The 144179-nt window shown below is 41.6% G+C and overlaps 1 long non-coding RNA gene across 1 annotated transcript; it reads right to left on the bottom strand.

The window, feature by feature from the left end:
• Positions 1 to 94930: 94930 nt before the first annotated feature.
• On the bottom strand, positions 94931 to 131956 carry LOC111961098 (uncharacterized). Its single transcript, XR_002876932.1, has 5 exons — positions 131822 to 131956; positions 110360 to 110435; positions 96540 to 96558; positions 95315 to 96386; positions 94931 to 95199 (listed from the first exon to the last, which is right to left on the bottom strand). It is a non-coding gene; the product is annotated as an uncharacterized lncRNA (long non-coding RNA).
• Positions 131957 to 144179: the final 12223 nt, after the last annotated feature.

The following is a 144179-nucleotide window of genomic DNA, read 5'->3' as shown; positions in this document are numbered from 1 at the left end:
TACTTTGTTGACGAACATTTTGGCAGCGATAACAGCCTCGAGTCTTGTTGAGTATGACACTATAAACTTGGCACACCTGTATTTGGGGAGTTTCTCTCATTCTTTTGTGCAGATCTTCTCAAGCTCAGTAAGGTTGGATGGGGAGTGTCGCTGCACAGCTATTTTCAGGTCTCTCCAGAGATGTTAGATCGGGTTCAAGTCCAGGCTTTGGCTGGGCCACTCAAGAACATTCAGAGACTTGTCCTGAAGCCGCTCCTGCATTGTCTTGGCTGTGTGCTTAGGGTTGAACCTTCGCCCCAGTCGAAGGTGAACCTTCGCCCCAGTCGGAGGTCCTGAGCACTCTGGAGCAGGTTTTCATCAAGGAGCTCTCTGTACTTTGCTCCATTCACCTTTCCCTCGATCCTGACTAGTCTCCCAGTCCCTGCCGCAGAAAAACATCCCCACAGATTGATGCTGCCACCACCATGCTTCACCGTAGGGATGGTGCCAGGTTTCCTCCAGATGTAACGCTTGGCATTCAGGCCAAAGAGTTCAATCTTGGTTTCAAACTCCAAGCGGGCTATCATAGGCCTTTTACTGAGGAGTGGCTTCCATCTGCCCACTCTACCATAAAGGCCTGATTGGTGGAGTGCTGCAGAGATGTTTGTCCCTCTGGAAAGTTCTCCCATCTCCGCAGAGGAACTCTGGAGCTCTTTCAGAGTGACCATCGGGTTCTTGGTCACATCCCTGACCAAGGCCTTTCTCTCCCTCAGTTTGGCCGGGTAGCCACCTCTAAGAAGAGTCTTGGTGTTTCCAAACTTCTTCCATTTAAAAATGATTGAGGCCACTGTGTTCTTCGGGACCTTCAATGCACTAGAAATGTGTTGATACCCTTCCCCAGATCTGTGCCTCGACATAATCCTGTCTCTGAGCTCTGTGGACAACTCCTTTGACCTCAAGGCTTGGTTTTTACTCTGACATGCACTGTCAACTTTGGAAACTTATATAGACATGTATGTACCTTACCAAATCATGTCCAATTGAATTTACCACAGGTGGACTACAATCAAGTCGTAGAAACATCTCAAGGATGACCAATGGAAGCAGGATGCACCTCAATTTCGAGTCTTATAGGAAAGGGTCTGAATACTTATGTAAATAAGGTATTTAATATATTTTAGAATAAGGCTGTAATGTAACAACATGTGTAAAAGGTCAAGGGGTCTGAATACTTTCTGAATTTAATTTATTTTTATTTTTATTATTATTAAACCTTTATTTAACCAGGAAGGGCTCAATGAGATTGAGATTGAATGCAGTGAATGCACTGTAGTTGCCACTCACATAGGTGCCACTGGACAGTAGGGCTTTTACCAGCCCTACTGTCTGTTATTGAAATTATAGTATGTACTATAGCCCTTCTTATGATGACCTAAGGCTCAACACAACATGCTGACATTCTTAAGGTTAAGACAACACCTGTACTGATATGGATTGATCCTTCCAAAAGAAAAAACTCACCATGCATCAACACTCTCCACATGATGTTCTGTCTTCCCGGAACGCAGTAAACTTAAACAACAACATTATTCCTTGTTTTCATTATCTAGATATCCAATGATGATATGGTGCTGTCATATATCATAATAATGGAGTGATTGCTGCCCGAACCATTTTGCGGACATCTGTGTAAACATTGTAATTAAGAATGTGTGTGATACATTTTAGCTGGTGAAGGTAATGCCTGTATTAATACTTCACTCTCTTAATTATACAATGGTTGTCAGTTTGATCATTTCCCCCTCTTGCTCTTTTCCTCTTGCTTACAATGATAGAAATTGAAAAACTACAAAAATGAAAGTGCATTTCACAGTCTATTGAAGCAAGGCAAGCAATTTGAAATGAATCAAAACATAATACGGTTTACAACATGATAAAGAGGTGCCGTATATGAAAAGAGGGGAGTCATTTTGTGATACGCGTTCTTCAGTTTTAGATGACCACATTTGGAATGGAAGGCTACATATCCCATTTGCATTATGCTGTATGTTGCTCCTTATATTTTAAAATGCTTTACATTGAAAAGTAAAGAGTTTGAGTAAGTTTTGCCATGATTCCTCCTTGATCTTTCAACATCCTTGATCTTTCAACATTACAGCCTAATAAAAAAATGTCCTCAGCAATCTCCACACAATACCCCACAATGACAAAGTGAAAACAGGTTTCTAGAAACATTTGCAAAAAAATAAATAAAAAACCTTATTCACTTAAGTATTCAGACCCTTTGCTATGAGACTCGAAATTGAGCTCAGGTGCATCCTGTTTCCATTGCTAATCCTAATCCAACTTGGAGTCCACCTGTTGTAAATGCAATTGGTTGGACATGATTTGGAAAGACACACACCTGTCTATATAATGTCCCACAGTTGACAGTGCATGTCAGAGCAAAAAAACAAGCCCTGAGGTCGAAGGAATTGTCCATAGAGTTCCGACACGGGATTGTGTCGAGGCACAGATCGGGGAAAGGTACCAAAACATTTCTGCTGCATTGAAGGTCCCCAAGAACACAGTGGCCTCAATCAGTCTTAAATGGAAGAAGTTTGGAACCACCAAGACTCTTCCTAGAGCTGGCCGGCTGGGCAAAACTTCTCAGGGGAAAAGGGCCTTGGTCACCTCCACCTCCCTCCCTCGATGGTCACTCTGACAGAGCTCTAGAGTTCCTCTGTGGAGATGGGAGAACCTTCCAGAAGGAAAACCATCTCTGCAGCACTCCACCAATCAGGTCTTTATGGTATAGTGGCCAGACAAAAGCCACTCCTCAGTAAAAGGCAAATGACAGCCCGCTTGGAGTGTGCCAAAAGACACCTAAAGGACTCTCAGACCATGAGAAACTCTGGTCTCTGGTCTGATGAAACTAAGATTGAACTCTTTGGCCTGAATGTCAAGCGTCACGTCTGGAGGAAACCTGGCACCATCCCTACGGTGAAGCATGGTGGTGGCAGCATCATGTTTTTCAGTGGCAGGGACTAGGAGACTAGTCAGGATCGAAGCAAAGATGAACGGAGGAAAGTACAGAGAGATCATTTATGAAAACCTGCTTCAGAGCACTCAGGACCTCAGACTGGGGGCGAAGGTTCACCTTCCATCAGGACAAGGACTCTAAGCACACAGCCAAATCTCTGAATGTCCGTGAGTGGCCTAGCCAGATCCCGGACTTGAACCAGATCTAAAGTCTCTGGAGAGACCTGAAATAGCTGAAATAGCTGCACAGCTATTACCTGAGACCTGAAATAGCTGAATAGCTGTGAAGCAACACTCCCCATCCAACCTTGAGAAGATCTGCAGATCTATAGGCTGTAATCGCTGCCAAAGGTGCTTCAAGAAAGTACTGAGTAAAGGGTCTGAATACTTGTGTGTCACGTATACTCCCTCTCCGGCTTCTAGGTAATCAGGCTGCTGATTATCCCACACACCTGTCACCATCGTCAAGCGCACCAGCGCCTCATGACACTCACCTGGACTCCATCAACTCCTTGATTATCTTCCCTATATCTGTAACTCCCCTTGGTCCATTCCTCAGGTGTTATTGACTGTCGGTGCGTTGTTTGTGTTTCGTGTTTATTGTTTTGTTTATTTATTAAAATACTCACTCCCTGTACTTGTTTCCCGACTCTCAGAGCACTGTTACATTGTGTGATATTTCAGCTACGTACTGCCCTTCATGTTTTTTGTCCTTCCAAACAAGGGTGAGCGTTGTCATCTCTCCTCAAAAAATATTCATGTTTATATATATAGAAATTGATTCAACACTCTGAACACTTGTCTTTGAAAAAACGACTGAACATCATCTCACCCTTACCGTAACTCTCATTGTCAATAGTGTAACATACCCTAATGTGGATTAGTACACAAGACGTGTCACTTTTCAGAGCATCTAATAGTATGGCCATAATATCAGGCCTAGATCTTGTGTTTCTTCCCTTTTTTGAGAATTCCGACAGGTACACTAACCCACTTTGCACATCAACCAGAAGAAGTCCAATTAGAGGAGTCCTAGTTATATTGGGTCAATTGGAGCACATAAAACTGTCAGCCGGAATATGAGTTGGACATCTATCTACTGGGAGATCATCATTGGAGAGCGAGGGAGTTTCCTGAAACAAACCCAAATAACAAGAGACAAGGTAGCCAAAGGTGACCTTAACAAATAACATATTTTAACCACAGCAAACAAATTGTTCTCCCTAAAATAGTTTACAGGTATTATTATGAATAGTAGGGTTTGGGGTTTGTGGTTTTCAAGCCATTTCCTGCATTATCGTCTCCTTGCCTCACACATTTCACCATAAAAAGTGAAAAGAGTCCCCTTTTTTTCTCAGCCCAAAGATATTTTGTTTGATTGTCCACCACCCTATAAATAAACCATCTCTGGAGTTAGTGAGTTTCCTTCTGTTTACTCTAAGCAAGGGCAGGGTGATAACAGTGGAAATGGCAGAGGTCACGTGCCCTCTCCCCCCACCTGTCCTCCCCTGCTAAGAATAAGAACTGTGCCCGTGTTCCCTAGGCCCGGTTCGGGAACGGGAGATTAGGGAAGTTCCCATGTTATTCAAACCTCTCTCCATCCTTGGCTCCCAAAGTGAGGTCTTGGCTCCATGGCAGTAGTCCCCCTGTTCTGCTATGCTGGTCTATATCAGATGCAGTCTGCAGCAGTGCTCTGAGTGGGTCTGTAAATCGCTTGTACCTGTTTATCACACCGGCACACAGGCTTATTAGGGGGTTCTCAAAGCTTGCCAGGCGCTTTTCCCAGCTGGATTGCCTATTTGTTTACCTCAGGCCTATAATCCTGGCAGCAGTGGACCAATCATTTCTTCAAACTGTTTATTTTCCAGGCCTTCTATGACCTTAAATGTATTGTCTCGTACAGTTAATGTCAGAAATGGGGTGCCACCCTGGAGACTAACAAACTCCTAAAGTCTACACACTCTTAGAAAAAAAGGTGCTATCTAGAACCTAAAAGGGTTCTTCGGCTGTCCCCATAGGAGAACCCTTTTAGGTTTCAGGTACAACCCTTTTGTTTCCAGGTAGAACCCTTTTGAGTTCCATGTAGAACCTTCTACACAGATGGTTCTACATGGAACCCAAAAGAGTTCTACCTGGAACCAAAAAGGGTTATCTTGTGGGGACAGCAGGAGAACCCTTTAGGAACCCTTTTTTTCTAAGAATGTACCTTTCAAGGAAGACAACAGGAAGTTTCAATACCACCTCATAATTTATTCACCAACATTGTAGACATTTTTGACATTCTAAGCACCTTACATTACAAAGCTGTGTGTGTTTATTCTGCAGTTGTTGTGTTTATTTGTCATTATTTTGTCTTTACCTGTGTCTATATCTATTAGGTTAGCGCTGCCAGATCCTCTAATATTCAAATCAGTATGCATTTGATGACTGGCGCATTCCGCAGCTGGTTCAAACGTATCAGACTGTTAGCCAAATCAAATCTCATTTTGGCTCAGTATTGCTTAATTGCTGATTCAGCTTTGATCGTGACTTCCCCAGGTAACCAACTTTTCTAATAAGCTAAGTGCCTCTCAAACACTGGGACTGTGAGAATGAAATAGGGTCCCTAGTGACCCTAGTGATTCGGGCTGGATAGTATCTACCCATCCCTTCTAGAAGGCTCATCTTAGTTTGCAACATTCATCATTTGCAACAATCTCAGAGAGAGGTAAACATTGTCTCTCAGGTAAGCATAGCAGAGATGATATCTTACTTTGGAGGTGTTACAGGAGCTGTGGACATTTAAATTACTGCACTTGGCTCCAGCGTGGCTATATCTACATTGTTTCTGTATTGTTGTTCACTTTTAAACCGTTGATCATATCATTTTAGTCATACTTTTGGTGCAAGATTTATGGTCATATTTTCACGCCGAAGTGGTGAAAGAGATTACATTTCTGCAAAATACTTTGAGGTTCAACTACTGAAGCAAAATAAGTTGTGGCTTATCTATAGCATTAGTTTAAAACTTGAAGTGTAACCCAATCCCCTGTTTTCTTAATCCTGACCCTAGGCTGGCATTATCCACATTCAGTTTATTCAGTCAAACACCCTTTGCAACGCAACATCCATCCAGCAGCATTCTGCACTAACTGTAATTTTTATTCAGACATTTGGTTCAACAAAAATAAATAATCATAACATTTAAAACTATATAAATATAAAAATATATACAAAAATAAGACTCAAATATCGAAAAGAATTAACAAAGACAAATAGAAACAAATTTGTGTTGATTTGGCACTCGAGCATCAATACATTACCCATCCCTTAACACCGTCAACCAAGAGTCAAGACTAAACCAATTCACCTTGGTGGTGTGCAGACTGGTTTTATATTATTCTTAACGATTTCAGAGCAAAACCAGACAAAAATGCAACAATATGTCTGTGAATCGATATGTTCACAGTATTATGAATGAATTGTGGTTTATTTGGGAGCATTTCGTAATGTGACTGATTTTACGAATTGCATTAGTACAAAGTTAGAGGTGTGCTATTTGATAGATTCCCCGCTCCCCCTACCTCGGGCTTCCAGTGGGGAGACCTGAGGTCAACCTAGACCCGCCCCCCTACCTCGGGCTTCCAGTGGGGAGACCTGAGGTCAACCTAGACCCGCCCCCCTCTCCATCTCGTACTTCTGAGTGGGAGACCTTCCCAGGCAGTAGCCTGCCTAGCTCACAAACTAGAATCAGGACGTCCACTCCGACAAGGTTAATTGACCCACAGTCCAACACGGTGACATGATATCATTGACGTGACGGGCAAATAAGTGATAGAAAACAGATCGCGCAAATGTCCCCATTCCAAAACATGTTGTGTGGGTGGCCGTGCCGCTTCCAGCAAGGTGCTGCCCGGGGCGGCTGCCCGTGTCCTAAATCCTATACCTAAATCCGCCACTGCATCCATCTAACCAAGACTTAACTGGCTCTGGGTACGAGCGCATGACTGCTTCAAAAAATGTCTTTCTTTGAATCAGTTTATTGATGAACATCCCCATTACATACACACAACCCAGGGATGTGCTGTGACCCTGTGTGTCAAACATCCATAGGGAACGTAGATAAAGCTCAGTGCAAAATAAATAAAGCTCAGTGCAGAGCAGACGGGACCCGCCGGTTATGCCATCTGCTAGGGCTAGATCAATAGTTTTTTTTCTATACTTTATTAAGCCGGGGGATTTTTATTGGACTAAACAGCATTCGCGAGCAACAGCTGGGATCAATGTATCAGCACCAAATGAGTGCATAAATAAAGATATAAATGATTATGAGGGATACAGCGCCCAGCAGGATGTTAGCTATCTCCTTACTGGAGCTGAGATTTAAAGCAGGGCTTTGATGCCATGACACAGCGGGAGCGCCGCCTCCTATTAGGAATTAGGGTGTGTTGAGGGAGGAGTGGGAGAGAGAGAGAGATTTGGCCGGAAATAGATTATCTCCAAAAACCATATGGGTGTTATTTCTTTAATCTCTGATGAGAAACTGTAATAGTCACATATTAATTGAAATCCCTAGATTCTGTGACTTCCTTGTCTGATGCCTTCTTCTTCTGTTACAATTTTTTTTTAAAGGGGGCAGAAGAAAACATGTATTATATCAAATGTGGTATAGTAGTGTAAAAAGACATAACATATAAATCATGAACACTGTCTAATTGCCTTTTTTTCTGTAAATACAAATATCATTGTACAGAACGAACCATGACTGGATTATAGACTGGAGACAATTGCTTGAAAGACAGAGCGAGAGGGCTTTGCTGAGGCATCCCGGTGCATAAGAGACAAAAGCAATTTCCCCTGACGTTTGCATGTGTTACAAAAATAATACAACATCTCTGAGTGGTCCTGTTTCATAAATGCTCAAGTCTATTGGGATGTGTAGGCTGAGCTCCAGCGGCAGAAATGTTTATATTAAAATATATAAATGAGGTCAACAAACTGTAACCCTAATCCAGCATACATTACTGTAATACCACCCAACCTAGTCCACTGTATGATATCTATACCATGCCTCCTGAGTTCTGTGTGGTGAGTGCATGTGGGAGTGTGTGTGGCGTGTGTATGGTATGTGTGTGTGAGAGAGGGGGAGGAAAAGAGAGGTAGAGAGAGAGCAAGAGATAGCAAGAGATAGAGACAGAGCAGGAGATAGAGTGTGAGAGAGAGATAGAGAGAGCGATAGAGAGAGGTGAGGAGAGATCCTACTCTGTCCAGTGTGAGTTGGTTGGGGATTGAGAAATCCATGGAGCAGTGCACTCACCCAAAAACGATAGCCTGACTTCAAGGCTAATGTTAAGCGAACCTCCCCTGCACACTGCTGTTTGCTCTTGGGCAGAGGGATTCCTGGCTTTACAATAACAAATGACTGCCCAGCCATTTCTTGCTTATTTTTTGTTCACATATCCATTCATTTTGTCATCTATCCATTTGTACAAACGGCTAATCAGGGCGTGCTCGATATTCTAGGAGGGCAGGGGAGATGAGAGGAAAAGCACTACTTGAATTTCACAGCTTACAAGACAATGTGCACCTCTCATGCTGGTCTCTCTGTCTCTCTTTCTCTCACATACAGACATGTGCACGCACGCACGCACGCACGCACGCACGCACGCACATACACATACACACATACAAAAAATATATAATAATGTTATTCTCCTTACATGTGAAAAGACTGTGTTAACATGTTGCAGTAGTAATGTTACTACAGGTGGAATTAGGGTGACCACTTCTAAAAAGGCTAAATTCAGGATAAGGGAAGGATTTTGCGGGAAATTCGCAGAATGATTTTTGGACAGGCAGGTTAATGGGTCACTTTCAAATGGCGACATAGTTCTAATGTATAAAGGTCACAGCATGTTAAATACACAGAGTAATAGGGTTTTTATATGGTGCTATCCTCTAGTGTCACATTTGTGCCATTAATATAAAGCAAATCTTCTGAATTCAAAAACAAATGTCTTAGTATTGCAAACAAAAATAATTATATTGAAAGCAAAACATGAACTGAAATGTATTGATAGGAAAACAAAATATTGCAAGGAAATTATTTCGAAATGTGAGGATAAAAGAATTATAAATGAATGCAAAAAAAAGAAGATAAATCTATTAACTAAAACGTCTGCCTATCTCCTGCAATTTTCCCTATCTTTGTTAACCTGGCCTTTGCTATAGCTGATTATTTTCCAGTTGCAAGTTTTGTCAGATTCGTTCCAGCAACATAGCACCCTGCATCCCACTGCTTGTTTGCCTCTGTAGCTAAGAAAGGTCGGTCCTGGTCGGTCCCTGGTCAGTCCCTGGTCAGTCCCTGGATGGGAAACCAGATGTAGCTGGAAGTGGCAAAGATAAATATCTGGGGGAAAAAACATTTTTTTCACGTGATTTGTTCACGCATTTGTTTTTGTAAGGGCACCCACGTGACACACACACCGCCGCCCTCTACATACTGTAGGTCAGAGCTCTAGGGAATGTTGGATCACCCTTCCTTTATATGACTCTGAGGTGTCGTGAAACCGATACACTCCTCATTGGAGCCCTTGATTGTATATGCTATTATTATGATTACACTGTGAATGATTTTGGGGTGAGTGCAATTCTTCTTACCCAACGGAGAGGATGTGCACTGTTGGCATATGTCGTCCTCCAATGACGTTCTCCCCACACTGTCATCCTTGGTCAGGTGTCTCATTATCTAATTGTGTAAGGGGCAGCTTCAGAACCTTCTCCTCTCCAATAACCAACATTCTTTTCCTTATCATTCCCTGTCAACGTTAGGAGATGAATTGTGTCGTATATAGTCTGTGTTTATTGCCCTTGCATGTTTAAATGGCTGTCAGTTATTAAGAGGTAATGCAGTGGGAGCCTCTGCATTTGATTAGCTGTCTGGACCCTGAGGGCAGTGTGTGTGTGTGCGTGTGTGTATGTTTGCGTGTGTGCAGGTGTGTGTGTGTGTGTGTGTGTGTATGTGTAGGAGAGCGTGTGTGTGTACTCTATTTGTTATTCTGATAGGTTGACACAGTGGGGCTACTTAATGAATATGTGAGAGATGCCTGCAGTTGTGAAACCGTTACAGAACTACTGTCTTTACAGACTGGAAATGCAGCTTGGAGTTTATTGGGACATGTGTTGAAAGCTGTTTTCCTGTCTTCTTGTTTTATTTGTGTATTTTACAGACTGTCTGACAAACTATTTGACAGCTCTCCAAATAATGTCGGTCTACACTGTTGGTTGTCGCCACTGTTTGAAATTCCAAAGAAATATGTCATAAAATACATATTTATCATATATACTATGTATGTTTTGTTGAGCTCTATGAATATATACTGAGTGTACAAACCAATAAGGTTTGACAGACTGACCAGGTGATTCCAGGGGAAAGCTATGATCCATTATTGATGTCACATGTTAAATCCTCTTCAAATCAGTGTAGATGAAAAGGAGGAGACAGGTGAAAGGATTTTTAAGCCGTGAGATAATTGAGACATGGCTTGTGTTTGTGTGCAATTCAGAGGGTGAATGGGCACGACAAAATATTTAAGTGCCTTTGAACGGGGTATGGTAGTAGGTGCCAGGCGCACCCGTTTGTGTCAAGAACTGCAAAGCTGCTGGGTTGCTTTCGACACCTGTTATGAGGGCAAATAGACTTCTCAAGCTATATTCTTCACTGCTTGTCCTTCAATTCCCTTTCTCTTTGCCTACTTTACAAAAGGTATTGGTTGGGTCTAACAATACCAAAAACCATTATTATTGTGGCAAGGTGTATGTCATATAGGACTTTGCCTCGTGGTCGCATCACACAAATCTGTTAGCATTTATTTTCATAGAATTGCACTGACCATCCATATTTATTCCATGTTTATCTCTGGCTTCTGTTTTGAACCAGGCAGTACTGGATCTATAGGGGATTGTTATTTCTCAAGGTCCTGCCTTCTCTGGAGGCCATTACCCTGGCCTGCATCATCCTCCCTAGAGACAGCCATGGGCCATGTCGAATGTCACATGGAGAAGACTGCATTCACAAACAACCAAATGTTTCTCCAATCTAAAGGAGACACTCTGATAAATGAGCCTATCAGTAATGATGTAATTTGGAATCACATTCCTAGCTTATGAAGTGTCTTTATTCCATGTGTGTGATTGGAATCTGCAAGCATCTTGTAAACAGATTCGCCTGTTAGTTTCTTTATGTTTTTGTTGTTTAATCGTGGACTAAATTACTTTTTTAGATGAACAACTCGTTTGTCAGATGTAGGCTTGTCAGATGTTACGTTTGTCAGATGTTACAAGGGACAATCAGCTGTTGCTACATCCATTTTTGGGCTTAGAAATTATTGATACATACCCATTGATTCTTGAATAATACAGTATAATTTATAAATGCCCCTTGAGCTCAGTTCAACTGTTATTCTCAATCCAAACCCAAAATATAAGCCTGTTTTATGCCAATATTTGTAAACAAACACTTTATAGCCCCAAAACATGGTTAAAACTATAATTTTGGTATCATGGATGATCAGTCATTGTATCCATAGCTCTGTCTATGAATTTGAAAGGTTACATTTCTCCAGCCCCATCCCTCAGCTTTTTACCGAAACAGGTGCAGAGAAAACACTTTGTTATGTTTTTTATTGCTGATTGCTGCTTTAAAAGTGGTCTACAAAGCAAGCTCTGTTTATATTTCACAAAATCTGTTTTGTAGATCCAGCTACATACAGAACAAATATATTTTACGTCACCATTAATTAGTGGATTAGCTGTCAGCAAATAAAGTATATAGTCTTTAATGTAATAATTATATACAGTTGAAGTCGGAAGTTTACATACAGTGGGGCAAAAAAGTATTTAGTCAGCCACCAATTGTGCAAGTTCTCCCACTTAAAAAGTTGAGAGAGGCCTGTAATTTTCATCATAGGTACACTTCAACTATGACAGACAAAATGAGAAAAGAAAATCCAGAAAATCCCATTGTAGGATTTTTAATGAATTTATTTGCAAATTATGGTGGAAAATAAGTATTTGGTCAATAACAAAAGTTTATCTCAATACTTTGTTATATACCCTTTGTTGGCAATGACAGAGGTCAAACGTTTTCTGTAAGTCTTCACAAGGTTTTCACGCACTGTTGCTGGTATTTTGGCCCATTCCTCCATGCAGATCTCCTCTAGAGCAGTGATGTTTTGGGGCTGTTGCTGGGCAACACGGACTTTCAAATTTCCTCCAAGATTTTCTATGGGTTGAGATCTGGAGACTGGCTAGGCCACTCCAGGACCTTTGAAATGCTTCTTACGAAGCCACTCCTTCGTTGCCCGGGCGGTGTGTTTGGGATCATGTCATGCTGAAAGACCCAGCCACGTTTCATCTTCAATGCCCTTGCTGATGGAAGAGGTTTTCACTCAAAATCTCATGATACATGGCCCCATTCATTCTTTCCTTTACACGGATCAGTCGTCCTGGTCCTTTGCAGAAAAACAGCCCAAAGCATGATGTTTCCACCCCATGCTTACAGTAGGTATGGTTGTTCTTTGGATGCAACACAGCATTCTTGTGCCTCCAAGTTGAGTTGAGTTTTTACCAAAAGTTCTATTTTGGTTTCATCTGACCATATGACATTCTCCCAATCTTCTTCTGATCATTCCAAATTGCTCTCTAGCAAACTTCAGACGGGCTCTGGACATGTACTGGCTTAAGCAGGGGGACACGTCTGTCACTGCAGGATTTGAGTCCCTGGCGCGTAGTGTGTTACTGATGGTAGGCTTTGTTACTTTGGTCCCAGCTCTCTGCAGGTCATTCACTAGGTCCCCCCGTGGTGGTTCTGGGATTTTTGCTTTTGACCCCACGGGGTGAGATCTTGCGTGGAGCCCCAGATCGAGGGAGATTATCAGTGGTCTTGTATGTCTTCCATTTCCTAATAATTGCTCCCACAGTTGATTTCTTCAAACCAAGCTGCTTACCAATTGCAGATTCAGTCTTCCCAGCCTGGTGCAGGTCTACAATTTTGTTTCTGGTGTCTTTGACAGCTCTTTGGTCTTGGCCATAGTGGAGTTTGGAGTGTGACTGTTTGGGTTGTGGACAGGTGTCTTTTATACTGATAACAAGTTCAAACAGGTGCCATTAATACAGGTAACGAGTGGAGGACAGAGGAGCCTCTTAAAGAATAGTTACAGGTCTGTGAGAGCCAGAAATCTTGCTTGTTTGTTATTGACCAAATACTTATTTCCACCATAATTTGCAAATAAAGTATTTAAAAATCCTACAATGTGATTTTCTGGATTTTTTTTCTCTCATTTTGTCTGTCATAGTTAAAGTGTACCTATGATGAAAATTACAGGCCTCTCTCATCTTTTTAAGTGGGAGAACTTGCACAATTGGTGGCTGACTAATACTTTTTTGCCCACTGTACACCTTAGCTAAATACATTTAAACTCAGTTTTTCACAATTCCTGACATTTAATCCTAGTACAAATTCCCTGTCTTTGGTCAGTTAGGATCACCACTTTATTTTAAGAATGTGAAATGTCAGAAAAATAGTAGAGGGAATTATTTATTTCAGCTTTTATATCTTTCATCACATTCCCAGTGGGTTAGAAGTTTACATACACTCAATAAATATTTGTTAGCATTGCCTTTCAATTGTTTAACTTGGGTCAAACGTTTCAGGAAGCTTCCCACAATAAGTTGGGTGAATTTTGGCCCATTCCTCCTGACAGAGCTGGTGTAACCGAGTCAGGTTTGTAGGCCTCCTTGCTCGCACACTCTTTTTCAGTTCTGCCCACACATTTTCCATGGGATTGAGGTCAGGGCTTTGTGATGGCAACTCCAATACCATGACTTTGTTGTCCTTAAGTCATTTTGCCACAACTTGGAAGTATGCTTGGGGTCATTGTCCATTTGGAAGACCCATTTGCGACCAAGCTTTAACTTCCTGACTGATGTCTTGAGATGTTGCTTCAATATAGCCACAATTTTCCTGCCTCATGATGCCATCTATTTTGTGAAGTGCACCAGTCCCTCATGCAGCAAAGCACCCCCACAACATGATGCTGCCACCCCCGTTCTTCACGGTTGGGATGGTGTTCTTCGGCTTGCAAGCCTCCCCCTTTTTCCTCCAAACATAACGATAGTCATTATGGCCAAACAGTTCTATTTTTGTTTCATTAGACCAGAGGACATATCTCCAAAAAGTACAATCTTTGTCCCCATGTGCAGTTGCAAACTGTAGTCTGGCTTTTTTATGGTGGTTTTGGAGCAGTGGCTTCTTCCTTGCTGAACGGCCTTTCAGGTTATGTCGATATAAGACTCGTTTTACTGTGGATATAGATACTTCTGTACCTGTTTCCTCCAGTATCTTCACAAGGTCCTTTGCTGTTGTTCTGGCACTTTTCACACAAAAGTACGATCATTTCTAGGAGACAGAACACGTCTCCTTCCTGAGCGGTATGACGGCTACGTGGTCCCATGGTGTTTATACTTGCGTAGTATTGTTTGTACAGATGAACGAGGTACCTTCAGGTGTTTGGAAATTGCTCCCAAGGATGAACCAGACTTGTCGAGGTCTACAATTATTTTTCTGAGGTCTTGTCAGATTTTTTTTTAGATTATCCCATGATGTCAAGAAAAGAGGCACTGAGTTTGAAGGTAGGCCTTGAAATACATCCACAGGTACACCTCCAATTGACTCAAACTATGTCAATTAGCCTATCAGAAGCTTCTAAAACCATGAGATCATTTTCTGGAATTTTCCAAGCTGTTTAAAGGCACAGTCAACTTAGTGTATGTTAACTTCTGACCTACTGAAATTGTGATACAGTGAATTTTAAGTGAAATAATCTGTCTGTAAACAATTGTTGGGAAAATTACTTGTGTCATGCACAAAGTAGATGTCCTCACCGACTTGCCAAAACTATAGTTTGTTAACAAGAAATTTGTGGAGTGGTTGAAAAACCAGTTTTAATGACTCCAACCTTAGTGTATGTACACTAAGGGCCTATAGGGCCTCTAAATAGTCCCTTTTCATGTAGGAGCATCATTAGATCTCGTCTCAAGACTGTTGACTACAGTAATTACTTTTCCATTCATATTTTGTATTTTAAGGGTTTATTGAACATCTCCATCATTTCCAATCGTTTATACATTATCTAAGTGTTGATTTAGGCACATGTCTCTCTTGGCACATATGTCCAGTCCCTAGTTCTGCCTGCATGATCTGCAATGTTCCACTATTAGCATCTAGAAAAAAATAAGAAAGTGGTCATTAGTTTCATTTATACCCATAATGCAACTTTTCCTGTTGAGAAATTGATTAGTGCTTGATATATTGGATTAATATTTCCATAATTTACTCTGAAGTCAACTTGTGTTGGTGGATGTTAATGTAATAGAAGTACTTCGAAGTTCTTTGAAGACAAATCTTGCAGATTCTTTGGAAAATTCCTGTCTTGACTGAATCAGCTTACGATTACAGTAAGGAATCATAGTACAGTAGCTTCAGACCTGGCATCCCACGGCTATTGTTTGCCTTGACAACTGGGTGTCAAAACACATTGAATTTAAAAACTGCTTTGGTATAAGCGGCTTTGAGTGTTTGCTCACTTGTAATGTGTTTGTTGGCCAAGCTGTCTGAAATTAAAACGACACCAAATAAAACCAACCCAGACAATTATTGTCTGGAGGTGAGCTTTCATCAAACATAGTTTATAATCCTAATTTCCCATTGAGCATTTTTGGGGGAGAGAAAATGAACAGATAATTGGAATCTGCAGTTATTTCTCCCTCACTCTCTCTCCTTTTCTTTGTGCCATTTTATCTCTCTGACCTAATTACATTGAAAAGGAGAACTATGACAAATGGAATTGTCATAGCCCACAATGTCATGAGCTACATTTACATCAATAAGAGCGACGTAATCAGTGATTGCACCAATATATAATAATAAAGTACAATAGAGTACACTCAATGAAGTTACAGATAAGTTTCTTTTGCTTTTTGCCTAAAATACAACACACTGACAATACACAAAACTTTATAATGATCTAGATTAATGTATCATCACGTTCCCACTTTTTCTTTACGGAATTTTTCTATTGGCCATTGTCATACTAAGTGGGTCTGTTTTAATGCAGCTGTCTGGCAGTGTGCCTCCAGGCTGAGTTGTTGAGTGGCAAGGTCAGAGGCCACAAAGGAGCATGTCATGCCACTCACACTCAGCTGTTCCTCTGCCCACTACCATCTCTCTCTGAGGGTATAGTTAGAGCCGGCTGCTTTGATTAATCCCTTTCCGTAACAACTGACTTGGGATCAGCTTTTCCAAAGTCTGTTTGAACTGTAACTATGATAAACTAAGAGCCCTGGACCTGTTGTTGAGGGGATACAGTAGCCACAGGGGCTCTGTTAGCACTCAGCAGTAATGTATCCATTTGCCCTCTGGTGTCCACCCTGGCCACTGTGGAAGGGCATGTTGAGTCAGGATCTGCTCCAGGGGTGCTAAAGTGCTCCTAGAAATCTGTCCAACACGGAGGGGCAAAGGCACATCTCTTGTCCTGCAGATTCATTTCAGTAGAGCGAGAGACAGAGAAGCATTCAATTTAATCACAGAGATTTTCTTCTTTATGAAAATGCATTATTTCCCTTATTTAGCTATTATAAATTATCCCTGAGTCACATACATGGAAAAGTATAAGATGAATGTAGAAGCAATAAACTCCTCGCCCAAGCCTTTGGATGTCTTTTAATATCACAAAATTGTCTACTTAGCTCAATTCCAGCGGGTTTCTAAGGAGCAACGGCACATTTGGTTAATAAAATGAGAAAAAGTACACATAATTGTGTGAAGGTAATTCGTTGCCAAGCAACTGTTTTAAAGTTGCCAAGTTATATCATACTAGGTGTGTTAGACATTAGACTTTGGGGTAACTCACTAACAAAAGGTCTAAAAATGGAAAATGACTCATGTACCACCAATATAGGTCCTTAACTTAAAGGGTAGCATATCATGGTTAAACTTATGTAACTGTGAGGAAACATGACATGTGGTGATGAGCTGATGTACCATAATTTCTAGTATGAATTTACAATAATTGACACGTTTACAAACTGTCACTTACTGTAGCTTTTTATGTTAAAATATAATTCTCTAGAGTCTAATATGTGGGGGTGGGGGGGTTATAAGCTGACATATTGGTTTTAAGATAGTCATAGCATGGTTCATTTAGCTATTTGATTTAGAATTGTAGGACCCCTTTAGGTATCTGAGGAAAATCTAAACAAATTATTTGATAAAATATTGAATTTGCCATTTAGTACCAAATCCCTTTGAAACGCATTGAATAACTGTCACGTTCCTGACCTTATTTCCCTTGTTTTGTCATTATTTAGTATGGTCAGGGCGTGAGTTGGGGTGGGCAGTCTATGTTATTTGTTTCTATGTTTAGGTTTTTTCTTTTGGCCTAATATGGTTCTCAATCAGAGGCAGGTGTTTGTCATTGTCTCTGATTGGGAACCATATTAAGGTAGGCTGTTTTCAATGTTTGTTTGTGGGTGATTGTTGCCGTGTCTGTGTTTGTTCGCCACACGGTACTGTTTTCGTTCGTTTGTTCACGTCGTTTATTGTTTTGTATTTTGTCAAGTGTTTTTCGTCTTCGTTGCTATAATTAAAATATGTATTCAAACCACGCTGCGCTTTGGTCCGATCCTTGCTCCTCCTCAGACGAGGAGGAAGATGAACGTTACAATAACACATTCATAAATGGCAAAAAAAGACAGTCAAAAATGTTTTTGAAGTCTGTACTATATCGATGAGATATAAGAACGCTCAGGAAATATGTGTTTTTTGGACACATATTAACCCCATCTTTTGGGTAGGCACAACACTACTTCCATTCATTTTTTTTTACCGGTACCGATTACCTTCAGACGAGTCCTGTGAGACTTGTGGGGGTCATAGAGCAAAACGTAGAACACCATCGTGTGAGTTTGTAGGCCAAACAGTTCAGACACTACAGCCATTTTTGTGAGAAGACCGATTTTCAGGATGTCTCATGGTCTGACAAACACCTCTGTAGCTCGGCCACCTTCCAACGCAGATGCGAAAGGCCGCCATAGGCGGATGCGTTAAATTGAGACTCGGCCCATCTTTAACTGACAGATTTTGATGGGGATTGTTTTATTATGTTACTTATATTGACGCACCGTCAATAGACTCTTGGAGGTTTAAAAACAGTAACAGGCATGGTAGGCTGTATTATTTCCCTCACCTAAGTTAGCCTTACTGTACAGCAATGCTTTTTAAGCAGGTTAACCCTCCCCATATGAATTCATAATTTTTTCTACACTATAAAGGAATGAGTAAGGAGTAATGGCCCAGGATTCTTGGCATGAATGGGAAATTACTGGATTTACATAACAGCCTAATTTAAAAACATGTAACGTAAATCCACCTAATGCATATTGCATTTACACATAAATATAAGCAGGCTCAATAGTCACAGATCACAACACTTTGTTCTAATATGGCAGCATGGTATTTTCCTGAGCTTTCCCATGTGTGGGCTAGTCAGTACTCTTTGAATACTATTAGTATGAATAACATATTTATGATAATAACTAAGTGAAGTGGATATCTATTCCCACCTTTTTGCCCATCTTAATATTGTGTCAGGAAGAGAACATAGATGTATATTGAGTTAGTATAAAAAGGTTTCAGTTTACTAGTTTGTCTAGAATTGTAATGCTTGTCGTCTGGAGGAGAAGAAGAGGACCAAGGTGCAGCGTGGTAAGTGTTCATATCATTTAATAAAATATGCAACACTAAACAAAACAACAAACACGACAAACGCACAGTCCTGAAAGGTGACACAAACACTAAACCGGAAACAACCACCCACAAACACAGGTGGGAACAGGCTACCTAAATATGATTCTCAATCAGAGACAATGATAGACAGCTGCCTCTGATTGAGAACCATATCAGGCCAAACACACAGAAATACAACACAAGGACAACATAGAACACCAGACATAGAATGCCCACCCAAACTCACGCCCTGACCAACCAAAACAGAGACATCAAAAGGATCTCTAAGGTCAGGACGTGACAAGAATAATTTAACCAGGCTAAGGCACTTAATTATTTCTAAAAGCATTTTTTTTTTAAATCCATGTTGCTCTTCAGTTATTTCACTCAAGTTTAGTCACACACTCTTCACTGCCTCTCTGACAATAGCTCTTTGGTCAATAACATAATTGGTTTGGAAGCAGAGGTACACACGTTTCATTACTTTGCATAATAATACAAATGTCATGTCATTAGAATGATTAATATTAAGATACTGTGCTGCATTACCCCTTAAAAGCATTTCACTACACTCACATTAACATCTGCCAACCATGTGTATGTGACAAATACGATTTGATTTGATTTGATTTGCACACATCCATGTTTCCTGTCAATAGACCGTGGATAGGACATATTTCAGTCAGTTTTTGATCTTAAATTGCAAACCCCTGTGTATTTTTCAAAGAGCTCATCTGAAGTTTAACACACAAAAAGAGAGAGGGTTACAATGGGTCAGGAAGAAATATGTCATAAGCTTTAAGCCTCAGATCAAAAGGTAACTTGGGTAAACTCCGGATCTGACGACATACTTAAAAAGTGCATGACATTTCTTTCAGTCTTGCAGCATTTGTAAAATGTAAAAAAAAAAAAAACACAGACAAAAAAAAAATGATTGCAACTCCAATATATGTCTGGGCATTCAATACAACTCATTCTGAATGGAAAAACATTTAGATTTAGTTAACCATTTTTAGATAACTCGAAACCCTCAAGTCAAAGCCAGCTTTCATCCAAAAATACATTGAGTCAACTGTCAGATTGAAAGAAGAAGAGTACTTTTTTCTCCGCTCTGCATGGTGGCGCCAACCCTAAGAGGAGAGCCTGTCTTGTACTTCGGCTGAGATAGGCAGACACAGCATGAGAGTTGCCAGAATGAGTGAGATCTTGCTGAGCTTTTGAATATGCATCTGTATGTGACTTGTCGCTTCCCCCCATGTGACATGGAATGTTCAATTCTCAGTAAATCCTCTTATGCGAAGGGACAAGACCCTCTCTCCAAGTATCATCTGTCGTGAAACCTCAGTAGGCTAACTGCTGGAGAACGTGTTGACAGGTGGAGCTTGGGATTACTTTTAGTCACCAATAACTGTGTCTTGCTTTCCTAAACATGGACATTTACACTATAGCCAGAAGATTTGGATCACATACCATGGTTGAAGGATTGACCGTAGTATGGGGTCTACATGGATTATAATTGAAAGCAAAGATGATCCATAAAAATATCTAATATGAAAACAGTAACTGAAAGCTAACTATATCCACTCGCTCCACTCATACTGCTTTCCTCTATAATTAAAAGTTGTAAAAACAAAGTGGTGGAACTTTAAAATGTTTGTGACTGAGAACCTTGCACAGTTCACCAGGCCTTTAATGCTAACAGCTGTTGATTAATCACATTGGGGGTAAAGTGCTGGCTTCCTTTCATCTGCCGATGGAAGAGGAAGCCCAGTGCAATTAGACCTTCCTTCCCATGTACTTGAAAACAATTATGGATTATGGGTCTCTTATTTGGGCTATGTTCTTCTGGTGTCTCTATATTAATCTCTGGAGTGTAGCTGTGTGTTTATGCTATTTTTGGGATTAGTGTTGTCGAATCAAGGTCAAGTTTTACCACAGATATGAGAATGTATGTTGCTCTGGTATCTGATGGATTCACATGCTAAGATCACCATGTCCCATGTCCTAAGTGCCCCCCCCCCCCTCATTTAAAAAAAATTGCTCTTTGTTGCATATGATACCACACAGACTGACAGTCACACTGTGAATTCAATCATGGTAGACAGAGTGTTATCTCACATACAGCTGTGTATCTAACATGCAACAGCATGGGCTGCTCAAGATAAGGACCACATTTCGATAAGATAATGTACATAGCAGGGGCTTATGGGGTGAGGTAAGAATTCAAGATTATCTACATTTGATGTTTACAGACTGTCTATCGTCAGTTTCCAAAACAAGATTTGTCAAGGATGCCAACACCATGTGTTATTGTGCTTCAGTTTCCTCTGCTGAAATGTGAATCTGTTTGAAGATATACATTCAGTATCAACAATGCAATTTATTTGATGGACAAAGAGAGGAGAGTGTGGCGATAACAAGTCTTAACCAATTGTGGCACACCTGCACCTTCAAACACATGCCAATGCCAGAGGGATATACAATTTATTCAAATAATTTATATCAGTTGGGGTTTTACACAGCACTTCATAAAAGGGTTGGAGAATGATCTGATAAACGTGCAAGTCTATCAGAATAGGGATTCACTCTTATCTGGTTTAAGGGGACACCACCGGCCAGAGTCCTGGATGGAGCAGACATCTCACAACACAGGAGATGAAAGACACCCGAATTGTTAAAGTGACAGTGTACATTTCAGAGAAACAGACTGACAGGCATATCTGTGGATAGCATTACACTCCTGTGTAAGAATTACAGTATGTGGTGTAATATGGTGTAAACTGGGAATGCTGGTGCGAACAATGATTGGTCTTCACCTGTTGGATGCAGTGTACTGTGGCAGTCGAATGATGTGAAAATGTGAGTATACAACCTCAAATCAATTAAAATGTAATTGGTCGCGTACACATATTTTGCATATGTTATCACAGTGAAGCAAAATCCTTCTGTTTCTAGCTCCAACGGGGCTGCAATACTTAATACACACAAATCCCAAATAATGTAAAGAAAGACGCCGTTTGGGTTGCGCGTTATGTTCAGAAAACCAAAGCCTCGTTCCGTTCGATGAACATTCCAAAAGGTATCTGTAATGGTCGTAGAAACATGTCAAATGTATTTTATAATCAATCCTCAGGTTGTTTTTAACAAACATAATCAATAATATTTCAACCGAACCGTAACTTATTCAATAAGAGAGTAAATGAAAACGGAGAACTCCCCTCTCGCACACAGGAACTATTCAGAGGACACCTGACTACTTTTGAAAAATCTAGCTATTTTTTCAAAATAAAAGCCTGAAACTATGTGTGTATATATATATATATATATGTGTATATATATGTATGTGTATGTATGTGTATGTATATATGTGTATATATATGTATGTGTTTATGGAGCATAATGTATTTACAGTTTTAATAACGTTTTCAATTTCTCGTGGCAAGTAATACATTCCGATTACTGCATATATTGTAATGAACGCCTATGATGTGTGTAAAATACTTTTTTGAAGGTTGTACTGATTTTAATGAGCTAAGCTAGTTGCCAGCTATGTGTGGCGCCATGTTTGTTGACATTATACAATGCATTCTGGGTGTCACGTAATCTGCCAGACCAAAAATGCTATAGTGAGGTGAAGGAATGGTTCACTCATCTTTTGGGTGAACTTCCAGAAGTGAATGATCGTAGACGGCACACCCTCTTCAACATGCATACTATACACAGACCAAACTCATCTTGTCTCCTCTTGTTATCTTTGGTTGATGCGAAAAAAACACTTATGGTGGCGGGCACAAACTACCCATTGTCGGAAACACTTCTAGAAAGTGTATTACTCAATTATTTCGATCAATGGTGAGCTCACACGTGATGTGATTAATTATAAATAGCATTTGGTATTCGCTAATTAATATGGTAGTTCCAGGCAGCCGACAATTATAAAAATATGACCACTTGTGTAAAGTCAATCTTTCCTCAGTCAGCGTTAGGACAAATATAGCATACATTTTCCGGTTTGGAAGATTGTGTTATGCTGTAGCTACTTCTGTGAATGTCTGAACATTGCATCCAAAAATAAACTGGTCACATTCTGGACATAACTTTTTAAGGACTGTGTTTGTGCAAAATGTTTCTGAAATGCTGATTGTTGCATCATTCAAAACTGGACGTTCTAAATATGCGTTCTACTCACACTGGTTTCGTTGTATTCTACAGGGACCACTGTAAAATGATCACACGTGTGTGTTTGTACTTGTGAAAAGGTTAAGAAATATCAGAACGAGCAATGTCAGAGTACGGAATATAAATATACGCTGACCAAAAATATGAACGTAACGTGAAGTGTTGGTCCCATGTGTCATGAGCTGAAGTAAAAGAGACCAGAAATGTTTCATACGCACAAAAAGCTTATTTCTCTAAAATGATGTCGACAAATTTGTTTACATCCCTGTTAGTGAGAATGTCTCCTTTGCCAAGAGAATCCATCCACCTGACAGATGTGGCATATCAAGAAGCTGAATCAACAGCATGAGCATTCCACAGGTGCACCTTGTGCTGGGGGAAAATAAATTGCCACTCTAAAATGACAGTTTTGTCACACAACACAATGCCACATATGTCTCAAGTTTTGAGAGAGCGTGCAATTGGCATGCTGACTCAAGGATAGTCCACCAGAGCTTTTGCCAGAGAATGTAATGTTAATTTCTCTACCATAAGCCGCCTCCAACGTCATTTTAGAGAATTTGGCAGTACATCCAACCGGCCTCACAACAGCAGACCATGTGTATTGCGTTGTGTGGGCGAGCGTTTTGCTGACATTGTTGTGAACAGGGTGCCCCATGGTGGAGGTGGGGTTATGGTATGGGCATAAGGCATAAGCTAAGGACAAAGAACACAAATGCATTTTATCGATGGCAATTTGAATGTACAGAGATGATGTGACCGTGATGAGATCCTGAGGCCCATTGTTGTGCCATTCATCCGCCACCATCACCTCATGTTTCAGCATGATAATGCACGGCCCCATGTCACAATTCCTGGAAGCTGAAAATTTCTGTTCTTCCATGGCCTGCATACTCATCAGACATGTCACCTATTGAGAATGTTTGGGATGCTCTGGATCGATGTGTATGTCAGCAAGTTCCAGTTCCCGCCAATATCCAGCAACTTCACACAGCCATTAAGGAGAAGTAGGACGACATTCCACAGGCCACAATCAACAGCCTGATCAACTCCATTTGAAGGATATGTGTCACACAGCATGAGGCAAATCGGGGTCACACAAGATACTGACTGGTTTTATGATCCACGTCTACCTTTTTAAAAAGTTATCTGTGACCAACAGATGCATATCTATTCCCAGTCATGTGAAATCCAGGGCTTCATTAATTCATGATTTCCTTATACAGTATGAACTGTAACTCAGTAAAATCTTTGAAATTGTTGCGTTTATATTTTGGTTCATTTTATATGTCTATGAGGGTGTTTCTAGACAGTATGGGTAGTATATGAACAGAAAAGGTGTGTACAGCAGTAGTTATATAGAATGAGCCTTGACTAGAATACAGTATATACACTCAGTTGCCAGTTTATTAGGTACACCCATCACTCTGCCTCCAGAACAGCCTGCTATCACGGGACCTAAGGTGTGCCAGGAAAACTTTCCCCACACCATTACACCACTCCCACCAGCCTGTACCGTTGACACCAGGTAGGGTGGGGCCATGGACTCATGCTGCTTACGCCAAATCCTGACTCTGCCATTAGCATGATGCAACAGGAACCGGGATCCATTGGACCTGGCAATGTTTTTCCACTCCTCAATTGTCCATTATTGGTGATTGCATGCCCTCTGGAGCCGCTTCGTCTTGTTTTTAGCTGATATGAGTGGAACCCGCTTTGGTCATCTGCTGCAATAGCCCGTCCGTGACAAGGAACGATGAGTTGTGAGTTCCGAGATTCCGTTCTGCAAGCCACTGTTGTACAGCGCCCCTATTTGCCTGTTTGTGGCCCGCCTGTTAGCTTGCAGATTCTTGCTGTTTTCACCAACAGTACTTCCGCTGAATGGAGGATTCTTGTTTGTCGCACTCTTCTTGGTAAACCCTAGACACTGTTGTTAGTGAAAAGCTCAGGAGGCCGGACGTTTCTGAGATACTGGCGTGCAAGGCACCAATGATCATACCACTTTCAAAGTTACTTAGGTCACTTGTTTCGCCCATTCTAACGTTCAATCGAACAGTAACTGAATGCCTTGATGCCTGTCTGCCTGCTTTATATAGCAAGCTACGGATGCGTGACTCACTGTCTGTAGGAGTGAACCACCAAGCTGGTGTACCTAATAAACTGTGTACATATGAAGTGGGTAAAACAGTATGTAAACATAATTAAAGTGACCAGTGTTCAATGACTGTGTACATAAGGAAGCAGTCTCTAAGGTGCAGGGTAGAGAACCGGGTGGTAGCCAGCTAGTAACAGTGACTAAGTTCAAGGCAGGGTACTGGGCGGAGGATGACTAGTGGTGACTATTTAACAGTCTGGCTTGGACATAGAAACTGTTTATTAGTCTCTCGGTCCCAGCTTTGATACACCTGGAATGTCTCTGCCTTATAGATGGTAGCAGTGTGAACAACCTGAGTGTTAAAGGAGTATTATTAGTCTAGTCTGTTAATGAATGTGAGATGAGGTGACGAAAATAACAACCAAGAATAGTCCCTCTTTTCTTTCAATGCTTCTCTCTTTGTATTGGGGAAAGATAAGCATGAAGATGAGAGAGAAGAGAGTAGAGGATAAAACAAGAGAAAGAAAAGCTGTAGGCTTTATCTGCAAACCGAAAGGTTACGGTTACATTTGCATAAACATTGTCCCTTGAGTCAGCCATCCATCCATATTTATAAAAAATGCTAAGCTCATTTATCACAACAGGTCTAGGGACACAGTCGCTCTCCAAAATCTCGAAAGGGCGAGTCAGCGAAGGAGACTGGAAGGGCAGCGTGTACTTAAATCCTCCTAATTGCCCTCATTTGATTCAGTGTTGTATTATAGCTCTGGGATGTGTCAGCACTACTTTCTCTGCTGCTGAAATAGCGAATGACGCACTTAACAGATACATTTTGTTATTCGGCGTAAACTCCGTTCCCCTCCCTCCTGTCACGGAGTTTGCAAGAGAGGCATTTCAGTGAGAAGTGAGAAATATATATTGTACAAGGGAGGATAATGGTGTCTCATAATGATAATTGTTAATTTCAGAAATGTAATCAATTTTATAATTTCTGTACATGATCTATTGTAAAGAGACCTTGGCGGTGTTAACATTGACTTTATTTAACGTCATCTTATATAGTCGTAAGCTGTGTCTAAAATATGTATTGCCTACTACTTACTTAAACTACATACTGTGTACAAATAGTATTAAATACTATTTAAAACGTACTGTTTAGTAAAAACGTATGAAGTAAGCACACATATCAACATTCCGCTCATCCATATTGAGAAGGTGCCATCTAATGCGCAATCGCGCTTGTTCCCTACCATCCTTTCACCTTTGTAAAGCGTGTCCCCTATTCTGATCATGACACACATGAGTGTGAAAATATGATTATTTTCCTCAGTAGTGTGATACTTGAAGAAAAGCTGAAATTAGTTTGACAAAGACATCACCTGTCTTTGTGCTTGTTTCCACCCCCCTCCAGGTGTTGCCCATCTTCCTCATTATCCCTTTTTGGGAGTTGACATTGGCCACCAAGTGCTAACAGTCAGTATCTAAATAATATGTGTGAAATGCTTGATCGTGTATGTGATGTAAACAGAAGTGTACTTTTTTGGGGACCTGAATATTGACTGGTTTTCATCAAGCTGTCCGCTCTAGAGGAACCTTCTCACTATGACCAGTGTCTGTAATCTGGTTCAGGTTATTAACTAACCTACCTGTCACACCCTGATCTGTTTCATCTGTCCTTGTGATTGTCTCCACCCCCCTCCAGGTGTGGCCCATCTTCCCAATTATCCCCAGTGTATTTATACCTGTGTTCTCTGTCTGTTGCCAGTTGGTCTTGTCAGGTCTTACCAGCATGTTTTCCCGTCTCCCTGCTTTCTCAAGTTCTGTTTCCGGGTTCTGACCATTCTGTCTGCCCTGACCCCGAGCCTGCCTGCCTGCCGTTCTGTACCTGCCCGACTCTGACCCGTTTACGAACCTCTGCCTGACCTCGAGCCTGCCTGCTGTTCGGTACCTTATTGACTCTGCCCTGGATTACAGATCTCTGCCTGCCTTTGACCTGTATTTTGCCTGCCCCCTGTTTGGGTCAGTAAACATTTGTGACTAGCTGTCTGGATCTGGGTCTTATCCTGAGTTCGAATAACTATAAAACTTTTTGTTTTTGCATACCTAAAAAGCTGACTATTTAGACTGCAAGAATATGGTTATTAGAACATGGCCTTAGAGTAATCTGAACCATAACAAAAATGTATTTCTAGCTCATTCAAGACCAACAAAAACCAGACCTCATCACTATTAGCAATGCTGAAGGAACCGGGCCCCATCACTAATAGCAATGCTGAAGGTTGACAGCGTGCAAATCTGACAGAGAATGTGCAAGTGGTGTGAGCCCCCTGGCCCCAGATCAGAATGCCTGTCCCGGCGCCTGTGTGTGAAGTTTTGAAAGTGCTGACAGTGCTCACATCGTCTGGGTGTCTTGGATGTTAATGGGGGGAAATCACCAGACAGCTACCTCCTGCTGCGCTGAACTTGAACTCTGTCGCACCTGTAATCACTGAGTTGTCTCCCGAGCATGCAATTTGGTGGAAATTAAATACCTTTGGGGGCCTCAGCAGTCAGATTGGATGTTTGCGTTGTTGCACTGAACACACAATGTCAATCATGATAGATTGCCATGGGTGGAGGGCAGATTAGAAGACACATAAAGGGTTTTTATCAGTTCTTGTCAGACGGCAGACGGTTTCACATTGTTCTTTCACTATTTCCTTTTTGTTCCATTCCTCAACCAACTGGAAATGTACATAGGCACATTTCCAGAAAGTGATGAAATCATATTAAATACATTTGGATTGACATAATGGTGTTATGTTAGTGTTATGGGTCAGATGTAAGCACCTGGCGCTAGTGTAGCAAATTAATTGACAGTTCCTTAGTGAGTGTTGCAATACTGACATAAGACAAAAGGTATACTAGATATGTAGTACGGATATCATGTCTGATGTGCTAAATGCAGTTATAAATAAGGTTTATGTGTTACAATGTGTCAAGCATCCCCGTGGCTGTTTTCTTTATGCAAGTTCACTTCTAGCTTATCCTGAGCAGATGGCTTGTAAAATAAACAGCATGCCTCCCCATAATCATATTTGCATTAAATGGTGCTGCTTAAATTCCCGTGGATTGACTACAGATGGTGTGCCGATATTGCCACCTCAGAGTCCATGAGCACATCCTTGTCACACCTCTCCATACTGTCCTTATGGAGACTTTTAGCACTGCCAACCTACTGTTCAAAATGGTTTCAGTGATCAGATTGGTGACATGTAATAGACTAGTTGGAATACTGGGCTCTACAATGCCAGATGCTGAAGCAAGTGGTTAAAAGGTTTGAAAACCACACTCGTTTTAACAAACCATAATAACATTGTTGTTAGCAGGGTAGATTTTATTATTTTATTATGATCCCCATTAGCTGACGCCAATGCTTGTCTTACTGGGGTCCGACACAAAAAATACATTATAGACAAAAGACTTTACAATAAATCATACATTTAAAAACATGTAGCGTGTGCACATCTATCAGTTACACATACATTTCAGTACATACACACAACAAGTAGGTCACATGGGGGAGAGGCATTGTGCCGTCAGGTGCTGCTTTTATTTTTTTATTTTTTAATATTTTTTACCCCCTTTTCTCCCCAATTTTCGTGGTATCCAATCGCTAGTAATTACTATCAACTCCCGTACGGGCTCGGGAGAGACGAAGGTCGAAAGCCATGCGTCCTCCGAAGCACAACCCAACCAAGCCGCACTGCTTCTTAACACAGCGCGCCTCCAACCCGGAAGCCAGCCGCACCAATGTGTCAGAGGAAACACCGTGCACCTGGCCCCCTCGGTTAGCGCGCACTGCGCCCGGCCCGCCGCAGGAGTCGCTGGAGCGCGATGAGACAAGGATATCCCTACCGGCCAAACCCTCCCTAACCCGGACGACGCTAGGCCAATTGTGCGTCGCCCCACGGACCTCCCGGTCGCGGACGGCTGCGACAGAGCCTGGGCGCGAACCCAGAAACTCTGGTGGCGCAGCTAGCGATGCAGTGCCCTAGACCACTGCGCCACCCGGGAGGCTCTATTTGTTTGTTTTTTAACTAGGTTCGCTGTTTACTTGCACTACATGTGACCGACCGGCTCGTCTTATATAGCAACATTTGAAATGTTTCTTTTTTTACATTGAATAAAAGAGACTGAGCTAGAAAATGGTATATCATACACTACAGTTGAGGAACAATGGGAAAGTAATTCTGCTTTGAAAGTTGAACAACTTTTGAGGAAATTGCCCTTGAATGTTTTCACACACACTTAAGCCTTAGCCCCACCCATCTCTTTAAGGATTCACATGTGAGGCCATGTGTAAAAAAATAGTACAGTCGTGCACTGTCACGCCCTGACCATAGAGAGCCCTCGGGGCTCTGGAGTCTGCGTGGTGACAAATCCAAACTCATAACAAGATCATTAAGTACAGTATGATTAAACTTGCAATAAATTACTTTCTGAGAAAATGTGAATGGTATAATATCTGAAAAGGTAGCTAACAAGACTCTCTTACATGAATGAATGCTACTCCCTCTGTTTCTTATGCCACGGTTGCCCTTAGTTTTAACATGTAACCCAGAGACAGGTGTTTTATACAACAGCCTGCTGTTTTTTTTTTCATACTCCCACCGCATTTGCAATCATACGCCTGAAGCTTAGCTATCATACTCTCCTTGCACCGGGCATTCCACTGATTTCAAAACTCGGTCCTCAAGAAAGTGGAGAGCTATCTTTAAAACCTGTTATGGCTGCAGGGGGCGTATTGAATAACTGGAAAAAGGTGCCCATTTTCAAACGGCCTCTTACTCAATTTTTGCTCGTACAATATGCATATTATTATTACTATTGGATAGGAAACAGTCTCTAGTTTCTAAAACCGTTTGAATTATTTCTCTAAGTGGAACAGAACTCTTTTTACAGCCCATTTCCTATCCGGAAGTGAGATTTCCAAAAGCGATGTCTCTCTTCAAGAGCTTGTCTATAAAAGGGCATGTCACTTAGGACTGTAGAAACACGTCATACACCTTCCCCTGGGTGTCATGCGGAAGTGAGAGCAGAAATGACTTGATTATCTCGTTCTGGGATTGAATACAACCTCTTGGAGTGAGAGTTGCGCACTTTATTTTTTTTCTTGGGCGCGAAATTGGACCTGGAATCGCCTCCTGGAAAACCCTCGTTATAGGTGAATATGATCTCCGGCTTCGATTTTATTTGATACWTGTCACAATATCATRCTAAAGTATGTTTTTTCAATATAGTTTAATTATATTATTGAAATTTATTCTGGACTTTAGACGTGATGCGTCGCAAGAATTTMTTCAAGAAGGAGKGGTTAGCACCGCACGGCCAGTGTGCTTGCTAATTCAAGAGGGAAATAGTTRGTTCTGGATCCAAATAAAGWCGGTTCTGAACAAAGGACCCCTTGGAGAACATTCTGATGGAAGATCAACAAAGATAAGGACCCAATTTGGGATACTATTTCATATATCTGTCGAACTGTGCTATCGCTACCGTTTGACTAGAATCAATGCTGCTGTGTGTTAGCTATTGTAGTAAGCTAATATAACGATATATTGTGTTTTCGCTGTAAAACACTTCAAAAATAAGGAAATATTGGCTGTATTCACAAGATCTTTGTCTTTCATTAGCTATCCCCATATATTTTTCTGAAATGTTTTATGATGTGTAATTAGGTAGTTGACGTTGGTGTCTGTATTTTCTCTGGCTACTCCCGTGCGATTTCTGACTGTAGCTATGATGGTAGCAGTAATGTAAAACTGATTTATAGCTAAAATATGCACATTTTTTGAACAAAACATAGATTTATTGTGTAACATGTTATAGGACTGTCATCTGAGGTAGTTTTTTCTAGGTTATTTAGGTTGGTTTCTAGGTTAGTTAGGTTGGCTTGTGCATGCTACTTGCATCCTACTTGTGCTGTGAAAAATGTCTGTCCTCTTTTTTATTTGGTGGTGAACTAACATAAATATATGTGGTGTTTTCTCTGTAAAACATTTAAAAAATCGGACATGTTGGCTGGATTCACAAGATGTTTATCTTTCAAATGCTGTATTGGACTTGTTAATGTGTGAAAGTTAAATATTTAAAAAAAATTGATTTTGAATTTCGCGCCCTGCACTTGAGCTGGATGTTGTCATAGGTGTACCGGTGTCGGGCTGCAGCCATAACAGGTTAAAAAAAATCTGCGTTAGAAAGGATTACCTATACATACTGAGCCACTCATTATAGACAGAAGCATGCTACATGGCGCAATATAGGTGATCAAAACATGTGGATGATCTTGTTCCTGTAGTGTTTGTAAACACCGATGAGACGGTGGGAGGGGTGGGCTTGGAAACAGGAGACAAAGGGCTGTGAGACATAAGTTTGACTCTGGACACATGAGAGGTGGGATGTATACGAAGGGTACGGGGCAACAGAAGACGAACAGCAGAGGGGCTAATAATCTTGGAGATGGGAAATGGGCCGATAAACCGGGGGGAGAGTTTGCGGGATTCCCCCCAGGGGGGCAGATCCCGGGTAGATAGCCATACCTTCTGCACGAGATGATGCCTGATCCCGATGGCGATCTGAATGTTGTCAATACCTGAAGGTGGTCTTAAGGAGGGCCGACTGGGCTCTCCTCCAGGTACCACAACAGCGGTGGACAAACATCTGGGCAGAAGGTACGCTGACCTCTTCCTCTTGCTTGGGGAAGAGCGCGGGCTGGTACCTCAGGGAATACTCAAACAGAGATAGGCCCGTGGCAGAGCAGGGAAGGGTGTTACGGAAGTACTCAACCCACACCAGCTGCTGGCTCCAGGAGGTGGGATCGGTGGAGGCCAGGCAGCGCAGAGTAGTCTCAAGATCCTGGTTGGCTCGATCCGACTGGTTATTGGACTGGGGATGGAACCCAGAGGACAGGCTGGCCGATGACCCATTGAGGGAGGAGAACGCCTTCCAGGACGAGAACAGAGGCCCCGGGTCGGAGACCATGTCCACAGGCAGTCCTTGGATCCGGAAGACGTCCTGCAACATGAGCTGGGCCGTCTCCTTGGCCGAGGGTAGTTTGGGGAGAGGAATGAAGTGAGCGGCCTTGGAAAACCAGTCGACCACAGTCAGAATGGCAGTGTTGGCCTCAGACGGGGGGAGACCGGTGACAAATCCAGGGATATGTGGGACAATGGACGGTGAGGAATAGGCAGTGGTTGCAGAAGACCAGCCGGAGCATGCCGAGGAGTCTTATTCTGAGCTCAGACCGTGCAGGCGGAGACAAATGTGGTGACATCCGGAACCATCGTAGGCCACCAGAAGCATTTTCGCACGAAGGCCTGGGCCTAACTGGAGTCTGCGTGGCAGGCAAGCCTGCAGGAATGGACCCACACAAGGACCGCAGAGCGGACCGCGTCAGGCACAAACATCCGATTATCAGGCCCCCCCCAGTGTTCGCTGCGCTTCAAGAAAATGTTTCCCTATACCCGAGTTTAGTGCCGTCACCAGGCACGAGTGTGACGGATATTCTCGGGCTCTGGGGTGGTTCCGCGTGGGGCTACAGCGGTGGGACAGTGCATCCGGCTTGACATTATTCGATCTCAGACAGTACGAGAGGGAGAAGTTGAACCATGTGAACAACGGGACCCATCTGGCTTGCCTGGGTTTGAGGCGCTTGGCGGTGAGGAGATAATCCAGGTTCTTGTGGTCAGTCCACACGATAAATGGGTGTTCCGCCCCCTCCAGCCAGTGCCTCCATTCCTCCAATGCCAACTTCACCACGAGAAGCTCACGATTCCCCATATCGTAGTTATTTTCCGTGTCGTTGAGGTGGAGAGAGAAGGCGCAGGAATGTAGCTTGAGGTCCAGGGCAGAATGATGGGACAGGACCGCCCCCACTCCGACATCAGAAGCATCGGCCTCCACCACGAACTGAGGGGAAGGGTCCGGATGAACCAAGATGGGAGCAGTGGTGAAGCGATGTTTGAGGTCCCGGAACGTCTAGTCAGCAGTTGGAAACCATGTGAACGGAACTATGGGTGAAGTGAGTGCAGACAAGGGGGGAGCCTGGGTGCTGTAACCCAGGATAAAACGGCGATAGAAGTTGGCGAACCCCAGGAAGTGTTGCAGCTGCAACCTGGAAGTAAGCTGGGGCCAATCCACCACCGCTCTCACCTTCCAGAGATCTATTTGCACACTCCCTGCGGCAATGATGAAACCCAGAAAAAGGATGGTGGAACGATAGAAATCGCACTTCTTGCTTTTACAAACAGCTGGTTCTCCAGGAGGCGTTGGAGAACCTATCGGACGTGGAGCAGATGTTCTTCGGTGGAACGGGAGAAGATGAGGATGTCATCTAGGTAGACAAAGACGAACCGGTTCAACATGTCACGGAGAACATCATTGACCAGAGCCTGGAACACATCAGGGGCGTTGGTAAGGCCAAATGGTATGACCAGATACTCGTAGTGACCGCTGGCCGTGTTGAAGGCGGTCTTCCACTCGTCCTCTTCTCGTATCCACACCAGGTGGTAGGCATTCCGTAGATCCAGCTTTGAAAACACGGTGGCACCCTGGAGCGACTCGAAGGCCGAGGAGAGGAGTGGTAGCAGGTAGCTGTTCTTCACTACTATGTCGTTGAGACCCAGCACGGGTGCAGGGTCTTGTCCTTCTCCACAAAGAAGAACCCTGCACCGGTGGGAGAATATGAAGGACTGATGAATCCTGCAGCAAGGGAGTCCCAGATGTAGGTCTCCATCGCCTTGGTATCCGGTCCCGACAGAGAGTACAGTCGTCCCCGGGGCGAAGTCGTGCTAGGGAGAAGGTCTGGGGCACCTACCGACCTCCCGGGAAGACGTCCTGTCGCAGGTTGTGCTGACTTTAAGCAATGGGCGTGGCAGAACGGGCTCCAGCCCATGATGGCACCAGTAGACCAGTTAATGAGGGGATTGTGTCGCTGTAGCCATGTGAATCCCAGTACCACGGGAATCTGAGGGGACTTGATGAGCAGGAACTGGATAACTTCGCTGTGGTTCCCTGACACATGTAGGTTGATGGGAGTGGTGTTTGGCCTATAGAGTGCCCGTCCAGCACTCTTTGTCCATGGGAATGGCTCGGACGCCAGTGTAGCATCCAAAAAGCTCTCATCAGTCCCAGAATCAATGAGAACCCGGAGAGATTTGGACTGGTCTCCTCCCCACAGCATAATGGCATGAAAAAGGGTGTGAGCAGGGGAAGCAGGAACGTTCTCCATATGGCCCACCTCTGTACTCGCTCATACCGGTGAGCCTGTTTTTTTAAAGGACACGAAATGACTAAGAGTACCACAATACAGTCAACTCCTCGTGTCGATCTGTTATTGTCATTTCGCTGGTGACAGCCCAGCTCTGCCTAGTGACATAAGCTCAGGAAACAGTGGCTTGGCCGTCTTCGGCAGCCCTTAGGGCAGGTCGGGAAACCTTGAGTTCTCTCGGCAACGAGAGCGTCGGGAGCTTCCAGGATGACTCGGAGGCAAGGTGGGATCCCTGGGCGTGCGAGAAATCCAATTTCCTCTCCCTCTGTCATTCCGGTAATCACCCATCGATACGGATAGTAAAAGCGATGAGGCAATCGAGCTCCGTAGGTAACTCCCGGGCTGCAAGCTCATCCTTGACCTCCTCCAAGACGCCATGTAGGAACATAGCGAACATTGCCTCTTGATTCCAAGCACTCTACGCTGCCACGTGAGGAAATCCACCGCATAATCAGCTACATTGTGGGAGTCCTGCCGAAGCATCAAAAACCTTCCTCACTTCTCCCATGAACCCCTCCAGACTAGAGCATTTGGCCGGCTGTTGTTGTTCCCACATGGCAGTAGCCCAGGTGAGAGCCCTCCCGGACATCAGCGTGATGAGGTAGGCTATCTTGGAGCGATTCGAGGGGAAGCAGGAGGGCTGAAGCTTGAAGACGAGGGCAGACTGAGCTAGGAACAATTGTTCCTGCAAACTTGTTCCTGCAAACTGTCCAACGCCTGGTCATGGTGTTCAGCCAACGTTTGGACTCCTCCACAAGGCCACGAAGCAATTCCTCATGCCTATTGATGGTGGCTCCCTGGGTGGAGATGGCGTTGCCCAGCTGGCCAGAGTCTACTGGGTCAGTCATGGCCAGTTCGTATTATCAGGAATCAAGGTAAGACCCAGATGCAGACATGTCGAATTGACATCGGTTAAATATTCAAAAAGGGCAGGCAATAGACAGGTCAAGGCAGGCAGGGGTCAATAAACCAGAGGTGGGGCAACGGTACCGGATGTTAGGCAGGCTCAAGTCAGGGCAGGCAGAGGTCAACAATGCAGAGGTGAGGCACAGGTACAGGTCGGCTGGCAGGCTCAGAGTCAGGGGCAGGCAGAGTGGTCAGACAGGCGAGGCTCAGGGTCAGGACAAGCAAGCGTCAAAACCAGGAGGGCGAGAACAAAAAAGCAGGAGCTGGGAATAAAAACGCTGGTTGACTTGACAAACAGAGAACACAGGTATAAATACACATGGGATAATGGGCGACAGCTGGAGGGGACAGGTGAAACAGATCAGGGTGTGACAGACACTGGTTACAGTGCAAAGCTTCCTCTTGAGCGGACAGCTTGATGAAAACCAGTCAATATTCAGGTCCACAAAAAAGCACATACACGATCAAGCATTTCACACATATTATTTAGATACTTACTGTTAGCGCTTGGTGGCCAATGTCAACTCCCAAACAGAAAAGGCTTTAGATGTGCCCGGTGAACCTGCAACCACAACACTTCAATAAAGCTTTACATAAGATCTCCTCTAAGCATTACAGGGATATGGCTCTGAATATATATATATATATATATATATATATATATATATATATATATATATATACAGCAACACCTCCCCCATAAGCATTCCTGTTTCCTCTATAGATGTTATATCCTTGTATTGTTCCTGCTGTATCGTCAAATTAATTATCTAAGTGAGTCTCAGAAATGGCTAATTTATGAATGTTATCTGATGTCAGCAAGGTATTGGTTTTATGAACCTTATGTATAAGGCTACATTTATTAATATGGGCTTTTTTCATCACTTTCCTCTGTAGCATATCAGAGATAGACATAATATGGAAAAAAGCAAACAAAGCAAGATAAATAAATATACATTCAGCAGTCCATTAATCAGTTGGTGTGTGTGTGTGCGTGTGTGTGTGTGTGTGTGTGTGTGTGTGTGTTGCAGGATTGAAGCTACGAACCAATAGGCTTGGCTCTCTTACCCCTTTCAGGCTTTTAGGAGGGAGGGAGGATAATGAGCCTGTCATTGCCGGTGTAAGCAATGTCCCCACGCACTCTGGCAGCTTTCATGGCTGGGATAAATTATTTTGTCTGCTGACACAGAGCTTTAGGATAGTTCTCGTTGAGAAGGATGTACGTACTTCTCATGTTCTTGCCTTTTACTAGAACAGCTACCTTGTCCTTGAACCTCAGGAAAATGACCACTATGTCACCTGGGCCGGTGGTGGATTTTCCAGTCCTGTTGGCTCGCTCCACCTCAATCTTCCTGTGGTCTATATTCAGTTTCTCTGAGATAATTTCCCTCACTTTGTCGCCAGACTCCATCCAGATCTCATGTGGAGATTCTGCAATTCCATCCACAACCATATTGTTCCGCCTTGATTGTCCCTCGAGATAACAATGACAGAGAAATCAGATTATCATGGATTCAAATACAGAACTGTCCTCTCTCAATGACTAACAGATTGCTGTCATCTTGCCGTTCTCCTGTTTAAACTCATCAAGCTGACCCTGGAAGAACTGCAAACTGTTCTTCAGGTCCTGGACCTTTTTGGTTAGGTCGTCCATTCTTTTATTAGTTGACTCCACCAGTATTTGGAGACAATACTTGAAACTATTTTCTTGTTGTTGTAACATATGCTTGTAGAACTATTTTTGTTCATTTAAAATATCCTTCACCTGTCCTCAACATTACTCCTTCAGGCTTTGGTCTTTGTCACGGTAGCAACGTAGGTCACGCTGTTACTCCTTGCAGTTCCGGAAGGGGCAGGTTGCAAGGAAGATTGGAAACAGTCTCAAGCAATCCACAATGGTTAATTGTTTCGCGGGCTGAGTTCAAGCCCTCAAGAAAACCCCACTAGCTTGATAGCCTAGCTGCTAGCTAGCAGCCTATCTGCTACGCCAAGCAGCTCCTCAGACCCGGCCTTGGTTGGCAGGATCACTGGACAGATAGTAGCGGTCCCAGCAACTGATGCCAACCGAGACGCGGGATCCAAACTCAAAGGTAGCTAGCTAGTAACTAAAGTTTTTCAATAGACTTTCAAAACTTTCTGAAACAACAAACTGAGCTCTCCCTCCTTCGACATTCTGCATTCATCCGGAAATGACGTGTAGCTCTGAAAATCCTGTCTCTTGTTACTTATGAGTTCATTACCCTTCATTCATTATGTCCAATTTATCCTTCCACAACTCTGTTGAACCTTCCCATCCTTGGCCTCATGGATCAGGGGTCAGTATTGAATACACTTTGCCCTCACTGGCGTACCCGAGATCCATTCAGCCCCAGCAAGGCGAAGGGGCCCACAAGTTATTTTTATGCAAAAAATCCCCGACTTAACTCAAAACAATGATTATGACCACAAATAACGATAACTGTAACAACCCTGTGTTTATAAACCTGGATATCAACTTTGCCACTTCAGCATGCTTTTGTGGCTCAGTCGATGCAACCCAGGGCAAAAAGACAGAAGGTTGAGGGTTCGCCGGCCACCTTGAATGAGCTCACTCTCCCTGCCTGTTTCATTACACTACAATCACAGCTGGCTGCAGTCAATGGTTAGCTAAGGGGAAATCAGATCTTCAACATTTTGATGCCATATTTATAATTCTATAAAATATATGCAACACATTTTCCATCAACAAGTTTGTGTCAATGCACCACACAATCAATAAACAAAGCATAGTGACTTCAAGTGCTTCAACATCATGGTTTGCATTTTCAACACAACAATACAGAGACTATGTCAATATCAACAAACATAAAATATAGTAAATAAAAATATAAACGCAACATGTAAAGTGTTGGTCCCGTGTTTCATGAGCTGAAATTAAAGATCCCAGCAATGTTCCATATGCACAAAAAGCGTATTTCTCAAATGTTGTGCTCAAATTTGTTTCAATCCACCTGACAGGTGTGGCATATCAAGAAGCTGACTACACAGCATGATCATTACACAGGTGCACCTTGTACTGGGGACAATAATGGGCCACTCTAAAATGACAGTTTTGTCACACAACACAAAGCCATAGATGTCTCAAGTTTTGAGGGAGCGTGCAATTGGCATGCTGAAAGCAGAAATATCCACCAGAGCTTTTGCCGGAGAATTACATGTTTATTTCTCTACCATAAGCTGCCTCATCGTTTAGAGAATTTGGCAATATGATGGAACTGTGGGTTTGCACAACCGAAGAATTTCTGCATTCTCAGGGAAGCTCATCTGCGTGCTCGTCGTCCTCACCAGGGTCTTGACCTGTCTGCAGTTTGGCGCCTCACCTTCGATGGGCACTGGCACGCTAGAAAAGTGTGCTCTTTACAGATTAATCCCGGTTTCAACTGTACCGGGCAGATAACATTGTGTCATTGTGTGAGCGAGTGGTTTTCTGATGTCAACATTGTGAACAGAGTGCCCCGTGGTGGCGGTGGGGTTAAGGTATCAGTCAGTGGGGGTCAGCGCCGTTTAAGATGAGGGAGGACGTTTATTCATTTTATAAGCATGGCCTAATTTCTATTACAGCATATTCGATGATTGTCATTCATTTTCTATTCGCCCAGCTAGATATAACATCGATAGGTTTAGTCAACTACATGATGCTCAAATTTTCCCTATACTCATCATGAGGCTGCTACAACCTAGCCTATGAATTCAAGTTTACAATGTAAGTGCACAGGTCGAGAGTAATTTGAGTAATCTTAGTCACAGACATTGACACATTCAATACCGCCTTGCACACTCTTGCCTACATCTAGCTGATCTAGGGTGTAATCATTAATCCTACCACATTGCAAACAAGTTTCTTTTGGATAAATTCAGGTATGTATATCCCCGTTTCATTCAGTTTGCTTCCGTTTAAAAAAGTTTTTCAACAGAGTCGGCGGAATGAATAAACCCCTGATCACACGCAAACACTTCACTTTTATAGCAGCCAGATACAAACAGCATGATCACTTTGCTTGTTGTATAATTCCTTCTCTCATCTATGTGCTCTCCTCTCACCTTTTCCCTTCGTTTGTGGATTTCAGTGCACAACACATCAGCTTTGTGACCAGGCGAAAAAACCTTTCCAAGCCAACCCTTCATATCATAACCGCTAACCGCTACACACAGCCTACATTGTTTGTTATCATATTAACATCTTAGTCAACATAGCTACTAGAACTAATGTGTTAATAAACCCCATACAATAATGCAGTACATTGTACAGTCAGCAGCTAGCTGTAGCTTATTCTTTCAGTACTAGATTCATTATTTGATCCTTTGATTGGGTGGACAACATGTCAGTTCATGCTACAAGAGCTCTGATAGGTTGGAGGACGTCCTCAGGAAGGTTTCATAATTACTGTAAGTCTATGGAAGGGGGTGAGAACCACGAGCTTCCTGGGTTTTGTATTGATGTCAATGTACCCAGAGGAGGACTGAAACTAGCTGTCCTCCGGCTACGCCAGGGTGCTACCCTACAGAGTGCTGTTGAGGCTACTGTAGACCTTCATTGTAAAAAAAAAAAGTGTGTTTTAATCAGTTATTTGGTGACATTAATATATTTAGTATAGTTGTATCTAAAAATGATAACTTTTCGAAAAAGGATAACTTTTCTAATGTTTCACAATTTTTATAAAATTAACTGAGGAGGATGGTCCTCCCCTTCCTCCTCTGAGGAGTCGCCACTGGTATGGGGAGGCATAAGCTACGGACATCGAACAAAATTGCATTTTATCGATGGCAATATTAATGCACAGAGATACCGTGATGAGATCTGAGGCCCATTGTTGTGCCATTCATCCGTCACCATCACCTCATGTTTCAGCATGATGATACACAACCCCATGTTACAATGATCTGTACACAATTCCTGGAACATACTTTTTTTTTAAAGGTGTCAATGACCAACATATGCTTATCTGCATTTTCAGTCGTGAAATACATATATTATGTGCTAATGCATTTATTTCAATTGACTAATTTCCTTATGAGCTGTAACTCAGTAAAATCTTTGAAATTGTTGAAATTGTTGAATGTTGCACTTATATTTTTGTTTGGGTATTCATATACAATTATATAGATACAGACATAAAACAATATGCTAGACATACAAATGAGTATGAGGCGGGAGTTTAAGTGCAATTCTTACAAGCTTGTTTTGGCTGGTCTGTAGCTTTTTCTTTAAGTTTGGGGCTGCTGGTGAACGATGATGTACAGGCACAATCCAACTGATACTAGACTAGTGTACTTGCCAGAGTCTTTAGTGTGTCTACAGTATAGTTAAGATTCCAACCAATTGGGGACAGACTTTTATGCGTAAAAATAATTTCCCATTAGTTGTGTTTCCATCAAATTGTGTTGCTGCGGATAAAAGTATGTGTGTAAATGCGTAGTCCACCAAATATAAAATATACAAGTTAAATGGATTTCCATCACATTTTCAAGTCTTGGCCTACTGATGGTTTTGTCACACAAATCTTTGTCTAGGTATAGCGAATGTGCCCATTCTAGAAATTGGCATGTGTGCTTTAGAAAACAGCTTGCTTATAAAGTACAGTGCGGGTATTGTAACGATTTTCTTCTTCTTCAGATGAGGAATATGAAGGATCGGACCAAAATGCAGCGTGGTAAGTGTCCATGTTACAGAACTCGAAAAAATACAAAAATAACAAAGTGAATGACAAAGAAAACCGAAACAGTCCTGAATGGTGAAAACAAACACAAAACAGGAAACAACCTATTACAAAATAACAAACGAGACGCTAAGATAAACGAGTGCAGACATGCAACATCAACATAGACAATCACCCACAAACCAAACTGGAAAATGGCAACCTAAATAGGATCCCCAATCAGAGGCAACGATAAACAGCTGCCTCTGATTGGGAACCAATTGTCATGACTTTGCCTGTTTAGGTACATAAAGCCCATCCCCCTCTCCCTGCCACTCCCTGCCTCCCCCTTTCCTCCTTCAACCCATGCTGTGGTCACAGAGAGACGTCGTAAATTCCTGAGAATCTCCTCATGGCCAAACAGTATTAGAGAGAGGGTAAACTTAGAGAACAAAGAGGTTTCTTTCACCTCACAGAACTTGAGGTACGAACAGATTTCATGTTCCGGAAAAAGTATAAAAGATCGGTGAAGATTCCAGCTATTAACATGTCCGTTTGTCACAATGTGGGAAACTCATGGGAGACTGTGTGGCTACATTACCATACCCCTGTTTGTATAATAACCACAGATATGAGGTTTACATCTGATTGTTGTATAAAATTAATGAGTGAGTATGATACTGTTTGTATAATTGTGTAATATGATTTTGGACTGTTTATTAATGAAGAAAAATACAAATCCCTTTTGATTTGAACTAAATCCGAGGACCCGCCCCTGAGCCAGTTGGGTCAGACATCCTGGGACAGCCCCTCTCTGCAATCCGAATAAAAACCCAACTCTGAGAAATGATCAGTAGACCATGTTTTTTCTCCATAGGAGGAGAACGAAGGTTGAGTACCATTGCTGAATCTTTTAACCACACCACGTGGTTAAACTCAAAGACTATACCGACAGAATAAGAACAAGTCTTTGATATTGACTACTAGTCTGCAGCTAGGAATTCGGTATCATTGAACGCGAAGAACGACAACCGCCGAAACATCCATTCTATAACGAATGTCACTCTGAACTATCCACAATAACCAAGACAGAAAGACGGACGAAACTCTCCAACAGAAACTAACTTTTCTCCAGCGATCAAGACGACACACTGAGCGTAAATATATATATATTGATTGCAGTTGTTCCCGAATGAGTGAGCGTTCATGTGTAAAGGATTAGCATGTCAATTGTTATAATTATGAACTCTGTAGTGACTTCTTGGTCGACCCCCAATTTTCCCTTTGTCTAATAAGCCGCCATGCCGGTTCAGCCCACTAGGGCATATTTCTCCCATCATTTCATGTAACCATTTTAAGTTTGTTTGTTTGTTTATGCATTTCCGTGAATTACTTAGTTAGTAATAAATAAATGATTTAAGACAATTAATGTATGGATGACTCATAGTGAAGACTGGGTTCGTGCAGATAACCAACAATTTACAACGTTTGGAATGAGACTAACGTGAGGTAAAATAAATAAATCATTAAMCAGAAGACTATTGATCAGATATGAAAAGGTTATATTGGGAAATTATAACTTTGTAATCTGACTACTTTCCCTGGTGCCCCCAAAATTCATAGTTAATTAGTTACGTTATTAATCAGTTGATCGCATAATCCCTAATTACAGGAATCTTTGATATAAACTATACATCTTCAATTTAATGATAGCAAAGACACGACACAATCCAGTCCACCATAGACCTACGTATGCCTAGACTACACACACAACCTAGACATACAAAAACCCTAGACCAGACAAAAACACACATACCACCCTCGTCACACCCTGGCCTAACCAAAATAATAAAGAAAACAAAGATAACTAAGGTCAGGGCGTGACAGGTATAGCCTAGCATCAATCATGATGTCACCAGAATAATACTCTCAATATTTATTGAATGGAGCATTAAGCTCATCTCCGTGCACTTTCACCACCCTGTGAAATTAATAATTTTGGACAAACATGCACATGCCTACAGGAGACTTTTAAAGTAATCTAATCATATTAAAACATTGTGACTAGTTGTGTTTATGCCACATATGAATGGTAATACATTTTAAATGCTAAATTATAAATATTTAGGCTATGTTGACGCGTTAGGTTCTAGGTGCATGAGCAGCCTGGTCTCATAGACTAGACGTAACACAGTAAATGTAAATCCGTGACCTTTAAATTAGTATGATATGTTACGGTTGATATGGTTAAATAAGACCGAAGGTTACTTAAGGCAAAGACGAAAGGAGATCGGGTGAGCGTATAACGCACATGTCTAGCAACCCAAAGGTTGTGTGTTCCAAAATGTTGTGTGTTCGAATCTCATCACGGACAATTAGCAAATAACCCTAACCGTAAACCAGCAAATTAGCATCTACTTACTACTTAGCAACTACTTAGCATGTTAGCTAACCCTTCCCCTAACCTTAACTTTAACCCGTTAACCTAAATTCTAACCCCTAGCCTAGCTAATGTTAGCCAGCTAGCTAACATAAGTGTTTATTTTATCTTTATTTAACTAGGCAAGTCATTGTAAATTACAATGACGGCCTACCCCGGCCAAACCCTAACCCGGACATCGCTGGGCCAATTGTGTGCCGCCCTATGGGAATCACAGCCAGTTGTAATGACGCCTCTAGCACTGGGATGCAATGCAATGCTGTGCCACTCGGGAGCCACAATAAATTGGAATTTGTATCATAGGTTTTGAAAATTCATAACATATTGTACTTTTGCAAATTCGTAACATATCATACGAATTGTAATTCGGAACATATACAAAATGGATGATTGACATCCACAAACCATACAAAATGTAACATATCATACGAAATGGAGTGTCTTAGATTTACCTATAGAATAATATGAAATTCTCTGAGACCAGGTTGGCGTGGGGAATAGCCGCTCAGATTGGAGAGGAGGCAGAGTGCGTGTTTGGCTTTCCTGAATAACTGGGCCTGCTGGGAGCATATGTGGCCACATTATTAAAGGACGACTTGGGAAAATGATGATCTCTAAGACTGGCCTGCTACTGTGCCTATCTAGACTTTATAAACTGTTGAGAGTAGACCCACAACTGATCCAAATGGAAATAAACATTCAAATCACGGCTTTTGTTTTTGAAATGAAAGTTTCACTGCAGTATAATTTTGTACTCACTTGAAAACAATAATGCAATTATTCATTGCATTGTGGTGTTGTAGGCTTGTGGTGTTGAAGGCTAGTCTAGGTAGGATAATAGTGTTGTCCCTAATCAGGATCAATAGGGGAGCTTTTAAAGCTGTAGATCTCATGTCTTCACTGTTGTTTCATGCACAATGATGCACCTGGTCTCTCCGCTGCCTATCAGCTATTCCTATTTGTTTTTGTGGATTCATATCAAAAATGTATGCAGCTTTGAATGCTTTTATGTGTGGTATGATTCCTAGTTAGCCTATTGCAGATCTGGCCAAACGATCCACATACCACTTTTGTCACTATGACTGGTGTATAGAGGGCAGGATAGAAAGACTGGTAGACTGTGGTATAGTAAAAGTTAGAGTGTGGAAAAGCGTACTGCTTAAGGGAAGTACCAAAACACCTTAATATAGGCGAGGTGCATGAGCAGATGAGGAGATTTAGCTAGCATGAAAGAAATTATACTAGTAAAACCTGCAAAAAAGCGAACGTAAACCAGGGGAAAAATGCACTACCCTCCCCTATGCCAAATAAAAAGCCACAGAACCCTCCCCAATACAAAAGACTCTCCCCTATTTTGGAATTTCTAACTTTAACTACTGAGCAAGTAATTACATTATTGCCACCAGTCAGCAGCATTGCGACACCGTGTATACAGTAGCATCGTGAAATGTTAGACTTAACATGAGAAAATGACGACCAAATAGGCCTACCAATAAACATGGATCCATTAGCTACAGCAAAACTATACATGCTCTGGCACCAAAAATCCTATTATCAATAAGATAGGCATGCAGCCCCATAGACATTTCGCAACTTCAGCACCATGGATAGCGATCAGTAGTCTATACTTTATGAGTGGCTGTACGGCTGACACGCAAAAAAGATATAGAGAGAACTGCGTTAAGCCAGTGTTTGCCCTCTGCCATCATCTATGAAATATGCTGATTTTCACATTGTGTTCAGTTGGAACCAGGTCATATGCGATTGAGGTTAGCAACATGGTCAATTTTAGCTATCTACATAGCTAATAGAGCAATACATGCTGAAAATAAATGAGGTGTATTCTCTGTTCTGACCTTCACTGGACCGTGCCTAATATTAACTCACAGATGGAAACTCTCTAGCAGTTGGGGGCAGCATCAACCCATCATTAGAATGCAAGAGCTAAATATGATGATCAAATATATCAAGAATTCAGCATCAGTAAACTGCTGGGCTGGGAATAATAGCATTATTTACTATTTTCAGTAATGCTATTCAGCATTCAGTTTCACTGCAGGATAAAATATACCACACAGAAGCCCACTTCCAATGATAACATCCACTTTACCATCTAATTTATGTCATGGACTATTTTCATAAGTCCTTGTATGTTATCGGCATTCTTTTACCTCCAGTGGTGATAGTCTTGACCCCAAAAAGCACATACAGGGGTCAATTTTGACCCCAAAGGTTAAAAAGGTCATAATACATTTTTAAAAACAATTTACCTTGATTTCTGTAATAATATGGAGGAATTAAAATAAATGTAAATGTTGTATACTAGGGGTGCTGAATAGTGGACTGAATATTAAACTTTGATAAAATCAGTCTGTGTGTTTCTGGTGTGTTGTATGTTAGAGTTTGGGTGTGTGTCAACACTGGCCTTGATTGGGGTTAAGATGCAATGACACTGTGTAGCCCTGTTATCAGCATGGACACACACACACACACACACACACACACACACACACACACACACACACACACAGGCCAGACTGACTGACCCATTTTCATCTGGGCAGCTGCTCCTTTCTCAGCTGTCTATCTGATAGTTGGCCAGTCACTAAATACCCAACTCTGACCAATGAGCCATTGTTTCCAATGCCACATACACAGGTTTATTCATGGATTAATATGCTCTATGTATCTTAAGTAAAAAGTGCATGCCAGAAATGACTCGATAACACAGGCCCCAATGTTGTTGCTATTTTGTTTGGTTCACATAACAAACCTTTAATGGAGTGATACGTATTATTGAGGTCAATCCATAGTGGTATACTACAACACTTGCTAGATCTACTCTTTGTAACTGCACGTGCATGTCGCACGTGGCTGGTCGAACTCTGAACTCTTCATTGAGACAATGCTACAACATCAATCCATGGGCGAGTCAGTGCAACATAAAAAAAGATTCCGAAATCAACATGAAAGACAAGTTATATTGCATATTCAGCTGACTATTGTGTGAAATAGGCTTTCAGAAGTGCTGTCCTTATTTTATTACTTATCGTTAATGCCATCTTTGGTGTGCTTTTGTGTGTTTATCAATGCACAAGCAGCTTTTTTCCAACTCCTATCGATAAAATAATTGTTTTAAGGCCAGGCACCACAGGCAGAAATGACAGTTCCCGGTCCCCCACGTCATAGTTTTGCTCCCCCGGGCTGAGATTTTCTCGAGAAGAAGGCACAGGGGCGGAGCTTCGCTGGAGTACCCGAGCGCTGAGAGAGCACGGCTCCTATCCCAGCCTCGGACGCGTCCACCTCCACTATGAACGCCAAAGAGGGATCCGGATGGGCCAGCACGGGAGCCGAGGTAAACAGAGCCCTTAGGTGACCAAAAGCCCTGTCCGCCTCAGCCGACGACTGCAAACGTACCATTACAGCAGTGAGGTAATGGGAACCGCTACCTGACCAAAACCCCGGATAAACCTCCGGTAGTAAATGGCAAACCCTAGAAACCGCTGCACCTCCTTTACCGTGGTGGGAGTCGGCCAATTACGCACGGCTGAAATGCGGATACTCTCCATCTCCACCCCTGAGGTGGAAATGCGGTACCCTAGGAAGGAGACGGACTGCTGGAAGAACAGGCATTTCTCAGCCTTGACGTACAGGTCATGCTCCAACAGTCGACCAAGCACCTTGCGCAGCAGGAACACATTCTCGGCGCATGCAGCGGAGTATATCAGAATGTCATCAATATACATCACTACACCCTGCCCGTGCAGGTCCCTGAAAATCTCATCTACAAAGGCTTGGAAGAATGATGGAGCATTCATCAACCCGTACGGCATGACGAGGTACTCATAATGCCCTGAGGTAGTACTGAACACCGTCTTCCACTCGTCTCCCTCCCGGATACGCACCAGGTTGTAAACTCTCCTGAGATCTAGTTTGGTGAAGCAGCGCGCCCCGTGCATTGACTCAATCGCTGTGGTTATGAGAGGTAGCAGTGATCTGGTTTAGGCCTCGATAGTCAACACACGGGCGCAGACCTCCCTCCTTCTTCACAAAAAAGAAACTCGAGAAGGCGGGTGAAGTGGAGGACCGAATGAACCCCTGACGCAGGGATTCGGACACATGTTTCCATAGCCGCCGTCTCCGCCTGTGACAGTGAATACACGTGACACCTGGGAAGTGCGGCGTCTACCAGGAGATTTTTCGCACAATACCCCCCACGATGGAGTGGTAATTGAGTCGCCTTCTTTTTGGAGAAGGCAAGAGCCAAATCGGCATATTCGGGGGGAATGCGCATGGTGGAGACCTGGTCTGGACTTTCTACCGTAGTAGCACCCACGGAAACCCCTAAACACCTCCCCGAGCACTCTCGCGACTACCCCGTGAGAGCCCTCCGTTGCCAAGAAACAGTGGGGTCATGACAGGTTAACCAGGGTAGGCCTAGCACCACGGGAAACGCAGGAGAGTCAATGAGGAAGAGACTGATTCTCTCCTTGTGACCCCCCTGCGTCACCATCCCCAGGGGAGAGGTGGACTCCCTAATCCACCCTGACCCTAATGGTCAACTATCTAAGGCTTGAACTGGGAAGGGCATAGCCACTGGACTAATAGGGATCCCTAAACTATGGGTGAGCGCCTTATACTGGGAATGCGGGGAAAACTCAGGAAAAGTAACATACAAAAACACGTGTGCAACAGAGGGCTCTGGGTGAGAATGGTCACCTGGGGTGACACCAGAGTGCCCTGCCTGCTGCCTCGAACCCCAGAGGATCGGCAGTGTGACCTCTGCGGCCACAGATGGTGCACGAGAAGGAACCTCCTCCGGTCTCCCTGAGCGTAGCACCTCCCAGCTCCATGGGCATCGGAGCGGTGGTGCTGGGGGATGGAACCGACAGACCCGCGCTCTGAACATCCACGGGTAGCCAGCAGGTTATCCAGCCGAATGGACAGGTCCACCAGCTGGTCACAGGTGAGGGTGGTGTCCCTGCAGGCCAACTCCCGACGGACGTCCTCGCGCAAACTGCAGCGATAGTGGTCGATCAGGGCCCTGTCGTTCCATCCCGCGCCGGCGGCCAGGGTCCGAAAGTCCATAGCGAAATCCTGCGCGCTCCTCGTCCCCTGCCTCAGGTGGAAAAGACGTTCCTCGAAGTGGTCCAGCGCCGCATATCCTTCTCCCCACACAGCGTTGACCCACTCCAGGGCTTTCCCCGAGAGGCACGAGATGAGGGAAGACACCCTCTCACGGCCTGAAGGAGCCAGGTGGACGGTCGCCAGATATAAATCCAGCTGCAGCAGGAAACCCTGGCAGCGTGCGGCCGTCCCATTGTACTCCCTGGGAAGTGCGAGACGAATCCCACTGGAACCGGGTGTGGATGGGGTGAGTAGTGGAGAACCCTGTTGTGCTGGAGGGGGACTCTCTGTCTCTCCCAGCGGTCCATCGTCTGGACGACGTTGTCCATGGCTGCGCTGAGATGGTGAATCAACGCCGTGTGCTCCTGGACGCGCTCCTCGACTCCGCTACCAGAGGTACCTGCTGCTGCTGACTCCATACTCGGGTGTGGAATTATGTAAGGTATGCGTAACTGGCTGCAGGGAAGTCAGGCGCAGGAGAGCAGATTTGGGTAGCAAACGGAACCCTTTATTATGGCAAACAGACACACGGCACTTAAGAACAAATAAACAAATACGGGTTGACATAACCCGGCGCAAACCAGTCTAATGTGCACATACACGTAACAACACACAATTCCACACACAGACATGGGCGGAACAGAGGGTTAAATACACGTCAAATAATGAGGGAATAAAAACCAGGTGTGCGGGAAAACAAGACAAAACAAAGGGAAAATGAAAAGTGGATCGGCGATGGCTAGAAGACCGGTGACGTCGACCGCTGAACGCCACCCGAACAAGGAGAGGAACCGACTTCGGAGGAAGTCGTGACACTTAAAAAAATAAAATCAAGATATTTTGTCTGACTTCATCCAGTATCCAGAAAAATGTGACCTATTGCCTCCGTTGCATATTTTTGTAAACAATTTCAGATGTTTTAATAAAAAATAAGTATTATAGTTGTGTCTACCTTCAACTGGTAAAAGTTTAGAGTGATTTGATTAACCTTTCTAGCCCCGGCGTTCCGCTAGCGGAACTCCTCCCACATTCCACTGAAAAGGCAGAGCACGAAATTCAAAAAATATTTTTTAGAAATATTTAACTTTCACACATTAACAAGTCCAATACAGCAAATGAAAGATACACATCTTGTGAATCCAGCCAACATGTCCGATTTTTAAAAATGTTTTACAGCGAAAACACCACGTATATTTGTTAGCTCACCACCAAATACAAAAAAGGACAGACATTTTTCACAGCACAGGTAGCATGCACAAAGCCAACCTAACTAACCTAGAACCAACCAAACTAACCAAGAAACAACTTCATCAGATGACAGTCCTATAACATGTTACACAATAAATCTAGGTTTTGTTCGAAAAATTTGCATATTTGAGATATAAATCAGTTTTACAATGCAGCTAACATCACAGCTACCGTCAAAAATAGCACCAAAGCAGCCAGAGTAATTATAGAGACCAACGTGAAATAGCTATATACTCATCATAAAACATTTCTGAAAAATCGATGGTGTACAGCAAATTAAAGACAAACATCTTGTGAATCCAGCCAATATTTCCGATTTTTTTAAGTGTTTTACAGCGAAAACACAATATAGCATTATATTAGCTTACTACAATAGCCTACCACACTACCGCATTCATTCATCAAGGCACATTAGCGCTAGCAATGGGCACGTTAGCGATAGCGAATAAACCAGCAAAAGATATTAAATTTCACTAACCTTCATAAACCTTCCTCAGATGACACTCCTATAACATCAGGTTATACATACACTTATGTTTTGTTCGAAAATGTGCATATTTAGAGCTGAAATCAGTGGTTACACAATATGCTAACGTAGCATCTTTTTCCCAGAATGTGCAGATATTTCTATTAGACTCTCACCTATTCTGACCAAATAGCTATTCATAAACATTACAAAAAAATACATGTTGTATAGGAAACGATAGATTCATTAGTTCTTAATGCAATCGCAGTGTTAGAATTCTAAAAATATCTTCATTACGACATAAGGCTTAGTTATGGTAAGTGAAAGCCCAAAACCTGAACGCAAAAATAATAGTACACAGTTCGACAGATATATGAAATTGCATCCCAAAATGGGTTCTACCTTTGGTGATTTTCCATCAGAATGTTGTACAAGGGGTCCTTTGTCCAGAACCGTCTTTGTTTGGTATCAGAACTTTGTTTTTCCCTCTTGAATTAGCAAGCACACTGGCCAAGTGGCGCGAAGCTATCCTTCCTGAASATATGCAGACAAAGCAACACGCCTAACGTCCCGAAAAAATTTCAAATATCTAATAAAACTATATTGAAAAAACATACTTTACGATGATATTGTGACATGTATCAAATAAAATCAACGCAGGAGATAGTATTCGCCCATAACGACAGCTTTTCAGAAGGCAATAACAGGTCCCTGCACACGCCTTGCAGAAAACAGAAAATGGGGGACACGTTGTTCCAAGACGATGTATTCCACCTCAGAACAAGATAATCAACTCGTTTCTCCTCTCACTTCCTCTTGACATCTAGGGGAAGGTGTATGACGTGCACGTATAGTCATACGTATCATGCCCATTTATAGGCAGGTCCTTGAACAGAACATAGATTTCAGACTTTCCACTTCCTGGTCACAAAGTGTGCTGCCAAATGAGTTCTGTTTTACCCACAGACAAAATTCAAACGGTTTTAGAAACTAAAGAGTGTTTTCTATCCAATAGTAATAATAATATGCATATTGTACGAGCAAGAATTGAGTACGAGGCCGTTTAAATTGGGCACGATTTTCCCCCAAAGTGAAAACAGCACCCCCTGTCCTCGTCATAAAAAAAGTGTTACTGTGAGTGAGATTTCCAATGCATTCTGTCATTACTAAATGTGTAATGTGATACATAAAAAGAAAAAGAAGAAAAAAATTGATTGAGAAAATATTTAAATCAATTGTTTTCCTCAAATGAAATGATATTTTTTACATGCGCCGAATACAACCTTACAGTGAAATTGTCACGAATCCCGTTTCCTGAGTCGTTTTTTTGCCTGTTCTGTCCTGGAGTGTTTTTTCCGGCGTCCTGGAACGCACCCTGTCTGGTTGCCGGGCAATGTAGCCAMTTGGGAGTTCTGATTACCCGCACCTGTATCCCATCAGCTATCTGCACACCTGGTCCTGATCATCATCTCTTCTCTTCATAAGCCCGGACCTGACATCCATTCCCTGCCGGATCGTTAGCCATGAACTATGTTGTGCCATAGTATCAGCCTCAAGTTGGATAGTATTTGTTTTGTTGTTTTTTTTACGTATTGCTTGCCTTAAACTTACCTCCGTTTGTTTTGTCTTCAGTTACTCACCCGGATCATTTACCCCATTCCCGCCTGGTCGTCGGAGGATTCCGCTACCCCATTGGATTCACCTATTTACTCCCATCAACTCACCACCGCTGCCTGCTACGCCACCTGGATATATCTACCCATTCACATTCACTTGTAAATATATACTCACCTTCTTCCTACGCTCCTTGTCCTGGTCTGCTTCTGGGTTCGATTTTGAAAGAACGTGACAGAAATGCTTACTTACAAGCCCTTAACCAACAATGCCGTTTTAAGGAGAAAAAAAGCAAATAAAAGTAACAAATAATTAAAGCAGCAGTAAAATAACAATAGCGTGTCTATATACAGGGCCTACCGGTACAGAGTCAACGTGCGGGGGCACCATTCAGGAGTCTTATGGCCTTGGGGTAGAAGCTGTTTAGAAGCCTCTTGGACCTAGACTTGGCGCTCCGGTACCGCTTGCCGTGCGGTAGCAGACAGAACAGTCTTTGACTAGGGTGGCTGGAGTCTTTGATAATTTAAGAACTTCCTCTGACACGGCCTGGTATAGAGGTCCTGGATGGCCATACCCTCTGCCATACCCTCTGTAGTGCCTTGCGGTTGGAGGCCAAGCAGTTGCCATATCAGGCATTGATGCAACCTGTCAGGATGCTCTCGGTGGTGCAGCTGTAGCATCTTTTGAAGATCTGAGGACCCATGCCAAATATTTTCAGTCTCCTGAGGGAGAATAGGTTTTGTTGGTGCCGCTCTCACACTGTCTTGTGTCGGTCCACCTTTTCCTGTAATCCTAATCATCTCCTTGCCTTGATAACGTTGAGGCAGAGGTTGCTGCCCTTGCACCACACGGCTGTCTCGTTTGTTGTTGATGATCAGGCCTACTACTGTTGTGTTATCAGCAAATATATGATGATGTTGGAGTCGTGCCTGGCCGTGCTGTCATGATGACAGGGAGTACAGGAGGGGACTGAGCACGCACCCTCTGAGGGGCCCCGTATTGAGGATCAGCTTGGCGGATGTGTTGTTAACCATCCTTACCACCTGGGGGTGGCCGACAGGAAGTCCAGGATCCAGTTGCAGAGGGAGGTGTAGGGTCCTTAGTTTAGTGATGAGCTTTGAGGGCACTATGGTGTTGAACGCTGAACTGTAGTCAATGAATAGTATTCTCACATAGGTGTTCATTTTGTCAAAGTGTGAAGGGCAGTGTGGAGTGCAATAGAGATTGCATCACCTGCGGATATGTTGGGGTGGTATGCAAATTGGACTGGGTCTAGGGTTTCTGGGATAAGGGTGTTGATGTGAGTCATGACCAGCCTTTCAAAGCACTTCTGTACAGACGTGAGTACTACGGGTCGGTAGTCATTTAGGCAGGTTACCTTAGTGTTCTTGGGTACAGGGACTATGGTGGTCTGCTTGAAACATGTTGGTATTACAGACTCAGACAGGGAGAGGGTGAAAATGTCAGTGAAGACACTTGTCAGTTGGGCAGCGCATGCTCGGAGTACACGTCCTGGTAATCTGTCTGTCCATCGGCCTTGTGAATGTTGACCTGTTTAAAGGTTTCCTCACATCTGCTGACAACGTGATCACACAGTCGTCTGGAACAGCTGATGCTCTCATGCATGTTTTCAGTGTTACTTGCCTCGAAGCGAGCATAGAAGTAATTTAGCTCGTCTGGTAGGCTCGTGTCACTGGTCAGATCTAGGTTGTGCTTCCTTTTGTAGTCTGTAATAGTTTGCAAGCCCTGCACATCCGACGACCATCAGAGCCGGTGTATTTCGGTTAGATCTTGTTTGACGCTTTGCCTGTTTGATGGTTCGTCGGAGGGCACAGCAGGATTTCTTATAAACTTACGGGTTATAGTCCCACTCTAGCCACCGTGCTTCTACACCTGCATTGCACCTGCATTGCTTGCTGTTTGGGGTTTTAGGCTGGGTTTCTGTACAGCACTTCGAGATATTAGCTGATGTACGAAGGGCTATATAAATAAACTTGATTGATTGATTGATAGGGGCAGCTCTACCATTTAGCTCAGTACGGATGTTGCCTGTAATCCATGGCTTCTGGTTGGGATATGTACATACAGTCACTGGGGACGAAGTCATCAATGCACTTATTGATAAAGCCAGTGACTAATGTGGTGTACTCCTCAATCCATCGGAAGAATGCCGGAACATATTCCAGTCTGTGCTAGCAAAACAGTCCTGTAGTTTAGGGGATGATGACGTAGTCTTTGCGAATGTGAGGGAATCTGAATTCATTAGTCCTCCACTCACAGCTCAGACACTTCATTCAAGATAAATGGAGTTAGCACTGAGTTAGCCTGCCCCAAAACAGGTTATTTCTGAGGATTTGTTGCATAGAAATTGACCTGGCTAAAAGTTGTTTGTGGTACCGGTTATCCCGAATTGCAGCTGTAGCATCTTTTGAAGATCTGAGACCCATGCCAAATATTTTCAGTCTCCTGAGGGAGAATAGGTTTTGTTGTGCCCTCTTCACGACTTGTCTTGATGTCGGTCCACCTTTTCCTGTAATCCACAATCATCTCCTTGCCTTGATAACGTTTGAGGCAGAGGTTGCTGCCCTTGCACCACACGGCTGTTCTCGTTGTTGTTGATGATCAGGCCTACTACTGTTGTGTTATCAGCAAATATATATGATGATGTTGGAGTCGTGCCTGGCCGTGCTGTCATGAGGTGAACAGGGAGTACAGGAGGGGACTGAGCACGCACCTCTGAGGGGCCCCGTATTGAGGATCAGCTTGGCGGATGTGTTGTTAACCATCCTTACCACCTGGGGTGGCCGACAAGGTCGGTGTATTTCGGTTAGATCTTGTATTGACGCTTTGCCTGTTTGATGGTTCGTCGGAGGGCACAGCAGGATTTCTTATAAACTTACGGGTTATAGTCCCACTCCTAGCCACCGTGCTTCTACACCTGCATTGCACCTGCATTGCTTGCTGTTTGGGGTTTTAGGCTGAGTTTCTGTACAGCACTTCGAGATATTAGCTGATGTACGAAGGGCTATATAAAAAAACTTGATTGATTGATAGGGGCAGCTCTACCATTTAGCTCAGTACGGATGTTGCCTGTAATCCATGGCTTCTGGTTGGGATATGTACATACAGTCACTGGGGGATGAGTTTAGGGGAGTTTAGGGATGATGACGTAGTCTTTGCGAATGTGAGGGAATCTGAATTCATTAGTCCTCCACTCACAGCTCGACACTTCATTCAAGATAATGGAGTTAGCACTGAGTTCGCCCTGCCCCAAAACAGGTTAGTTCTGAAGGATTTGTTGCCATAGAAATTGACCTGGCTAAAAGTTGTTTGTGGTACCGGTTATCCCGAATTGAACCGAGTTGACGAAAGCTACCTCGGTATCTCCTCAAACCGGATTTGTAGTAAAGGTTATGCTATGTTTAGATGACATCCTTTTCGAACCCTGTATTTCAGGCTTGCTTTGCACTAATATTTCATATTATGACTACTGACAACAATATGTGATGGGTTTTGTAGACTAGCAAGTGATTGCCTATTAAATGTTCAACTCCCAACAGAGAATTACATGATAGGGAGGGTGTGATTTTCTAACTGTAAATAGAAATGAGTAAATACATCCTACAAGTTCAATTACCAACCAGGGATAAAAAGGGTGGAGACCTTTTAAATTATTGAACCCTAATAACTAAAGGTAGAGTCACAATTTTTGTCAATGAGGATTTAAAATGAAAATGATCTGGTGACAGAGGGGAAAAATCATTATCTCTGAGCAGACTAGTTACTTGAATAACTAAGTTGCGATATCAGGTATTAACATTTCTGGATTTAGTCCAAAATGTGCCAGTGAGATGCATGGTGTTTGGAGTCCCCCCGAGAAGTTGGATGTGTAATTGCATGGCAGTCAGGAGCCTACTTTGGTTAACTTATTTTGGAAAACATCTGCATTAATATGGCCGATAGGGGAATATATCTTCTGAGGTTATGACACACCACTTGTCTCTCTCACTTTCATTTATCTTGGCAGACATTGGTCGATGCATGCCAAAAAGTAACACATATTAAATAGCTGTAGAGCAGATACAAGTGTGACACAAACAAGAACAATGTTACACTAGAAGCCACAAGCAAAAACAGAATGGCTGGAGGTGGATGGCTTTCTGTGGAGACTTCCTCTGTGATGACCACTGCAACTGGTTTTACTTGACTGAGTCTGGTAGGTCTGGGTTGAGAAATGTCATACCTCCCAATCCTCCCAAGTTTTCTTTTCTCAGGCTGGGAGATCTTATAGCGGACGTCTGTCAGTTAGGAGTCTTATATATTGGTTTTAGTGATCATATGGTAACCTACTGTACCCGTAAGAAATCCAAAATGCTACTTGAGCCAGATAATAGCTACATGAAGGTACGGTCTATGAATTAAAACTCAAAGTAATGTTTTGTAGAAGTACTTGGACATTTGGATTGGTCTCATGTACTAAACTGTGATGATGCTGATCAAGCTTGGTATCTTTTTAAAGATATGTTTCTGTCTGCACTTGACTCTCTGGCTCTGATGAAACAGGGAAATGGATCACTTCCGAGATCTTAGACCTCAAAGAAAAAGGGATCGCTACCTGGCAAATTCAAAAGGATAAATCTATAACAAGATTATGATGGTTGAATTAACTGTAGAAACCAGGCAAGATACAAAATGGATAAGGCCAAATCCCAACATTACATAGATGCTGTTAATGACAACTTACATTAGCATTGTAAACTGTGGAAAAGTTAAGAACATTGGCTCAATCTCCCCATGAGGTAAAATCCTGTAGTATTGGCCTGGATATTGATGATGTTTTATGCTATGACCAGGAAAAGGTTGCAAATTATTTTACCACATTTTTTACCATTTATAGCTTAATCTCTAGGTTAAGAAGTTACCGATCTGCTTTGGACACTATGGCCAGTCTTTCATTAACAACTTTTACCATAGCAAAGGTTTCACAAATTATTTGTTTGAGCTGTGCATGGTAACTGAGGACAACGTTTCCAATCTACTATGCTTAATGAGCACAAACAAAGCAACTGGGCTGGATAACCTTCCTGCAAGAGTCATTAAGGACAGTGTTTGTGTCACTGCTGAAATTATAACGCGTATTGTAAACCTTTTCTATTAGTAGTGGTACATTTCCCAATGATCTCAAAACAGCCAGGGTGGTTTTGCTCCACAAGAAGAGCAATAAAACAAATATAGGAAACTACAGGCCTGTGTCGATCCTCAGCACCTGATCCAAAGTTGTTGAGAGATTTGTTTTTAATCGACTTGGGGGATACCTTCTACAGCACTTTAAGAACTCTAATCTGGCTTTAGAACAGCTCATTCCACTGATACTTGCTGTATCCACCTTTTTGACCACATCAAGCAGGAAAGTGAGAAGGGGAACTATACAGGTATGGTCATGTTAGACTTGCAGAAAGCTTTTGATACTGTGGACCATGATATTCTCCTGATGAAACTGAAATGCATGGGTCTAAAATGTGGCAGTGAATTAGTTTAGATCTTTATCTGACCAACAGAACACAAGTATGTAATGTTGGTGATGTTCTGTCAGAGGCCAAAGAAATATCCTGTGGAGTACCGCAGGGATCAATTTTAGGGCCTCTCTTATTTCTTATATACTTCAATGATATGCCATATACAGTAAAGTGCAAACTCCTGCTTTATGCTGAATACTCAAACATACTGGTATCAGGGAAGAACCTGAGTAGACCCTGATTAAGGAATTGCATTTTGTTAGAGATTGGTTGACTGACAACAAATCTTTGCTACATTTGAAAAAACAGAATCGATTTTGTTTAGAACAAAACATAGATTGCTTAGGGCTGACAAGATAAAGGTAAACTGTGCAGGCAAGGTGATTGAATCTAAAACAAGTGTAACTTATCTTGGTGTGTCCCTAGATCATTCCCTTTCTGGAAACCTGATTGCTGCAGAAAATATTTCTATAATGGCGAACAAATTGACATTTTTATATCCTAACACTAGATATTTTAACATCAAAGTTAATAAACTGCTTGTCTCAACCTTGATTCAGTGTCATTTTGATTATGCCTGCTCTGCTTGGTATAGCGGGCTATCAAAAAAGCTGAAAAGAGAATGCAGGTCAGGCAAAGTAATGTTATCAGGTATCTGCTTAATGTCCCGTCTAGGACCCACACAGGGGTACAGGAGTTCTGGGATGTGGGCTTGTTGCCTTTGGAGTCCAGAGTGGACCAACTTAAACTTAATCATATGTTTGACATCTTAAATGATCAGGGCCCAGGTTTTCTGGATAACTACATTGATATGGTCTATAACCAACACAGTTACTGTACAATACCAGAGCTAGTGTTATGTCATGTAAAATCCCAAGAGTAAACTGTACTCCGATGAAAATGTTTTTCTCTACAGGCATTTGTCTATGGAATAACCTTGGGGATCAAGCAAAGGAAAAGTAGAAATAACTTTATAAAGTAGATGAAGGTTTTCATGTTGACAAGGTTGTCTAAGTAGGTTGTCACATTGTACATATGTCTGTTACCCAAAATAAATTGAATTGAATTCCATTCAACATATTTTCTTCTTACACCAGACTGCCATTATCTCTGCTGACAAAAATACAAAAGAATACAATGTTAATCTGTTCCAATGTACTAAGGGACAAGGCATTTGAATGAGTTACTATAGATTACTTGATAGCAGAGTAAAATATAAATTCTACAGATTTTGATTTGGAAGTGAATTGCTACAATTAAATACAAATAGGCTTAAATAAGAACAGCTTAATGGGCCGAGATCTACGCTTACTCATGTAATTGAAAGAATAATGGGTGACGTTTGAAGTGAACAATGGGTATTTGGGCTCTTTTTGGTCTCTTTGGGCTCAATTTGTCTTATCAACTCGTTCTATATCTTCATCTTCTTTTCAATGTATTTAAGGAGAATGTCCAAGATCCCTCCCCTCAGACCTTCTCTTCCAATGCCTTTTGAGAACAAAGCGAGGAGAGAGGATGTGAGGAATGGGGGATAGATGAATTAAGAAAGAGCCAAGTTTGCGTTTATTGACAGAAGGGTTCTTATGTCCCTCTTGCAGGATTCCCCCTAAAGTTTTTTAAAAAACAATATGAGGCCATCTTCACAGATTTCCCCCCACATCTCTATTTACCTTTTAAAAAGTAATACTAAAGTACGTACAGTATTACTGGCAAAACATGTGTGTGTGTGTGTTGTTTTCAATTGCAAGCCACATTTAATATGATTAAGTTATTAATGCTGCAGGCAGTTTTAAAACTACTAGTGGACCGCAATTGGCCTGCGAGCTGTATGGACATCCCTGGCTGAACTGGTCCAGTCAGGCTTTATATCTCTCTGTGGTTGCACATACAGCCATCTGAGAGCCTCAATTACCATGAAGTTGGGCCAGAGACCAAGCATTATTTTATTTTGCAGCTTCTTTGTGGCCCACGTACTAATGAATCCCTAATCATGAGAATGTCACCCCCCATTCCCACAATCAACTCCAAAAATACCCACACACACAAATAGATTTCTCTCCCAACCTGTCAACCCTGATTGACATTGCTTGTAGGCGGTAAAGAATACATTACCCAGAATGCTGCGCCGCTGAGCACTACAACTTCAATATCACTTGAATGTTTGTGTCAAAAAGTGTGTCAAAAATGTAATGAAGCATCCATCAACCAATTGAAAATGTAGAACAGCTTTTTTACCGAATCACTAATCTTTTCTCATGAGACATGCGTTTCATGCATTTTGCTTTAGAGTTGCCCAAGTGAAAGGAAAGTGAGTGCAGCATGGCTTACCTCTTGGAAAAGTAGAAAAGACATTTAGCTAAGTAGCAGCGTGCAATGCTTGTATAACAGTAGCGAGTGAATGCAGACCATTGAATGGGCTTTTTTCAACTATTTCGGCAAGCTGGGTTGTTGGGTTGGACTATCTGGACCATGTGAATTGGTGCACGTGTGACAATCTCTCACCATTGAATGGGTGATTCAAGATAGATTGGGTGACCGTTTGGAGATCAAATGAAAAGTTATTTAGAGCTCTTGAACCAGTGAATCATATCGCGGAAATTGGAAGAAGAAAAGTGTGACTAATAAGACGGGAGAAGACAGATGTCGGCTAAAGTAGCATACCTAGCCAAAGCAAATAGCATGGATAATAACAATAATAATAATAATGTTAGCTATAAGAGTTAAATAGATGAAAACGTAATTGTGTTTCGAGTAAAATAGGATGTTAAAGGGATACTTCAGGATTTTTGGGAATGTAGATAAAATCATTTTTATGTCTCTGTGTGAAGTTTAAAGGATGTCGCTAACTAGCGTTAGCACAATGATTGGTAGTCTATGGTAACTGCTTGTCATTGTGCTAACACAAGTTAGCATTGGCTCGCAAAACTACCTCTAGCATCCTTCATACTGGATGCAGAGACTGGGGAAATAGATAAAGGGTTTAATTGCCAAAATCCTGAAGTATCCCTTTAATGTGCAATGTGCTACCTTGCCACCTTTAGCTAGCTAGTAAAGTTAGTGAGTGTACACAACTTGAAGAAAACCTTCCTAATATTTTACCCTCAGAACATCCTCAATTCATCAGGGCATGGACTCTACAAGGTGTTGAAAGCGTTCCACAGGGATGCTGGCCAATGTTGACTCCAATGCTTCCTAGAGTTGTTTCAGTCAAAATTTCAAGTGCAGCCGCAAAAACCATCAAGCGCTATGATGAAACTGGCTCTCATGAGAACCGCCACAGGAAAGGATGACCCAGAGTTACCTCTGCTGCAAAGGATACGTTCATTATAGTTGCACATCAGATTGCAGCCCAAATAAATGCTTCACAGAGTTCAAGTAACAGACACATCTCACCATCAACTGTTCAGAGGAGACTGCGTGAATCAGGCCTTCATGGTCGAATTTCTGCAAAGAAACCACTACTAAAGGACACCAATAAGAAAAAGAGACTTGCTTGGGCCAAGAAACACGTGCAATGGACATTAGCCCGTTGGAAATCTGTCCTTTTGGTCTGAGTTTTTTCTCCAACCGCTGTGTCTTTGTGAGACGCAGAGTAGGTGAATTGATGATCTCCGCATGTGTGGTTCCCATCGTGAAGCATGGAGGAGGAGGTGTGATGGTGTAGGTGTGCTTTGCTGGTTACATTGTCTGTGATTTATTTAGAATTCAAGGCACACTTAAACAGCATGGCTACCACAGCATTCTGCTGCGATTTGCCATCACATCTGGTTTGCACTTATTGGGACTATCATTTGTTTTTCAACAGGACAATGACCCAACACACCTCCAGGCTGTGTAAGGGCTATTTGACCAAGAAGGAGAGTGACTTACATGCTGCATCAGATGACCTGGCCTCCACAACCTCAACCCAAATGAGATGGTTTGGTCTACTTTGTAGAATCTAAAATATAACATGTACAACCTCTCCCTCAACGTGAGCAAGACAAAGGTGCTGATCGTGGACTACAGGAAAAGGAGGGCTGAACATGCCCTTAGCCGTGGTATATTGGCCATATATCACAAACCCCAGAGGTGCCTTATTGCTATTATGAACTGGTTACCAACGTAATTAATATCACTTTACTTAAGTCTGTGCACACTCTAATACAGCATATGATTTAATATAATTTCATTCAATGTAATAATGTGACACAGAGTTTGGTAAATTTATATAACACCATGTTATAACATATGGTATGTAAAACAGTTATGAAGCATGTAATAACATGCTCCCGATGAGTAATCGGGAATCCAGGCTGCATCACATATGGCAGTGATTGGGAGTCCCATAGGGCGGCGCACAATTGGCCCAGCATCGTCCGGCGTTTGGCCGGGGTAGGTCGTCATTGTAAAAAATAATTTGTTCTTAACCCACATTGCCTAGTTAAATATATTTTTTTTACATCGGACATAAGTCATCATACAGACTGTGTAATTGTTATATTTAACTGTTGACAAAGCATATGACTACAGGATGAACAGTCATCTACATTATAACATCTTTTGCTGAAGTTACTCATAAATTTGTAAAACTACTTATGAGAGCTTATGACAAATGTTGTAAAGTGTTATATAACTGTCATAAAGACTTTTAATGCATGAATACAGTGAAGTGTTACAGTACACTATATCCTCCCAGGAGTTGCTTCATCCCACCTTTTGCTTACTAAACTCACATCCCACATACAACCTGATGCTGTTGGCTTGATGAGTGAATCTAATAAGCCATCTGGCAGATTTTGTTGTTGTTGTTTTGGAGCCTCGGCTTCATTGCTTCAAGCTATATTCTTCAATATGTGTACATAGATAAGAATAAGCTACACTGTAGTTTAGGGGGCAACCAGCAGTTGAAGGGGCAACCAGCAGTTGAAACAATAACAAACCTCCCACCCCTGTTTTGGTAAAAAAGTTGTGCTGGAGAAATGTAACCACTCTCAAATTAATAAACAGAGCTTTGGACACAAGGACTGACCATCCATGATATCAAAATTATAATTTTAACCATGTTGAAGCTAATGTTTACAAACTTTGTTTACAAACATTGGGGTAAAACAAGCTATATTTGGGGTTTTGATGGGGTACGACAGTTGAACTCAGCTCATGAGGCAAAGTAATATTTTTCAAGAATCAATGGTTACATAACATTTATTCATAAATTACAAAATGGAGGTAGCAACAGCAGATTGCCCCTTTAACTCAGACAAATACTTTATGTTTTTCTTAATTTTGTGTGTTTTTCTTGGTCAATATTATTGTCTCCTCGAATGTTATAGGTGGAAAGATCCTTAAATGGTACTGAGCTCTTATTGGTAGTTCAAGATGAGCTTGGCACACAGGTTAGGCTGGGCATGGAATGAATACATTTAGTGGAAATTCCCAAGCTAAACAACTTTTCCCAAACGTTTAGCATGCTTCCTTTATTTCCCTACTTGTGGCTTATTTAGCCTACTCTCACTCTTATCTAGACGTGGTCGGCCATCCTGATTGGACCAAATGTAATCTGTCCTTGGACTACCTGTGCTGAAAGCGGATACCCCTCCATTACTCTTCATTAACTGGCTGTTTGTCTTCATTGGAGGCCCTAGCCTCAGCCTCTGATTCAATTAAATGTGTATATTGGGCTTCTGCTTCAATTGTGGCCCACAAGAGTGGGATTAGATCATAATCTTTTCCACTGCAGACGACGCTGCCAGTTACTTTAAAGGCTCCATTTACTCACCTGGATTAGTCCCTGGTCAATCTGGAAATATTAACTGAGGTAATAATCACTGATGGGCTACTGCTAGAGAACAGCTGGTGAGTCCTTCTCAGGGATGTATGTATGGAGTATCTGGTCAACTGTCCATATTAATGTGGCTGCAAACTTTGTTTTAAGTCACAAGACATGCAGTACATTAGTACAAGTTCATTGCTTCCCCCGATTCTATGTTGAAACATGCCACTGATTATTTACAATAATACTTTGTTTCATCATGTATTAAATAGTTAATACGTAAATTCAACATAATATCATACAGGTAACTGCCAAAATAAAGGAAACACCAAAATAAAGTGTCTTAACAGGGCATTGGGCCACCACGAGCCAGAAGAGCTTTAATGCACCTTTGCATCAATTCTACAATTGTCTGGAACTATTGGATGGATGTTACAGCATTCTTCCACGAGAAATTCCATATTTTGGGGTTTGGGGTCTAGGTGTTCAATCGGGTTGAGATCTGGTGAATGAGACGGCCATGGCATATGGCTTATATCTTTTCAAGCTCATCAAACCATACAGTGACAACATGTGCCCTGTGGATGGGGGCATTGTCATCCTATGGGGGTAGCCATGGTAGCCAAAACAATGGCAATGCCCAGCATTTTTATACATGACCCTAAGCATGATGGGATGTTAATTGCTTAATTAACTCAGCAATTACACCTGTGTGGAAGCACCTGCTTTCAATAAACTTTGTATCCCTCAAGTGTTTCCATTATTTGCAGTTACCTGTATGCAATACAGTGTATCCCTACTTTTTGATCCGTATGTTTATAATATAGAATATGTTTCTGCAAAGGGCACTAACAGAAGGTAAATAAATTGTTTGATTCCAAAACGAGATAAACGGCAATTTTTCACCTTTTCATTTTTTCTTCTGAAATGAATGCTCATGGGTCCCTTTCTATGTGTATGAATTATGGCTGTTCTCATGCTTTTAAAACATTTACTTTAGATGTGTTTTAAAATGTTTGTTTTTCTGCTAAACGAGATATCTGACAAACCTGTTTCATACCAAAACGTGTGTGTTTAGAGAGTCGGGACATTGAGGTTTCTGCATTATGATGCATTTACAAAATGACACTACAAAGTTCTATGACAGCCATGTTAGCTCCCGTTTACAGAATGAGCATTATAATATAATAATAATATTATATTATAATAATTATAATAATTTGCATGACACTTAAACATTTTATGGCGACCATGTTAGCACCCCATGAACATTACAATGTCTATATAAAAAAAAATGGTTTCCATAGAATTTTGAAGTGTCTTGTAAATCCACCTAACCCCATTTGCCCCCAGAAAAGCCTCAATTGCACATTAGGGATACTTCAGGATTGTGGAAATCAAATCAAGTTTTATTTGTCATGTGCGCTGAATACAACAGGTGTAGACCTTACTGGGAAATGCTTACTTAAAGCCCTTAACCAACAACTGTCACGCCGTGACCTTAGCTCCTTTTTTATGTCTCTATTTTGGTTTGGTCAGGGTGTGAGTTGGGGTGGGCATTCTATGTTTTGTGTTCTATGTTTTCTATTTCTGTGTGTTTGGCCGGGTGTGGTTCTCAATCAGAGGCAGCTGTCTATCGTTGTCTCTGATTGAGAACCAATCAGTTTTCTGTCTTTGTGTCTGTACCAGACAGGACTGTTTAGTTTCGTTCATTCTCTTTGTTATTTTGTTTAGTGTTCTGTTTTAATAAATTAACATGAACACTTACCACGCTGCGCTTTGGTCCGATGATTCCTCATCTTCAGACGATGAGCATTACAGCAACGCAGTTCAAGAAAGAGATAAGAAAAGTAACACAACAAAGTACTGAGTAAAGGGTCTGAATACTTATGTAAATGTGATATGAAAAAATGGGAATACATTTGCAAAAATGTCTATAAACCTGTTTCACTTTGTCATTATGGGGTATTGTGTGTAGATTGATGAGGAAAAAAACATAATTTAATCAATTTTAGAATAAGACTAATGTAACAAAATGTGGAAAAAGCCAAATTTTTTGGGGGGGGGATTATGTGTGTATTATTTTGTATAGCTAGGTATAACTGTACTGTTGGTGCTAGAAATACAAGCTTTTTGCTGCATCTGCGATAACATCTTCAAATCTACAGTATGTACATGACCAATAATCTGTGATTTAATTTGCTAAAGAAAATGTACATCATGAATGCCCATAACAAAATGTCTACCTATTCACAATATAGCTTTCACTGCTATCAAGGACTGAATGCTTCAAGAGTTTACTAAACGTAATGTGATCACACATCAACAGGAGGTGAATAGAATGCAGTGATTGGTTGATAAGTTTGGCACTCTCAACAACACTAAGTATTCTGCTATACTGTATGTGTCTTAAAAAATCTTTGGTCTTAAAAATCGTTCCTGATTGTACTGAGGAAGATGATGGGTTACGTAAGGTGGAGATGGGGATACAGGGTGTTTGAGATGTAAACGTTGAAGAATAAAATGATTAGGATCAGGGTAAATATTAAGTCAGTGTAATACAATCCCCCATCTATCCTTGTCCACACACAGGACATTTACCTGTGTTAGTGGATTTCAAGGTCTTTAATAGCTTTTGATTCATGAATTTTTCTGGTGACTCCTTGTTGAGTTTGCATTTAGGTGAAAATAATGAATATTTTCAGTAGACTTATTTTGAAATGAGTGCCCTGAGAATGTTATCCACCTTTAAATTCCCTTCCTAAGTAAAAAAGGGGAAAAAAACAGAGTTTTTATTTATACAAATGTTCTCTCTAGAAGTGTGTCTTGTAAAACATGTGTCCCAAACATGAATCTGCTTTCCTTCCCTCTGTTCCAAGGTTTTATTGGCAATAAGCACATACAGTATAGTATTTCGATATAAACATTCCCTAAATAAGCCACTGAGGTCAGCGTCTGACTTTTTCATGTTTTTCATCTTCATCTGTACATTTCCACTCCCCCCTGTTATCTTTGATCATTGCTGATGCGAAAATGAAAAAGCCGGATGCCCAGGAGTCCTGAGTTGCTTTACACACCACTGCTCGCTTTATCTCCGGATGTGTTGTCTATGTGTTGTTCAGACCACTGCTTGTCTCCTGATGATTAAACTTTGATAGTAGAGAGGGAAGAGGAAATAGGGGAGAGATGTTTGGTCAGAGAAGCAGCTGACTGGAAGTGCCCCAGCTGACCAAAGAGAGACCATTTCACGTCACGTCTGGATGCCACCCACTAACCCATGGGTCTGGAAGTCCTGTTGTCTGTATCACTACACAGTAGATTATTTCATGGTTGTATTCCTGACAAAAGAAGGATAATAGAATAATTATGTTATTTCAATTGTTATGGTAACTCTGGGTTGTAAAGTTGTAAAGTGTCTGAAAGTAATCTGCTGGACATGAAAAAAAGGAAAATGATGGACAGACATCAACTTGAAAACAACCCAATGGTTTTTAAAAGTGTTGTGCTTCTGGAAAGTGTTCCATTATGTGTGCCCTCATTACGTGTTGCACATTGGTATAGAACATGAGCGGTCAATTTTATAGCCGACACAACACAGCTCCTAATACTGCTCCCAGTTGCTAATCATTTGCATGGTAAACTCATTGCTGTATAACTTACTTGATGCTCATCTGATGAAGTAAACTTACTATACTACTGAGTAGCTTGACGTTTATATATTTATTATACAATCAAACATAATATAATCCAGAACTGTTTTCAACATACAGTACTGCATTTACTGCATAGGCACATATTACTTGACGAAGCATTTGAGACAGTGAAGAACAACAAAAGCATTACACCTACATTTTTGTCAATACATAAAACAATAGCAAAGCACTTAGCTTAAACAAACAACTGAGGCTGAGCGGCAATGCTCTCAAGTACATACAATATCACATACTTTCCGGTGTGCTGCTCCCATTTAATACTTTCTGTAAAATGGCTTTGCTGCCGTCACCCCAGAATTTTGAAATGAACTCTGACATTGAAGTTTGGTGCATTGCCCCTGATTAACCAAATGTAATGATATGCAAACTGTTCAATATTTTTCACTTTTAGCTACAAAGCCATTACCAGTGGAACTAGCAACAGTGTCGGTGTACTGAGGTAGAGCTAGCAACAGTGACGGTGTACTGAGGTAGAGCTAGCAACAGTGACGGTGTACTGAGGTAGAGCTAGCAACAGTGACGGTGTACTGAGGTAGAGCTAGCAACAGTGACGGCAGAGAGATAGGACATTTTACCAGATGAAGTTGGGGCCATACCAGTTGGGTCACTGCCCTCCACATTACCCAGAGTAGTTGTTTTGTCTGTCGAGACTGGGAATTGTCACTCGCAATACCTTCATTAAGTGGTCACTTTTTAGAAGATAGCCTTTTCGAAAGCCTAACAACCACAGACCACGTGTAACCATGCCAGCCCAGGACCTCCACATCCGGCTTCTTCGCCTGCGGGATTGTCAGATGAAAGTGGAGGGGGGCTGCTGGGGAGTTATTCTGTCTGTAATAAAGGCCTTTTTGGGGGAAAACTCATTCTGATTGGCTGGGCCTGGCTCCCCAGTGGGTGGGCTTGGCTCCCAAGTGGGTGGGCCTAGGCCCAGTCATGTGAAATCCAAAGATTAGAGCCTAATTAATATATTTCAATTGACCCATTTCCTTCTATGTACTGTAACTAAGTAAAATCTTTGAAATTGTTACATGTTGCGTTTTATTATTTTGTTCAGGATAATTGTGAATGCTAATCTAGTCCTTCGGTGAGAGTGAAAGATAGCAACACTGTTAAATGAAGCAATATTAAATAAAGCAATATTAAATAAAGCAATATGATCACATGCTGTTGTTGAAGCAAGAGGCACACACATGCTCTGGGATGCTATTCATGTAGGAGGATGCTCTGCATTGTAAGAGATTAATTAGCCTACAGTATGGAGTTCTCCTATATTGTGATTCTTCATAATTTGCTGCTTTATGTAGTTGATACAGCACCAACAGAAAAGGCTCTGTGTAATATAGAATGGTTCAGGGAGGAGCATAGTGAAATTGGTGGGTATCATCACCTCAGAAAATGGAAGGTATGTATTTCATTTGTATTGATTTCCCTGTGCAGTGGCTGCCGTGTTATTCTGTTTGAAGTGATCAAGTGAGAATTAGTAGTTCAATTAGGAAATAAGCTTTGATGGGAGAGTCAGTGGAGGTCTACAATTTAAGTAAGCCCCGTTGAGTCATTCGAAAAAAGCAGCATAACCTACATGAAGTGATTTGCTAGCAACAGTGTCTAAGATACAGTGCCTTCGGAACGTATTCAGACCTCTCGACTTTTTCCACACTTTGTTAGGTTACAGCCTTATTTTAAAATTGATTAAATAGTTTTTTCCCCTCATCAATCTACACACAATACCCCATAATTACAAAGCAAAAACGGGTTTTTAGACATATTGCTAATTTATCAAAAAATAAACAACTGAAATATCATATTACCATAAGTATTCAGACTCTTTACTCAGTACTTTGTTGGCCACCTCCCTGACCAAGACCCTTCTCCCCTGATTGCTCCATTTGGCCGGGCAGCCAGCTCTAGGAAGAGTCTTGGTGGTTCCAAACTTGGAGGCCACTGTGTTCTTGGGGACCTTCAATGCTAAAGACATTTAAAAAAATAAATATGATATATACATTTGCAACATTTCTAAAAACCTGTTTTCGCTTTGACATTATGGGTTATGTGTTGTAGATTGCTGAGGAGTTTTTATTTATTTAATCAATTTTAGAACAAGGTTGTAAAATGTGGAAAAAGTAAATGAATATGAATACTTTCCGAAGACACTTACCTCCTCTGTCACATTTACAGTAAAATGTGAAATAACCACAAGTTAAGTACTTAAAGAAAAAGACCATGGCTGACACCATTAATCAGAAAGCTAAATGAGTTGTCAGGTAAAGTCTCATGAATTAATTACACACTCATTCAATTGGCGCTTACATATCAAAAGTATACTAAATAAAACGAACAATTGTCACTGTATAAGATTCTATATATATTTTTTAACCTTTATGTAACTAGGCAAGTCAGTTAAGAACAAATTGTTATTTTCAATTATTTTCAATGACGGCCTAGGAACAGTGGATTAACTGCCTTGTTCAGGGGCAGAACGACAGATTTGTACCTCCAAAGCTCTAACCACTAGACTACCCTGCCATGAAGTTAGAAAAATACTAGATTGCCTTCTTATCCCTTAATCTGATTGACTCTTATATGTTTCAGGGTCAAGATCTGCAGTAACAGATATGGAGGAAACAACTCTGCAGACCTCAGGATATTGCTTCAGCCTGTTTTGTCTCCCCTTTCCTCCTTTGTGTGTTTGTTTGGCAAAGTTGTCAGAGGGTTTCAACACATTATTTCGCAGCTGTCCTCCTAGAACTGCCAAATACACACTGCCCTGACAGGGCAAGTAATCAGTTACCATGGAGACAATGTATGACAGCGCATGGTCTGTCGAGAATGGCTCGGCGTCTACCACTCGGCCTGGTGAAAAATAATATTTTTTCTCCTTTCACCCTCCTTACATTTCCACACTTAACAAAGTAAACATGAAGCTGTAGTCAGAAAGCTGATGAATAATTAATAATTTATCAACCTTGAGGAAAGAATATTGGCATGCTTCGAAAGTCAGAAATGCTGACATTTGAAATGGGATATGCTAAAGTTCTACGTATAAGCACATACAGTATTTCATTTTAGCAGAGATAACTTGTAGCAAAGTATCAATATGCTTGTACCAATGCAGCTTATTGTTCCTTGAGGAGGACTAGTGGTTCTATTTCAAATACTCGCTTCAATGTCTCATATTGGGACTTGCTCAGCGGATCGTTGGGCTCGAAGAACAAATCACTCAGCGTCTGTTGGAGAAAGACAGGTCAAGTGGTGAATGAGGTGAGCCCCTCTCTTCCTTATAAGGCGCATCTTTCCACCCACTGGTCATTCTCACCTCTCTTCCTTGCAGAAGAGACTACGCTCAATGCTCTCCTCAGCATGACTACATCCCTGTATTCCTACTGAACTGTCCTCAGGCAAACCGTGAGGTTAACGCTGCTGAATGTAGGACCTCACCTCATGTAGATAGTGTTGAGTATGGCCAAAAGGAATGTTTTTGCTTCGAGTACTATTTATTTTCTACTCCTCAGTCTCCGGTGATAGCTAGCGTCACACGGCTAGCTATCGAGACTTGGTTAGCCCAGGCCATAAAGCTTTTGCTAACTTGGCTAGCTAGCTGCATAGCTAGCTAACGACAGTAACAAAGGGCTAGCTCATGCTGCAAGGCTTAATCTAACCTGGCTAACTAGCTGGAAAGCAAGCTAACCACACTGTCTTGCCTACTCCCGCTTCCACTCTCCGGCACTCAACATCGCTGGTCTACTAACCACCGGTCAGGTTACTATCATTACGCGCACCTGCTCCCTATCATTACACACACCGGGACTTCATCATCACCTTGATTACGCTCCCTTTACTTAGCTCTCAGTAGCCTCAGTCATCAATCAGTATTGGTTTTGTTAACCTTCAGTACGCCTCTCCTGTTTTGGTTTTCTGCCTTGTTCATGTTTATTAACTTCTTTGGGGAAGGGGGCAGTATTTTCACGTCCGGATGAAAAGCGTTCCCAGAGTAAACTGCCTGCTACTCAGGCCCAGATCCTAGGATATGCATATTATTAGTATATTTGGAAAGAAAAAACTCTGACGTTTCTAAAACTGTTTTAATGATGTCTGTGAGTATAACAGAACTCATATGGCAGGCAAAAACCTGAGACAAAATCCAACCAGGAAGTGGGAAATCTGAGGTTTGTAGTTTTTCCACTCTTTGCTTATCCAAGATACAGTGGAAATGGGGTCATGTTGCAATTCCTAAGGCTTCCACTAGATGTCAACAGTCTTTAGATCCTTGTTTGATGCTTCTACTGTGAAGTGGGGGCGAATGAGAGGAGATTGAGTAAGGTCTCTCCCAGAGTGCCACGAGCTGACCATGCGCGTTCATGTGAGAGTTAGCTGCATTCCATTGCATTTCTGAAGACAAAGGCATTCTCCGGTTGGAACATTATTGAAGACTTATGTTAAAAACATCCTAAAGATTGATTCTATACATCGTTTGACATGTTTCTACGGACTGTAACGGAACTTTTTGGACTTTTCGTCCGTACTTTCCGCTGGACTTGCACGCGCGTCGTGAGTTTTGATTGTGTACTGAACGCGCAAACAACAAGGAAGAATTTGGACATAAATGATGGACATTATCGAACAAAACAAACATTTATTGTGGAACTGGGATTCCTGGGAGTGCATTCTGATGAAGATCATCAAAGGTAAGTGAATGTTTATAATGTTATTTCTGACTTATGTCCATGAAATGTATTATGTGACTTGTTAACCTCTCTGGGATATGTGGGACGCTAGCGTCCCATCGGCCAACATCCAGTGAAAATGCAGAGCGCCAAATTCAAATAAATTACTATAAAAATTTACCTTTCATGAAATCACACATGCAATACACCAAATTAAAGCTACACTTGTTGTGAATCCAGCCAACGTATCAGATTTAAAAAAGGCTTCACGGCGAAAGCAAACGATGCTATTATTTGAGGATAGCACCCCAGCAAACAAACACAGACAATCGTATTTCAACCCTCCAGGCGCGACACAAAACACAGAAATAAAGATATAATTCATGCCTTACGAGCTTCTTCTGTTATTTCTGAGTATTTCTGTCTGTAATAAAGCCCTTTTGTGGGGAAAAACGTATTCTGATTGGCTGTGCCTGGCTCCCCAGTGGGTGGGCCTGGCTCCCAAGGGGGTGGGCCTATGACCTCACAGGCCCACTCAATGCTGAGCCCCTGCCCAGTCATGTGAAATCCATGCATTAGGACCTAATTTATTTATTTCAATTGACTGATTTCCTTATATGTGTTACGGCTCTCGTTGGTGGTAGGAAGAGTGGACCAAAGCGCAGCATGGAAAGTGTTCATGATTCTTTTATTAACCAAACATAGAACATAATAAGGATCTCTAAGGACAGGGCGTGACAATATGAACTGTAACTCAGTAAATTTGTTGAAATTAAATATATATTGCATTTATATTTTTGTTCAGTACAATTTGCAAAAATTTCGAATAACATATTTCCACTTTGACATTATGGGATATTGTGGTTAGGCCCCCCAAAATGTGCATTTAAAACTTAGGGATAGGCGTCCCGACAACGGGACAGTTGTAAATCATGCAGCGCCTTGTGTCACAATCGCAGATTTTAGAGAAACAACAAATGTTGGTACATATAAGTGGCTTATATCGGCTGAAAGATTAAATTCTTGTAAATATAACTGCACTGTCCAATTTACAGTAGCTATTACTGCGAAAAAATGCCATGCTATTGTTTGAGGAGAGCTCCTAACAACAAAACACTTTTTTCCCCGCGATACGTTTGATAAATTCAACTCTGAAGGTAAAATGTGTACTTAAATTCTGAAATCTTGCTCTGATTTATCATCCAAAGGGTCCCAGAGATAACATGAAGTGTCGTTTGGTTAGATAAAATCATTTTTGATATCCTAAAAAGGTCTATATAGCATGCACGATCGATTTTGTATATCCACTCATTCAATTTGCAAAGAAAGGAATCTGTGAAAATCTAACCCTAAACGTTGTTTCAACCAGTCAAAACAGGTTCGTATTTATTCCTCAGAGATCCTAGAACATAACCAGACTTCACTATATCGTTAGGGGTGTAGTTTAACCTCTCTGGGATATGTGGGAAGCTAGAGTCCCGCATGGCCAACATCCAGTGAAAATGCAGAGCGCCAAATTCAAATAAATTACTATAAAAATTTCACTTTCATGAAATCACACATGCAATACGCCAAATTAAAGCTACACTACACTGTGAATCAAGCTTTACCGAAAAAGCACACCATGCAATAATATGAGTACAGCGCTCAGAGCCCAAACAAGCCAAAGAGATATCCACCATGTTGTGGAGTCAGAAATAGCATTATAAATATTCACTTACCTTTGATGATCTTCATCAGAATGCACTTCCAGGAATCTCAGTTCCACAATAAATGTTTGATTTGTTCAATAAAGTCCATCATTTATGTCCAAACACCTCCTTTTGTTTGCCCGTTTAGTACACAATCCAAACTGACGTCCAGGCGAAAGTTCAGACGAAAAGTCATATTACAGTCCGTAGAAACATGTCAAACGAAGTATAGAATCAATCTTTAGGATGTTTTTATCATAAATTTTCAATAATGTTCCAACCGGAGAATTCCTTTGTCTTCAGAAATGCTATGGAACGCAAGCTACCTCTCATGTGAATGCGCATGGCTAGCTCGTGGCACTCTGCCAGACCTCTGACTCAATCCCCTCTCATTCCCCCCTCCTTTATAGTTGAAGCATCAAACAAGGTTCTAAATACTGTTGACATCTAGTGGAAGCCTTACAAAGTGAAACATGGCCCCGGTTCCACTGTATCTTGGATGGGCAAAGAGTTTTTTTACACTACAAACCTCAGATTTCCCACTTCCTGGTTGGATCTTTTCTCAGGTTTTTGTCTGCCATATGAGTTCTGTTATACTCACAGACATCATTCAAACAGTTTTAGAAACTTCAGAGTGTTTGCTATCCAAAGCTACTAATTATATGCATATTCTAGCTTTTAGGACAGAACAGCAGGCAGTTTACTCTGGGCACCTTTTTATCCAAGCTACTCAATACTGCCCCCCTGTCCCAAAGAAGTACAGGACACCAAACTTGGTCAGAGAGCGACGCCTTCATGGTACGCCGATGACGGGGCGGTGTTCATTTGATCGACTGTAACTTTGTCAAATAAGCACCAATCGGGGTCAAACAAAGCTAGCTACATAGCCAATGAGGTGGGCTTTATAGGAGTATCCGGAAACCCCGTATCTGTTGGGAAATGTAGCTGCTAACCTTGTACAACAGCAAGCCTTTTCCCTTCAGACAAAAATTATAAGAATATGGAGAGTTGAAGTCAGAAGTTTACATACACCTTAGCCAAATACATTTAAATTCAGTTTTTCACAATTCCTGACATTGAATCCTAGTAAAAATTCCCTGTCTTAGGTCAGTTAGGATCACCATTTTATTTTAAGAATGTGAACTGTCAGAATAATAGTAGAGACAATGATTTATTTCAGCTTTTATTTCTATCATCACATTCCCAGTGGGTCAGAAGTTTACATACACTCAATTAATATTTGGTAGCATTGCCTTTAAATTGTTTAACTTGGGTCAAACCTAGCCTTCCACAAGCTTCCCACAATAAGTTTGGTGGATTTTGGCCCATTCCTCCTGACAGAGCTGGTGTAATTGAGTCAGGTTTGTAGACCTCCTTGCTCGCACACGCTTTTTCAGTTCTGCGCACAAATTTGCTATGGGATTGAGGTCAGGGCATTGTGATGGCCACTTCAATACCTTGTCTTGTCTTGAGATGTTGCTTCAATATATCCACATAATTTTCCTCCCTCATGTTGCCATGTATTTTGTGAAGTGCACCAGTCCCTCCTGCAGCAAAGCACCCCACAACATGGTGCTACCACCACCATGCTTCACGGTTGTGATGGTGTTCTCTGGCTTGCAAGCCTCCCCCTTTTTCCTCCAAACATAACAATGGTCATCATGGCCAAACAGTTCTATTTTTGTTTCATCAGACCAGAGGACATTTCTCCAAAAAGTACGTTCTTTGTCCCCATGTGCAGTTGCAAACTGTAGTCTGGCTTTTTTATGGCGGTTTTGGAGCAGTGGCTTTTTCCTTGCTGAGCGGCCTTTCAGGTTATGTCGATATAGGACTCGTTTTACTGTGGATATAGATACTTTTGTACATGTATCCTCCAGCATCTTCACATGGTCCTTTGCTGTTGTTCTGTGATTGATTTGCACTTCTCGCACCAAAGTACATTCATCTCTAGTAGACAGAACGCGTCTCCTTCCTGAGCGGTATGACAGCTGCGTTGTCCCATGGTGTTTATACTTACGTACTATAGTTTGTACCGATGAACGTGGTACATTCAGGCGTTTGGAAATTGCTCCTAAGGATGAACCAGACTTGTGGAGGTCTACAATTTTTGTCTGAGGTCTGGCTGATTTTCCCATGATGTCAAGCAAAGAGGCACTGAGTTTGAAGGTAGGCCTTGAAATACATCCACAGGTACACCTCCAATTGACTCAAATTATGTCAACTAGCCTATCAGAAGCTGTATAGGAATGAAGGATGTAGGTAATGTTGTCAGTCTGGTGTAGAAGGATTGTTCTACCCAGTTATATCACCATCACCAGCTGTGTGTTCTGTGTGTAAGGAGTTTTGAATATTCGTTTTATTTCCTATATACAGTTCCTATACCATGACATAAATTTCTAGAATGTTCCAAGTTGTTTAAAGGCCCAGTCAACTTAGTGTATGTAAACTTCTGACCCACTGGAATTGTGATACAAGTGAAATAAGTTAAATAATCTGTCTGTAAAGAATTGTTGGAAAAATGACTTGTGTCATGCACAAAGTAGAAGTCTTAACCGTCTCCGACTTCAACTGTATGAAAACTGGGTGTTTTGCAAATGTTGAACTTATAATATTGCTACTAATACTGGAAAAGCTAAATTAAAATCCCAAAATACAGATTTGACGATATTCTTGCAGAAAATTGTAATGTGAATGTAAATGTCTCCTTCACGATTTGCCCAAATGTACCTGGGTGACTTCACACTAAATGTCATGTAGTTTCCTCATACTTCAAGTTATCCATCTGAAACTTTGCACATACACTGCTGCCATCTTGTGGGCAACATCGGAATGGCTAGATGTGGGACTTTTCTGTTGCATTACGAAGATGGTGGGAGAAAAATAAAAACGGTTGTTTTTTTCTTTGTATTTTCTTCTACCAGATCTATTGTGTTGTATTCTCCTACATTCAATTCACATTTCCATAAACTTCAAAGTGTTTCCTTTCAAATGGTACCTAGAATGTGCATATCATTGCTTCAGGGCCTGAGATACAGGCAGTTAGATTTGGGTTTGTCATTTTAGTCGAAAATTGATACCTAAGAAGGTTCACTCATTTTGTATTCAGGCTGTAACACAACAAAAGGTGGAAAAAGCCAAGTGGTGTGAATACTTTCTGAACCGCTGTATTTAAACCCAGGGCTTACACATCGTTTTTTTCAACAGGCATCTCGGCATCAGCTAGCCCTGTTTTATACAATGGCTACTGTTGACCAATCACAAGATGAGCCAAACAATGCTCTCAAACCCCCATGTTCTTGCACTTGTGGTTCCATGATTGTGGGGAAGAATTTTCACCTTCTATGATTTGATTCAATTACCAGAGATGGGAACATGCTCAGTAAGCACTCAACAACCCATGTCCTGTAAGCATTGTAAATTGCTGTCTAAAGCTGGTTTGAGTAGGAGGCCAAAACGCTCCGCTATCTCTCCCACCTCCATCACCTCGAAGCCACCGGCCAAGTTTGAGGCTCAGCCCCACGCAACCGAGCCCAGCTGGGGTAAGGTTATGTATGGCCTCGATTCCCTCTCCTCACTGTCCTGACAACGTTGTGCCAGGGGAAGGCAAGCTAGGGGATGACAGGATTAATCTGTCTCCTCGACTTTGAGACTGAGATGGAGGGCGAAGATGCAGTTTTTTTCCTTCTCAAGGGGAGTTTGGGCTCCTCAGCATTTACAAATGGCCGGCTCCCTTGGGGGGGCCAGAACCCTGGAAGGGGCCAGTACAATGGGAAAAGACACATCCTGCATGTCCCCCGCTGAGCAACTGCTTCAGTCCCAGTTTGCTTCAGGGAAGCGAGGAGCTCATGGGACTATCCCCTTACCAGCAAGACCCTGGCTAGATGCTCTCCTGGCTTGTACATGCAGAATATGGAGGAATCTGGGTTTTGCAATCTTTCCATGGTGGAGCAGTCACTGGTTGACGACTTGTCATTCTTGTCATTCTGTCATTCTGTTGGTTGCTCTCTCGCAATGCCATGCTCAGTGACACGGTATAGCCAATGCCTATGCCACTTGCAGCCCAGGAGGATCACGCATGTTTTGCAAGAATCACTTTGCTCTTCTGCCTCCGACGCATTGCGAGGTATCCCAGGTAGCCTAATTTTCGCATCTATCCAGACGGACTCAAGAGACTGTTACAAGTGATAATTCTATGAGAGTTTTTGGAGACCATCCCTACATGGTGATAAACGCACCACCAGGTTGTATGCATTTTCTCTCCCCTTTTTGAGAAGTGGTGTGACCTACATAGATCATTCCTTATATGCTCTGTAACCAACATTTTTATAATTCATTGAAGGACCATTTTGGACAGGGGGAAGATCTTCACTGCAAGGTCTGTTAGCACCTATCTCAGCCTGTCACAACGGCCTCAACTGTTACACGGTAGTGTAACACACTCTGTAATGTTGTTGATGAAGCCTTAAGCACTGTTATTGGGACCTGTCTATTGTGCTTGAGGCTTCCTCATGGTATCCTCTTGAGCCACTGGAAAGCTTGAGATGTAATACTTTTCCTTCTAAACTTATTTACCATCTGACCTTACCCCTGAAAGGCGAGTGAGTGGAATGCATGCACTGTCAGTCCGCCATTCTTGCCTACAGTTTGCTCCAGGGTTCTCTTAGGACCTTGTAACCTAAACCCCACCTTTATGTCCAAGGTCAGTGGAAACTGTGGTTGTCGTGCCCTAGAGCTTGTGGTTCCCACCCACCGCTCTTCTGTGTCCAGTATGCATTTTGCGCATTTGCCTGAATGAAGCGAGAGTATTGCGCTAGAGTGGCAACAACCTATGCCCTATTTGAGCGCCTCCCTGCAAGGTGGAGTGGGTGGCCCTATCTCGTTAACAGCTATCCCTTGGGATATTAGAGACTATTGGAAATATGATTGCAAAGGAAGGGCTCATTCCACCAGAGGTATGGCTACCTCTTAGGCAGTGTTCTAAGGCATCTCCTAATGAGAGATTTGCATTAATGCATGTTGGGCCACCCTTTATACGTTTCTGAGGCTTTTACCGGCTGTCACTGCACCTTCATTGGTGCGTACTTACTCAGTATCGGAACCTCTGAGGGTTGATCTTGTTGGGACTACCCTGGCTTCGGAGAGCATGTCTGGGATACGGGAGTTGGCCTTATCCGTATGTGAGATATAGAAATTAGTATTTGAAATAGACATTGGGGTTACTTGCAGATGCCCGGTTCTATGATAATATGAGTAAAATATCACACAGCGTTTCCCTGCTCGCAAGAGAGCAAGGAAGAGAGGCATGCTTGAGAATGACCAGTGGACTGGTGAGTTGCACTGTATAAGGAGGAGAATGGCTCACCTCATTTGCCACTCAACCTGCCTGTCTCCAACAGACACTGTGTGATTGGTTCTTCAAGACCAGTGATCTGCCGAGCAAATCCCGATGTGAGACATCTCACTCATATTATCATAGAACTGGGGTTACCCAACTAACCCTAAGTTTCATTCTCAAGCAAAACTATTTCAAAGACAGCAAACATTTGATATTGTTCCATAGTGATAGCTAGATATCAATGCCTTGATGTGAGTATATTTATCTAACACTTTCCAGATCCTCTCATATCTGCTCACAGAATATTTCCTGACCATTAAATGGAAGTGTTTATTGTTTGAAAGCTAACATCAGGCAATGTTTTACTTGGGCTAGAACAAAGTGTCGATAATGCCATTATGTTCTGTGGTTACTGTCAAAGATGGTTTGGATATTGGGAGTTTGTTTGTGCTTCATAACCTCCTGGTCCACCTTGCAATCTTAATGAAATCTCCTGGATGTCCAACTGCTGTCCGCTGTGCAACCAAATCTTATCAGACAGAAACTCAAGTTAAACACTGTGCAGTGGAGGCATCCTTCAGACCTTAAGGGAGAGGCTTACACACACACACCACAAAACCACAAGAAATATATATAGTGCTCCTCCTCAATAGTCTAACATACACTGCCAAAAGAAAGTAGTCAATAACATGACATACAGTATGACATTTAAAACAACACATTCCCTTACCTATTGTCTTTCTGAGCAGTGTTACAAAGGATCCCATATCAGTTGACTTCATGAATAAGTTAAGGCCTGAACATATAAAGAAAGTTTCTCCCAGCATACATGCTCTGAACAGACATCCCAGCTGATTTCAAGGGTTAAGCGAAAACTCTTTATTTGCCGTTAGGAGGTTGGCTTTTCTCCAGTAAACATAAAACCTTAGCAGAGTGTTGAAGAGAGCACTAACAAAGGAGAAACCAGAATACTAAAAGCAAAAGACAGACCTCTCCACAACTATTCAACTGAGTGTGTACTGACCCACATGAAAAAATACTACAGTTTACTATAGAATACTACAGAACTTACCATAGAATTATGCAGTAAACTACAGTATACCGTAGAAAACTATACTGCACACTGTAATATCCTTCGATCATGTGTAGTACTTACTATACAATTGTGTAGTATACTTTAGAATACTATAGTAAATACTACAGTATTATCTGGGGGAAAACATTGTTGTAAATACTACAGTAATGTCACAAAAACACTACAGTCCGCAAAAACACAACTTTTTTTTACTATACTATACAGTATTTACTTTGCATATCCCCTGCCCACATTTCAATTTGTGCCACCCGTAAATGAGAAACCTACATTCCTAGTATAGACCATATATTGTGTTCCCCATAGGTTATAGAAAAGAGCTGTTATGCTGATGAATGAGGACCCAAAAGCGACGTAATAGAGTCTTTATTCCAGTATCAAACAAACAATGATTCTCCTGGATATATCAAAGGTAAATCCAAAACAGGAAACTGAAATCCTCTCGTCAGTAGAGAGGAACGACTGGAGACGCGACTGCAGGTCGCTTCAGGAAGGCACAGGCCGTAGCTGACATAGACACCTGCTCACACGCAGCATCTGAAGAAGGCAAAAACACGACAGGGCGGAACAAGGACACAGGACAGCAAACATCAAACAAGAATCCGACAAGGACAGAAGCGGAAAACAGAGGGAGAAATAGGGACTCTAATCAGAGGGCAAAATAGGGGACAGGTGTGAAAGAGTAAATGAGGTCGTTAGGAGAATGAGAAACAGCTGGGAGCAGGAACGGAACGATAGAGAGAGAGAGCGAGAGAGGGAGAGAGGAAGGGGGAGAGAGAGGGATAGAAAGAGGGAAAGAACCTAATAAGACCAGCAGAGGGAAGCACAGGGACAAGACATGATAATCAATGACAAAACATGACAAGAGCAGAAGCTCTGACCCTATCTGTTCAGACATTAGTCCTACCTACCTAGGTTATGGAAAATGTGCTATTTTAGTATTTGCCAGTTTGTTTCCTCAAGGAGAAAGCCCCCGCCTCCATGTCAAAGATAATAAAACAAAATCACTAGAGTAAATACTATAGTAATGTCCGCAAAACCACTACAGTAAATACTATAGTCCGCAAAAACACTATCGTAATTACTATAGTATATTTTACTACAGTATTTATACTACAGTTAACTGTACATACTACAGTAAATACTACAGTAAATGCTACACTGACTGTTGTCCCGAAAAACACTAAAGTTAATACTACAGTAAAGTCCACAATCTCACTACAGTGAATACTATAGTATTTATACCATAGTATACTATAGTATGTTTTTATATGATGATTCATACCTGTAATTGAATTATTGTAATCATACAAAAGGTCGGATGCACAATGTGAACAGAAACATTAACAGGGCAGACCAGCCTTTTGTGATACAATGGCTTTAACGTTTTACCTACCCCCAGAGTATAATACAGTTCCACAATCTTTGCTTAAGGGAATTCATTAAAACAGGGTTTGGTTTTTATCGCTGAATGTGTTCTGATTTTAACCTTCATTTGTTTCTGTTTGAGGTCTCCTGGAGAGTATACTGATCTAATTAAGGTTGCTTGCTGATGGAGGCGTACGCCCTCCTGTGAGATCATGATGACTGGTGAATGTTACCCATCTGCCAGCGTCTACTGCGGCGTCAGCGAATGTGCCGCCCCATTGCCTAATGAGGGCGGCCTGTGACGCCACCGTACAACCTGTTAGGAGGGGAAGGTCACCATAGGCCCTGATCCTGCAGCAGTGTGCTGTTGTTCTATCTTGACAAATAAGGTATGTGACTATACACATTATTTTTCATGATTTCACTTACAATGTGTGTGTTTAAGACAACTTTTAACCCAATATAGCCATACAGCTGTCATGAGATTGACTGCAGAGCATCTTCAAAGGTTGTAAATGTTGCATTTTAAAGGTTGGTATTTTAGAAGAGCCTTGATATTAAATGAGTTGCTGGGTAAGCAATTTCGTATTTGCTGTCAGCTCCCAAAGACAACTCCCACAAAACCCAAGAGCCATGAAGAACTTTGCCTGACGCTTCTCTCTTTCAGGAGCAGGTCTTCAATAAATAGAGTTTTGTAGCCCTGGAGTGCCAATTGACTGTGAAATGAATCCACAAAGAGTTGCAAAAGCTGTTGGATTCTGTATTTATTGCCAGCATTAGTCTTTTCCTGAAGTGAAAATAAATAAGTTAAAGTGTTTGAGCCACTTCCGGACTTCAACCAAGCATCAGCATATATCCCAGCATCTATCCATCCCAGACTCCAATATCGGTGTAGCAGGGAACCTTTTCTCAACTACTCCAAACACTCTTTTTTCAACTTTGTGTAGAAAAAAGTTGGTCAAGAATCCCTTCAACATATTGCAAAATGTCCACCAATTGCCAAATTCTATCTGTGCAGCTTCATTATTAAGTGTGTACTAATAAAAGTGTGTACGAAAGAGAACAAAGAGAATTCTGAATCTGGCTTTGAAATATTTTTACAAAAAATACTTCCGAGTCAATGCTTTTAGAAGGGAACAAAATCATCTAGAAAACGACTAATTGATATGCGCTTGTTTTAGAAAACAAATGTTCTACCTTACAAGTAATTAAGGTCAATATTCATTATATATACATTTTAATGCTTAATGAAAACTGCATTTCATTAAAATTATCTATTTCCATAAAGTTTTTAAAGCGTATCTATTTCCATTAAGCCTGCAATAATTATTCTCTTGATGTATGGGTGAGTATTTTCACCTGGTGCTGCAACTAAGATTGTCTACAGCTCAACTCTGTATTACCTCAACATGTTTTTACTACCTGCATGTTGGGGCACATCTATTGCCCATGCTCCCCCCTCCAGATCCTCCATGGCAACCTGAGGGCATTAATTGCTCGAGTCTATGAGACTCCAGGGATGAGTGGGAGTAGAGGGCTCTGTATATCTGACTGTGTGAGCACTGCAGCCTCTCGCCTACTCATCAATCGGGATTGATTTTCATTACTTCTGTCATGGAAGATTAAGATACTAGTAATAGTGTTGTCAACCATGTGTCAATATGCACGATACTATTGCAACTTTGTATTAGCACAACGACAGGGACATAATATCATGACATTGGCATATTCTCTCTGTATCCATCTCTTCTTATGTAACACATGCTTGCATGCTGTGTGTTGTTTTCCAGAGTTACATTTCCATCTCTTTGAAGTGCATTTTGTCAGCTGTAGCAGACAAGTTGCAGTCTCTTTTCAGAATTACAGAAACACTGCCTTACCCTATATCCATTGTAGGACATATATGAAAGTTACAAAATATTTTTGGGAAAGTTTTAGCATTGAAAGAATAAAAACACGCCACACCAACTGTCTGCCCACTTTAGTGTTGACATTTACAGCTTTCACATATGCAGTTACACCAGCAAAGGGAAACTGTTATTTTCCCACATGAAGTGTATGTTTGAGCTGATCCTAACAAGAGAGTGCACCTTGGAATGGTTGCAATGTGAGACTGTGAGAATTACAAATTCCCCCGGTAGCAGCAGACGTTCCCTCAGGGGAGCATTCAACACGCCTACATTTCACGGGAATTTGATAAAAACACTTTTTGGGTATTGAGGATATTTCAGACCTTCTTTGTTTCTAACACTTTATTTTTAACATCAAGCAGAGCCCTCTTTTTGTCGACCACACCTAGGGCTCTGGCGGTCAATGAATTTTGTCAGCTGGTGATTGTCAAGCAAATAACTCTCGGTCTCATGGTAATTGTCTATTAATTAACATAAACACGTGTAGCAGCTCCTGGCTTCCACTGATGCAGACCTTTGGAACATCTACATTTTATAAAGACTAATAAACCCATGTGATATAGCCTACACCGTCACAATAAATCCATTATTTATTTTAGACAGGTCTAAAGAAACATGATATGAAGAAAATGTAGTATTTTTCAAAAGAACAGAATAGCATGATCTGAGTGTCACGCCCTGACCTTAGTTATATATGTTTTCTGTATTATTTGTCAGGTCAGGGTGTGACGTGGATGGGTATGCGTGTTTTGGGTTGTCTAGGGTTTTTTGTAGATCTATGGGGTTTTTGTAAGTCTAGGTTATTGTAGGTCTATGGTGGCCTGATTTGGTTCCCAATCAGAGGCAGCTGTTTATCGTTGTCTCTGATTGGGGATCCTATTTAGGTTGCCATTTTCCATTTAGGTTTTGTGGGTTATTGTCTATGTGTAGTTGCATGTCAGCACTCGWTGTATTAGCTTCACGTTAATTTTGTTAGTTTGTTTAGTGTTCTTTGTTAATAAAAGAAGAATGTATTCAAATCACGCTGGGCCTTGGTCTCCTCGTTACGACGAACGTGACACTGAGTTGTCCTTATGTTAGGTCCTGATCTGACTATGCCAAATGACTTTGGGTTACACTAGTTCATTTAGCAGACAAGATTTGCTTAGAATTTTGTGACATTATTTTATATTATTTTATAGTATGAATACAAAGCTGAATTAAAAAAAATATATATTTTCTCCAAACGATATGAGGGTGTGAACGCACATGCGCTATTCTGTGTTGAGCGGTTAACAAATAAATAGGTATTCCTATAGGCTCAATTTAGAGTTATTAATGTAACTTTAGTTGTTCTACAAACGTTGGGCTACAGTGTCATCGGAAAGTATTCAGACCCCTTGACTTTTTCCACATTTTGTTACGTTACAATCGTATTCTAAAATGGAATAAATAGATACAAATCCATAGAAACTACACACAATACCCCATAAGGACAAAGTGAAAACAGGTTTTTAGAAATGTTTGAAAATGTATTAAAAATATAAAACAGAAATACCCTATTTACATAAGTATTCATACCCTTTGCTATGAGACACACAATTGAGCTCAGGTGCATCCTGTTTACATTGATTATCCTTGAGATGTTTCTTAACCCTGATTGGAGTAAACCTGTGGTAAATTAAATTCATTGGACATGATTTTCGAAAGGCACACACTTGTCTATATAAGGTCCCAAGTTGACAGTGCATGACAGAGCAAAAACCAAGGAATTGTACATAGAGCTCCAAGAAAGGATTCTGTCGAGGCACAGATCTGGGGAAGGTTACCAAAAAATTCATGAATAATTTAAGGTCCCCAAGAACACAGTGGCCTCCATCATTCTTAAATGGAAGAAGTTTGGAAGCACCATKATTTTTCCTAGAGCTGTCCGCCCGGCCAAATTGAGCAATCGGGGGATAAGGGCCTTGGCTCTGAAGGTCCTCTGTGGAGATGGGAGAACCTTCCAGGAGGACCATCCTCTCTGCAGCACTCGACCAACCATGCCTTTATGGTAGAGTGGCCGGACGGAAGCCACTCCTCAGTAAAAGACACATAGCCCGCTTGGAGTTTGCCAAAAGACACTTAAAGACTCTCAGACAATGAGAAACAATATTATCTGGTCTGATGAAACTAAGATTGACATCTTTGGCCTGAATGCCAAGCGTCACGTCTGGAGGAAACCTGGCACCATCCCTAAGGTGAAGCATGGTGGTTGCAGCGTCATGTGGTGGGGATGTTTTTCAGCGGCAGGGACTGGGAGACTAGTGAGGATCGAAGATGAACGGAGCAAAGTACAGAGAGATCCTTGATGAGAACCTGCTCCAGAGCGCTCAGCACCTCAGACTGGGGCGAATGTTCCCCTTTCAACAAGACAACGACCCTAAGCACAAAGCCAAGACAATGCAGGAGTGGCTCCGAGACAAGTCTCTGAATGTCCTTGAGTGGCCCAGCCAGAGCCCGGACTTGAACCCGATCAAACATTTCTGGAGAGACCTGAAGATTGCTGTGCAGCAACGCTCCCCATCCAACCTGACAGAGCTTGAGAGGATCTGCAGAGAAGAATTMACATACTTATGTAAATGTCACATTTCCGTTTTTTTTATTTGATACATTTGCTTGAATAAAATACAAACAATGTTTTTGCTTTGTCATTATGGGGTTTTGTGTGTAGGTTGATGTGGGAAAAAACAACAATTTAATATTTTTTTGATTGAGGCTGTACCCTAACAAAATGTGGAAAAAGTCAAGGGGTCTGAATACTTTTCGAAGGCACTGTATGTTATGTTGTACTACCTCCACAACGTGGAAAAGCATGTAGAGTTTATAGGCAGATTAAATAAGCTACGATGACCTTCCTGAACATAAGCTAAAAAATGTGTCTATTATAAATTGTGGAGTTCATATACACAACATTACCAAATGCATTTGTACACCTACTCGTCAAACATTTCATTTCAAAATCATGGGCATTAATATGAAGTTGGTACCCCTTTACTGCTATAACAGACTCCACTCTTCTGGGAAGGCTTTCCACAAGATGTTAAAACATTGCTGCTGGAACTTGCTTCTATTCAGCCACGAGCATTAAGTGAGGTCGGGCACTGATGCTGGGCGATTAGGCCTGGCTCGCAGTCTGCGTTCCAATTCATCCCAAAGGTTTTCGATGGGGTTGAGATCAAGGTTCTGTGCAGGCCATTCAAGTTCTTCCAAACCGATCTCGACAAACCATTTCTGCATGGACATTGCTTTGTGCACAGGGGGATTGTCATGTTGAAACAGGAAAGGGCCTTCCCCAAACTGTTGCCGCAAAGTTGGAAGCACAGAATTGTCTAAAATGTCATTGTATGCTGTAACGTTAAGATTTCCCTTCAATGGAACTAAGGGGCCTAGTCCGAAACATAAAAAACAGCCCCAGACCCTTATTCCTCCTCCACCAAACTTTACAGTTCGCACTCTTAATTGGGGCAGGTAGCGTTCTCCTGGCATCCGCCAAACCCAGATTCATTGATTGAACTGCCAGATCGTGAAGAGTGATTCATCACTCCAGAGAACACTTTTCCACTGCTCCAGAGTCCAATGGTGGTGAGCTTTACATCACTCCAGCCATCGCTTGGCATTGCGCTTGATCATCTTACGCTTGTGTGCTGCTGCTCGGCCATGGAAACCCATTTCAGAGGCAGTTTGGAACTCGGTAGAGAGTTTTGTAACCTCTTCAGCACTCGGGGGTCCCGTTCCGTGAGCTTGRGGCCTACCACTTCGCGGCTGAGCCGTTGTTGCTCCTAGTTTCCACTTCACAATAACAGCACTTACAGTTGACCGGGGCAGCTCTATCAGGGCAGAAATTGGACAAACTGACTTGTTGGAAAGGTGGCATCCTATGACGGGTTGAAAATCACTGAGCTCTTCACTAAGGCCATTCTACTGCCAATGTTTGTCTATGGAGATRGCATGGCTGTGTGCTCGATTTTATTACACCTGTCAACAATGGGTGTGGCTGAAATAGCCAAATCTACTCATTTGAAGGGGTGTCCTCATACTTTGGTGTATATATTGTATCAGGAACCTCGTCTTAGCTGAAATAATTTTTGCCTATTAAATGTTAGTGACAGATTGAGTTATCCGAGGCATGGTTTTGGGCTTTAAATGCATTCAATTAGACAAACTCAAGTACTTTGTGGTTTAACCACAGCTCAAGTATGATGCTCTCTAGGGTTGTTATGCGGACGCCAACATATTAAAGTGTGATCTAAATATTAAATGGAGCCCTACTCGTTCATTGAATTCCAGGTGGAAAGGTGCCTAGATATTCTTCACGCCATAAGACTTGCTCTCTTCACGTTCTCTACCAGTTTTTGCCAATACATGTTAACTTGCAGTGCAGAGTAGCTTTTCACAGAACAATGCACTAAATCTTTGATGTAATTCCTCCCTTTGAAAACTTTTAATCTTGCATTCACTGGCATCGCTCAGGGCCAAGGGGTAGTTGGAAGCCTCACTCTGTTCTTAATAGTTACTTCAGACGAACATCAAGTATTACCCTTAACTGTTTTCCATTTCAATGGTTCTTTGACATGTACTGTACTTATGGCTACAATTTCACCATCACTGAATACAATGGGAACAAACCAATTGGAGTTAAAATAGAGTAATGTATAGTGCAGGTCTATTAATCATGAAGTGGATCAACATTCATTTGCTTAAGGGAATAAGACAATGAGTTATGATCAAACTACTTATTGGTGTATGTGCAAAGTAAAATTATAAAACGGTACAAATTAAGATTGCATAGATTTTTTTTTTATACCTGCATGCAAAATTATTATTCCATAAAACCTTTAACAAGAGGAGTAGTGTAGTGTAAGTGCAGTAAACATGCTGTAAAATGTTATTTTTGAGYAGCCTGATGTTGAATCAAAACCTAGTCTCCAAAACAGCTGTTATGTCATTGACAAGTTTCCCAAACTCTTCCTTGTTGTTTCTATCCTTTATTTGACAACTTTACTTCGCTCTGCATCTTACTGACGTGCCAAGACCTTGATGCTGTCAGTTAGCTGTGGACCCAATGTTCTCTCAACCTCCACCATTTTCCTTCACATTAGAGCGTGGGTATTTGTGACAAGCAAGTAGACTTCTTCTTTGAGAGCTTGTCAAGCACCAGTCACAACAGATGTAGACAGTTGAGCTCTGTTTTCTGGGTTAGCGATTTGATAGAGTTTTTTATAATGAGTCCTGATAGTTGCTATTTTAGGTTTTATATTGCTTTGTGTTGCTTTTCCCTACTTCCTGTTTTGCTGTGCTCTGATTGTTCCCATGCTGTAGTTGTGTAGAACATCCGTTGTGTCACTCTGGGTAACAGTCACAAAAAACAAGTGTCAAACTTGTTCTCAACTCTGCCGTTGATGGCTTCCAGCAAACTTCAGGGAAAGATACACTTGACAGACGCTCTTTTCCAGAGCGACTTCCAGCACGTTGACAGACATTGACAGACTGTTTGTTGATTTGAACCAGCAACCTTTTGGTTACTGGCCCAAAGCTCTTCACCACTAGGCTACATGCCACCCTACATGAAGTAAAGTAACACTCTAAAGTGAATAGTATAACATTACAAGATGTGTCAACAAAATGTTTGTGGATACAACAAACAGCAATGTGGAGCCATGAAATACTTTGACACTACACACACAGGTGTGATCATTTTACAGATGTCCCTGCAGCATACACTCAAACCGGTATGATTAGAACATTTATTTACAACGTCCAGTTACGATTGACGCAACAGTCAGCGTTTGAGCTGGCCACACTGGTTTTTTTTTCACAGAAACATTTTGCACAAACACAGTCTTTATAAAGTTATATCCTCAATGTGAGCAGTTCATTTTGAGATTAAATGTTCAGACAATCCCAGAAGTAGCGACAGCATAACACAATTCTCATCCATGCCGGAAAATGTAGGCTATATTAGTAACAGCACTAACTGAGGAAAGAGTGACCTAACACAATCGGTCATATTTAGCTAACTCTCAGCTGACAGAAACCGTAATATGAATTATGAAAACAGCAATTACTATATACAATTCACCACATAACAGGTAACCTCACCAGTGATCAAAATAATTTTGAAAAAAAAATAGAAAGTAATCTGACAATGGGTAGTTTGTGCACGCCACCATGTTTGTTCTTTTACTTCAACCAAAGATAAGAGGTTACAAGAGTTGGTCTGTTTGCAGTATGCATGTTGAAGGAGGGGTGTTCTACCATCATTCACTTCCGGAAGTTTACTCGAAAGAGTGAACCATCCCTTCACCTCATTTTGTTATAACATATTTTATCTGACGGATGTTTACATGACAACCAGAAAGCATTGTATTATGCCAACAAACATGGCGTCACACATAGCTGGCAATTAGCTTAGCATTAGCTCATCATAATCAGTACAACCTTCAAAAATGTATTTTACCCACATCATATGTGTCCATTACAATCTATGCAAGAATCAGAATGCTTGATGCATTGTCGGAACTAGAAGCACAAGCATTTCGCTACACTCGCATTAACATCTGCTAACCATGTGTATGTGACTAATAAAATTTGATTTGATTTGATTTGATTTGATTGGTCACCTATACTTGAAAACGTGAACAAAACAGCAAATACATTGTGCTCCATAGCATGGAACCCTGTATTATCAGCATATTCAACAAGCGTTTAAGAAATATATTACCTTCACAGCGTTATCTTGTGATCAAGCCATTAATGTTTTTGTATTATTGGTGTTGTAAAACATGTTAGCTTAACGGTTAGCAATTAGAATGGTTTGACATTCAGTGGAAATACTACTATTCTATCAGCTTTTGATAAGCGGTTTAGCAAAAAAAATATGTCCCGCATTAACGGCATATGGTCCCCAGTTATTTGCCACCTCTATTTTGTTCAATTACAAGATATATCCATTTACTTTTGCTCAAAAAGAGACACCAACCTCGTATCCAAGTGTTTACTAGATAGTTGACTAGTTGGCTAGCCTTCCGGTAAAAAATAAATACTTGTCTGTCAACTTTTCATGTGCAGCCCGGTGCGCCCTCCTGTGGACTCTTAAAAATGGTCTTCTCGTATGTTCCTTCAGTGGTGTAACCAATAATGTCTCATCATTTGTTTAACAGATTAATCTTATGTTTTAAGGAAGTAGAAACATTTAAAACCTGTTTGGGATAGGGGGCAGCATTTTAATAGTAGATTTGGATAGAAATCACTCCTGACGTTTCTAAAACTGTTTGAATGATGTCTGTGAGTAATAGAACTCATATGGCAGGCAAAACCTGAGAAAAATCCAACCAGGAAGTGGAAATCTGAGGTTTGTAGTTTTTAACTCATACTGGGATTCCTCGGGAGTTCATTCTGAGGAAGATCATCAAAGTAAGTGAATATTTATAACGCTATTTCTGACTTTTACTGACTCACAACATGGCGGTATCTGTATGGCTTGTTTTTATGTCTGAGCGCCGTACTCAGATTATTGCATGATGTGCTTTTTCCGTAAAGCTTTTTTGAAATCTGACACAGCGGTTGCATTAACCTTTCTAGCCCCGGGTTCCACTAGCGAACACCACAACATTCCACCTGAAAAGGCAGCGCGAATTCAAAATCTTTTTTTAGAAATTTAACTTTCACACACTTAACAAGTCCAATAGAGCAAAGTGAAAGATAAACATCTTGTTAATCTACCCATGGTGTCCGATTTCAAAATGATTTACAGTGAAAGCACAACATATGATTATGTTAGGTCAGAGCCAAGTCACAAACACACACAGCATTTTTTCAGCCAACAATAGGAGTTAGAAAAAGCTGAAATATAGTTCAAATGAATCACTAACCTTCGATTATCTTCATCAGATGACAGTCTAGGACATCATGTTATACATGTATTGTGTGTTTTGTTCGATAATGTGCATATATATATTAAAACAAATCTCAGTTTACATTGGCGCGTTACGTGCAGTAATGTTTTGATTCCAAAACATCCGGTGAATTTTGCAGAAATACTCATCATAAACATAGATAAAGATGCAAGTGTTATTCACAGAATTAAAGATAAAATTATCCTCTATCAACCCGCTGTGTCAGATTTCAAAATAAACTTTTGGAAAAATAATAATCTGAGAACGCACTCAGAAGCACAATCCAGCCAAAGAAATAGTCGCCATTTTGGCGTCAACAGAAGCTACAAAAACACTATAAATATGCACTTACCTTCGAATAACTTCATCAGAAGGCACTCCCAGGATTCCCAGTTCGACAATAAATGACTGAAAAGTTCCATAAAGCCCATCATTTAGCCACTTGTTGTTAGCATGTTCAGCCCACGAATCCATTTTCATGACGCACGAGCAATCCCTCCAGACAAAAACTCAAAAAGTTCCATTACAGATCGTAGAAACAAGTCAAATGATGTATGCAATCCATATTTAGGATGTGTTTAACATTAATCATCAATAATGATCCACCCGGAGAATTTCATTGTCTGAAGAAAGAGCATTGGAACGAGAGCACTCTCTCTCTCGTGAGCGCGCAAAATGAGACTGAGAATTTCTGAAGACCACTCAGTAAAATAGCTCCTATGAGCCCCTCCTTTATAGTAGAATCATATAACCAAAATCTAAAGACGGTGACATCTAGTGGAAGCCCTAGGAAGTGTTTTCTTATACATAACTATATGGGGTATCATTTGGCACTGTTTTGAAAATCGAGTTCTCACTTCCTGTTTGGAAGTCTTCTCAGGTTTCTGTCTGCCAAATGAGTTCTGTTCTACTTACAGACATAATTCAAACAGTTTTAGAAACTTCAGAGTGTTTTCTATACGATAGTAATAATAATATGCATGTATTACCTTCTGGGACAGAGTAGGAGTAAATTCCGTTTGGGCATACAATTTGTTCAAAGTGGAAATGCTGCCCCCTGTCCATAACTGGTTTTAAGGAGAAGTATATCTTTATTTCTGTGCATAACACTTGTATCTTTTATCAAAGTTTATGATGAGTATTTCTGTAAATTGATGTGGCTCTCTGTAAATTCGCCGGATGTTTGAGGCACAACATTACTGAACATAACGCGCCAATGTAAACTGAGATTTTTGGATATAAATATGAACTTTATTGAACAAAACATACATGAATTGTGTAACATGAAGTCCTATGAGTCCATCTGATGAAGARCATCAAAGGTTAGTGATTCATTTTATCTCTATTTCTGCTTTCTGTGACTCCTCTCTTTGGCTGGAAAATGGTTGTATGTTTTTTGTGACTAGGCTCTGACCTAACATAATCATATGGTGTGCTTTCACTGTAAAGCCTTTCTGAAATCGGACACGAGTGGTAGATATGTGGGACGCTAACGTCCCACTTGGCCAAAAGCCAGAAAAAAATGCAGCGCGCCAAATTCAAATATATTACTATAAAAATCAATCTTTCATGAAATCACACATGAAAGACACCAAATGAAAGCTACACATGTTGTGAATCCAGCCAAAATGTCTGATTWCAAAAAGSATTTACGGCGGAAGCAAACCAAACGATTATGTTAGGTCAGTACATAGCCACAGAAAAACACAGCCATTTTCCCAGCCAAAGATAYGAGTCACAAAAAGCAGAAATAGAGATAAAATGAGTCACTAACCTTTGAMGATCTTCATCAGATGGACTCATAGGACTTCATGTTACACAATTCATGTATGTGTAACATGTACGGTTTCTCTCCTCCTCTTCGTCTGAAGAGGAGGAGTAGGGATCAGACCAAAATGCAGCGTGTTGTGAAGACATGATGAATATTTAATAAAGCAAAGACGAACACGAAAAACACTTGGAAAATTACAAAACAACCAAAACGACGTAGACAGACCTGAACATGTGAACTACAATAAAACACGAAGAACGCACGAACAGGAACAGACTAACCAAACGAACGAAAACGAAACAGTCCCGTGTGGTGCGACAGACACAGACACAGGAACAATCACCCACAAACAAACAGTGTGAACAACCTACCTTAATATGGTTCTCAATCAGAGGAAACGTAACACACCTGTCCCTGATTGAGAACCATATCAGGCTAATAGACAATGAACCTAAACATAGAAACACATAACATAGAATGCCCACCCCAACTCACGCCCTGACCAACTAAACACATACAAAAACAAGGAAAACAGGTCAGGAACGTGACAACATGTATGTTTTGTTCGATAATGTGCATATTTATATCCAAAAATCTTAGTTTACATTTGCGCCATGTTCAGAAATTCCTCCAAAATATCCAGAGAAATTGCAGAGAGCCACATCTAATAACAGAAATACTCATCATACACTTTGATGAAAGATACATGTTTTACATATAATTAAAGATACACTTGTTCTTAATGCAACCTCTGTGTCAGATTTTTTTTTTWACTTTACGTAAAAAGCACACCATGCAATAACCTGAGACGGCYCTCAGATATAACAACATTTCTCCGCCATGTTGGAGTCAACAGAAATACGAAATTACATCATAAATATTCCCTTACCTTTGATGATCTTCATCAGAATGCACTCCCAGGAATCCTAGTTRCACAATAAATRGTTGTTTTGTTCGATAATGTCCATTAKTTATGTCCAAGTAGCTACTTTTGCTAGCARGTTTAGTACACATGTCCAAACGCTCGCYCAGYTCCAGGCGAACGTCGGACGAAAACTTCAAAAAGTTATATTACAGGTCAAATAAACTTGTCAAACTAAGTAGAGAATCAATCTTCAGGATGTTGTTATCATAAATATTAAATAACATTCCAACCGGAGAATTCCTTTGTGTCTACAGAAGTAATGGAACGCAAGGCGATATCATTTGGAATGCGCATGACCAAGAACACTCTGCCAGACCACTGACTGAAACACCTCCCATCCGGCCCCACATCACAGTAGAGGCTTCATTCAACGCTCTACAGACAGTTGACATCCAGTGGAAGGCGTAGGAAGTACAAACAGATCCATATCTTACTGGGATTTGAATAGGTGATGAGTTGAAAATCGACCAGCCTCAGAATTCTCACTTCCTGTTTGGATTTTTTCTCAGGTTTTTGCCTGCCATATGAGTTCTGTTATACTCACAGACATCATTCAAACTGTTTTAGAAACTTCAGAGTGTTTTATATCCAATAGTAATAATAATATGCATATATTAGCATCTGGGACAGAGTAGGAGGCAGTTCACTCTGGGCATGCTATTCATCCAAAAGTGAAAATGCTGCCCACTATCACAAAGAAGTTTAACAAGAAGTTAAGCTTTCAATTGGTGTATTGCACTTGTGAATGTATGAAAGTGAAATATTTCTAAAAAACATTTTATATTTCGCGCTCTGCCTGTCACGTTCCTGACCTGTTTTCCTTTGTTTTGTATTTATTTTAGTTGGTCAGGGCGTGATTTGGGTGGGTTTGTCTATGGTTGATTTTCTATGTTGGGATTTTTGTGTTCGGCCTGGTATGATTCTCAATCAGAGGCAGCTGTCAATCGTTGTCCCTGATTGAGAATCATACTTAGGCAGCCTGGGTTTCACGTGTGTTTTGTGGGTGTTTGTTTCCGTGTTTGTGTTTTTCACCACACGGTACTGTATCTGTTTTCTGCACTTCGTTTATTTGTTTTGTATTTTCAGTGTTCAGTTTTTCCTTATAATAAATCATTCATCATGAACACTAACCACTCCGCGTATTGGTCCGATCCTTCTCGCCTCTCCTCGTCCGAGGAGGAGGAATATGACGACTACCGTTACACTGCCTTTTCAGCGGATGTTGTCGAGGCCTTATTAATACTAAAATATGAATGAGTATGTATAACTTTTATCAAATAAAACTTTAATTTCAGGAATGTGCATTGACATAAACAATGAAAAACACTGTTGGAGTTTGTGTTGAAGAGACGCACTTGGAAATTAAAGGAAGACATACTCAAGATGGGTTGAATAAATATATATATTATATTTTAGACATGTCATTTTTTTTTACAAATAAATAATTTAATATGAAAACAAACAGTTAAATCTCCACCTCCATTGCTATATTGTCGCAAAAATCACAATAAAAATCCATCTCCACTGCCACGTCTGGATCCCACTGCACACACCTGCAGAGGAACCAGTGCTGGCAGAAGTCACAGCACACCCATGGCACCTCGGACCTCCTGTGGGGAGCTTGCAGGCAGAACCTCTCCCCGCAGTGAGCACAGCAGGTGGTTTCTTCTTAAAATTGAAAAAAAAAAAATTGATTAACATGCTTTGCAAAATGTAGAAGTACTACAGCAACAATAGTAATTGATACAACTGAGAGAGAGAAAACCAACAAATTATGAAGTACCTGAGGGTGGTGCCATGGGTGGTGTGACAAAGGTGGCCGATGGAGCTTTTCTCTTTTTTCCTGTGCTGCAGTTGAGAGAAAAAGTAGTGTTAGACAACTTTCTACATAAATACCTCTGGAAAAAGTTGCAGAAGTTTTGGAGGCGGTGGAATTGCATTGAGGGCTGGTGCTATGAACTGTAGAGTATTTTTTTTTAAGCATTGCAGTTTTATAAAACAAATTACAAACAGTAATTCATAATTTAACATGTGTTTGGGGGTCGGGACTGTATTCGAATTGCAGGGAGTAGGGACACCAGACAGGGCTGCTGTGGTGGTGTGACCAGGGGAGACGGAGGAGGCAGTTGGTCCAGAGGAGCCCAGGGTCATCGCAGTTATGGATTTGTCTGGGTTTCTCCCTAACCCACTCTCCTCCGAGTGCTTCTCATAAGAAGTGAAGGTGTRCATTGTCAGACGTCTGGCACACTCAGCTCTCCCCTGTCCAGCTTCCTCATGCTCAAGTTATTGTGTCTCCTCCTGAACATTTCCCACCACTTTCATTAGTGGAGGTATTGTTTCCCTTGGGTGCCAAAACCTACAATAGAWTATACAATTGTCCATCCAGGATGAAAATGTTTATTTTGGCATCACCACACCCATCCACATATACATCACACATATTGAGAACAGTCAGTCATACATACATAAACACATAGAACACCAAATAGCTGTGTATTTTATCAGCGTATTTCATGAGCCTCTGTCTGGTGAAGGGGAACCCATGGCTGGCGCAGTAGATACAGTTCTGCACCAGATCATTTTCATCCTTTCTCTGGTGCAATCAATGTGGGTAGTCCAKTGCGACAACCATGGGTCACCCGGCCGTTCAGCCTGTCCGCCAGGGTCTGCCGAGTTACACCATGCACTTTGGTAGATAAGAAAAGCAGATAAAATGCACATACATTTGGTAATCTCCTAAAAACAAAAGACACCTAACCTTGGCAGCCTGGCAGACAGCCATCCATGCCCCACAGTCCTCCATGTTATGGAACAAGCCCACCTCACTCAACTGCTTCCTCTTGACTTTCTCCACACTGTGGTGAGGAATACATGTAGCTAAATAACTTGGCATACTATACACATTTTAAAAAGATTACTCAATCTGAATATGCATAAATATTTACATATCAAAGCTAAGGGATTGAAAGGTGATGATGAATGTTTTCACAATAACTGAGTGTACTCACATTTTTTGTTTGATTTTATCTGTAATGAAAATGTGTGTCCCAATTAGTTTGATAGCATACAATGCAACATTTGTCTAAGTACTGCCTCTATGTAGCTGTTGTAAGATGAAACATAGCCAACAGATACATGGTTCAAAGTTCAAAATAGTTTTTTGCAGATTGCGCAAAACACCCAGAGGACTCCAATTTTTATATGATAAAGCCTGACAACATTCAGCTATTTTCGTGATATGTATTATCTAACACTTACAATTTCTTTCCTTTTTGGTTAATTAGCAGTTCTATCAACATTTAGCAACTAAGCTAGCAACATTAACAAATTCATAAGCTAGCTAATTTTCCCCCAACATCGGACATCCCCTAACTTCGGACACTCTCTAGCGGTTGGAGGATTAAATCACTTAGAGCTCAAGATTTAAATGGCCTGGAAAATAAAGGTACATTTTGTGACTAAAGACACCCTTCTAGCTAGCTGACCACCAATTTACATTGCAGTTTCTGTATGTTAAGTTAGGTTTTGAGAGTTTTCAAAAAAGTTATATACAGTTGAAGTCGGAAGTTTACATACACCTATATACTTTTAAACTCAGTTTCACAATTCCTGACATTACACCCAGTGGGTCAGAAGTTTCCATACACTAAATTAGTATTTGGTAGCATTGCCTTTAAAAAACGTATTTGAGCTAGGGGGCAGTATTTTCACTTCCGGATGAAAAGCGTGCCCAATGTAAACTGCGTGCTACTCAGGTCCAGAAGCTAGGATATGCATATAATTAGTAGATTTGGATAGAAAACACTCTGAAGTTTCTAAACCTGTTAGGATAATGTCTGTGAGTATTACAGAACTGATTTGGCAGGCAAAACCCTGAGCACAATCCATCTAGGGATTTATTTTTGAAGTCATTGTGTTTTCCAATGTTTTCTATGGGAGACATGATTTATTAGGGCCCGGATTGCAGTTCCTATTACTTCCAGTAGATGTCAACAGTCTTTAGAAATTGTTCAATGTTTTTCTTTTGAGAAATAAAGAAGTAGTGCTGTTCTGTGTACATGTCACTCTGAAGGGCTTTAGTCTTTTGTTGCGCGTGAACAGGAGCGCACTCCGTGTTATTTTTCTTAGGTATTAGAAACAGATTATCCCATCTTAAATTTGATCATTTATCTACATTTTAGGATACCTGAGGTTAGATTAGGAATGTTGTTTTAAATGTTTGGACCAAGTTTACAGGTAACTTATTAGATACTTTGTAGTCATGTTGGAAACGGTGTATTTCTGAATCAAACGCGCCAAATAAATGGACATTMTGTGGATATAAAGAAGGAATTTATCGAATAAAACGACCATTCATTGTGTCACTGACACATTTTAAATTGCAAAAAGAAGATCTTCAAAGGTAAGGCATTTATTATATGTGTCACGTCCTGACCATAGATCTTATGTGTTTTGCTTGTTTAGTGTTGGTCAGGACGTGAGCTGACCAACACTAACACCAACACCTCTCCTTCTGCACCAGATAGGACTGTCTCGGTTTTCACATTTGTTATTTTGTATTTTGTATAGTGTTCACGTTATTGCCTCTTCTTTATTAAATCATGTTGAACACTAGCCGCGCTGCATTTTGGTCCTCTCCTTCATCCCAGGAAGAAAGCCGTTACAGAACCACCCACCTAACCCGGACCAAGCAGCGTGGCAACGGGCAGCAGCGACAGCAGAAGCAGCGGCCAGCTACACAGGACTCCTGGACATGGGAGGAAATTTTGGAGGGAAAAGGACACTGGGCTCACATTGGAGAATATCGCCGCTCTCGGGAAGAGATGGAAGCAGCTAAAGCCCAGGAGCGGTGGTATGAGGAGGCAGTATGGAACCGGCGTTATGAAGGTACGCGGCTAGCACGGTAACCCGAGAAGAAATCCCAAACATTTCTTGGGGGGGGAGGGGGCTAAAGGGTAGTGTGGCGAAGGCAGGTAGGAAACCTGCGCCCACTTCCCATGCTTACCGTGGAGAGCGGGAGTACGGGCAGACACCGTGTTATGCGGAAGAGCGCACGGTGTCTCCTGGACGTGTGCATAGCCCGGTGTGGGTTATTCCACCTCCCCGCACTGGGCGGGCTAGATTGAGCATTGAGCCAAGTGCCATGAAGCCGGCTCAACATATCTGGCCTCCAGTACGTCTCCTCGGGCCGGTGTACATGGCACCAGCCTTACGAATGGTGTCCCCGGTTCGCCAACACAGCCCAGTGCGGGTTATTCCACCTCCCCGCACTGGACGGGCTACGGGGAGCATTCAACCAGGTAAGGTTGGGCAGGCTCGGTGCTCAAGGGAGCCAGTATCCCTGCACGGTCCGGTATATCCGGCGCCACCTTCCCGCCCCAGCCCAGTACCACCAGTGCCTACACCACGCACCAGGCTTCCAGTGCGTCTCCAGAGCCCTGTTCCTCCTCCACGCACTCTCCCTGTGGTGCGTGTCTCCAGCCCAGTGCCTCCAGTTCCGGTACCACGCACCAGGCCTATAGTGCGCTTTGAGAGTCCAGTGTGCCCTGTTCCTGCTCCCCGCACTAGCCTTGAGGTGCGTGTCTCCAGTCCGGTACCACCAATTCCGGCACCACGCACCAGGCCTACTGTGCGCCTCAGCAGGTCAGAGTCGGCCGTCTGCCCAGCGCCATCTGAGCCATCCGTCTGCCCAGCGCCATCTGAGCCATCCGTCTGCCCAGCGCCATCTGAGCCATCCTTCTGCCCAGCGTCATCTGAGCTGCCCGTCTGTCCCGAGCCGTCAGAGCCGCCCGTCTGTCCCGAGCGTCCAGCCGTTCGTCAGTCAGGAGCCGCTAGAGCCGTCCGTCAGTCAGGAGCCGCTAGAGAGCGTCCGTCAGTCAGGAGCGAAGCGCCGTCAGTCAGAGCCCGCCGGCCGTCCGTCAGTCAGGAGCCGCCAGAGCCGCCAGCAGTCAGGAGCCGCCAGAGCTGCCAGCCAGTCAGGAGCTGCCAGAGCCGCCAGCCAGTCAGGAGCTGCCAGAGCCGCCAGCCAGTCATGAGTTACAGTCATGAGTTGCCCTCCAGTCATGAGCTGCCTTCCAGTCATGAGCTGCCTTCCAGTCATGAGCTGCCCTCCAGTCATGAGCTGCCCTCCAGTCATGAGCTGCCCTCCAGTCATGAGCTGCCCCTCAGCCCGGAGCTGCCTTTAGTCCGGAGCTGCCCTTCAGTCCAGAGCTGCTCCTCTGTCCGAGTTGCCCTTCAGTCCGGAGGTGCCCCTCTGTCCTGAGCTACCTCTCTGTCCTGAGCTGTCTCCTCTATCTAGGGGGGACTTTGTGAAGGTTCCTAGACCAGGGTCGGGGGCGAGGGTCGCCACTCAAGGACGCTAAGGAGGGGACAAAGACAATGGTGGAGTGGTGTCCTCGTCCACCGCCGGAGCCGCACCGCGGACAGATGCCCACCCAGACCCTCCCCTTGAGTTTTAGGGGTGCGTTCGGAGTCCGCACCTCAGGAGGGGGTACTGTCACGTGAGCTGGTGGGAATTCTATGTTGTGTGTCTAGTTTGTCTGTTTCTGTGTTCAGCCTAATATGGTTCTCAATCAGAGGCAGCTGTCAATCGTTGTCCCTGATTGAGAATCATAATAGAGTGGCCTTGTTTTGTGTTGGGATTGTGGGTGGTTGTCTTCTGTCTTTGTGTTCTGCACCAGATAGGACTGTCTCGGTTTTCACATTTGTATTTTGTATTTTGTTATAGTGTTCACGTTATTGTCTCTTCTTTATTAAATCATGTTGAACACTAGCCGCGCTGCATTTTGGTCCTCTCCTTCATCCCAGGAAGAAAGCCGTTACAATATGGCTATTTCTGACTTTTGTGTCGCACCTGCCTGGTTGAAAAATTATTTCAGTGTTTGTCGGCGGGGCGCTGTACTCAGATAATCGCATGGTTGCTTTCGCCATTAAAGCCTTTTTGAAATCTAACACAGCGGCTGGTTAACAAGAAGTTAAGCTTTATTTTGATGTATTACACTTATATTTTTGCAATGTTAATATTGTAGATTCTGTAGTTTGAATTTGGCGCTCTGCAATTTCACTGGATGTTGTCAAATCAATCCCGCTAACGGAATTCATTTACATTACATTTACATTTAAATCATTTAGCAGACGCCCTTATCCAGAGCGACTTACAAATTGGTGATTCACCTTATGATATCCAGTGGAACAACCACTTTACAATAGTGCATCTAACTCTTTTAAGGGGGGGGGGGTTAGAAGGATTACTTTATCCTATCCTAGGTATTCCTTAAAGAGGTGGGGTTTCAGGTGTCTCCGGAAGGTGGTGATTGACTCCGCTGACCTGGCGTCGTGGGGAGTTTGTTCCACCATTGGGGTGCCAGAGCACGACAGTTTGTGACTGGGCTGAGCGGGAACTGTACTTCCTCAGAAGTAGGGAGGCGGAGCAGGCCAGAGGTGGATGAACGCAGTGCCCTTGTTTGGGTGTAGGGCCTGATCAGAGCCTGAAGGTACGGAGGTGCCGTTCCCCTCCACAGCTCCGTAGGCAAGCACCATGGTTCTTGTAGCGGATGCGAGCTTCAACTGGAAGCCAGTGGAGAGAAGCGGAGGAGCGGGGTGACGTGAGAGAACTTGGGAGGTTGAACACCAGACGGGCTGCGGCGTTCTGGATGAGTGTATGTGGTTTATTGGCACAGGCAGGGAGCCCAGCCAACAGCGAGATTGCAGTAATCCAGACGGGAGATGACAAGTGCCTGTAGGACCTGCGCCGCTTCCTGTGTGAGGCAGGGTCGTACTCTGCGAATGTTGTAGAGCATGAACCTACAGGAACGGGTCACCGCCTTGATGTTAGTGAGAACGACAGGGTGTTGTCCAGGATCACGCCAAGGTTCTTAGCACTCTGGAGAGAGACACAATTGGTTGTCAACGTGATGGGAGATCATGGAACGGGCAGTCTTCCCCGGGAGGAAGAGCAGCTCCGTCTTCCGAGGTTCAGCTTGAGGTGGTGATCCGTCATCCACCTGATATGTCTTGCCAGACATGCAGAGATGCGATTCGCCACCTGGTTATCAGAAAGGGGGACAGGAGAAGATTAATTGTTGTGTCGTCTGCATAGCATTGATAGGAGAGAGACCATGTGAGGATATGACAGAGCCAAGTGACTTGGTGTATAGCGAATAGGAGAGGGCCTAGAACAGAGCCCTGGGGACACCAGTGTGAGAGCACGTGGTGCGGAGACAGGTTCTCGCCACGCCACCTGGTAGGAGCGACCTGTCAGGTAGACGCAATCCAAGCGTGGGCCGCGCCGGAGATGCCCAACTCGGAAGAGGTGGAGAGGAGGATCTGATGGTTCACAGTATCAAAGGCAGCCGATAGGTCTAGAAGGTGAGAGCAGAGGAGAGAGAGTTAGCTTTAGCAGTGCGGAGCGCCTCCGTGACACAGAGAAGAGCAGTCTCAGTTGAATGACTAGTCTTGAAACCTAACTGATTTGGATCAAGAAGGTCATTCTGAGAGAGATAGCAGGAGAGCTGGCCAAGGACGGCACGTTCAAGAGTTTTGGAGAGAAAAGAAAGAAAGGATATGGTCTGTAGTTGTTGACATCGGAGGGATCGAGTGTAGGTTTTTTCAGAGAGGTGTGCAACTCTCGCTCTCTTGAAGACGGAAGGGACGTAGCCAGCGGTCAAGGATGAGTTGATGAGCGAGGTGGGTAAGGGAGATGGTCTCCGGAATGGTCTGGAGAGAGAAGAGGGGATAGGGTCAAGCGGGCAGGTTGTTGGGCGGCCGGCCGTCACAAGACGCCGAGATTTACTCTGGAGAGAGAGGGGAGAAAGAGGTCAAAGCAAAGGTAGGCAGTGTGAGCAGCAACGCGGTGTCGTTTGACTTAGCAAACGAGGATCGGATGTCGTCGACCTTCTTTTCAAATGGTTGACGAAGTCATCCGCAGAGAGGGAGGAGGAGGGGGGGGAGGAGGATCAGGAGGGAGGAGAAGGTGGCAAAGAGGTCCTAGGGTTAGAGGCAGATGCTTGGAATTTAGGAGTGGTAGAAAGTGGCTTTAGCAGCAGAGACAGAAGAGGAGAATGTAGAGAGGAGGAGTGAAAGGATGCTAGGTCCGCAGGGAGGCGTTTTCCTCCATTTCGCTCGGCTGCCCGGAGCCCTTTCTGGGGGAGGACCGACGCGGCCTGGAGGATAGGGGACATAGAGAGTCAAAGGATGCAGAAAGGGAGGAGAGGAGGGTTGAGGAGGCAGAATCAGGAGATAGGTTGGAGAAGGTTTGAGCAGAGGAAGAGATGATAGGATGGAAGAGGAGAGAGTAGCGGGGGAGAGAGAGCGAAGGTTGGGACGGCGCGATACCATCCGAGTGGGGCAGTGTGGGAAGTGTTGGATGAGAGCGAGAGGAAAAGGATACAAGGCAGTGGTCGGAGACTTGGAGGGAGTTGCAATGAGATTAGTGGAAGAACAGCATCTAGTAAAGATGAGTCAAGCGTATTGCCTGCTTGTGAGTAGGGGGGGAGAGGGGTGAGGTCAAAGAGGGAGAGGTGGAAGAAGGAGGCAGAGAGGATGAGTCAAAGGTAGACGTGGGAGGTTAAAGTCACCCAGAACTGTGAGAGGTGAGCATCCTCAGGAAAGGAACTTATCAAGGCTCAAGCTCTTTGATAACTCTCCAAGGGAACCTGGAGGGCGATAAATGATAAAGGATGTTAAGCTTAAGGGCTGGTAACTGTGACCAGTGAATTCAAAGGAGGCGATAGACAGATGGGTCAGGGGAGAAAGAGAGAATGTCCACTTGGAGAGATGAGGATCCCAGTGCACCACCCAGCTGACCAGAAGCTCTCGGGGTGTGCGAGAACACGTGGCGAGCGAGGAGAGAGCAGTAGGAGTAGCAGTGTTATCTGTGGTAATCCATGTTTCCGTCAGTGCAAGAAGTCGAGGGACTGGAGGGAGCATAGGCTGAGATGAACTCTGCCTTGTTGGCCGCAGATCGGCAGTTCCAGAGGCTGCCGGAGCCTGGAACTCCACGTGGTCGTGCGCGCTGGGACCACCAGGTTAGAGTGGCAGCGGCCACGCGGTGTGAAGCGTTTGTGTGGTCTGTGCGAGAGGAGAGAGAGGGATAGACAGACACATAGTTGACAGGCTACAGAAGAGGCTACGCTAATGCAAGGAGATTGGGATGACAAGTGGACTACACGTCTCGAATGTTCAGAAAGTTAAGCTTACGTTGCAAAAAATCTTATTGACTAAAATGATACAGTACTGCTGGCTGGTGAAGTAGGCTAGCTAGCAGTGGCTGCGTTGTTGACTTTGTTTGAAAGTGTAGCTGGCTAGGTAACCTCGATAACTGGCTAGGTAACCTCGATAACCTCGATAATTACTCTTAATACACAATTATCTTGGATACAAAGACAGCAAAGACAACTATGTAGCTAGCTAACACTACACTAATCAAGTCGTTCCGTTGAATGTAATAGTTTCTACAGTGCTGCTATTCGGTAGAATGGGCTAGCTGGGTAGCTAGCTAGCAGTGTTGACTAGACAGGAGAACGGCGGCGCGGGCGACGAAAATAGCTGCTAGCTAACCTCGATAATTACTCTAAACTACACAATTATCTTAGATACAAAGACAGCAAAGACAACTATGTAGCTAGCTAACACTACACTAATCAAGTCGTTTCGTTGTAATGTAATAGTTTCTACAGTGCTGCTATTCGGTAGAAGTTGGCTAGCTGGCTAGCTAGCTGGCTAGCTAGCAGTGTTGACTACGTTAGAAGGACGAAATAGCTGGCTACTACCTCGATAATTACTCTAAATACACAATTATCTTTGATACAAAGAAGTAGTTGTAGCTAGCTAAAAAATTGCTAAGATCAAACAAATCAAACCGTTGTACTGTAATGAAATGAAATGAATAATACTACCTGTGGAGCGAAGCGAAATGCGACTACTCGCTCCAACCCGGAAGTGACCCTTCGAGCGGGATTCGCGCTTAAGAATCCCTAAGAGGTTTTAAATTGTTTAACCTCTAACGAGTCACAACCCGGATCCGGGATCCCCCCATCAAAAGCTGACTAGCATAGCCTAGCCTAAACCACAGGATATCATATAATCAAATGTTCATGAAATCACAAGTCCAAGACACCAAATGAAAGATACAGATCTTGTGAATCCAGCATCATTTCCGATTTTTTTATGTTTTACAGGAGACACAATATGTAAATCTATTAGCTAACCACGATAGCAAAAGCACAACTTTTTTTTCTCCACCATTTTTTTCCTGCATGGGCAGCTATCACAATTTCGACTAATAAAATATATATGCCACTAACCAAGAAACAACTTCATAAGATGACAGTCTGATAACATATATTTATTTTTTAGAAAATGTGCATATTTCAGGTATAACACAATCTCATTGCAGCTGCAATCTGAATAGGTTGGAAGCAGCCGGAATAATTACAGAGACCGACGTCAATACCACAATACTCATCCTAAAACATTTCTGAAAATACACACATACGCAAATGAAAGCCAACATCTTGTGAATCCAGCCATCATTTCTGATTTTTGAAATGTTTTACAGGAAGACACATATGTAAATCTATTATAACCACGTAGCAAAGACACCACTTTTTTTACTCCACAGTTTTTTACTCCATCAGTAGCTATCACTAATTCGACTAAATAAAGATATAAATACCACTAACCAAGAAACAACTTCATAAGATGACAGTCTGATAACATATTATGGTATAGACTATGTTTTTTTAGAAAAATGTGCATTTTTCAGGTATAATCATTAGTTTACCATTGCAGCCACTATCACAAAACTCACCAAAGCGACAGTAACTACAAGAGAGCAACGTGTATTACCTAATTACTCATCATTAAACATTTCTGAAAAATACACAGCGTACAGCATGAAAGCCCAACATCTTGTAATCCAGACAATATTTCAGATTTTCTAAGTGTTTTACAGCGAAAACCAATATATCGTATATTAGCATCACATGAGCTAACATCACCCAGCATTGATTCAAGGCAAAAGCGCGATAACGTATCACACCAAATATATAAATTTTTCACTAACCTTCTCAGAATTCTTTAGATGACAGTCTGTAACATCATATTACACAATGCATATAGAGTTTGTTTGAAAATGTGCATATTTAGTCACAAATCGTGGTTATGCTATGTAATCAGTCAAACCATGGCATGCATTCTGGCGCGGCCATCTTGGAAGGCACCTAAGTTTAGATTATTTATCGATTAGTATGACTAAAAATACAGTTGGACAGCTAATGAAAGTGCATTGGTTATTAATGCAACCGCTGATTTAGATTTTTAAAATTAACGTTACTAGACATACAGTGTGCGTTACAGCCAGACTAGTGCCGCAATAATGGCCGAAAATGCGTTTACATTTTTCACACATAAATACGACAAAATCATAAATAGTTCTTACTTTTGGACGAGCTTCCATCAGAATCTTGGGCAAGGTGTTCCTTTGTCCAAAAAAATCGTTGCTTTGTTGTAAAACGTCCACTTCAACTTCGGAACTAGCAGCTAACAGTAGCTACGTGGCACACACATGTCCAAATCCTCAAACGCAATACTACGAAAATTCAGAAATAGCAATATACTCGCATAAACTGATATTAATCGGTTTCAAATAACTTCGTTATGATGTTTCTAACACCTATACCGAATTAAATTACAGACGGACATATCTAAGCGCGATAATGAGCGTTTCAAAATGCTATCCTGAGGTCTTGCGTTGCGTAATGGCGAAGTCGAAAAGAGAGCGCACCTCTCCTTGCCCTTTTATAAGCTCTGAGAAATACGTAGAAACACCATTCCACTTCTCATGGTTACTGACATCCAGGGGCGGGTGCAGTTCATTCCATCCTCCAATGTAGGCACCCATACAGAGCTTTAAACTGATCCAAGATCAGAGCCTAGTTTTCAGACCTTCGCATGTCCTGTCATGATTTTCGCTGTAGAAAGAGTTCTGGTTCACCCACAGACATAATTCAAACGGTTTTAGAAACTAGAGATTGTTTTCTATCCAATAGTAATAATAATATGCATATTGTACGAGCAAGAATTGAGTACGAGGCAGTTTAATTTGGAGACGCAAAATGTCGAAGTTGAAACAGCACCCCCTGTAGTGACAAGAAGTTTTAACTTGGGTCAAACGTTTTGGGTAGCCTTACACAAGCTTCCACAATAAGTTGAGTGAATTTTGGCCCATTCCTCCTGACAGAGCTGGTGTAACTGAGTCAGGTTTGTAGGCCTCCTTGCTCGCACACACATTTTCAGTTCTGCCCACAAATTTTCTATAGGATGAGGTCAGGGCATTGTGATGGTCACTCCAATACCTTGCTTTGTTGTCCTTAAGCCATTTTGGCACAACTTTGGAAGTATGCTTGCGGTCATTGTCCATTTGGAAGACCCATTTGCGACCAAGCTTTAACTTATATTGTAAAATTCAATTGCGTGACAGACCACACATAATTTTACGTAAACTCACCCTATTCCGTACAAATGTGCGTAACCGCAACATTCAAATGAGGCTACAAAGAAAACTAATGGAACTGTAGCGACTGTGTTGACTTCAAAATCGGGGGTGTGAACTAGATTTCTATTCAAGCGTTGATCGACATGGTAATGGCTCTATAGTATTGGACAAAAGTTGAAAAAACGGACCCTCCGTTACATCGTGACGTGTCATGTCGTAACGTACAGCACGCATAAAGCAACTATTTATGTCTTACAATCTCTATCCACCAGGTGTAGCACTTCTCTCATCGTTTAAAATGTAACGGATTTTAAGCGCTCTGCGTTCTCCCATACTAGACAGTATGCACTCTCAGGTTCTTGGAAGATCCCTCTTGAAAGAACGAGAGAATGCAGAAAGCATTTTGAAACAAGCATTTCGCTACACCCGCAAAAACATCTGCTAAATATGTGTATTCGATGCGACCAATAACATTGTATTTTACTTGAAACACAGCAACAGTCTCATCTATTAAACCGAGGCAGCACAGGCTGAAACTACGTTTTTGAATCTACTTTTGGGGTATTTTGATCTTTTAATATTAGTACWTTCAAAAAGTAAAATGTAAATGTATATTTTATTTTGTTTATCATACTACTGTCATTAAAATGTATTGAATTTTAAAAACATTCAAATGGACATAAATCCTTAATACACCATTTAACAGCTCATTTCATAGAGAATGTTACAAACTGGTCTATATGTATGTAGTATCTTACTTTGGGTCTAAATAGGCGATTGGCGATTGGCGATTGTTAGGCAAAGTTTTGTGTACTTGTCTTTAACTGTGATTTCCCGAAAGTGACTTCATCCAATGTCCCCAATTTTTTTTTTGCGGTATATCCATAAATTCAATATCGCCTCATTTGCATATTTGTATACAAAATTTCAAAAATGTTTTAATACAAACAAGTATTATGTAGGTGTCTATATTCAACTGGTAAAAGTTAATTGTGACATGAACAAGTAAAAAAATAACCAATTAGGGTGTGGTACCTCACCTTAAAAGAACAGACGTTCTTGTCTTTCTTTAATAACCTTTTCATGCATGAGTTCCAAATATCTCTAATGGTCGCCCCAGCGTGAGTTTTTTTATGTGTGATGTCAAAATGCACTCACTGTACCAAAATGTCAAAAATGCGATTSTTACACAACAGGACAGTTAACCCACGCTGCCCTCAAGTTTTACTTACCTGACAACAGTTTGAAATGAGGTGTGTTCTGCATCCTCATTAATTAACATAGAAGTAGCCCATTTCACTGTTGCAGACAATTTATGTTTGAGGCATTACTGAGCTGGCTATTAATAATAACTTTGGACATGTGTGCATTCCTATCACAGTAAGTGACTTATTACGCTATCATTATAGTTTCTGTATATTGTCTTGTCATTTCTACTGTAGCACACTGTATTTATATAGCATATTTTCAAAAAAGTTGGATATTAACGTAAACTCACGTAAACTCGTACATCGCCTTGGTCCGTACAATTGCCCTTATTTTAGTGCCCCAAAAATGTAATACTTCCAGATCAACTGTAATGTCAATACCATTGTAAAGCACAATTTCACACCTTTCCAACATMATCAATTACATGACCTAAACGCTGCCCGTTTCTGCATAATTCAAGCAGGCAATGAGCCCCGTCGGGTCTTTTTAAAAATGACGGGTGGGGAAGCGAAACTAATGCTTGATAGTGAGAAGGAGAGATGTGTGTGGGYAAATTACTTTTTGTCACTCGATCTGTCCAACTTATCACCTTATCGCCTCTAAAATGAAAATAAAACACTATAAAGAGTTTATATAATGTGTCATTAAATACCTATTTGAAGGTTTGTGTCGAATTTGAATCTAATTTTTAGGGCGGTGCTAAAGTGATCTTAGAAGTAAACAGCTGCTTTGAGAATGATGATCGCATGCAATGATGACGCAAAAAAATTACTAGGTATCCCCCACTTACCCCCGTCACTGTCCATTTCTTGTTTTTAATTGCTAACACACTTTCCTTATCTGATACACTAATCTGTTTTTAGTCATGATGTTTGTGTTTTTATGTAATATGTAATTGTTGTACTGTATGTGTGTTTATAGTTTTGTTTAATGTTGTGTTAGTGTATGTAAGTTGTTTTGTCTGAAACGTTGTTCCCCCTGCTGCTATTGGACCAGGTCTCTCTTGGAAAAGAGATATTATCCCAATGAGAAAAAACCTGTATAAATAAAGGTAAAATTAAAAAAACACCACTAAATGCTTCTCTCTGATTAAAATACTCACCTAAACCTCAGTGGAATGTTGTGTCATCACGTCATCAGTTCAATATGATATTTTGTAACTTCTCTATGAAGGTGTCTATTATTTGGATTGGTAGCAACTAGCGAGCAAAAAGACAGGTTGTGATGCAGAAATGAAGGAACATTACTCCCTGTGAGGTTTATGAAATATTGTTAATCTCTTCTATTGTACTCTCATAGGTTAGTGGGTTATTAGTAGTGTTGCTAAGTAACAGAATTAAACTCAGCAGGAGGATACATTGGCTGTGTTTCAAAATGCGTGCTTATGTTCTATCTACTAACATATGGAATTGTTTAAGATGGTCATATCATGGATCATTTAGCTGTTTGATTATAGGACCCCTTTAGGTATATGTGAAAAAGATAAAACAATTATTTGATAAAATATTGAATTTGGCCCATAGAAACGCATTGAATAACAAAAAAGACAGTCACAAAATAAATCAGGAGGAATAAGGTTTTGAAGTATCTGTTCTATATCTATACTGAACAAAAATATAAATTCAACAAGTAGTTTTGGTCCCATCTTTCATGAGCTGAAATAAAAGATCCCAGAAATGTTCCAAATGCACAAACAGCTAATTTCTCTCAAATGTTGTGCACATATTTGTTTACATCCCTGCTAGTGAGCATTTCTCCTTTGCAAAGATAATTAATCCACCTGACAGGAGCAGCATATCAAGAAGCTGATTAAACAGCGTGATCATTACACAGGTGCACCTTTTGATGGGGACAATAAAAGGCCACTCTAAAATGTGCAGTTTTGTCACACAACAAAATGTCACAAAGTGGTCTAAGGCACTGCATTTCAGTGCAAAAGGTGTCGCTGCAGTACCTGGTTAAAATCCGGCTGTGATTGGGAGTCCCATAGGGCGGCGCACATTTGGCCCAGCGTCATCCAGGTAGGCCGTCATTGTATTAAGAATTTGTTTTTAACTGACTTGCCTAGTTATATATATATATATATATATAAATGCTCAGAACACATATATTTTTACCACTTACTTTTGTTGGCACAAAACTCCCTCTATACTTCCATTTGTTTGGGCATCTGGAGGCTGCAGTTCATCTGTCTAATCCCCTGCAAGGAGAGAGAAAGGCATTAATAATATTACAATGATGTATTCATTTAATGTATAATATACTCCTGTTTGATATGCATGCATATGTCATGATTGGACAAAAAAGAGGATATAAAGTAACATCACAATCAGGAAATGGCTTACTCATTCTTTTTGCACGTGTGTATTTTGTATGTTTCATGCTTGATTACACGTACCCTTGTAGGGAGTGTCACTTTGAATTTAATTGACGACAAAACACTGGAGTGAAACTAAGGAGGGAAAACGGGAGTGCACCACTTCTGGAATTCTCAACCCCCTCGTGAGAATGCTTGATAATATTGCAGTGTCTATTTAACGGCCACGAAAGCGGCAGACTGGCAGATGGGATCGGGAAGAGGACGTACCTAAAAAAACTGGCAGCACAAACTCAAAAAAAGGGGGTGGAGCTTTGGCTGTGATCTGGACGCATCATTGGCTGTACCACTAGCAAAACTCAGACTGGACTAGGGAAGTCCTAAAGTACTGTTGTCAATGGCTGGGTTGAACTGACAACTGATTTTAAGGACCTGAGTTGATTTTAAGGAATGGACTTCCAGTTTCTCTTTTAACTATCTATTTATTCTGAAACAACTGTGACCTTTGTATTACTCTGTGGAGCGGATCTGTAGAAGAGGAGAGCCAGGAGTGGATTGGACTGGGCAGACTGCCCAAATATACTAACCTCAACTAATAAAATACTATTTTTGTTGATCACTCCCACCTTAATAACCCATTAGTGGGTGGCTTACATTTCTGCACGTTGATTGTCCAAAATAAATGTGTCTATGGTTACTGTTGTGGTTCCCAACTGGTCACTACTACTTGAACATTTAAGGATCCGCCTCTTTTTTTCAATTTTCACCTAAAATGACATACCCAAATCTAACTGCCTGTAACTCAGGCCCTGAAGCAAGGATATGCAGATTCTTGGTACCATTTGAAAGGAAACACTTTGAAGTTTGTGGAAATGTGAAAAGAAGGTAGGAAAAAATAACCCAATAGATCTGGMAAAAGATAATACAAAGAAAATAAAAACTGTTCTTTTGTATTTTTTTTGTACTGTCATCTTTGAAATGCAAGAGAAAGGCCATTCTATTATTCCACTAGATGGAAGCAGTGTATGTGCAATGTTTTAGACTGACCCAATGAACCATTGCATTTCTGTTCCAAATCTAATTATTTTACATATTRTTTTCACCTTTATTTAACTAGGTAAGCTAGTTGAGAACAGGTTCTCATTTACAACTGCGACCTGGCCAAGATAAAGCAAAGCAGTGCGACAGAAACAACAACACAGAGTTACACATGGAATAAACAAGCGTACAGTCAATAACACAATAGAAGAAAAAGAAAGTCTATATACAGTGTGTGCAAATGGCATGAGGAGGTAAGGCAATAAATAGGCCATAGTAGCAAAGTAATTTAGCAGATTAACACTGGAGTGATAGATGAGCAGATGATGATGAGCAGATGATGGTGTGTAAGTAGTGATACCGGTGTGCAAAAGAGCAGCAAAGTAAATAAAAACAATATGGSGWTGAGGTAGGTAGATTGGGTGGGCTATTTACAGATGGACTATGTACAGCTGCAGCGATCGGTTAGCTGCTCAGATAGCTGATGTTTAAAGTTAAGTTTAAAGTTTAAAGGAAAATGTAAGTCTCCAGCTTCAGCGATTTTTTGCAATTCGTTCCAGTCGCTGGCAGCAGAAAACTGGAAGGAAAGGTGGCCAAAGGAGGTGTTGGCTTTGGGGATGACCAGTGAGATATACCTGCTGGAGCGCGTTCTACGGGTGGGTGTTGTTATCGTGACCAGTGAGCTGAGATAAGGCGGAGCTTTACCTAGCATAGACTTATAGATGACCTGGAGCCAGTGGGTCTGGCGACGAATATGTAGCGAGGGCCAGCCGACTAGAGCATACAGGTCACAGTGGTGGGTGGTATAAAGCGCTTTGGTAACAAAACGGATGGCACTGTGATGGACTGCATCCAATTTGCTGAGTAMAGTATTGGAAGCCATTTATAGATGACATCGCCGTCGAGGATCAGTAGGATAGTCAGTTTTACTAGGGTAAGTTTGGCGGCGTGAGTGAAGGAGGCTTTGTTGCGAAATAGAAAGTCGATTCTAGATTTGATTTTGGACTGGAGATGTTTGATATGAGTCTGGAAGGAGAGTTTACAGTCTAGCCAGACGCCTAGGTATTTGTATCAAGACTGCCCAAATGTGCCTAACTTGTTTGTTAATAACTTTTCATGTTCAAAACTGTGCACTCTCCTCAAACAACAGAAATGTATTATTTCACTGTAATAGCTACTGTTAATTGGACAGTGCAGTTATATTAACAAGAATTTAAGTTTTCTGCCAGTATCATATACACTACCATTCAAAAGTTGGGGTCACTTAGAATTGTCATTGTTTTTAAAAGAAATGCAAATTTTCTTTGCTTCTTTAATCAGCACAACCATTTTCAGCTGTGCTAACATAATTGCAAAAGGGTTTTCTAATGATCAATTACCCTTTTAAAATGCTAAACTTGGATTAGCTAACACAACGTGCCATTGGAACATAGGAGTGATGGTTGCTGATAATGGGCCTCAATATTCCATTAAAAATAAGCAATTTCCAGCTACAATAGTCATTTACAACATTAACAATGTCTACACTGTATTTCTGATCTATTTGATGTGATTTTAATGGACAAAACAAAAGTGATTTTTTTTCAAAAACAAGGACATTTCTAAATGACCCCAAACTTTTGAACGGTAGTGTATGTCTACGTCCTGGGAAATGTTCTTGTTACTTACAACCTCATGCTAATCGCATTAGCCTACATTAGCTCAACCGTCCCGTGTACGAGCCACCGATCCCGAAGAGGTTTTAAGAGTTAAGAGTACTGGTGTTCAAACTCTCCACCAGGTGGCATAGTCGGGTACTTATGACACCTATAATTAAATTGGACTTGTTCTCCTTTATAATATGCCAGTGTTTGTTTTGCATTTAGCTTACATAGGAAGAAATACCCAAGGCCTTCTAAACTAGTTGTATTGCATCATATTGCCTACTGTATCAATATTAGTTGTCAATGCATAAGGTGAATATATAAAACCAAGCTATCTTGAACATCAGTGTAATTTAATAATATGCATGGGTTTTATACTTACCTGAAATTCGATCACAACAATGTAGAAGCAGCGAGGACCCCACATTATTATTCTGGTTGGTGTTAGCTTAATTCACTAACACTAACAGGTATTGGGAAAATTGATTCTGCTACTGTGTATTAAATATTTCCATTCTGGGATAGTTGTTCACAGAATCACTAGCACTGGTTGCTCACGCTTCTACATTGGCTACAATGTTAACAGGCGTAGCTAGCTAGCATAAACACTAGCTTTCTTAATGCCAGCTGCGCAATAATGCAGTTTCCTGTTTAGGTTAGAGGTCATGAATAAGTACATTTAAAGAATTAAACTATATGTTTTTGTATTTCAGGATGAATAACAACCATTTCACGATTCAATCATTGTTTCCACAGGAGTACTGCACACAAGCATGTGTGTGCACGAGCACAGGAATAAAATGCTTATGCCACCAGCAAAGCAAATAAACACTTGGTATCCTACAAAGGACAAACTATTCTGAAAATGTTCTTACCGTTCAGGGCTTGCATCAATACAATAAATATGTATTCATAAGCATAAGTTACTCAGGCAGAACACAGATAAAAATCAGACTCTTACCCCTGAGAAGTTATCTTTATTATATACCCAGTGGAGGTTTGCCAGGGGGCTAAATGCCTTGGAGCAAAGTTGTTGAGAAGCCTGCTGATGAGATTCAGAAGTTAAAATCTAGTTGACAGAATCTCAGTAGAGACATCTGAATCATAAAAAATATCTCACAGATGATAGAACAACAGACAGTAAGACAAATATTCTTGTTTCAACAATTTCTCTAAACAAAGCGTTTTATTTTTTACAGAGTAATCCTGTACTCACCAGAAATGGAATACATTGGCCTCAGGACGATATCCTACATATTGTGATGCCCTGCATGAGGATCTCCTATCTTTCTGTCATGAAGACGGGGAAGGGCCTTTCATTGTGGATTCTAGGATATAATGATGACTTTTGATGTCCAATGTGGCTGGTGGGGTGGTGTCTCAGCTGTGGATGATGGCCAGGTTTTTTTTCTAGGTGAAGTCCTTACAGGAGAAAATTCCAGAAAAATAATTCTGCCATATTTTCAATCCAGCGAAAAATTACTTTGTGGTGGACTTTTGTTTTCCAAGTCAATACAAAGGAGTGAAAGTGAAAATGTTAATGACCCATAAGAGTTTGTGCTTATAAGATAGTTACACTCACAAAGTGGTGTAAGGTTAATGTTACATAAATTGTGGGATATATTTCTTATTGGTCCTTTTGCAGAAAACTCATGGGTTGGAGCTCTCGTGTGAAATTGGATGGTACGAGCAGAACGTTTATTAGTAATAACAGCTTCCTTTTCTTCAGAGACTTTTCACAGCATTGGATGTGTATTACATTTTAATGACTGCAAGTGCATAATCCTCAACACTGTGGAAATGGCTTAGAGTCCAGTTTACATCATTTAACTTGTCAAAGCTGACATTAACCAAATGAAGTTATCTGTGACTGCTTCTTTAGCCGCTACACTAACATTCATCCATTAATCTGTATTTACCAGGAGACAAGTCTCACTTCATCTGAAGAGTTCCCAAAATAATAAATAGATTCAGATTAGCAAGACTGAAATTTCCCATCAATTCAGAATTTCTCTCAAAGATTTTTTTCCCTTCCTTAGAACGTTTATTTCAAAACATTTGCTGCAACGCTTCAGCAAGTCTGTGAGGTGATTACTGCAGCACGATTTAAAAGTATGCAGTGCTTTCAGAAAGTATTCACACCCCTTGACTTTTCCCACATTTTGTTTTGTTACAACCTGAATGTAAAATACACTGCTCAAAAAAATAAAGGGAACACTAAAATAACACATCCTAGATCTGAATGAATGACATATTCTTATTAAATACTTTTTTATTTACATAGTTGAATGTACTGACAACAAAATCACACAAAAATTATCAATGGAAATCAAATTTATCAACCCATGGAGGTCTGGATTTGGGGTCACACTCAAAATTAAAGTGGAAAACCACACTACAGGCTGATCCAACTTTGATGTAATGTCCTTAAAACAAGTCAAAATGAGGCTCAGTAGTGTGTGTGGCCTCCARGTGCCTGTATGACCTCCCTACAACGCCTGGGCATGCTCCTGATGAGGTGGGGGATGGTCTCCTGAGGGATCTCCTCCCAGACCTGGACTAAAGCATCCGCCAACTCCTGGACAGTCTGTGGTGCAACGTGCGTTTGGGATGGAGTGAGACATGATGTCCCAGATGTGCTCAATTGATTCAGGTCTGGGGAACGGGCGGGCCAGTCCATAGCATCAATGCCTTCTTCTGCAGGAACTGCTGACACACTCCAGCCACATGAGGTCTAGCATTGTCTTGCATTAGGAGGAACCCAGGCCAACCGCACCAGCATATGGTCTCACAAGGGGTCTGAGGATCTCATCTCGGTACCTAATGGCAGTCAGGCTACCTCTGGCGAGCACATGGAGGGCTGTGCGGCCCCCCAAAGAAATGCCACCCCACACCATGACTGACCCACCGCCAAACCGGTCATGCTGGAGGATGTTGCAGGCAGCAAAACGTTCTCCACGGCGTCTCCAGACTCTGTCACGTGCTCAGTGTGAACCTGCTTTCATCTGTGAAGAGCACAGGGTGCCAGTGGCGAATTTGCCAATCTTGGTGTTCTCTGGCAAATGCCAAACGTCCTGCACGGTGTTGGGCTGTAAGCACAACCCCCACTTGTGGACGTCGGCCCTCCACCACCCTCATGGAGTCTGTTTCTGACCGTTGAGCAGACACATGCACATTTGTGACCTGCTGGAGGTCATTTTGCAGGGCTTTGGCAGTGCTCCTCCTGCCTCTCCTTGCACAAAGGCGGAGGTAGCGGTCCTGCTGCTGGTTGTTGCCCTCCTACGGCCTCCTCCACGTCTCCTGATATACTGGCCTGTCTCCTGGTAGCGCCTCCATGCTCTTGGATACTACGCTGACAGACACAGCAAATCTTCTTGCCACAGCTCGCATTGATGTGCCATCCTGGATGAGCTGCACTACCTGGGCCACTTGTGTGGGTTGTAGGCTCCGTCTCATGCTACCACTAGAGTGAAAGCACCGCCAGCATTCAAAAGTGACCAAAACATCAGCCAGGAAGCATAGGAACTGAGAAGTGGTCTGTGGTCACCACCTGCAGAACCACTCCTTTATTGGGGTGGTTCTGCTAATTGCCTATAATTTCCACCTGTTGTCTATTCCATTTGCACAACAGCATGTGAAATGTATTGTCAATCAGTGTTGCTTCCTAAGTGGACAGTTTGATTTCACAGAAGTGTGATTGACTTGGAGTTACATTGTGTTGTAAGTTCCCTTTATTTTTTTGAGCAGTGTATATTACAATTTTGATTTTGTGTCACTGATCTACACACAATACCCCATAATATCCCAGTGGAATTTTGTCTTTAGAAATGTCTACAAATTAATTAAAACCTGAAATGTTTTGAGTCAATACATTTTTCAACCACGTTGTTATGGTGAGTAAAAATGTTGCTCAACAAGTCACATAATACATAGGATGGATTCAATCTGTGTGCAACCTCCTAGAGGCTAGTTTTGCATGGGCTGCATCTCAATCCACCGCATCTGCCTATGTTGCCCTTCCACATCTACAGTGGAAAGAGGCAGAGCTACAGCACTGTTTGTCAGACAAGGAGACATCTTGCTAAGTTGTGCACTGGGGCCTCCCACTCCTCTTTCTATTCTGGTTAGAGCCTGTTTGTGCTGTTCTGTGAGTAMTACACAGCGTTGTACGATTTCTTCAGTTTCTTGGCAATTTCTCGCATMAAATAGCCTTCAATTCTTAGAACAAGAATAGACTGACGAGTTTCAGAAGAAAGGTCTTTGTTTCAGGACATTTTGAGCCTGTAATCGAACCCACAAACGCTGATGCTCAACCAGTCTGAAGAAGGCCAGCTTTTTACTGCTTCTCTAATCAGAACAACAGTTTTCAGCTGTGCTAAGATAATTGCAAAAGGGTTTTCTAATGATCAATTAGCCTTTTAAAAGGATAAACTTGGATTAGCTAACACAATGTGCCATTGGAACACAGGAGTGATGGTTGCTGTTAATGGGCCTCTGTACGCCTATGTAGATATTTCATAAAAAATCTGCCGTTTCCAGCTACAATGGTCATTGACTACATTAACAATGTCTACACTGTATTTCAGATCAATTTGATGTTATTTTAATGGACAAAAAATGTGTTTTTCTTTCAAAAACAAGCACATTTCTAAGTGACCCCAAACTTTTGAACGGAGGTGTATATATTTTTCAAAATCAAATAACTAAATGAACCATGGTAGAACATTCTTAAAACAATCCCATATGTCAGCGACCACCCCACCTCCCCAACGACAGACTTTTAAGAATGAACATGATTTTTMAATGACTACTCCATCTCTGTACCCCAGACATACAGGTCCCTCAGTTGTGTAGTGCATTTCAAACACAGATTCAACCACAACGACTTGGGAGGTTTTCTGATGCATTGCAAAGAAGGGCAGTATATCGACGCAAACGATATACTGCTTTCTCGGGAACAGGCCCAGATCCCCGTGATTTGCGTGAAGAGGCATATTAAAAGGGGCCGGATGGTGGGCTGCCTTCTGAGAATTCATAGGCAATCGAATAAACCCCCACTTCCGTCCATTCTGCTAGCAATCGTGCAATCTTTGGACAATAATATAGATGACCAATGCGGAAGATTAAACTACCAACGGGACATTCAAATCTGTAATATCTTATGCTTCACAGAGTCGTGGCTGAACAATGACACTATCAACTGGCTGGTTATACGCTGCACCASCAGGATAGAACAGCAGCGTCTTGTAAGARAAGGGGTGGCGGACTATGTATTTTTGTAAATAACAGCTGGTGCACGATATCTAAGGAAGTCGCGAGCTATTGCTCTCCTGAGGTAGTGTGGTCTAAAGCTTATCATGAGATACTCTATCTACCTAGAAAGTTTTTATCTGTATTTTTCGTAGCTGTTTATATACCACTACAGTCAGAGGCTGTCACTAAGACAGCATTGAATGAGCTGTATTCCATCATAAACAAACAAGAAAACGCTCATCCAGAGGTGGTGCTCCTCAGTCATTGGCTTCATAAATAAGTGCATTGATGACGTTGTCCCCACAGTGACCATACATACATACCCCAACCAGAAGCCATGGATTACAGGCAACATCCGCAGTGAGCTAAAGGCAAGAGCTGCCGCTTTCAAGGAGTGGGACTTATAAGCTTATAAGAAATCCCGCTAAGCCCTCCGACGAACCATCGAACAGGCAAAGCCTCAATACAGGACTAAGATCGAATCGTATTACACTGCCTCTGACGCTTGTAGGATGTGGCAGAGCTTGCAAACCATTACAGACTACAAAGTGAAGCACAGCCGAGAGCTGCCCAGTGACACGAAACTACCAGACGAGCTAAACTACTTCTATGCTCTCTTCGAGGCAAATAACACTGAAACATGTATGAGATTACCAGCTGTTCTGGAAGACAGTGTGTGATCACGCTCTCCACAGCCGATGTGAGTAAGACCTTTAAACAGGTCAACATTCACAAGGCCCGCAGGGCCAGACAAATTACCATGACATGTACTGGTCCCGTGTGGCTCAGTTGGTAGAGCATGGCGCTTGCAACGCCAGGGTTGTGGGTTCATTCCCCACGGGGGGACCAGGATGAATATGTATGAACTTTCCAATTTGTAAGTCGCTCTGGATAAGAGCGTCAGCTAAATGACTTAAATGTAAATGTAAATGTACTGCGAGCATGCGCTGACCAATGGGCAAGTGTCTTCACTGACATGTTCAACTTCTCCTTGTCCGAGTCTGTAATACCAACATGTTTTAAGCAGACCACCATAGTGCCTGTGACCAAGAACACTAAGGTAACCTGCCTAAATGACTACCGACCCGTAGCACTCACGTCTGTAGCCATGAAGTGCTTCGAAAGGCTGGACAAGGCTCACATCAACAACATTATCCCAGAAACCCTAGACCCATTRCAATTTGCATACTGCCKAAACAGATCCACAGATGATGCAATCTCTATTGCACTCCACACTGCCCTTTCCCACCTGTTGACAATAGCTCAGTGTTCAACACCATAGTGCCCTCAAAGCTCATCAATAAGCTAAGGACCCTGGGACTAAACATTTCCCTCTGCAACTGGATCCTGGACTTCCTGACTGGCCGCCCCCAGGTGGTAAGGGTAGGTGACAACACATCTGCCACGCTGATCCTCAACACAGTGGCCCCTCAGGGGTGCGTGCTCAGTCCCCTCCTGTACTCCCTGTTCACTCATGACTGCACGGCCAGGCACAACTCCAACACCATCACTAAGTTTGCCGATGACACAACAGTGGTAGGCKTGATCAGCCTATAGGGAGGAGGTCAGAGACCTGGCCATGTGGTGCTAGGACAACAACCTCTCCCTCAACATCATCAAGACAAAGGAGATGATTGTGGACTACAGGAAAAGGAGGACCGAGCACGCCCCCATTCTCATCAACGGGGCTGCAGTGGAGCAGGTTTTGAGCTTCACCAACAAACAAACATGGTCCAGGCACACCATGACAGTCCTGAAGAGGGCATGACAAAACCTATTCACCCTCAGGAGACTGAAAAGATTTGGCATGGTTGCATCACTGCCTGGTATGGCAATTGCTTGGCCTCCGACCGCAAGGCACTACAGAGGGTAGTGCGAACGGCCCAGTACATCACTGGGGCCAAGCTTCTTGCCATCTAGGACCTCTATACCAGGCGGTGTCAGAGGAAGGCCCTAAAAATTGTCAAAGACTCCAGCCACCCTAGTCATAGACTGTTCTCTCTGCTACCGCATGGCAAGCAGTACCGGAGCACCAAGTCTAGGTCCAAGAGGCTTCTAAACAGCTTCTACCCACAAGCCATAAAACTCCTGAACACCTAATCAAATGTCTACCCAGACTATTTGCATTGCCCCCCCTTCCCCTCTTTTACACCACTGCTACTCTCTGTTGTTATCATCTATGCATAGTCACTTTATTAACTCATGTACATATTACCTCAACTAACCGGTGCCCGAGACCATTGACTCTGTACCAGTACCCCCCTGTATATAGTCTCACTATTGTTATCTTACTGCTGCTCTTTAATTACTTGTTACTTTTATTTCTTATTCTTATCCGTATTTTTTTTAACTGCATTGTTGGTTAGGGGGTTGTAAGTAAGTATTTCACTGTAAGGTCTACAATCAATTTGATCTGATTTGATTTGACCTATTGATAGATGCGTAAAAAAAGCATATATTGAATATGGTGTATTGAGCATGCTGATTTTATCAATTATACTTTGGATGGTGTATCAATACACCAAGTCACTACAAATAGACAGGCGACATTCCTAACTCAGTTGCCGGAAATTAAGGAAACCACTCAGGGATTTCACCAATGTTGATTTTAAAACAGTTACATAGTTTAATGGCTGTGATAGGAGAAAACTGAGGATGATTCAACAAAATTGTAGTTACTCCACAGTACTAACCTGCACGACAGAGTGAAATAAGGAAGCTTGTACAGAATAAAAATATTCCGAAACATGTATACTGTTTGCAATAAGGCACTAAAGTAATACTGCAAAAAATGCGTCTCATGAAATATTTGTTTTGCCTGAATACAAAGTGCTATGTTTGGAACAAGTCCAACACAACACATCACTGAGTACCACTCTTCATATTGTCAAGCATGGTGGCTGCATCATGTTATGGGTATGCTTGTCATTGCCAAGGGACTTTTTTTTAGCATAAAAATAAGTGTAATAGTGCTAATTGCAGGCAAAATCCTAGAATAAAACCTGGTTCTGTCTTCTTTCTAAAAGACACTTGGAGATAAATTCACCTTTCAGCAAGACAATAACATAAAACACAAGGCCAAAAATACACTGGAGTGGCTTCAAGACAAAATTGAATGTTCATGAATGGCCTAGTTACAGTTTTGACTTAAATCAGCTTTATAATCTGTGGCAAGACTTGAAAACGGCTGTCCAGCAATAATTAATAACCAGCTTGACAGAGCTTGAAAAATGTTAAAAAGAATAATGGTCAAATATTGTACGATCCAGGTGTGCAAAGCTCTCAGAGATGTACTCCAAAATACTCACAGATGTAATTGGAGTAAAAGTATTCACTCAGGAGTTTGAATACTTATCTAATCAAGATATATTAATGTTATGTTTTCCATGCTTTTTTATTGTTCCACTTCTTCCACTTTTACATTACAGATCCCAATTTGTGACACAACAAAATGTTGAAAAAGCAAAGAGGTGTGAATACTTTCTCAAGGCACTGTAAATAATTATAATGTTAGCAGAGCATCTGAAGAGTCACACCTTGGCTATAGTAATGCATGGAAGCACAAACCATGAATCCAAGATGTGCTTGTTGAGTAGAGGGACATCTGTCAATGCTGAATCAGTGCACATACAGAGCATTACTCATAGTAACAGGAATCGGTTTGACGGTTAAACCACATTCACATAAATACTACATGGTACAGTGGTCATCACTGCTCTCCATGGTCATGAAACTGCTGTCAAAATTGTTGAAGGTAATGACGGGGAATTTGAATTTCCACATGATTGGGTGACTCTCCTGGAAATTACACATTAAATATCCGGGGAGAGAAATGAGCGCTGTTCCCTCATCCTTGTACAACCAACATCCAGTCAGACCATCTCTGTAGGGGTAATGGACATAAATCGTCCTTGTCCTCTTGACCTATAGCAATGTCTAGATAAGTGTCAATCTTCTTAAAACAAACTTTTTGATTAACATGGGAGGACTGCTGTATATCATTAATAAATGGTAATATGCACAGTATACAGTGAGTTTCAGACTGACCCATTTGTTGCAGAACAGTGTGGGGGGAGTAGTGTGGTGTTCTCAGAGAGAGTGGACATATTTCAGACTGGGTGCTGTGTTGAGACTGGGAAGGTGTAACTACAACCAGTATTGTGTGCTTTTCTCATATTCCCAGTTGGAACTCTATAATAATGTAAAATATTCCATTGGAGTAAATACGTTATCAAAGTAGTTGAAGGAACCCAACACACTATAACATAGTCGGCAATGCACAGCAACATTTCCTCCATACGCTAGCAGTTGGGTCTATCAATCTCTTTCGACAAATATTCAGTAGCAAGGACGGAGAGGTCATTTTTGTCTTTCATATTAATCAACTAAGGCCTGCTGGCAGCAATGGGGTGTTTATTAAGTGGAGCTCACTGGGTAAGTAGACCATGGGCAGGCAGCCTTATCCATTTACAGAGACTAGGCCACAGAAACTGCTTACCTTCACAACAGATTAGATCCTCTAATTAATGACTCTACTTTGTAGGGGCACAATCACCCCTTCACTCACACACTAAGGAGGATATGTGCTATTATCCTCCCTTCCACTGGACACCTGCAGCCTGCTCTCCTCCCCTATGTCAACTACAGTGCATTCGGAAAGTATTCAAACCCCTTGACTTTTTCCACATTTTGCTACATTACAGCCTTATTCTAACATGGATTAGATTATTTCCCCCCCTCATCAATCTACACACAATACCCCCTAATGACAAAGCAAAAACAGACTTTTAGAAGTTTTTGCAAATGTATTAAAAATAAAAAACTGATATCACATTTATATAAGTATTCAGACCCTTTCCTTAGTACTTTGTGGAAGTACCTTTGGCAACCATTACAGCCTCGCATCTTCTTGGGTACAAGCTTGGCACAACTGTATTTGGGGAGTTTCTCCCATTCCTCTCTGCAGATCCGCTCAAGCTCTGTCAGGTTGGATAGGGAGCGTTGCTGCACAGCTATTTTCAGGTATCTCCAGAGATGTTCGCTCAGGTTCAAGTCCAGGCTCTGGCTGAGCCACTCAATGATATTTAAAGACTAAATATATGGCACATAGAAAACAAACGGTCTATGGTGATAGGTGGGATGGGCTGAGAGTGGCTGAGGGTTGGGATTAAAGAGTTTGTTTGGTAATGTATTGTTGTTATATATAAAAGTAACATGTATGTAAAATGTATAGGTAAAATGTATGTACAGTATATGTAGCAAAAAAGCTGTAAAAAAACAAAGATATTTGTTCTCTGAAAAGGGAGGTGTTAAAAAATATATAAACTTGTCCCGAAGTCACTCCTGCATTGTATTGGCTGTGTGCTTAAGGTTGTTGTCCTGTTGGAAGGTAAACCTTCACCCCAGTCTGAGGTCCTGATTGCTCTGGACCAGATTGCTCTGGACCAGCCTCAATTCTGACTAATCTCCCAGTCCTTGCTACTGAAAGACATCCCCCAGAGCATGATGCTGCCACCACCATGCTTCACCGTAGGGATGATGCCAGGTTTCCTCCAGACGTGACGATAGGCATTCAGGCCAAAATGTTCAATCTTGGTTTCATCAGACCAGAGAATCTTGTTTCTCATGGTCTGAGAGTCTTTAGGTGCCTTTTGGCAAACTCCAAGTGGGCTGTCATGTGCCTTTTACTGATAAGTAGCTTCCGTCTGGTCACTCTACCATAAAGGCCTGATTGGTGTAGTACTGCAGAGATGGTTGTTCTTCTGGAAGGTTCTCCCATCTCCACAGAGTACCTCTAGAGCTCTGTCAGAGTGACCATCGGGCCCTTCTCCCCCGATTGCTCCGTTTGGCCGGGCGGCCAGCTCCTGGAAGAGTTTTGGTGGTTCCAAACTTCTTCCATTTAAGAATGGAAGGCCACTGTGTTCTTGGGACCTTCAATGTTGCAGACATTTTCAGATACCCTTCCCCAGATCTGTGCCTTGACACAATCCTGTCTCTGACCTCTACTGACAATTCCTTCGACCTCATGGCTTGGTTTTTGCTCTGACATGGATTGTCAACTGTGGGACCTTATATAGACCAGTGTGTGCCTTTCCAAATCATGTTCAATCAATTGAATWTACCACAGGTGGACTCCWATCAACTTGTAGAAACATCTCAAGGATGATCAATGGAAACAGGATGCACCTGAGCTCAATTTTGAGTCACATAGCAAAGGGTCTGAATACTTATGTAAATAAGGTATTTCTGTTTTATTAATTTTAATACATTTACAAAATAAATTAAAATGCTGTTTGTCATTATTTGGTATTGTGTGTAGATTGATGAGGGGGAAAAKTATTTAATCCATTTTAGAATAAGGCTCTATTGTAATAAAATGGCAAAAAAYGTAATGGGGTCTGAATACTTTCCGATGTCAACGCCACAAACCCAATGAAAACTTTGACATATGGTTCCAACTCAACTGGAACTATTTCTCTGTGTAGTGACATAAACCTGTCTTTTTTATATTAGTCATGTTATCCATTGTACATCAGGATGCTAGCCCTGTAAGTGAAGTCCCTTCCGCCACTCCTGCCCTCTGAAAAACATGCTGTATTGCCTATATGTTTTAGAAATGTAACTGGATGTTCACTTTCTATCAGTGAAACAAACTATTTCCATTTTCTTAGTTCATATTTGTTAACAGTTAACTAGGATGACATCTGACAGATATTTGATTGAGTCTAATTCAGGATTGAATTGTTAACATGCCAAATTTATGTTATAGTGATTGACTTTGCCATGGAAACAGTGGCAGGAAATAAGTCTCTTCCTATTCTTTTCTGTTTTACAGAAACAGATTTGTCAGTTTTGAGTGATGGTTTATTCCCCATTAAATTAATGCATGGTAGATTCCATTTGAAAATGTCTCATCTTTGGTTTTCATTTACACAACACCAGATAGTCAAGCTCTAAAGCCTCCCCTCAATGATTAACATCATTGTTAATGTGTTGCTTCCTTATAGTGTGCAGTCATCAAGGTGCAGAGGTAATCTTTCCCTTCAGCTCCAATATGATGTCATTAGAATAAGTCAAAATAGTGACATTTAACTATTGTAGTTATATGTCAACTAAGCTAGAATGTTAGATATTTGACACTTATGGTAACAATACTGTAAAAATGTTGATTTGAACTCCAATGATGACTGTTAGAAAATGACATTATTATGTTTTCAAGACTGGGCTAATTAATTAAGAGGCATAAAGCATGTGACAGTAGTTTCCTGTCTTGAAAAACAACAGCTTGGAAAGAGCTTTCCTGTCTAGTGAGATTGGCTGGGTGCACTCTCCAGTCTAATCTTCAAACAGCTATGCAAACAAAGTGAAATAAACTAATGACATGGTTTTAATTCATGGGCTCAACACTTGGAAATCTATTGATGATTGTGCTTTTTGATGAAAATGGCCTCCGATATCTAATGAAATACAACTGGTGGGAAAATACAATTGAAAACGAGTGGCGCAGTATGTGTGTTTATATCACAGGAGGTTGGTGGCACCTTAATTGGTGAGGACGGGCTTGTAATGGCTGGAGAGGAATGAGTGGAATGGTATCAAACATATGTATTTGATGCCATTCCATTCACAACGTTCCAGATATTATTATGAGCCGTCCTTGCCTCAGCAGCCTCCACTGGTTTATATACAGTGCATTCGGAAAGTATTCAGACCTCTTGACTTTTTCCACATTTTGTTACGTTACAGCCTTATTCTAAAATGTATACAATTATTTTTACACCTCATCAATCTACACACAATACCCCACCATGACAAAGTGAAGACAGGATTTTAGAAATGTTTGCAAATGTATAAGAAAAAAGTCTGAAATATCTTATTTACATACGTAAGTTTTCAGACCCTTTGCAATGAGACTCGAAATTGAGCTCAGGTGCATCCTGTTTCCATTTATCATCCTTGATTGGAGTCCACCTGTGGTAAATTCAATTGATTGGACATTATTTGGAAAGGCACACACCTGTCTATATAATGTCCCACAGTTGACAGAGCATGTCAAAGCAAAAAGCCAAGGCATGAGGTCGAAGGAATTGTCCGTAGAGCTCAGAGACAGGATTGTGTCGAGGCACAGATCTGAGGAAGGGTACCAATAAATGTCTGTAGCATTGAAGGTCCCCAAGAACACAGTGGCCTCCATCATTCTTAAATGGAAAAAGTTTGGAACCACCAAGACTCTTCCTAGAGCTGGCCACCCCATCCAACCTGACAGAGCTTGAGAGGATTTTCAGAGAAGAATGGGAGAAACTCCCKAAATACAGGTGTATTCGGGAAAGTATTCAGACCCTTAGACTTTTTCCACATTTTGTTACATTACAGCCTTATTCTAAAATGCACTAAATTGTATTTCTAAAAACCTGTTTTCACTTTGTCATTATAGTGTATTGTTTGTAGAATGATGAGGAAACAAGCTCACAGAACAGGACCACCGAGTGCTAAAGCACATAGCGCGTACAAATCGTCTCTCTCTAGTTGCAACACTCACTACTGAGTTCCAAACTGCCTGTGGATGTAACGTCAGCACAATAACTGTTGATTGGGAGCTTCAAGAAATGGGTTTCCATGGCCGAGCAAAGCCTAAGATCACCATGTGGAATGCCAAGCGTTGGCTGGAGTGCTGTAAACTAGCCGCTATTGGACTCCGGAGCAGTGGAAATGCGTTCTCTGTAGTGATGAATCACGCTTCACCAGTCCGATGGACGAATCTGGATTTGACGGATGCCAGGAGGACGCTACCGAATGCATAGTGCCACCTGTAAAGTCTGGTGGAGGAGGAATAATGGTCTGGGGGTGTTTTTCATGGTTTGGGCTAGGCCCCTTAGTTTCAGTGAAGGGAATATTAACGCTACAGCATACAATGACATTTCGGACGATACTGTGCTTCCAACTGTGTGACAACAGTTTGGGGAAGGACATTAACTGTTTCAGCATGWCAATGCCCCCGTGCACAAAGCGAGGTCCATACAGAAATGGTTTGTCGAGATAAGTGGGGAAGAACACCTTTGGGATGAATTGGAATGCCGACTGCGAGCCAGGCCTGATCGCCCAACTTCAGTGCCCGACCTCACTAATGCTCTTGTGACTGAATGGAAGCAAGTCCCAGCAGCAGTGTTCCAACATCTAGTGGAAAGCTTTCCCAGAAGAGTGGAGGCTATTATAGCAGCAATGGGGGGACCAACTCAATATTAATGCCTAAGATTTTCGACGAGCAGGTGTCCACATACTTTTGGTCATGTAGTGTAGGTCACCCATAAAGTGGTTGTTGAAGAGTCAACTTTAAAAGTTCAATTTGTCTCCAATTCTAATGTCACTGGATTATTCAACATCATACTAAATCAAGCAAAGGTCATTTGGGTTCACTTTTTAGATTTGGTAGACTTCATATACTGTAACTAAAGGAAGAGGTGAAGCTACAATCATGATGCACCAACAATATAAATTAGTTTAATTTGGTTGAAATTAAAGATCCCCACTGCACGCAAATGTACAAAAATATCGGAAAATATACAAAACGTMTTGCAGATTACAGGGCCTTCAGAAAGTATTCACATCCCTTGACTTTTTCAAAATGTTGTTGTTTTACTATGTGGGATTGAAATGTATTTAATTTCATTTTTTGCAGCAACACGAAATACTCTGTAATGTCAAACTGGAAGAACATTTTTATTTTTGTTATTAATGGAAAATTTAATATCTTCATTAGATAAGTATTCACCCCCTGAGTCAATAAATGTTAGAATCACCTTTGACAGAGATTACAGCTGTGAGTCTTTCTGGGTAAATCTCTAAGAGRTTTGCACACCTGGATTGTACAATATTTGCTACTTAACCTTTAAAACATTACTCAAGCTCTGTCAAGTTGGTTGTTTATCATTGCTGAACGTGCATTTTCAAATCTTGCCATAGATTTTAAAGCTGATTTAGGTCAAAACTGTAACTAGGTCACTCAGGAACATTTAATGTCTTCTTGGTCAGCAACTCCAGTGTATATTTGGCTCTGTGTTTTAGGCTATAGTCCTGCTGAAAGGTGAATTTGTCTCCCAATTTCTGAAACAGGTTTTCCTCTATTCCATTTTTTTTTATCCTAAAAAACTGCTGGTATGACAAGTGTATTTCCTCTGAGCACCAGATCGGATGCAGACACCTTCAGTTCAGATTTCTTATTGTGTAGGCAGCTTGGTTGAGACTGTTGAGTTGGAGACAGGTCAGCTGTTTSTTCCAGAAGGGTGTGCTACTGTCCTGTTTTAACCATGTCAATGACACTTAGACATGGGTCAGACTGCGTTGCTGCTTGGATTTCAGCCAGTTTTATGGTACGCGGAACATAGTGATTGACCACAAAGTGGATATGAGCTTCTGCTAGCTCTGAGGCATGATTGTCGTTGGGCCCCTGCTCTGGGACTGGGTGTCTGGAGTAGTAATCAGCTGGGTTGCCAGTTCCAGCCTTGTTGACAACAGAGAACTTTCAGCAACCATTGCTTTATTCTGGGTGGAGGGGAAGATGAGGATTTGTTGAGGATGAGCACAAGCGGCTTGTGGTCAGTAATTACAGTGATGGTGTGTCCGACGAAATAGACCTGAAAATGAAGGCAACCCTAGATAATGGCCAATGCCTCCCTTTCCGTCTGTGAGTATCGTTGCTCCACAGGTGACAGTGCTTAGCTTGTATAAGCAAGTGTMTGCATTTTTCCTTCCGAGCCAGTCTGGGTTAAGACTGCACCAAGACCCATTGGGCTGGCATCTACCGCAATCTGTGTTTTTTGTTTGATAAGAGTAGGCCATGACTGTGTTACTGCTGAGTCTGTTTTTTAATGAGTCAAATACACACTGATGTTGTGAGGTTCACTCCCACAGTTGATCTTTCTTTGTGAGCTCTCTGAGGGACTGTGTCATGGTGGCCAGGTCTGGAATTAAACAGTAAGTCACAGTAAATCACAAGGCCTAGGAAGCTCCGGACCTCTTCAGGGTTTGATGAGCTCTGGTCTGTTTGATTGCTGCAAATGTTTTTGGTCAGCTGAGACGCCATATACAGAAAACACATTGCCAAAGAATTCAAATGTTGTTTTGTTGAACTCACACTTGGCAGCATTGACAGTCAGGTTGCAGTCACGTAGCCATGTGAGGACGTTCTCCGAATGCTCGTCACGTTCTTGTTGAGTTGAGCGAAAAACCAAAGTTGAGGCGTTTGTAGCGCCACAGGCCAAAATGAGTTGTGAAAGTGGTGATGTAGCTGGAGTCAAGATGCAACTGAAATTGGTGCTGAGGTTGAGTTTTGAGAAGACCTTTGCACCATTAAGGCCTGCTATGATGTTGTCTACCGTTGGGGTGAGGGGCCTCACGTTTAACAGCTTGATTTGGACGTCTCACGTCCACACGCACTCTGATTTTTCCAGGTTGTTTTGGTTTGGGAGCTAAGTGAGACCCAGGGCGTGGGGCCTTCCAAACCGTTCTATGATATCCTCTCCTTTGAGTTCCTCCAGTTCTTTTTCCGCAAGTTTTCTAATATATGCATCTGTGTGACTGCGCTACAGGTTGTACAGATGTATCGATGTGGAGCTTGACTTGGTGGCCCTTTAACATTCTAATGCCATGAAAAACCTCAGGGTATTTGTCTTGGAAGTGTGTTTGTTTGTCTACCCTGCAGTCTGGCAATTTATGCCAGGAACTGCTGTCTTGTCAAATACATAGAAAGTCTCTGTGAGCATCTTGTCTCTGAAGCGAGAGTTGTGAGTGAAACTGTCCACGCATTGGCGAAAGGGTGTTTGAGCCATAGGCAAATATCTTGATTGATGTATTCTATAGAACTGGTGGCCCTGGCAAAGACTGAAAAGTGCAAAGATCCATGACATCTACAGAGGCGCCTGTATCAACTAAGACATCCATTTACAGTGATCCATTTTTACCTGAATGGTTTGCTTGGCTGCTGCTGTAGGAGTAGCAATGGTCGGATCCACCAGTGTAAACAGATAGTTGGTGATGAACACTTAGGTTTGTGGCGTCTTCAGGCACAAGTGAATGTGCAGTTTGTCTTGGCTGCGATCTACATTGGCAAAATTATTTATTTTCCCACAATTATAAATAGTAATTGCTATTAGCTAATTCATATTGTAGTTTCTGTCAGTCGAGAGTTATAAAAATATGAGCTTGTGTTATGTCAATCTTTCCTCAGTCAGCGTTAGGACAAATATAGCATACATTTTCCGGTTTGGATGATTTTGTTATGCTGTAGCTACTTCTGTGAATGTCTGAACATTGCACCCAAAAATAAACTGGTCACATTCTGGACATAACTTTGTAAGGACTGTGTTTGTGCTAAATGTTTCTGAAAAAACAGTGTGGCCAGCTCAAATGCTGATTGTTGCTTCATTCGAAAATGGACGTTATAAATACGCGTTCTAATCACACCGGTTTGAACATACACAACAGGGACCACTATAGAAAGATCACGCCCGTTTGTTGGTACGTGTGAAAAGGTTACGTTTGTGTCCATAATTAATTAAGCAGCATAAACTCATGAAAAACTATGTAAGAATTCTAACTAAATCCACAAAATCCTTGTCGCCATTTTGTGGTCTAGCTGTTCTTAGTAATAAGAGGGGAATCCAGTGTGGAATATGTGAACCCTGGGCTTATTTATTTACATAATGTTTTGTACACTTACATTGTATGTTTGCTTTCTCCTTCCAGTTATCTCTCTCTTAGCCCATAACTCGTGTGCACTCTTAAAGGGGCACACACTCAATTAACATAAACATCACAGATAACACTTACTCAATTGTAGTATCTGGGATCTACATCTGTTTATATTAGTTACTATGCTGTTACTAAGCGGTGATGTATTACGACAGTGTTACGTTACTACACCTAATAGGAAATGCACATGCACACTAGTGTGCCCGGGAACTGTAGAGCTCGAGAGGTTTTGACTAAACGAAAACTAACTGTACTCCCGTCTCCTGCCTGGTCATTTCTCCACAACACAAATATTACATCAATTAAAATATTATCAACTTAAAATTAATATACTGTAAGAGTTTGTGAGTTTGAGTCATCTCCAAAAACCACAAGTTATTCAGATCTGCGACCAATGGAGGTGCATTGGTGGTAATTGCGAGACACAGCATATTTTACACTGACTCTAGCCAAGGTAATTAAAAACAGAGGCAGCCAGTAGCTACCCTTCCAGGGAGAGAACCAAGGAAGCAGTGGCGGGGAGATTGCCGCTGCAGCCCATAAACTTCATACTGACTGCAGAAGGCAAACACAGCTATTTGGGATTACCAGTGATTGGCTGATCCTCATAGCGTCTGTCAGTCCTTCCAGTGTGGTGTCTTTAGAGCTGGAGCTGCAGCCCTGCAACACACGAGCAGTTGACTTTCCTGTTCAGCACTGACCTCCTGCTTGGTAGGCAAACAGCCCATAATTAATGCTTGTTCTGTTTGAAAAGTGAATGTTTGCCAGTTTTAATTCCCAGTATTTCATTCCCTCGGCCCCTCCTCTCTATGCAATGCAATACAGTGACAGGTCCAAAGGCCGGATTCTGTGGATTGCTGTCCTTACTTTCCCATGCATATGCCTAAGGGCAATAGTCTATATGTTAGTGTACATCCCCTCCCTCTCTCCCTTTTTGCTGCCCATGAAAATATATTATTTTTGACAGATACTCAATATGACTACATATTAATGTGTGTTTCAGAGCCAAGCTTTTCCTTCTGTCCTTCTCTCCATAAGGCCAACATGTGATTCAACTCCGGCTCCATCAGCTTAAAACTTCCATTTACCCTTTACTGTACTATCTGTTCACTTAGAAATAGATAGGCTATATATTGCTTATTATGCACAACATTCCATTTACTTTACATCATGATCTTGATCAAATTAAATAAAATTAAATGAATGAAACGAAATGGCATTGATTTGAAAGACTTTCTAGCTGAACATAGGGCTATCGATGTCCAATATCTATACACTACCTCAATATTACTTACATTACAGTTGTGTCAGAGGTGGGACTTGGGCTCCTGGGGTGAAATACGAAAGGTCACAGAACAAGTCCTGGTTTACACACAACCATACTTGTGTACTCAGGAGACCCCATAGAGATGATTCCTCCTACTACTCACTGGGGTCTAATTCACCTTCCTTTCCAAGGCTGGTGATCAGAGAACAAGACACTAGTAATGAAATTCAACATCCTGGGAGAGCGCTGTGGGCTGTGGAAAGACACAGACCTTACATTATTTAAAAGAGTAGAACAAAGTAGATATCTGCTTGGGCAATCAATAGGCTCTGCTAGTTGTGCCTGAGTGCTAAGTGACAGTTGTGACATTATTAAGACTTCAGTTCAGGACCTTGCCATAATTATGGAGACAAAATGGCAGAGCTGTCAGTCACGAGGCAGAATTCTGAAAGTGAATGTAGTGCGTGATGACAGGYGCTGTCGCCGAGATGCTGGGATGGGGGGGAAACGGCTGGTGTTGTCAAAGACTGAGGGCTTATCAACAGAATTCAGGGAGAAATGAATTATACAGTCTCAATTCCACTGCTTCCAGTACAAGCAGGCCGAGCTTGAAAATACATCTATTTACAATATTTATACAGTAGACTCACCTCAGTGTTATTCAGTCCCACAAATGCCTTGCTTCTGACACGATATTGTCAATACACAACTAATTGGTGCACTGTGTAATGATCCACTATGGACAGTACTTGACCCAGTCTCCAGTCACTGCTCCCATCCAGTGACCTCAGAGTTTCACCTTATGATGCCTCTCTCAGCATGAAACTTCTCTGAAACTTCAGGAGCCATATCTGACCCTAAAGAAGAGAAGAAAAACTGCAACCTCAGGGTTTCTCCCTGTGGCAGAATTCTCCTGTGGCTCAGTTGAGGGGTACAATATGACCTAAACAGGCCAGTGCAGTGAAACGAGAAGGGAGGGGGKAAATAATGCTTGTATGTAGATTAATGATGCTTTGCAGGCAGGTTTTTCTTTCTTATGCCTATAGGGAGAGTAATGCATGCTAAGTAAGCCATGTCTTAGCTAATATGCAAAATCTGTCCAGGTGTACAGGGACTCTTTGTTTTGTCTGGGACACATGATAAATTGACTTTCTTCTGCGGCTAAAATGTGACCCTCGTTCACACAGGGGCAGATATGTTTGATTTGGCATGACTGTTTTTTCTACAAGCACTTAATTTTTTTCTGTATATTATAGACTGAAATATGTATTGACATTCGTGACCTGATTTCTCTTTGGGGGCTTATGTCAAATTTAACCTGTTGAGGACAAGGGGGTGCTGTTTTCACTTTTGGAGAAAATCGTATGATTTTTAAACGGCCTCGTACTCAATTCTTGCTCGTACAATATGCATATTATTATTACTATTGGATAGAAAACAGTCTCTAGTTTCTAAAAACGTTTGAATTATTTCTCTAAGTGAAACAGAACTCCTTTTACAGACCATTTCCTAACCGGAAGTGAGATTTCCAAAATCGAACTCTCTCTTCAGGAGCTTGTCTATAAAAGGGCATGTCACTTATGACTGTAGAAACACGTCATACGCCTTCGCCTGGGTGTAATGCGGAAGTGAGAGAAAAAATCAGTTGATTATCTCGACCAGGGACTGAACACAACGTCTTGGACTGAGACGTGCGCACTTTTATTTATTTTCTGGGCGCGAAGTCTGACCTGTACTCGGCTCATTGAAGAACCTTTTTAAAGGTGAATATGATCTCTGGCTTCGATTTTCTTTGATACATGTCACAATATCATCTTAAAGTATGTTTTTTCAATATAGTTTAATTATATTATTGAAATTTATTCTGGACTTTAGACGTGATGCGACGKAAGAATTGGTTCAAGAACGAGAGGCTAGCAATGCTAGCTAATGGTGCTTGCTAAWTCTGAGGGAAATCGTTCGTTATGGATCCAAATAAAGTCGGTTCTGAAKAAAGGACCCCTTGGAGAACATTCTGATGGAAGATCCACAAAGATAAGGACCCAATTTGGGATGCTTTTTCATATATATCTGTCGAACTGTGCTATGCTACCGTTTGACTAGAAGCAATGCTGCTGTGTGCTAGCTATTGTAGTAAGCTAATATAACGATATATTGTGTTTTTGCTGTAAAACACTTCAAAAATCGGAAATATTGGCTCTGTTCACAAGATCTTATTCTTTCATTAGCTATCCACCATATATTGTTCTGAAATGTTTTATGATGTGTAATTAGTAGTTGARGTTGGTGTCTGTATTTTCTCTGGCTACTGCCGTGCGATTTCTGARTGTAGCTGTGATGGTGGCTATGATGGTAGCAGTAATGTAAAACTGATTTATAGCTAAAATATGCACATTTTTCGAACAAAACATAGATTTATTGTGTAACATGTTATAGGACTGTCATCTGAGGGAGTTTTTTCTAGGTTATTTAGGTTGGTTCTAGGTTGGTTCTAGGTTAGTTAGGTTAGCTACTTGCATGCTACCGTTGCTGTGAAAAACTGTCTGTCTGTCTTTTGTATTTGGTGGTGAACTAACATAAATATATGTGGTGTTTTCGCTGTAAAACACTTCAACAATCGGAAATATTGTCTGTATTCACAAGATATTTGTCTTTCATTAGCTATCCACCATATATTTGTCTGAAATCATTTATGATGTGTAATTAGGTAGTTGGTGTCTGTATTTACTCTGGCTACTCCCGTGCGATTTCTGACTGTAGCTATGATGGTAGCAGTAATGTAAAACTGATTTATAGCTAAAATATGCAATTTTTTMGAACAAAACATAGATTTATTGTGTAACATGTTATAGGACTGTCATCTGAGGTAGTTTTTTCTAGGTTATTTAGGTTGGTTCTAGGTTAGTTAGGTTGGCTTGTGCATGCTACCTGCAGCCTACTTGTGCTGTGAAAAATGTCTGTCTGTCTTTTTTTATTTGGTGGTGACCTAACATAAATATATGTGGTGTTTTCTCTGTAAAACATTTAAAAAATCYGACATGTTGGCTGGATTGACAAGATGTTTATCTTTCAAATGCTGTATTGGACTTGTTAATGTGTGAAAGTTAAATATTTCAATTTTGTTTTTTGAATTTGCCGCTCTGCCTTTTCAATGGAATGTGGGAGGAGAGCCGCTAGCGGCACCCGTGGCCTCAACAGGTTTTAAGTGACATTTTTTTWWTTWWTTTTTATTTTATAAAAGTACAGACTCAGAGCTTCAAAATGGTATATCATACATTGTAGTTGGAAGAAACATTGGAAAGTTATGCTTTGAACATTGATTAATTTGTTATCCCACTTACAGTAGAAGACAAGTAGGAGAAAATGCACTTTGAAAGAATTTGATGAGATTTTCACCCTTACTAGAGAGCTTTTCTTTGTTTACGCCCATTCAGCATCATTCATACCCCCTTAAGCCGTAGCCCACCCATCTCTTTAAGAATTCACATGTAAACACATGGCCAACCGTCACCATGGTGTTACCGTCCGTTATCTTAGCCATTATCTCAGCCAATCATGGCTAAATAGGAAGGATCCTGTATTTCTCCCTATATAGCTCAGTGCTTTCTCCTTGGCTCATATTCATGGGCCCCATACACATTTGTAATTAAGGCACATAAAGTCATTCAGGCATTTCAGAAAGAAAAAAAACTGTTTTTTTTTAAATGGCCCAACTGTGAAGTAGGAGCTAGGGTCAAGTGCCCCCGGTCCTGTAACCAGTTCTTCATCAGACTTTTTTTTAAACTAAATGATGCATTAATAAATGGGAGTCCTGTCTAATGAAATGTTATGATCATGCCTTGATTAGTAAAGTTGTCTGAAATTGTGTGTGTAATCTTAAAACAGATTTGTTTCCCCCTGGGGGATTAGGCCGACATAGAAATCATGGTCATATTCATTAAGCACTACATGGGAGTAAACTCTTTGAAACTGAAGAGGTACTACCTGAACACCACTAAGAATATTCATGTTCATTGTCCTTTTAAAAACATATTGTTCTAATGAACATGACCCAGTTCTATCGTGAGAATACACAAATAGTAAGCCGATGATACTTCCAATATTTGAATAGACCAGAGTGGCAGAAAATGAAAACATGGTATGCCTGCATTGGTCTATCTTGCATGAATTAAGCTGTGATATTGTGGAAGTTTTATAATTCATTTACCATAGAAAGTGGGTCATGTACAATAGCTTAATTCACTGTGTGTCTTCTCCATTTTCCTCACTGTAGGATATGTCCGTGTGTGTGTTCGAGGTCATGATAATTAAATTATTTTGATGAAAGGAGCCACATTATATCCTGGTGGTCAATAGATTGCCTGATGTTTTTTCTGTATTATTGTCATGTTTTACCAGGGTCATCACACTGTCCCAGGGATCCAGGAAATGGTGGAGCTAAATTGTTCCTCCAAAGACAGTATCCACACTGTATTCAAATGTCACTTCAATTTCAGCACTCGATTAGAGTAGCTCATTTTATGGGATTTTCAAGCTCAGTCATGAAATATTGATTTGAAATGGTCACCATTAAAATGCACAATTTCGAAGATGAGTCAATATTGCCYTTCAGAAATTGTATGTTTGTCATTACTGCATAATGTATGGCATAGTTTATGTATTTATTCTTCTTAAATGAGTGTAGGCTATGCACAGTTAATTTGGTCCCATGTCATAGTGGATTCAGTTGTGGACTGTTAGAGTTAGGGAGAGGATTGCATTTTAGAGCTAATCAGATGGTTATGAATAAATGCAACATGCCCATTACATACTGCTACATTATACACCCCTCAGTGACACAAATGATAGATTGAAAATTTCAGAGTTTGCCCTAATTGCCTTAACATTACCTAAAAGGCATAGCTGCAGGTTATGGCTGAAAGCTGAAACTCATACATAAAAATACATTGAAATGTATTAATTTATTGGCATTTGATATTCAAAGTAAATCATCAGTTTGGCAGACGCTGCCTTCACACTCACTGCATTTCGTCGGACAAGTATCCTGGCAAATTAAAGTTTCACAGAGGCAGTTAAAATAAAGTTCAGACGACAGAGAAGATACATCTATCTTTAAAATGACCTTATGGGATTACGTTTGGAGTCTAGCACAACTATTGCAAAGGTCAAGTAATGATGTCTGCTACTCCTCACCCTCTGAAAATATTTTCAAACTTGGTGAAGGGTCTGTCAAGCACACACTTTAGCTAAACTGTCTTTGACCCACACATAGCTAAGATAGGACAAGACCAAAAGAAACAGTTGAAATAGAATTGAGCTAGCACATCACTGGCCGTGTTTCAATAAGAGGGGTCCCTTAAATAATGCCATGAAATCAACACTATAATAACTACATTGACTGCCATTAAACTATTCTAGGGTATTATATATGCCATGTCCACAGATTAATTACAGTACAAACATATCTTTGATTAGTAAAGAGGGGTTAGGTTGGGGAGTCGTGTCCTCTGTGTTTGTAGATATATGCGTGCCTGCCATTTTTGAGGTATGACCAAAAAATAGAGTGACAGTAAATCAATACAACCTACCGCTGGTGCCAAGCCAATGACTCAATGGGACTATACTTCAACATATTGGAGGCAAATAACTGGGCAAACAGGATGTTCCTGTCTCCTTGTATGTTTAACCAGGTAGAGAATTTTTTCTTCCAATGACAGGATGTTTATACATTTCTCACTAGACAAACACCCTAAATAGTTGGGGTGCTGACTAACATAAAGTAAACATAAAACAATTAAGAAAGTGTGATATTCTGTATACCCCCAATTATGTATAGAAAATAATTGGGAGTATACAGTGTATGCGGAGAAGCCCATCAGTGCTGGTGTTAAGCGATAGACCATGCTCACAAGAGAATAGACCCATTAAATCACCAGTGGAATCACTGGTAACACAAATGCTGTGCATTACGTTGCCATGACCCTCTGACCTTGATTTCATCAATGCGGTTGCCTGCATCTCATCAATATCCCATAGGCCTAGATGAGATGAGCTATACAGCCCAAGCCCGAAAGGCTACCCAGCTCTCATTAAGACCTGAGGGGAAATTGTTTTTCGACACGAGGCGAAAATACCATAAGCTCTCACAATATAATATTGTAATGGAGTAGATGTTGCGAGCGAATTTCTGCAGGATGCAGTTACAGAGAGGGATGTGACATTGCAGTGGTGAGATGCACACACCTTGAGGGAAACAAATCAGTGGTGGATGCTTTTCAATGTTCAAGGCCAAAGACTTCAGTTTCTTTCCAAACTGAATTCTTCATTAGAGTATGCACTAAATTCATTTAAAGCTGAATGGATTTCATCCCATTCATAGATTTTCAGAGTTTTCAGAGTTTTATTTGAATTAAGGACTATGGGATTCAGAAAAAAACAGAGTTGGTGGATTTTAAAGCAGGGATGCAACTTTGGTTTTAGAAGTGTGGGGGGGTCAAAAGTTAGGTACCAGTCAAACGTTAGGACACACCTACTATGTCACGCCCTGACCTTAGTTCCTTTTTTATGTCTATATTTTGGTTGGTCAGGGCGTGAGTTGGGGTGGGCATTCTATGTTTTGTGTTCTATATTTTCTATTTCTGTGTGTTTGGCCGMGTGTGGTTCTCAATCAGAGGCAGCTGTCTATCGTTGTCTCTGATTGAGAACCATACTTAGGTAGCCTTTTCCCACCTGTGTTTTGTGGGTAGTTGTTTTCTATTTTGTGTTGCTGCACCTTACAGGACTGTTTCGTTTTCGTTTCACTCTTTGTTATTTTGTTTAGTGTTTCTATTCTAATAAAAATAACATGAACAKTTACCACGCTGCGCTTTGGTCCGATGACTACTCTTCATCTGAAGACGAATATCGTTACATKRTCATTCAAGGGGTTTTCTTTATTTGTACTATTTTCTATGTTGTAGAATAATAGTGCAGACTTCAAACCTATGAAATAACCCACATAGAAACATGTAGTAACCAAAAAAGGGTTAAACAAATCAAAATATATTTGACTTGGTCTTTTACCAAATAGGGCAATCTTCTGTATAACATCCCTACCTTGTCACAACACAACTGATTAGCTCAAATGCATTAAGAAGGAAAGAAATTCCACAAATTAACTTTTCACAAGGCACAGCTGTTAATTGAAATACATTCCAGGTGACTACATCATGAAGCTGGCTGAGAGAATGTGAAGAGTGTGCAAAGCTGCCATTAAGGCAAAGGGTACCTACTTTGAAGAATCTAAAATATAAAAAATACATTTTGGTTACWACAGTACATGATTCCATATGTGTTATTTCAAAGTGTTGATGTCTTCACTATTAATCTACAATGTAGAAAATAGTACAAATAAAGAAAAAACATTGAATGAGTAGGTGTGCACAAACTTTTGACTGGTACTGTATATATTTTTTTATCCGGTRGGATAAACACTCCAGACAGCCTACCCGACCACTCGYAGGTGTCCGCATGGTCCTAAAGCACACCATTGCCCTGTTTTGTATCACATTCCAATTATAAAACTGGGGGGAATGCAATTTCGCTGACTCACACCCTCCGTATCCACTGAAAGTTGTGCCCCCGTTTTAAAGTAATATCGACAAATGTAGAAACCAAATTTTGATGAACAAGGCTGACATTTTTAAGCAGCTTAACACGTTAATCAGTTATATTGCTGTCCACAGCAAATATTGAATATTTTGACTAACCAAACTGAGAGACTAATATACATTTCACAATCCCTTTATTGAATTGACCTTTACTCCATAAAATTACACACAGTGAGTGCATGATTCAAGAAAGTCATACATAACATATACACAAATTGCAGATTCTTGGAATGTAGTATAGTGAGCGAATTCAACTCTAAATAATTATCTTATTTGTTTGCTCAACATGAATTTAGAGCAGGATACATTGGCTAATGAGGTTCATAATAGGCCTACTGGAAATCTTTTGTTTTTCCTTAATCTGCAGCACTTGAATTACTATGAAGTGTTTTTAATTTAGCCATGTTTATAGATTTTCTTCCAGAGATCACTAGCACACGTTGTTAATGTTACATTAAGAGCTCAGAGCTAGGCCTTGAGGCACGATGTTGTCTGGTAACTTTGAGATACAATGAAAAACAAGTCGATTTGGACTACTTTCAAATGTGTATTTTCATATGTCATCAATGCATTGCTAAACCTTTTTAATTAGGGTATAACATACCCGTTTGTTCATAATGAATCAGTTAGTTCTCCATAACCACAGAGACAGTATGATCTGAGGAGTTCAAGGCAATACTACATCTCAACAAGCCACACTACAAGGCACCAGACGTCTTTCTTGGCAAGAGCTCTCAAACTATGTTGTTTATGACTTAAAATGTATTAATGATGCAATGTCCATATAGTTAGGCTGATCATATATTTTACTTGTGTTTCACATTACGACATCACACTTTGTCTATTTCTTCATACGTACTGTACCAAGATGTTCAAATAAACATAAACCTAACCACTGTGACTACACACAAACACACGTTGGCCTTTGTTGTAAACCCATCTGCCTTTCTTTCCTTTTCACTACTACATTGTCAACAGGCAGCAGAATGGATTGCCAGTCCCAGCGAATATTCATTAGTGAGAGTCTATTACACAATGGCAAAGTTAATTGGAAAGGTAGCACTGTTGGCTCCCCTTCACCGTGCTGTAACCAGGCAGAGCCTGCCAAGAAACTGTGAGACTCTATTAACTTACACGACTTAATGAAAGGAAGAATTGTTCACCTTTAATATTATACAGCAGCTCCCTCCGTTATAAATAACATTACACTGGGAAGGAAAACCAAAACATATTGTCATTTCTGCTGTTGTAAATCAGTGAGGAGAATGGTACAGAACTGTTTAAAGATGCAGTCTGGGATCTTAAGCAATTTCAAATTTGAAAACATATTATACGAATGAGGACTGTATTCAGAACTACTGACTGAAATAGTATTATATTAGCAAAATATTTGCAATAAAATCAATTTTAATCCCAATTTGCGGGTGTAAATACTTTAACATTTTATGATATTATTATACATTTGTGTACAGTGGGTATCTTTAATTTCAACCAAGTTAAACTCTAACTTATATTGATGAAGCATCATGATTGTAGCTTCACCTCTTCCTTTAGGTCTTTGAACTGAAATCTAAACAGTGAATCCAGTGACGTTAGAATTGGAGACAAATTGAACTATAAGGTTGACTCTCCAACAACCACTTTATAGTTGACCTATATCAGCACGATCAAAACTAATGCTCAATATTAAATCAATTGAACACTGAATGGAACATTTCAGGGTACTGGAGGACAAACATTGCTTCAGAGAGAGAGAGAGAGAGAGAGGAGCAGAGAGTAGAGAGAGAGAGGAGGCAGAGAGAGAGAGAGAGAGAGAGAGAGAGAGAGAGAGGGAGGAGAGAGGAAGAGAGAGAGAGAGAGAGAGAGAGAGAGAGAGAGAGAGAGAGAGAGAGAAGAGCAGAGAGAGAGAGAGGAGAGAAGAGAGACGAGAGAGAGAGAGGAGAGAGAGAGGAGAGAGAGAGAGGAGAGAGAGGAGAGAGAGAGAGAGAGAGAGAGAGGAGAGAGAGAGGGAGAAGAGAGGAGAGGAGAGGAGAGAGGAGAGAGAGATGAGGAAGAGAGAGGAGAGCGAGAGAGAGAGAGAGAGAGAGAAGAGAGAGAGAGAGAGAGAGAGAGAGAGAGAGAGAGAGAGAGAGAGAGAGAGAGTTTTAATGGACATGGGAGAAGGCAGCCCTATAAGGCTTTTTAAATCCCTCAGCCTAATGGACTGTATTGACCACATTAATAAAACAGGATGTGTTTCTAATGTCCCTCTCTGCGGTGCATTAGGCATCACAATCCAAAGGGACATTTGGCAAAAACAGGGATTTAGACCGAACTTCTTTGATTTCTGGAATAACCATATCCTTGTAATGCTTCATAAAGCTTCTATGTTCACTTTTTGCCCATAAATTGCTGAGGATTGAGGGGGAAAGTGTAATGAGGAGCACCTGAACACTGACTCACACCCAAATATTCTTAATCCTATCTCTAAGGGATCAGTGTAACCTATAGGCCTAGAGAGTTGAAGATAAACAACATTTTGAAGAGTTGAACATAATCGAAATCTGTTCACATCTGTTCTCAGAACTGTTACATACACCATTTTGAAGGTTTTTAATGGATATGTTAAAAGCAACAGCAAAAAAATAATCAATGCAATGGATTAATAGAACAAACCAACCCAACATTGACTGGAATTCACGGAGAAATGCTACTTCGTTCAGAAAAGGTGGAGTGATGTCATGGCATTGAAAGGTGACCTATAATGGGGTAAATAGCACCTTATAGTTGAAAACTGTGTCTGACAAAATATACAAAATATCTCAAATATTGCCACTACCAATGAAGCCAATTAAAAAACATCAATTACTCCACATAAATACAGTAAATGGCCTTCGCAGCACATTCTTTGTGTTTGAGTGTGTTTTCTTTCTTGTAGCACCTTCAGCGTGTCTACACCTCACCAGTTCTGGCAGAAGTCGCAGGTACTCTCCTTGGAGACCTTTGATGTTTCTGATGTAAGGATCCAAGGGAGACAAACACAAACAAGAGCACACGCCTAGCGATGGCGTCTTCACTACACTCCGCACCGCCAACTGGCTTTGATAGTGTGTCACCCATACAGCATGTTAGCAGTCATTAGCATGCAATATGCACTTTGATTAAAATAAGACATGACATTTCCCACATGGCTTGGCATAATCTGGTCTCTTAAGCCTATGACAAGGTACAGGAGAGCAAACCTTTACTGCGCAAACCAATCAGCGGCGGGTGCTTTCTGAGTGTTGCATTCCATGCCTTTTCACCCTTGAGCAAGCAACACAGACTAAAGATTTATGGGTTTGCTAATTAAATTTTGCAAACCTGGCAGAGCTTCCGGCAACTGCTATCTTCCTGCAGTATTTTGATTAACTGGAGCTGAATTCATTATTGTCTAGAGGTGGTGTTTGGGGCTTATAAACATCACCCCCTAATTAAAAATAATAATGCAGCCAGCTTTATATCTAAGGCAATCAGCATCCTGCTTACCTGTCAGGAAAAGAGATGCTCATGTCAAATGCTATTCAGCCCATTGACTAAAAGGTGACAAACAGAATATTAATGTTCTCTACAGTGTTTTGTACATTAAAATGAGGTTGGACAGGATAACAGCCTAAACCAACTACACACAAAAAACTGATGAAAGACAATTTAAAACAGCTTTAATCAAAAGGGGAGTTTGATTAACATAACCCCATGCTGTATGTTAAAACAAATTGCTTTGCTGCAGCATTATTGTCTGTGGGTTTACGTAACCACTGTGCAGGTTGGTCATATGCTATTGAAGATTTACTTGCTCTCAAAATAATTGTACCCTGAACAAAATGAGTAACTCACAAGGATCTTACTATTACTTTAGAACTCATATAAAGTACTGTGTAGAATAGATGGTTCCTCATGTAAAGCGTTCTATAAAAGTAAAGTAATTAGAGCTGACAGTAAAGTGGGTTGAGTGAGGGTTGACCATTCCCTTCATGTACTATAACAGGGATGAAGAGGAAAGATGGGCCAG

The sequence above is a fragment of the Salvelinus sp. IW2-2015 genome, linkage group LG4q.1:29 (genome assembly GCF_002910315.2).
Source record: "Salvelinus sp. IW2-2015 linkage group LG4q.1:29, ASM291031v2, whole genome shotgun sequence".
In the NCBI taxonomy this organism is placed as follows: domain Eukaryota; kingdom Metazoa; phylum Chordata; class Actinopteri; order Salmoniformes; family Salmonidae; genus Salvelinus; species Salvelinus sp. IW2-2015.
This window is presented reverse-complemented; position numbering and strand designations above follow the sequence as displayed.